This window comes from Pristiophorus japonicus, chromosome 3, assembly GCF_044704955.1.
Source record: "Pristiophorus japonicus isolate sPriJap1 chromosome 3, sPriJap1.hap1, whole genome shotgun sequence".
Classification (NCBI taxonomy): domain Eukaryota; kingdom Metazoa; phylum Chordata; class Chondrichthyes; family Pristiophoridae; genus Pristiophorus; species Pristiophorus japonicus.
In genome coordinates this window covers 134,045,406-134,189,584 of record NC_091979.1, presented here as the reverse complement: position 1 = coordinate 134,189,584, position 144,179 = coordinate 134,045,406, and the positions used below count along the sequence as shown (strand labels likewise).

General features: G+C 44.8%; 1 protein-coding gene across 3 annotated transcripts; it reads left to right on the top strand.

Moving 5' to 3' along the window:
- Window positions 1-30,476: 30,476 nt before the first annotated feature.
- On the top strand, window positions 30,477-98,533 carry zswim2 (zinc finger, SWIM-type containing 2). Of its 3 annotated transcripts, none has more exons than XM_070874811.1 (11): window positions 30,561-30,648; window positions 39,972-40,143; window positions 40,318-40,501; window positions 44,330-44,406; window positions 48,850-48,890; window positions 51,538-51,757; window positions 78,279-78,530; window positions 80,287-80,371; window positions 80,865-80,992; window positions 82,774-82,933; window positions 96,853-98,533. In XM_070874811.1, exons 2-11 carry the CDS (start codon window positions 40,124-40,126, stop codon window positions 97,675-97,677), a joined length of 1,992 nt encoding a protein of 663 aa, XP_070730912.1. In that variant the 5' UTR covers window positions 30,561-30,648; window positions 39,972-40,123; the 3' UTR covers window positions 97,678-98,533. The 3 variants fall into 3 exon arrangements, with proteins under 3 accessions (XP_070730911.1, XP_070730912.1, XP_070730913.1); XM_070874812.1 differs by having other exon boundaries at window positions 30,563-30,648; window positions 39,930-40,143; XM_070874810.1 differs by lacking the exon at window positions 39,972-40,143 and having other exon boundaries at window positions 30,477-30,648.
- The last annotated feature ends 45,646 nt before the right edge of the window (window positions 98,534-144,179 follow it).

Sequence of the window (144,179 nt, the reverse complement as noted above, 5' to 3'; positions counted from 1 at the left end):
CCATCTGATCCCGATCCCAGCCCCGGCATACTGCCATTGCCTCAAAAAGGCAATCGACACACCCGCTGGGCAGATCTGTTCCGACTCCCACACACATACATCAATTCCCTGTTCCTCCTTCCACCACTTGTCCCAGCACACTTCCACTCCCCCGCTTTGACCCCGTGATCTGTCGGTACGTATCGTTCCCTAGTCTCTCCCAGTCCGCTGTCTGGTTCCCCGTGTCCTGACTCAATTTCCTGAGCCACTATCACCATCCCAGGGGAATGTCTCCCTTGCACTTCAAGCATATGCGCTTGCCCTCGGTCACCCTAACCCGTGCGGCTGTGACCTTCAGTCTGGGACATAGTATGGAAGCTTCCCCATATGTGAACCCGGCGTAGCTGGAGTATTTTGTCGAATTCGAACCCAGCCACCCTGGCCACCTACCCTCATGAAAGTAGGCTGCCATCCCATCCGTGTCCCCTGTCCTACCCCGCTGTGTCATGGTGGGTCCGTTCCCCCCAGTACATCTGTAGAGGAAGGAAAACTCGGCATCTCCTCTCCTGCTGTGCCCCGTTCCGGCCAGTATCCAACTCAGGCTCAGTCTCAGGGCTGTCCCCATTCCATCCTCGGCTTCCGGCAAAACAAAACTAACAAGCACCTTGCTGTGAGAGGGTCTACCTCCACAGGTCTGGCTTCATTACAACTAACCAAAACACTTTAAAAGGAAACTGTACAATACCACCCGTGCTGCCAGGTGGCCCTGTTAGGGCGCCTCGAGCCTGGGCCTTTTACGGCTCCTGGTCGGCGTAAAAGGAGGCGTCCACAGTGCCCTTGGCCGTGGGATCCTGCTGCTCTTTCTTGCAGCCCTCACCACGGGATCCTCGCTGTCCCAAACTATGGGAGGAAGACCCGCGTCCACCATGCTGTTTACAGCACCTTGGTGTTTCTTTCCTTTTCTTACCCTTTCCCCCGGGTTAAACAACTTACACTGGTTCATATGGAACCACTTTGTGTGCCTTGGAAGTTTAACCGTGTAAACCATGGGGCTTGCCTTATCCACTATATTGTAAGGTCCCATATACAGTGGCTCAAACGTCCCTACGCGAGCATAGTTTTGGACCATCACCTGGGTCCCTACCTTCTACTCGTATATTCTCTGGGGTTCCAGCAGCAACCGATTACTCCGGTGCTGCTTCCCCATGTTACTGGCTGCCTGCCAATGAATCTGCTTCAACCTCTCTCACAAATTTTTGACAAACTTATCCCGGTTCACTTCTCTCACTTGACCTTCAGTGAGAACCGGTGCCAGAACATGGATGGGCATGCGCATGACCATCCCGGTCATGAGCTCATGCGGGAGCACCCTGTGCTCCTGGAGATGCTGGCTCGGACCCCCATCAAAACTAACGGCAGGACCTCATCCCACCTTTTCGTTGACAGCCTGTTTTGGGTACTGTTGGGGGAGATGACTCATCAGGGGAAGGCAGCAGCAGCCAAGTTCATGGCACCATGGGTGGCTCTGCTGCACAGGAGGGCAGGAGAAAGTGTGGGAGAGCTATAGTGGTAGGGGATTCTATTGTAAGGGGAATGGATAGGCGTTTCTGCGGCCGCAATCGAGACTCCAAGATGGTAAGTAGCCTCCCTGGTGCAAGGGTCAAGAATGTCTCGGAGCGGCTGCAGGGCATTCTGGAGGGGAGGGTGAACAGCCAGTTGTCGTGGTGCATATAGGTATCAACGATATAGGTAAAAAATGGGATGAGGTCCTACAAGCTGAATTTAGAGAGCTAGGAGTTAAATTAAAAAGTAGGACCTCAAAGGTAGTAATCTCAGGATTGCTGCCAGTGTCACGTGCTAGTCAGAGTAGAAATAGCAGGATAGTTAAGATGAATATGTGCCTTGAGGAATGGTGCAAGGGGAAGGATTCAAATTCCTGGGACATTGGAACCGGTTCGATGAGAAGTGGGACCAGTATAAACCGGACGGTCTGCACCTGGGCAGGACCGGAACCAATGTCCTAGGGGGAGTGTTTGCTAGTGCTGTTGGGGAGCATTTAAACTAAAATGGTAGGGGGTGGGAATCTATGCAGGGAGACAGATGGAAGTAAAATGGGGACAGAAGTAAAAGGAAGAAAGGAGATAAGGAAAGGTGGAGAGCAGAGCAATCAAAGACAAAAATCAAAAAGGACAAAGAGTGTTAACAAAACAAGCCTAAAGGCTCTGTGTCTCAATGTGAGGAGCATTCGTAATAAGGTGGATGAATTAACTGCGCAGATAGCTGTTAACGGACATGATGTAATTGGGATTACGGAGACATTGCTCTAGGGTGACCAAGGCTGGGAACTCAACATCCAGGGGTATTCAATATCCAGGAAGGATAGACAGGAAGGAAAAGGAGGTGGGGTAGTTGATGGTTAAAGAGGAGATGAACGCAATAGTAAGGAAAGACGATAGCTTGGATGATGTCGAATCTGTATGGGCAGAGCTGCGGAACCCCAAAGGGCAGAAAACGCTTGTGGGAGTTGTGTACAGACCACCAAACAGTGGTAATGAGGTTCGGGATGGCATCAAATAGGAAATTAGGGAAGCGTGCAATAAAGGTACAGCAGTTTTCATGGGTGACTTTAATCTACATATAGTTTGGGCTAACCAAACTGGTTAACCAACGCGGTGGAGGAGGATTTCCTGGCATGTATAAGGGTTGCTTTTCTAGACCAATATGTCGAGGAATCAACAAGACTGGGTCTTGTGTAATGAGAAAGGATTAATTAGCAATCTTGTTGTGCGAGGCCCCTTGGGGAAGAGTGACCACAATATGGTAGAATTCTTCATTAAGATGGAGAGTGACACAGTTAATTCAGAGATTAGGGTCCTGAACTTAAAGAAAGGTAACTTCGATGGTATGAGACGTGAATTGGCTAGGATAGATTGGCGAATATACTTAAAGGGTTGACAGTGGATAGGCAATGGCAGACCTTTAAAGATACATGGATGAACTTCAACAATTGTAAATCCCTGTCTGGCATAAAAATAAAACGGGGAAAATGGCTCAACCGTGGTTAACAAGGGAAATTAGGGATCGTGTTAAATCCAAGGAAGAGGCATATAAATTGGCCAGAAAAAGCAGCAAACCTGAGAACTGGGAGAAATTTATAATTCAGCAGAGGAGGACTAAGGGTTTAATTAGGAGGGGGAAAATAGAGTATGAGAGTAAGCTTGCAGGGAACATAAAAACTGACTGCAAAAGTTTCTATAGATATGTGAAGAGAAAACACTTAGTGAAGACAAATATAGATCCCTTGCAGTCAGAATCAGGTGAATTTATAATGGGGAACAAAGAAATGGCAGACCAATTGAACAAATGCTTTGGTTCTGTCTTCACTAAGGAAGACACAAATAACCTTCCAGAAATACTAGGGGAGCAGGGGTCTCGCGAGAAGGAGGAACTGAAGGAAATCCTTATTAGTCAGGAAATTGTGTTAGGGAAATTGATGGGATTGAAGACCGATAAATCCCCAGGGCCTGATCTTTTTTGGATGTAACTAGTAAAGTGTCTGCATCACAGAGTACTTAAGGAAGTGGCCCTAGAAATAGTGGATGCATTGGTGGTCATTTTCCAACATTCTATAGACTCTGCATCAGTTTCTATGGCTTGGACGGTAGCTAATGTAACCCCACTTTTTAAAAAAGGAGGGAGAGAGAAAACAGCGAATTACAGACCGGTTAACCTGACATCGGTAGTGAGGAAAATGTTGGAATCAATTATTAAAAACGTAATAGCAGCGCATTTGGAAAGCAGTGACAGGATCGGTCCAAGTTAGCATGGATTTATGAAAGGGAAATCATGCTTGACAAATCTTCTAGAATTTTTTTGAGGATGTAACTAGTAGAGTGGACAAGGGAGAACCAGTGGATGTGGTGTATTTGGGCTTTCAAAAGGATTTTGACAAGGTCCCACACAAGAGATTAGTGTGCAAAATTAAAGCACATGGTATTGGGGGTAATGTATTGACTTGGATTGAGAACTGTTTGGCAAACAGGAAGCAAGGAGTAGGAATAAACCGGTTCTTTTCAGAATGGCAGGCAGTGACTAGTGGGGTACCACAAGGTTCAGTGCTGGGCCCCCAGCTATTTATAATTAACATTCATGATTTGGACGAAGGAATTGAGTGTAATATCTCCAAGTTTGCAGATGACACTAAGCTGGGTGGCAGTGTGAGCTGTGAGGAAGATGCTAAGAAGCTGCAGGGTGACTTGGACAGGTTAGGTGAGTGGACAAATGCATGGCAAATGCAGTATAATGTGGATAAATGTGAGGTTATCCACTTTGGTGGCAAAAACAGGGAGACAGAATATTATCAGAATGGTGACAGATAAGGAAAAGGGGAGGTGCAACGAGACCTGGGTGCCATGGTACATCAGTCAATGAAAGTTGGCATACAGGTACAGCAGGCGCTGAAGAAGGCAAATGGCATGTTGGCCTTCATAGCGAGAGGATTTGAGTATCGGAGCAGGGAGGTCTTGCTGCAATTGTACAGGGTCTTGGTGAGGCCACACCTTGAATATTGTGTACAGTTTTGGTCTCCTAATTTGAGGAAGGACATTCTTGCTATTGAGGGAGTGCAGCGAAGGTTCACCAGACTGATTCTCGGGATGGCAGGACAAACATATGAAGAAAGACTGGATCGACTAGGGTTATAGTCACTGGAATTTAGAAGAATGAGAGGGGATCTCATAGAAACATGTAACATTCTGATGGGATTTGACAGGTTAGATGCAGGAAGAATGTTCCCGATGTTGGGAAAGTCCAGAACCAGGAGTCACAGTCTAAGGATAAGCGGTAAGCCATTTAGGACCAAGATGAGGAGAAACTTCTTCACTCAGAGAGTTGTGAACCTGTGGAATTCTCTACCACAGAAAGTTGTTGAGGCCAGTTCGTTAAATATATTCACAAGGGAGTTAGATGTGGCCGTTACAGCTAAAGGGATCAAGGGGTATGGAGAGAAAGCAGGAATGGGGTACTGAGGTTGCATGATCAGCCATGATCATATTGAATGGTGGTGCAGGCTCGAAGGGCCGAATGGCCACCTCCTGCACTTATTTTCTATGTTTCTATGTTTGTATGTTTCCTTCCGCAGCCTTTCTTTGATGGTCCAATTAAGTCGCTCCACAACCTCCGATGACTGTGGGTTTTGAGCCACATGCCATTTACCCCCTATCCCCAGAACCTTCAAGGTGGCCTGCATGACTTGCCCCGTGAAGTGGCTCCCTTGGTCAGACTCCACGATCTGTGGCAGTCCCCACCTGGAGAACACTTCCCTTACCAAAATCCTTGCCGTTGCCAATGCTGTGGCTGATCAGCAAGGGAAGGCTTGCACCCACTTGGAGAACATGTTTACTAGGACCAAACAGTACTTGTAACCCCCCTTTGTGGTGGCCAATGGTCCGATGTAAATGACCTGTACTGACTGCCATGGTCCCTCTGCCCTTCTCGTGTGCCCCATGGCAACCTTTCTTTTCTGGGGATCGAGGTTGTTCACTGCGCACACCAGACAGTCTGCGCAAAAATCGCAGACATCCTCCCTCAGTTGCGACCACCACCCTCCCTGTTCTATCCTTTGCCAGGTAGTCTCCAGTCCTGGGTGTCCCGCTCCTGGGCCCCCGTGGGCCAACTAGAGAAATTCCCTCTGGTGCACCTCGAGAACTATCCACCGATCCCCTTTAAAGAGCATCCCGTCCTTTACGGTGATGTCCACTACCTCGAACGGACCTTCCACCTTCTCGCCCTTAACCAGCTGCTCCAGGACGACCTTGAGGACGGGATACTGTGCCTGGACTTGCCTCAAGTCCGGGGCCAATGCTACCCCTGCACTCCCTGGTGTCACCCCTTTGTCCCGGATCACTGCTACTGGGCTGGACCCATATGGAACCCAAAAAACTCCTTCCCTGGCTCCCTCTTTCGCAAACTCGTCTGCCCTTTGGTTGCCTTTCCCTCTGGGCTTTGTCTTAGAGTGAGCCTTTACTTTGTGAATGTAATGACATCCTGGGGTCCCTGTGGCCTCTAAGACCTTTCTCAGTAACGGTGCTGTAGCTAAGCGCTTCCCGTCTGCAGATGTGAAACTGCGACGAGCCCAAATGACCAAGTATTCGGTACACGAATTGCAGGTAAACATGGAATCCGAGCAGATGGTGTATGGGGCCGGGAACTCGTCGGCGTGGGTAACGACATACACCACTGCTGACAGTTCGACATGCTGGGCGTTCAGGGTGTTCCGGGAGTTTAATGGCCCTTGCTATCCCAGCCGTAGGGTCATAAATCCCGTACTCGGTCAAATGCTCCCCATTCACTACCGAACTAGACCCATCGACGTAGATCTCGAGGCGTGTTGGGTGTAACCCAGCCCAGAATCCTACGTCCACGTCCCATACCCCTTCCACCGTACACTTGTGGGCCATCCCTGGGTAGATCATGTTGGCGGCCAACTTGGGCTCACTCAAGCCTTGCACTCTCACATGCATTTGTGAGAGCAATAAAGTCCAGCTGGCAATGCGGGCACTGCTCACCGTGCCGTCCTTTATCCTCCCATCTAATAACATCTGAGTGGGGGTATGGTGGGTTAGTAGAACGATCAACGATGATCCCGTAAAGAGCTGTGAGCGTGTTATGGCCCAATGCGTGGCTCGGAGATGCCTCTCGCAATTGGAATATCCCTGTTCTACATCCGTGAGGACTCTTGACAAGTACACCACAGGCCTCAATTTGCCGTGCCACTCCTGGAGCAGCACCACACTCAGACTGTCCCCACTAGCTGCTTCTTCCAAAAATAAGTCCGCCCCACCATTACTCGCCCTTAATGCAGGTGTCGTCTGCAGGTCTCCCTTGAGGTGATTAAACACTGCCGTGCAGTCCTCATCCCACTCCCATCCGACTCCCTTGCGGAGGAGCCGAAGTAGAGGAGCTGCCGTGGCGGAGTAATCCTCAATAAAATCCCTGCAGTACCCCGTGAGCCCCAGGAAGGATCTCACCCCCGTCACAGTCGTGGGGGCTGGTAACTCCTGTCCCGCCTCTGTTTAGCCTCATCTATAGCCCTTTCCCCAGCCGTCACGGTCAGCCTGAGGAATTTTACTTCCCCCTGACTGATCTGAGTTTTCTTAGGATTGAATTTGAACCCGGTGTCCTTCAACAGCTCCAGCACCTCGGCCAGCAGTGGACCATGCTCCTCCCCCTCATCGGAGAATAGAAGCAAATCATCCACATACTGCACCAACTGCTGGGGTCTGCTGAAACTCTTTAAGGCGTCTGCCATACACTGGTGGAATATGGAGGGGCTGTTATGAAATCCCTGGGGAAGGCATGTCCATGTGTACTGCTTCCTTTAAAAGTGAAGGCAAACTTATACTGGTCTTCCCATTTCAGCAGAATCGACCAAAACCAGTTTGAAATGTCCAGCACTGTAAATGTGGTTGCGGTTGCTGGAATATTCCCTATCAGATCAGCTACGGCTGCAACTGTGGGCGCGCAGGCGAGGATGTTTTTGTTGAGCACCCAATAGTCCATGGTGGCTCTCCACGACTGGCTCGGTTTCCTAACCTGCCAAAGTGACGGATTCACGTGTGTGGCTATGGGCCTCAACATTTCCTGTGCTACCAGGGATCCCAGTGCCGTCTCCAAATCGGCCTCTGCCTCTCTGGGAAACTGTACGGTTTCTGAGGCCGTGACATGGGGTCCCCCTGTACTTGGACTTCCACCCGTCACCCTACCACAGTCGTGCTTGTGCATGGTGAACGATGCGAGGTTGTCCCGCACATATGCCTGGTACTCGGCCGGGATAGTATTGCTCTCGGTCGTAACTCCCCTTCAGCTTCATGGTACACATGTTGCCTTTTCCTTTCTCTTTCCCTGGGATCACTACAGCTTCTTTCTCCTTATCGGAACCCACTGCTCCCCAAAGGCAGTGATTCCTCAAATCCACTATAATCCTGTGGGCGAACATAAAGTCGGCCCCTAGGACTCCAGACCCTGGCTGTTCCCACTTTATTAGGACCTGGTGTGGAGGGATCCTAAATCTATGGCTAACGGCCTGGACATCGCCCCCGTCTGCTCATTCCCGGTGAACCCCACGAGACTGAATGGAACCTTGCTGGACCAGGGTGAATTGATCGGGTTCCTCGCATGGATCACCATGCTCGAAGCTCCGGTGTCCACCAAGTACTTCCCCTCTACCTTCTCCACCCCCATCCTCACGCATGGTCTACTCCACTCATTGTACATGAGTGAACACAGGTACTCAGGCTGGGTGCGTGCTAGTCAGGGTGTTGGGAATACCGGAACTGTCGGGATTTCCCTGCCCACGGCAGCATCTACCCTTCCCTGCTCTGGCACAAAAACTGTCCGAAGAGCAGCCACCCGAATAGCAAATTGTTCCATGGTCGGTCCTTTCGCCTCGACAGGTTTTTTCTTAGGCACTTGTAGGATCCACTTTGCCTTCTCGGGGTCAGGCAGTCTCTCCTCCAGTGTCCCATCTTCCCACATCCGAAACACGTCCTAGCCTTCCCTGTGCTAACCCCTTCCTGACACTATTCCTTTTTATTACCCTGCCCTTACTCAATTTGACCTCCTCCTCTGAGCCGGTTTTAAAAATTAGGCTCATGTGATGGAGCAGTCCGGCCTCCGTATTTGTGAGGTCCTTGGAATCAAACCAGGCCTCCACTTTTATCCTTATTTGTGGCAAACTGTTTAACGTGAAGGTCCTGAGCCAATGGTTTCTCGGCCCCCCCTGCAATTGTGCTCAGTCGAGCATCCCACCCGTGGCTATTTTGTAGACGAGCCAGAGTCTGTCCGTGAAGGCCTGAAGTGTTTCCCCTGCCAGTTGCAGTGTCCTCTCTACCCTGGGTGTGACCCATGGCTCTCAGGAGTTCCTCCTTTAAGTCAGCCATGGTCCTCTGTCCCCGTTTGATCTCGGCAGACAGGGCAGGATACAGTTTCCCATCCAGGGAAAACAGCAACAGCTTGTGAACCTCGGCCTCACTACACCCGTTAATCCCCCCAACCTGATCCATCTCGGTGAAGTAAACTGAAGGATCCCCTTCTTTCTTTAACTTGGGCACTCCCGAGATCATATACTGCCGCTGCAGGGTGATGAACGGAACCACAAAATCGCTTTGCAGCGTGCCCTGACCTGCGCCGTCTATGGGCGGTCCGAACCTTTGCTGCCGTATGGGCCACATCGGTCCCTTTGGTGCTTCAAGTGGTGGTCAGACATCCCTACCCTGCCCCCAATTCTCGCTATCTTCTCCTTCCTCTCCCCAGTCTACCCGAGCTTTCCCCGGGGCCATTAAGCAAACCATGTCTTTGGCTTTGGTAAAGCTTGAGTCCAGCTTTGGATTCTTTCTTGGCAGGGCCCATGATTCCCACTCTCAACCCCCCTACTGCTAGCTACCCTGTAAGCTGTCTTAATATCTCTCAGTTGCCATTCCAGCCCATCAACTTTACCCGTTAAGCGGGCGTTCTCCTCCCATATAGCCTGCTCATTGAGCTTGGCCTCGGTGACCTGACACTGCAGGTACTCTCCTGTGTTACGGGAGGTTTTCTCTTGAGTACGCCTTTCCTGCCTTTCCTAGTGTAACTCATCCACTAATCTGTTCCCCACTATGGCCCTTGCGGCTGACTGCTCCTTGGACTCCTTAAGCATACCAACCTGCTCCCTGAGCAGCTGGACTTGCTTCTGCAAACACAGGAGCCAAATGAACTTTTCTTTTGCCTTTTTGTGCTCCTTACTCCCCATCCACTCAGTGGCTTTATCCTCAGGACTCTCAGCCCGCAACTGGACTAACACCCACTGCTGTGTTTCATTAACTTTACCGAATACGTATGAGGAAATCCTATCCTCCATTGTTGATCTCTTGACCTTGAGATCTTCCATAACTGTCTGTTCACTCATTCCGGAGTCCTGCCGCAGTCACCAGAACCTGTAAGTGGTTTTGCACTTGGTGGTTTTGAGTCACCCCTCTTACAACAGTTCTAGACACCAGAATTATAGGCGTGAACAGTAATATACAGTTATAGTCAGATATTTCGATCTCAACCATCACAATGCTTTTATTAAAGTTAAAGCACACACCTGCTCCCAGTAAGACACACCCTGGTAGTTTAAAACAAACAAACACAGTACAACACGCACTCTGTCCCATCTAAACAGGCCCCTAACGTGAAGTACGATGTCTAAAATACCCCTGCTTGGATTTAAAAGTGCACCTCTGAAATCTGTCCAACAAAATTGTGCGTACACCCATGATCCTTGCAAAAACTTCCCCACTAAAATCCCTAAGGTTTGGTTGGGACACACAACACCCTTTCACACTATGCAGTGGTCTTAAAGATGTGTGGGCTGGGATAAATGCTCACCAATTACCCTTCTGACTTTCTCGTTGCTTCTCCCAATGAGGCGAATCTTCTGGGTCTGTACCAATCTGTGGTATTCAACTCCAGTCTCAAGGCCAGCTTCCCAGTCAAAATAGCGAGGCTCTCTTTGCTCGTAGATGGTGTTTCTTCTCTCCATCCCAGACGGAGTGCTCGGTCCTTGTGTGTTGAAAGAGGCAAGCAGGCATAGAAAAGGGGAGAGAGAGAACGATGGCTGCAAACTGTTTCTTTTACGTACAAGATGCTTCTTCTCGCGCCAAAGGTCCAACTGTCCGTTCGCCTGAGGCAGTCCAACTGAAAAGCAAAACACATCTCCAGCCTATCTCTTTGTTACTGGGCCTCTTTCTGTGGATCTGTCTCCGAAAAGTCTGGGTGGCCACATCGTTTCCTTTGTCTTTTGATGGCCTGAATACCAGCCACTTTACTTAATGTCTCATTGATAGGTCCCCATTACATGACAACAGGCGCCCATCAACCATGATGTTCCAGCTTTCAGCCACTGACCCATGCCCGTCCAGCTGATGTGTAATCCTGTGGGACATGTTTGGACCTGTCCCACTTCAACTGTCTGCCCTTCTGCAGTAACAGAAAATCTGTCCAAGCAATGTCCAACATTTAAATCCAAATGTGTTATTTCACTGAATTCTTACAAAGTTCTTGGGCAATTATGGCAGTGTGGCATTCCAGCCTGTCGCTGTTGGAGTTGTCCATGAGGCTCCTGACATTCCAGGTCCAGAATTTCATGTTAGGGGAGTGGAAGATGCCTGTGCATGAGTTCTTTTAACGTGGGGTGACCGTTGCACATCGGCTACCACACAGGCTCAGCTGAGCAATGTCTTGATCCAGTGGCAAGGGAGTCCAAGATGACTGGAGACCAGTCATTCCCGTGTGAGCCTAGTTGTCTAGGGCGAGTTGTTGGCCACAAGCTTGGCGCTGAGTAGCGCCCTTCGTTGAGATGGTATGTGGTCAGAGGCTTCGTTGGGGGGCAGGCATTGAGAGGGTCAGTGGTCCACTGGAGTTCAGAGTGGAAGGTCAGAGTGATCATAGACATTGTGCTCACCACGTGCTGGAGGAGAAGAGGCCAGGTCATCAGTGGGGAAGGAGAGGCCCAGTCATCGCTGAAGGGGAGGAGACCCAATCACCATTGGAGGGGGGAGGCCCGATCGCCTGGTGGGAGGCTCACCTGGCTTGCCAGGTGTCGTCAAGGATCAGGGATCGGGAGGGGCAGCTGAGTCGACGTCCAAGGAGGTAGTCGCCGAAGGAGGGAAGAGGTCCAGGTCGCCGCTGCAGGAGGCTCAGTCGCCGCTGGTAGTCCGGTCATCGCCGATGAGTGGAGTGGAGGTTCAGAGGGAAGGTTAGCGCCTGAGGTAGGCCCAAATTTGTGGGATTTGTGGACTTGGGGTTTTAAGTAAAATTTTAAGAAAATGCACCCCCTATTAGGGTCTATTAAGACTAGGGGAAGTTTAGACAGTAGGAGGGAGGAGGCTGGGGCTGAAAAGTTGTCGGATGGCGGAAGATGACAAGGATAAAATTATTTTGGCAGGGGAGATCCCGAGGAAGCTGCCACCTCGGTGACCATCTTGTCCATTTACGGTCCCACCTAGCTTTTATCATCAGCAAACTTGAATACATTACACTTGGTCCCTTCATCTAGGTCATTAATATAGATTGTAAATAGCTGAGGCCCCAGCACTGATCCTTGCAGCACCCCACTAGTTACAGCCTGCCAACCTGAAAAAGACCCGTGTATCCCTACTCTCTGTTTTCTGTCCATTCTGTCCATTAACCAATCCTCTATCCTCTATCCATGCTAATACATTACCTCCAATCCCTTATGAGCCCTTATCTTGTGTAATAACCTTATCGAATGCCTTTTGGAAATCCAAATTTACTACATCCACTGGCTCCCCTTATCTACCCTGTTAGTTACATCCTCAAAGAACTCTAATAACTCTGTCAAATACGATTTCCCTTTCATAAAACCATGTTGACTCTACCTAATCATGTTATGATTTTCAAAGTACCTTGATACCACTTCCTTTACAATGGATTCCAGCATTTTCCCGATGACTGATGTCAGACTAGAACATAAGAACATAAGAAATAGGAAGAGGAGTAGGAGTAGGAGCTAACTAGCCTGTAGTTCCCTGTTTTCGCTTTCCCTCCTTTCTTGAATAGCAGTGTTACATTTGCTACCTTCCAATCCACTGGGACTGTTATATAATCTCGGGAATTTTGAAAGATCAAAACCAATGTATCCACTCTCTCTGCAGCCACCTCTTTTAGAACCCTAAGATGTCGGCCGTTGGGTACAAGGGATTTATCGGCTTTTAATCCCATTAGTTTCTCTAGTACTTTTTCTCTACTTACATTAAGTTCCTCACCCTCATTAGACTCTTGCTTTTTGCATCTTCTATTGTGAAGACAGATACAAAATATTTGTTTAACCTTTCTGCCATTTCCTTATTCATAATAATAATTTCTCCTGCCTCAGCCTCTAAGGGACCAATGTTTACTTTTGCTACTCTCTTCCTTTTTACATACTTGTAGAAACTCTTACAATCTGTTTTTATATTTCTTGTCAATTTTCTCTCATAGCCTATTTTTTCCTTTGGCAATATTACCACTCTAGTATATTCTGTTAGTGCAATACTGATAACCGTATAGTATTCTTTGCCTACATGCCGACAAAGGAAGAAAAGTTGAAACCAGGTAATTGGCAAAAAAAGAATGCATGCCTTTATTATATGTATATGTAGGCACTAGTCCCTGGTAAGAGGCAGTATATGAAGTATGTGTTGTAAAAAATTTAATTGAAACAAAGTATACAAGGAACAAAATTATTTGCATGGCATAGTATGGGGTAAGTCTTCTGATCATGGTGTTTGAACAATCGTATTGAAAAAAATTAAATGTCATTGACCATCTAGATTCTGATGCCTATGCTACAACTTTGATAGGAAACACTAACAATGCAGTGGAAAAAAAAAATCCATTAATATCCTTGGTTGCCTTATATCAAAAGTCACAGGATCAAATTTGTTGATTTTAGATTTGTCAGTCAATGTTTACATTAAGTATACTGTCATTGAGACAGCAGGCTTCACATTCGTTGCAAAGAAACAAAATCGTCAGTGGGATTGCGAAATTGAGACAATTTATATTTCAGTGACCAAATAGTATAGCAGATCATTTTACTGACTATGTTGCTAAATTGAGGCAATTGAAAAGCAAGGATTGTTCCATTGCAAGTTGATGGTAGTGGAAATAAACAAATTGCTTGGCATAAACAGGAAATGTTGTATGGGAAATCAGAAGGGGGAAAAGTCACTCTTTTGTAACCGCTTTTTAGTCATGAAGCCATATATAGAGATGTCATAGATCAATAATTTCCGATCAGAAAGATTGCATCTGGAACAAGAATAAATTCTTTAAGAAAGCAATGATTTTACTGGAGTAAAGTTTCCTGAATACTTAAAAAAAGCCTCGCCAACAAATTTCTCTTCAGAAAATGCAGCAATATGTAGATGAATGTACTGATCAGTGGCCTGTAATTGAAATTTTCCCTGACATTCCCAAAGATTCTGATTGTGGAACTAGGCTTTCATTGCCTCTTGGGAAACTTCTGCATGCGTATGATGCATTACTATTAAAGCTAGCAATAGCTGTTATGTTGGTTGTACACAGCATGCTTCCACTATAGCATCAGTGTTTCTACCCAACAGTTCAGAAGAAACCTGGAGCAATGCAAGGCTCATTATTTCAATCAATTGAACTGCTATGTATAAATTTAAATAATGGTAGCTGTCATGTGTGTATGCTTGGGGTTACTAGCCACCAGGTGGCGCCACTGTCGGAGGTCACTGAGCTGTATGCACGTGTGTGCGGCCCAGGTATAAAAGGCAAGCCATCATGTAATGTAATCACTTTGGCACCTAATAAAGCAAAGTCAGGTTTGTACACGTGTTAGTCTACAGTATTCAGTCTATCAAGTTATTACATGCATAACATTTGGCGACGAGGTAACTTAAGAACCTTCACATGCAAAAATGAGCACAATTGGAATTTTGGAGAGATTTGTGGAAGAGGACTGGGCAGATTTTATAGCTCTCCTGGACCAGCACTTCGTGGCCAACAAAATGGAGGAACCCACCGACGCAGTTAGGCGCAGGGCGGTTTTCCTCACGGTTTGCAGTCCAAAAATCTATAGACAATAAGGAATCTTCTCTCACCTGCAAGTCCAACGGACAAGGACTGTGAGGTATTGTGTGCTCTGGTATGTGACCATCTCAAACCAGAAGAAGGCATCATCATCTCATGATATCGATTCTACAAGCACGTTCGTTCTGAGGGCCAGGATGTGTCGGAATTCGTTGCCAACCTAAGATGTCTAGCTGGATGGTGTAAGTTTGAAAACGCGTTGGGAGACATGCTGCGGGACTTCTTTGTAATCGGCTTCAACCACGAGGTGATCCTGCGTAAGCTACTGGCGACAGAGATGCTGGATTTGAGCAAGGCCATCACAATTGCCCAGGCATGCATAACGACGGACAAAAACTTGAAGCAGATATCATCGAAAAATCGGAACTCAGCAGTACTGTAAACAAGATTGTATCGTCATTTGGCAGTGCTGCATATGGCAGGGCCTACTCGACTGTGTATGTGAAACCTGTGGCTGACCAAAGTCCACTAGCGGCAATGAATCCGTTTTAATCATGTTGGCATTGTGGGGGCAATCATCGGCATCATCAGCGTCGGTTTAAACAGGACATTTGTAAAGGCTGTTCGAGACTGGGTCATCTCCAGTGCATGTGTTCGCATCTGAGCAAGGGTGCTGCGACACACCACTTGGAAGATGATAACCAGTATAGCGCGAATCAGGATATGCAATCCGAGATACCAGAGAAGGAAGTGTATGGACTAACAAAAAGCCAACCGATAATGATTAATGTGAAACTTAACGGTGTGCCGGTACTGACAGAATTTGACATGGGTGTGAGTCAATCAATAATGTGCCAGAGCACATTCAACAAGCTGTGGGATATGAAGGCTGTGAGGCCTAAGCTGAGTCCAGTCAATGCCAAGTTGCGTTCGTACACTAAAGAAATCATAACGGTGATTGGCAGTGCAGTAGTCAAGGTGTCGTATGATGGTGCAGGTCATGATTTACCGTTATTGATTGTTCCAGGCAATGGTCCAATGCTGTTTGGCAGGAATTGGCTAGAAAAAATCAAATGGAATTGGAACGAAATCAAAGCATTGTCATCAGAGGATAATACTCCATGTGCTCAAGTGCTGAGCAAGTTCCCCTCGCTGTTTGAACCAGGCATCGGCAATTTCACGGGAACCAAGTTGCAGATCCACGTGGACTCGGATGCAAGACCCATCCATCATAAAGCTTGGGCAGTTCCGTACATGATGAGGGAGAAGGTTGAAATCAAACTGGACAGACTCCAACGTTAAGGGATTATATCACCGGTCGAATTTAACGAATGGGCCAGCCCCATTGTTCCTGTGTTGAAGAGTGATGGCACTGTCAGGATTTGTGAAGACTACAAGGTTACAATCAACCGAGTTTCGAAACAGGATCAATACCCGTTACCGAAAGCTGATGACCTCTTTGCAACGTTGGCCGTGGGGGCGGGGGGGGGGCAAACGTTCACTAAACTGGATCTGACGTCGGCCTACATGACACAGGAGCTGGTCGCCACGTCAAAGAAACTTACGTGCATCAACACTCATAAAGGACTGTTTATCTACAACAGGTGTCCTTTCGGAATTCGCTCGGCTGCAGCCATATTTCAGAGGAACATGGAGAGTCTACTGAAGTCCATCCCTAGAACCGTCATGTTCCAACATGGTCACAGGTCGTGACACCGCCGAACATCTAAACAACCTGAAAGAGGTTCTACATCGTCTGGACAAAGCGGGACTCAGACTGAAATGTTCGAAATGCATCTTCATGGCACCAGAAGTCCACCTGGGAGGAAAATTGCTACTGATGGCATCAGGCCTATGGACTCAAAACCAAGGCCATCAAAAATGCACCCAAGCCTCAGAATGTGAGGGAGCTGCATTAGTTCCTTGGACTACTCAACTACTTCGGTAATTTCCTACCTAGATTGAGCACTTCGTTAGAGCCACTGCACATGCTGCTAAGAAATGGTGACAACTGGGTTTGGGGTGCGTCTCAAGATAGAACTTTTGAGAAAGCTACAAATCTGCTTTGCTCTAACAAGTTTCTGGTACATTATGATCTGCATAAGCGTTTAGTATTGGCCTGTGATACTTTGTCATATGGAGTTGTTTGCGTGTTCCCACAAGCTAATGAGTTTGGTAAACTACAACCTGTTGCGTATGCTTCTAAAAGTTTGTCATAGGCGGAAAGAGCCTACAACATGGTAGAAAAAGAAGCATTAGCCTGTGTGTATGGGGTTAAAAAGATGCATCAGTACCTGTTTGGTCTTCGGTTTGAACTGGAAACAGATCACAAGCCGTTCATTTCATTGTTTTCGGAAAACAAAGGTATCAATACCAATGCATCGTCCCACATCCAGAGGTGGGCGCTGACATTATCTGCCTATGATTATGTCATTCGCCATAGACCTGGCACCGAGAATTGTGCCGATGCACTGAGCCGTCTGCCGTTGCCCACACCAGAGGTGGAGACGCCACAACCTGCAGACCTATGTTAGTTACGGATGCTTTTGAAAGTGAAGGAACCCCTGTCACGGCTCAACAAGTTAAAACCTGGACCAGCCAGGACCCAATATTAGCTGTTGTGAAACGTTATGTCCTTAGTGGTGATTGGTCTGCCATACCCAAGCAAATGGGTGATGAGATCAAACCTTACAACCGTCGCAAAGATGAACTATCCATTCAGTCAGATTTTTTACTGTGGGGTAATCGTGTTGTTATGCCTAAGAAAAGCAGAGAGAAATTTGTACATGTTCTACATAGCATTCATCCTAGTATTGTCATGATAAAAGCCATTGCCAGGTCTCATGTATGGTGGCCTGGAATTGACTGATCTGGAATTATGTGTGCATCAGTGCAACACATGCATGCAGCTCAGTAAAGCACCAGCAGAATCGCCGCTGAGTCTGTGGTCGTAGCCATCTAAACCATGATCCAGGATCCACATCGACTTTGCAGGTACCTTCCTAGGAAATATGTTTTTAGCTTTGTTGTGGTGGATGCATATTCCAAGTGGATAGAGTGTATAATCATGACATACAGTACATCACAGCTACCATTGAGAGCCTTCGTGTCATGTTTGTCACTCATGGTTTGCCCGACATCGTTGTAAGTGACAACGGACCTTGCTTCACTAGTCTGGAGTTGCAAGAGTTCATGAAACTCAATGGTATCAAACATGTGAGGTCAGCACTATTCAAACCCGCATCTAATGGTCAAGCAGAGCGTGCTGTCCAAACCATCAAGCAGAATATGAAACGTGTAACTCAGGGTTCACTGCAGACTCGCTTGTCATGCATATTGCTTAGTTACAGGACAAGACCCCACACGCTTACCGGGGTCCCCCCCTGCTGAACTATTGATGAAGAGAGGTCGCAAGACCAAGCTCTCTCTTGTCCACCCTGACTTGAACGATCATGTTGAATACAGACGTCAAAGTCAGCAGTGGTATCATGATCGCGTTGCTGTGACACGTGACATTTCTGTTAACGATCCTGTGTATGTACTAAATTATGGTCAAGGTCCCAAGTGGATCGCCGGTACTGTTACAGCCAAGGAGGGTAACAGAGTGTTTATCTTCAAGCTCAAAAATGGGCAAACATGCAGGAAACATGTTGATCAAATAAAGCTGCGACACACGGATGAACCGGAATAGTCTGAGGAAAACACAATCAGTGACCAACCAACCTACCCTCAGTCATCAAAGGACTCCGCTGTCATCAATGAATCTGGACTTTCAATCCCTGACATGGTCATTGCCACTCCCATCAGACCGGCTATCCAGCCCCCAGTCATAATAGACTCAGAACGCTCGCCCAAGACTGGAGTTGAACTGTGACGATCAACTCGGGAGCGAAAAGCCCCGGACCATCTCAATTTGTAAACAGACTGATACTAATATCTTAAAGGGGGATATTGTCATGTATGTTTGCTTGGGGTTACTAGCCACCAAGTATAAAAGGCAAGCCATCATGTAATGTAATCACTTTGGGCCCTAATAAAGCAGAGCCAGGTTTGTACCTGTGTTAGTTTACAGTATTTAGTCTATCGAGTTATCACATACATAACAGCAGCCACTGCAAGTTTATGTAGACAAAAGAAAGTATAACAGGGAGCCAAAGTAACATGTATATTAACCGTGATTTTGTTGTAACATTTTTGTTTGCAAATTGAAATGTATTGTTTGTGAAACTGTCAGTTAAGAATGACTATAATTCATGAAATGAGAAATTGTTAAATGAGCCTTTATAATAAAAAAATAGTAACTTCGTTTCCAAATCCCTTTAACTGAAGATGCCCTCTCCCAGTATATACATTTCTTTTAGACAGCTCCAATGCAGTTCCAAATATTAACTGAAAACCTTGGAGAATGTCCTCTGCAGTAGTTAAATCAGATTGTAAAACTTATTATTCTGGCAGAAACATAGGCAGATGATGCAGTCACACAGAATTACAACATTGAAAGACAGATGTCACTGCCCATACATGTGCCTGGAAGTCAAGATATTGGCTGTGGGTGAACAACAGATGTGTTTTTAAAATAAAAAATGCTGGAAATACTCAGGAGGTCAGGCAGCATCTGTGGGGAGAGAAACAGAGTTAACAGCCACGATTTTGTTCACCTCAGCGGGTCCGCGGTGGGTGCTGTTGGTGGTGGGTCACGGCCCCGCTGCTGGCTCCATCCCGCTTTGAAATGAATTTCCCTTGATTGGGCTTGCCCGCCCCAGCGAGTTCCCAGCCTAATTAGAGGAAGCGGATCTGGTGATGTCATTTCATGACTCGTCATCAGCCAGTTTCTTAGAGGGACCATGGTCAATTTTCTTTTGGCATTTGTGATGTCAGTGTTCTACAGCACCGAGGTGCTGCAAACACTGACAAGCACTGCACAGAGGTGCATGACTGCACACAGGTTCTCCCATGACTCCCTCCATATGCTTAGAGAAGAGACCTCTCCAGGAGACCTAAACAGCGTGATTGCACATTGCACAGGATAGCACAAGCAGGGATGTCGTCAGGAGGGCCTGGGTGCAGTGGCACAAATGTTTCAATGATCTCATTAGATCACGAAATGTTAGTACAAAGCCACACTCAACCTCATCCTGCTGTGCCTTTCATCCCATCCCCATCACTTTGCCTTCTCTAGTCTCTATCTACATGATCACATCCCCATCTCACTAGCCACCCCTCATCCTCACCCTCATCCTAATGCAATCATAACAATGCACAGGGGTAGACATTTGGTTCTTTTATGCAATGACCATGTTAAGTTTCTGTTAATGTGGTGTCAAGCATTGAGACCTTTATTTTCAACATTTTGCGTTTTGGACAGATTAGTGTGTAACTTTGGAAGTGGCTCAGTGAGATGCAGTGAATTATGAGACATAACGGTACCCGCCGCAATGGCGATGAGTGTGAATACCATTGTTAAATGTCTGTAAACAAGCCACTAATCATTTAAATTGGCTCCCCACCACTGCCCGTCAGGTCTGCTTGGCAGTGGCAGACCCAACATCAGGAAAGGCAAGCATGCACGATTTGACAGCAGGTTCCCAACCCATTGTCATTCATCCACATTCAACTGCTGAGCCACCACTGATCCCGTCCGCTTAGTGTTATGTATGTAAACATTATAACTGTGTAAGACTTGCCACCAGAGGGCGCACCTGTTGGAGGCCCAAGGGTCACCTGCACACCTCATGCAAGCGAGTATACAAGGTTGTCTGCCATGCTGCTTTGGCATTCTGGAGTTTTATTAAAGAGATTAAGGTCACATCAGTTTAAGCTTACAGTACTCAGTCTTGTGGAGTTATTCTAAACATAACAATTGGCGATGAGTAACAGATCATGAACTTTCATGCGGTTATGGCTACCGTTAGTATTCTAGAGCGATTTGTAGAAGGTGATGATTGGGACGCCTTCGTTGAATGTCTCGACCAGTACTTCGTGGCCAACGAGCTGGATGCGGACGATAAAGCGATCAAGCACATGGCGATTCTCCTCACCGTTTGTGGGTCTACAACATATGGCCTCATCAAGCATCTGCTAGCACCAACGAAACCAATGGAAAAGACATATGCAGAGTTGTGTACACTGGTTCGGGAACACCTCAAGCCGAAGGAGAGCATCTTAATGGCCAGGTATCGCTTCTATATGCACCATCGTCCTGAGGGCCAGGGCGTGGCGAGTTATGTCGCTGACCTAAGACGCCTTGCGGGACCTTGCGATTTTGCTGGATATTTGGGGGGAATGCTGCGGGACTTTTTCGTGCATGGAATCATCCACGAGGTCATTCTTCGCAAACTGCTGTCTGCCGAATCCCCAGACCTGAACAAAGCCATCACGATAGCCCAGGTTTTCATGTCCACGAACGATAATACTAAACTGATATCTTCTCAGCATCGAAGCTCACCGGCAAGAAATGTTCATAAAATAACGCCGTTAGCAGGCAGAACTTACGTGGCAGGGCCTACAAGTCTGCAGCTGCAAGACCTAGGATGACTCAGAGTGCGCCGTGGGGCATGAATGCGAATCCATTAACACCATGTTGACGCTGCGGGGGTAATCATAGAGCCCATCAATGTCGATTCAAGCACTACGTGTGCAAAGGCTGCAAAACAATGGGGCACCTCCAGCGAATGTGCAAATGTGCTGCGACTCACTACGTGGCAGAGTCGGCAGAAGATGATCAATCCAAAGCGGATCATGCAGAATGAGTAAGAAAGGCAACTCAACCCGAGGCTGAGGAAGAAGTGCATGGGGTACACACCTTCACCACCAAGAGCCCTCCTATAATGCTGAAAGTCAAATTAAATGGCATTTCAATTTCCATGGAGTTGGACTCAGCGGCGAGTCAGTCAATTATGAGCCAGAAGGCTTTTGAGAAATTGTGGGGCAACAAGGCACAAAGGGCCAAACTGAGCCCGATTTATACAAAGCTGTGCACTTACACCAAAGAGCTCATACCAGTCATTGGCAGTACGGCAGTGAAGGTATTGTATGATGGGAGCTGTGCATGACTTATCACTGTGGATTGTACCAGGCGATGGCCCAACACTGTTCGGCAGAAGCTGGCTAGGAAAGATTCGATGGAACTGGGATGACATCACAGCACTATCTTCGGTGGACGATGCCTTGTGCGCTCAAGTGCTGAGCAAATTTCAGTCGTTATTTGAACCAGGCATCGGCAACTTCACAGGCACCAAGGTGCAGATCCATCTAGTCAACATAGAAACATAGAAAATAGGTGCAGGAGTAGGCCATTCGGCCCTTCTAGCCTGCACCGCCATTCAATGAGTTCATGGCTGAACATGCAACTTCAGTACCCCATTCCTGCTTTCTCGCCATACCCCTTGATCCACCTAGTAGTAAGGACTTCATCAAACTCCTTTTTGAATATATTTAGTGAATTGGCCTCAACAACTTTCTGTGGTAGAGAATTCCACAGGTTCACCACTCTCTGGGTGAAGAAGTTTCTCCTCGTCTCGGTCCTAAATGGCTTACCCCTTATCCTTAGACTGTGACCCCTGGTTCTGGACTTCCCCAACATTGTGAACATTCTTCCTGCATCTAACCTGTCTAAACCCATCAGAATTTTAAACGTTTCTATGAGGTCCCCTCTCATTCTTCTGAACTCCAATGAATACAATCCCAGTTGATCCAGTCTTTCTTGATAGGTCAGTCCCGTCATCCCAGGAATCAGTCTGGTGAACCTTCGCTGCACTCCCTCAATAGCAAGGATGTCCTTCTTCAGGTTAGGAGACCAAAACTGTACACAATACTCCAGGTGTGGCTTCTCCAAGGCCCTGTACAACTGTAACAACACCTCCCTGCTCCTGTACTCAAATCCCTCGCTATGAAGGCCAACATGCCATTTGCTTTCCTAACCGCCTGCTGTACCTGATGCACGGCCTGTACATCACAAGGCTCAAGCAGTTCCATATATGATGAGCGAGAAAGTCGAGATCAAACTGGACAGTCTTCAATGAGGGGGAATCATATCGGCAGTTGAGTTCAACGAGTGGACCAGCCAATTGTTCGATGGCACGGTCAGAATCTGCGGAGACTACAAGGTAACAATCAACTAAGTCTCGTTACAAGACCAGTATCCACTAGCCAAGGCTGATGACCTGTTCGCAACATTAGCTGGGGGGAAGTCGTTCACCAAATTGGATCTAACCTCGGCTTACATGACACAGGAGCTGGCTGAATCTTCGAAAAGATTGACGTGCATCAACATAGAATCATAAAAACATAGAAAATAGGTGCAGGAGTAGGCCATTCGGCCTGTCGAGCATGCACCACCATTCAATGAGTTCATGGCTGAACATGCAACTTCAGTACCCATTCCTGCTTTCTCTCCATACCCCTTGATCCCTTTAGCCATAAGGACCACATCTAACTCCCTTTTGAATATATCTAACAAACTGGGCTCAACAACTTTCTGTGGTAGAGAATTCCATAGGTTCACAATTCTCTGAGTGAAGAAGTTTCTCCTCATCTTGGTCCTAAATGGCTTACCCCTTGTCCTTAGACTGTGACCCCTGGTTCTGGACTTCCTCAATATCGGGAACATTCTTCCTGCATCTAATCTATCCAATTCCATCAGAATTTTATATGTTTCTATGAGATTCCCTCTCATTCTTCTAAATTCCAGTGAATATAAGTCTAGTCGATCCAGTCTTTCTTCATATGTCAGTCCTGCCATCCTGGGAATCAGTCTGGTGAACCTTCGCTGCTCCTTCAATAGCAAGAATGTCCTTCCTCAGATTAGGAGACCAAAACTGCACACAATACTCAAGGTGTGGTCTCACCAAGGCCCTGTACAACTGCAGTAAGACCTCCCTGCTCCTATACTCAAATCCCCTCACTATGAAGGCCAGCATGCCATTTGCTTTCTTTACTGCCTGCTGTACCTGCATGCCTACCTTCAATGACTGATGTACCATGACACCCAGGTCTCGTTGCACCTCCCCTTTTATTAATCTGTCACCATTCAGATAATAATCTGCCATCCTGTTTTTGCCACCAAAATGGATAACCTCACACTTATCCACATTATACTGCATCTGCCATGCAATTGCCCACTCACCTAACCTGGGCAAGTCACCCTGCAGCCTCCTAGCATCCTCCTCGCTTAGCTTAGTGTCATCTGCAAATTTGGAGATATTACATTTAATTCCTTCGTCTAAATCATTAATGTATATTGTAAATAGCTGGAGTCCCAGCACTGAACCCTGCAGCACCCCACTAGTCACTGCCTGCCATTCTGTAAAAGACCCATTTATTCCCACTCTTTGATTCCTGTCTGCCAACCAGTTCTCTATCCATGTCAATACCCCCAATACCATGTGCCTTAATTTTGCACACTAATCTCCCGAGTGGGACCTTGTCAAAAGACTTTTGAAAGTCCAAATACACCACAGCCACTGGTTCTCCCTTATCCACTCTACTAGTTACATCCTCAAAAAACTCGAGAAGATTTGTCAAGCATGATGTCGCTTTCATAAATCCATGCTGACTAGGACCGGTCCTGTCACTGCTATTACATTATTAATAATTGATTCCAACATTTTCCCCACTACCGATGTCAGGCTAACCAGTCTATAATTCCCTATTTTCTCTCTCCCTCTTTTTTTAAAAAGTGGGGTTACATTAGCTACCCTCCAATCCATAGGAACTGAACCAGAGTACACGGAATGTTGGAAAATGACCACCAATGCATCTACTATTTCTAGGGCCACTTCCTTAAGTACTCTTGGATGCAGACTATCAGGCCCATGGAATTTATCGGCCTTCAGTCCCTTCAATTTCCCTAACACCATTTCCTGACTAATAAGGATTTCCCTCAGTTCCCCCTTCTCGCTAGACCCTCAGTCCCCTAGTAATTTCGGGAAGTTATTCGTGTCTTCCTTAGTGAAGATAGAACCAAAGTGTTTGTTCAATTGGTCTGCCATTTCCTTGTTCCCCATTATAAATTCACCTGATTCTGACATTCACATTAGTCTTCACTAATCTTTTTCTCTTCACATATCTATAGAAGCTTTTGCAGTCAGTTTTTATGTTCTCTGCAAGCTTACTCTCATACTCTATTTACCCTCTCCTAATTAAGTCCTTAGTCCTCCTCTGCTGAATTCTAAATGTCTCCCAGTCCTCAGGTTTGCTGCTTTTTCTGGCCAATTTATATGCCTCTTCCTTGGATTTAACACTATCCCTAATTTCCCTTGTAAGCCACTGTTGAACCACTTCCCCATTTTATTTTTACATCAGACAGGGATGTACAATTGTTAAAGTTCATCCATGTGATCTTTAAATGTCTGCCATTGCCTATCCACTGTCAACCCTTTAAGTATCATTCTCCAGTCTATCCTAGCCAATTCACGTCTCATACCGTCGAAGTTTCCTTTCTTTAAGTTCAGGACCCTAGTCTCTGAATTAACTGTGTCACTCTCCATCTTAATGAAGAATTCTACCATATTATGGTCACTCTTCCCCAAGGGGCCCCGCACGACCAGATTGCTAAATAATCCTCTCTTGTTACACAAGACCCAGTCTAGGATGGCCTGCTCCATGGTTGGTTCCTCGACATATTGGTCTCGAAAACCGTCCCTTACACACTCCAGGAAATCCTCCTCCACAGTATTGCTACCAGTTTGGTTCACCCAATCAACATGTAGATTAAAGTCACCCATGATAACTGCTGTACCCTTATTGCAAGCCTCCCTAAATTCCTGTTTGATGCCATCCCCAACCTCACTACTACTGTTTGGTGGTCTGTACACAACTCCCACGAACGTTTTCTGCCCTTTGGTGTTTCGCAACTCTACCCAAATAGATTCCACATCATCCACGTTAATGTCCTTCCTTACTATTGCGTTAATCTCCTCTTTAACCAGTAATGCTACCCCGCCGCCTTTTCCTTCCTGTCTGTCCTTCCTGAATATTGCATACCCCTGGATGTTGCCTTGGTTTCCTTGGAGCCATGTTTCCGTAATCCCAATTACATCATATCCGTTAACAGCTATCTGCGCAGTCAATTCATCCACCTTATTACGAATGCTCCTCGCATTGAGACTCAGAGCATTCAGGCTTGCTTTTTTAACACTCTTTATCCTTTTAGAATTATGTTGTAATGTGGCCCGTTTTGATTTTTGCCCTTGATTTCTCTGTCCTCCACTCTTGCTTTTCTCCATCCTACTTTTGCTTCTTCCCCCTTTTTACTTCCCTCTGCCTCCCTGCATAAATTCCCATCCCCCTGCCATTTTAGTTTAAACCCTCCCCAACAGCACTAGCAACCACTCCCCCAAGGACATCGGTTCCGGTCCTGCACAGGTGCAGACTGTCCAGTTTGTACTGGTCCCACCTCCCCCAGAACTGGTTCCAATGTCCCAGGAATTTGAATCCCTCCCCCTTGCACCATTCCTCAAGTCATGTATTCATCTGAGCTATCCTGCAATTCCTACTCTGACTAACACATGGCAATCCTGAAATTACTACCTTTGAGGTCCTACTTTTTAATTTAACTCCTAGCTCCCTAAATTCAGCTTGTAGGACCTCATTCTGTTTTTTACCTATATTGTTGGTATCTATATGTACCACGACAGCTTGCTGTTCACCCTCCCCCTCCAGAATGTGCTGCAGCCACTCCGAGACAGCCTTGATCCTTGCACCAGGGAGGCAACATACTATCCTGGAGTCTTGTTAGCGGCTGCAGAAACGCCAATCTATTCCTCTTACAATAGAATCCCTTATCACTATAGCTCTCCCACTCTTTTTCCTGCCCTCCTGTGCAGCAGAGCCACCCCTGGTGCCTTGGACTTCGTTGCTGCTGCCTTCCCCTGATGAGCCATCTTCCCCACAGTACCCAAGGTGGTGTATCTGTTTTGGAGGGAGATGACTGCAGGGGACCCCTGCACGACCTTCCTTCCACTGCTCTGCCTGATGGTCACCCATTCCCTATCTGGCTGTGGAACCTTTACCTGCGGTGTGACCAACTCACTAAACGTGCTATTCACGACATCCTCAGCATCAAGGATGCTCCAGAGTGAGTCCACATGCAGCTCCAGTGCCACAATGCCGTCTGTAAGGAGCTGCAGCTGGATACACTTCCTGCACATGTAGTTGTCAGGGTCCCTGACTTCCCACATAGCACAGGAGGAGCATGACACGGGTCTGGGCTCTCCTGCCAAGACTTAACCCTTAAATTAACTTAATTTGGCAACAATGCCAAGGGTTTCCTGCTGATAAAAAAAGAAACAGAAAAAGAAAAAGATAAAATACTCACCAATCCACCAGCCAATCACTTACCCGCTTGGCTGTGACGTCACATTTCGATTTCTTTTTACTTCTTTGTTTTACCTTCGGCCTCTATCTCCCGCTCTCGTTGTGATCTCGGGCCTCGGGTCCCCACTCCTTTTATCCCCGCCGCTGGTCCCGCTCTCGCTGTGATCAACACACATAAAGGACTGTTTATATACCACAGCTGCCCTTTTGGGATTCGCTCGGCTGCTGCCATTTTCCAGAGGAACTGCAATCGGTTCCGCGCACCGTTGGTGTTTCAAGATGACATCCTGATCACCGGTCGTGGCACCATCGAATACTTGCACAACCTGGAAGAGGTTCTAAGTTGACTAGACAGAGTGGGACTCAGGCTGAAACGCTCCAAGTGTGTTTTTCTCGCACCAGAGGTCAATTTTGGGGGAGAAAGATTGCGGCAGACGGCATCAGACCCACGGACTCAAAGACGAAGGCCATCAAGAACGCACCCAGACCACAAAATGTGATGGAGCTGTGGTTCGTTCCCGTGACTCCTGAACTATTTTGGTAACATTCTACCCGGGTTGAGCACTTTGCTGGAACCATTGCACATATGACGACAGGGTTTGGGGTAAATCTCAAGAGACAGCCTTTGAGAAGGCCAGAAACCTGCTTTGTTCTAACAAGTTACTTGTATTGTATGACCCGTGTAAATGTATAGTGCAAGCTTTTGATGCATCTTTGTACAGGGTCGGGTGTGTGTTACAGCAAGCCAATATATCAGGCAAACTGCAACCGGTTGCATATGCTTCGAGAAGTCTATCTAAGGCTGAAAGAGCCTATAGTATGGTCGAGAAAGAGGCGTTAGCATGCATATACGAGGTTAAGAAAATGCACCAATACCTATTTGGACTCCGGTTCGAGCTTGAAACCGACCACAAACCGCTCATTTTGCTGTTTTCAGAAAGCAAAGGTATAAACACCAATGCTTCGTCCCGCATCCAAAGATGGGCACTAACATTGTCCGCTTATGACTATGTTATCCGCCACAGACCAGGCATGGAGAACTGTGCTGATGCCCTCAGTCGGCTACCATTGCTCACCATTGGGGTGGAAATGGCGCAACCCACAGACTTGCTACTGGTCATGAATGTTTTTGAGAGCGAGGGGTCACCCGTCACGACTCGCCAGATCAGGACCTGGACCCTGTGCTATCACTAGTAAAAAGTTGTGTCCTCAATGGGAGCTGTTCCCAGGGAAATTTAAGATGAAATTAAGCCATTTCACCGGCATAAAGATGAAATGTCCATCCAGTCGGATTGTCTCTTATGGGGTAATCGCGTGGTTTTGCCAAAAAAAGGCAGGGAAACATTTATACGCGACCTACACAGTACCCACCCAAGCATAGTCATGATGAAAGCTATTGCCAGGTCGCACATTTGGTGGCCCGGCATTGACTCAGATTTGGAGTCATGCGTACACCAATGTAACACTTGCTCACAGTTGAGCAATGCACCAAGGGAGGCTCCACTGAGTCTTTGGTCATGGCCCTCCAAACCACGTAGATTTCACTGGCTCCCTTCTAGGAAAGATGTTCTTAGTAGTAATGGATGCTTACTCAAAATGGATTGAATGTGTAATCATGTCATCCTGCATTTCCACTGCCACCATTGAAAGCCTCCGGGCTATGTTCGCCACCCATGGCTTGCCCGATGTCATTGTCAGTGACAATGGACCGTGTTTCACCAGCTCGGAATTCAACGAGTTTATGACCCACAATAGCACTAAGCATGTCAGGTCTGCCCTGTTTCAGTCTGCATCCAACGGTCAAGCAGAACGGACAGTCCAAACTATCAAGCAGAGCTTTAAACGCGTGATGGACGGCTACCTGCAGACCCGCTTATCTCGGGTTCTGCTCAGCTACCAACCCCGGCAGAATTGTTAATGAAGAGAGCACTCAAAACCAGGCTCTCCTTCGTCCACCCAGACCTTAATGATCATGTGGAAACCCGGCGTCACCGGCAAAACATGTACTACGATTGCGTGACATTGATGTAAACGACCCTGTGGTTGTCCTTAATTATGGTCATGGTCCCAAATGGGTTGCTGGCACTGTCTTGGCCAAGGTGGGGAATAGAGTGTTTATTGTCAAACTGTGTAATGGACAAACGTGCAGAAAGCATTTGGATCAGACCAAACTGCAATTCACTGACAACCAGGAACAATTTGAAGAGGACATCACCATCATCGATCCACCCTACACACACCCAACCAGCAATCGACCTCGCCATCAATCAAGAGGACGAACCCACCATGCCCAACAGTCCGGTCAGACCAGCCGCGCTGCAGTGCAGCAATGGCCTGACCAACTCACCTATGCCAGGGTTCGAACTCAGGTGTTCAACCAGGGAGCGAAGGGCCCCGGACTGCCTAAACTTGCATCAAATACTTTTTGGGGGGGGGGGGGAAGTGATGTTATGTATGTAAACATTATAACTGTAAGACTTGCCACTAGAGGGCGCAACTGTTGGAGGCCCAAGGGTCACCTGCACACCTCATGCAAGCGCGTATAAAAGGTTGTCTGTCATGCTGCTTTGGCACTCTGGAGTTTTATTAAATAGACTAAAGTCACATCAGTTTAAGATTACAGTACTCAAGTCTTGTGGAGTTATTCTAAACATAACACTTAGCACCGTCAAAATTCTAGCCAACATTTGAGATCGATGACCTTTCGTCAGAACTGGATGTGATTGTTAGTTAATACTTTTTCAAATTAAAGGTTTTCGTTGTTTTGAGAGACTGAGGGGGAAAAAAGTGTGCAACATTCCAAACAACCCACGAACCAGCCCTAGTTAATAAACAACAGTCAATTATCGTTAAAATGTTTGGATGTAAGTATATGGATGTTGGGCTCCCAGAACTTAACAGAAACACTGTTGGAGTTTGTGTTGCCCCACTGATACCTGCCAAAAGCCCTGCCATGAATGCGCAGTAAATGTTTTGCTGCAAGTAGCGTTTGTCACAGTTGGCCTGAACCAGGCTCCAAGCTCTGGAACTCCATGTCTAAACCTCTCTGCCTCTCTACCTCTTTCTTACTTCAAGACACTCCTTAAAACATACCTCTTTGACCAAGCTTTTGGTCACCTGCGCTCATTTCTACTTATGCGGCTCGGTGTCAATTTTTAAAATCTGATAATATTCCTGTGAAGCGCCCTGGGATGTTCACTATGTTAAAAGGCGTTATATAAATACAAGCTGTTGTTGGTCTGGGCACATGTGGAGTTTTACTGTCGCTGCCATTAAAGGCAAAGTTTGGTCAGGGCGACTTTGATGAGCTGAAAACTGCTGCGGGCTCAGTGCAGGAGTCCTGTGGGCCACCCACTGGCAGAAACTGGGTCAAACCACAGAGAAAAATTGCAGGGCTACGGGGAAAGGGCTGTGCTGGAACCATTATATGATTCTATTCTATGAAACCAGGCGGCGGTGCAGCTGGAAGCCGCAGGCCCTGCCCTTGCTGTTAGCCCCACACCGCATCCATCGCAACAAACGGACCGCCTCCTCCCGGGCCGCGCTGAGCCTGTCCGTCACCCCTGACCTCTAACCCGGGCCGCACTGCCCGATGGGACGCGGCGCTCGGCGATCGGTCTCCATGGTAACACGGCGGGTTTGCTGGCTGAGGCTCCGCTGTGGTGATTTCGGTCCAGGTTATTTCCCAGCCTCTCTCCGCGAAATCTACCCGCAGTTTGGCGGAGGCGAGGAGCTGCCTTTCATATCGGGAGAGCCGCTTCTCCCCCTCAGGTGAGCTTCCTGCCGACAGCCTGACGGCGAGTTTCTCTCAGTCTGCACCCTGCGATCCTCCCCTGGCTCAGGCTGAAAGCACCACAGCCCCAAACCCATGTATGTTAGAATGTTCAATTCAGTGTAAAATCATGTACAGAAAACAAAATAAAGAGAGGGAAAGAATAGAAACATAGAAAATAGGTGCAGGAGTAGGCCATTCGGCCCTTCGAGCCTGCACCACCATTCAATAAGATCATGGCTGATCATGTTTGCAACTTCAGTACCCACTCCTGCTTTCTCTTCATACCCATTGATCCCTTTAGCCGTAAGGGCCACATATAACTCCCTTTTGAATATATCTAACGAACTGGGCTCAACAACTTTCTGTGGTAGAGAATTCCACAGGTTCACAATTCTCTGAGTGAAGAAGTTTCTCCTCATCTCGGTCCTAAATGGCTTACCCCTTATCCTTAGACTGTGACCCCTGGTTCTGGACTTCCCCAACATTGGGAACACTCTTCCTGCATCTAACCTGTCCAATCCCATCAGAATTTTAAATGTTTTTATGAGGTCCCCTTTCATTCTTCTAAATTCCAGTGAATATAAGCCTAATCGATCCAGTCTTTCTTCATATGTCAGTCCTGCCATCCTGGGAATCAGTCTGGTGAATCTTTGCTGCACTCCCTCAATAGCAAGAATGTCCTTCCTCAGATTAGGAGACCAAAACTGTACACAATACTCCAGGTGTGGCCTCATCAAGGCCCTGTACAACTGCAGTAAGACCTCCCTGCTCTGATACTCAAATCCTCTCGCTATGAAGGCCAACATACCACTTGCCTTCCTCACCGCCTGCTGTACCTGCATGCCAACTTTCAATGACTGATGTACCATGATACCCAGGTCTCGTTGCACCTCCCCATTTCCTAATCTGTCACCATTCAGATAATATTCTGCCTTCCTGTTTTTGCCACCAAAGTGGATAACCTCACACTTATCCACATTATACTGCATCTGCCATGCATTTGCCCACTCACCTAACCTGTCCAAGTGGGGTTACATTAGCTACCCTCCAATCCATAGGAACTGATCCAGAGTCTATAGAATGTTGGAAAATGAGCACCAATGCATCCACTATTTCTAGGGCCACTTCCTTCAGTACTCTGGGATGCAGACTATCAGGCCCTGGGGATTTATCGGCCTTCAATCCCATCAATTTCCTGACTATTAAGGATTTCCTTCAGTTCCTCCTTCTCGCTAGATCCTCGGTCCCCTAGTATTTCGGAAGGTTATTTGTGTCTTCCTTAGTGAAGACAGAATCAAAGTATTTGTTCAATTGGTCTGCCATTTCGTTGTTCCCCATTATAAATTCACCTAATTCTGGCTGCAAGGGACCTACATTTGTCTTCACTAATCTTTTTCTCTTTACATATCTATAGAAGCTTTTGCAGTCAGTTTTTATGTTCCCTGCAAACTTACTCTCATACTCTATTTTCCCCCTCCTAATTAAACCCTTTGTCCTCCTCTGCTGAATTCTAAATTTCTCCCAGTCCTCAGGTTTGCTGCTTTTTCTAGCCAATTTATATGCCTCTTCCTTGGATTTAACACGATCCCAAATTTCCCTTGTTAGCCACCTTCCCTGTTTTATTTTTACGCCAGACAGGGTTGAAGTTCATCCATGTGATCTTTAAATGTCTGCCATTGCCTATCCACCATCAACCCTTTGAGTATCATTCGCCAGTCTATCCTAGCCAATTCATGTCTCATACCATCGAAGTTACCTTTCTTTAAGTTCAGCACTCTAATGTCTGAATTAACTGTGTCACTCCCCACCTTAATGAAGAATTCTCATCATAGGCAGTCCCTCGGAATTGAGGAGGACTTGCTTCCACTCCCTAAGTGAGTTCTTTGATGGCTGAACAGTCCGATACGGAGCCACAGACCCTGTTACAGGTGGGACAGACATTCGTCGGGGGAAGGGGTCGGTAAGGCTGGTTTGCCGCGTGCCCCTTCCGCTGCCTGCGCCTGGCCTCTTCATGCTCCTTGCGTTGAGACTCAAAGAGCTCAACGCCCGCCCGGAAGGACTTTCTCCACCTCGGGCAGTCTGCGGCCAGGGTCTCCCAGGTGTCAGTGGTGATGTCGCACTTTACCAGGGAGGCTTTGAGGGTGTCCTTATAACGTTTCCGCTGTCCTCCTTTGGCTCGTTTAACGTGAAGGAGCTCCGCATAAAGCATTTGCTTGGGGAGTCTCGTATCTGGCATGCGTACTATGTGGTCTGCCCAGCGAGGCTGATCGAGTGTGGTCAGTGCTTCAATACTGGGGCTGTTAGCCTGGTTGAGGACACTGATGTTGGTGCGCCTGTCCTCCCAGGAGATTTGCAGGATCTTGCGGAGACATCGTTGGTGATATATCTCCAGCGACTTGCGGTGCCTTCTGTACATCGTCCATGCCTCAGACCCGTACAGGAGGGTGGGTATTACTACAGCCCTGTAGACCATGAGTTTGGTCGTAGATTTGAGGGCCCGGTCTTCAAACACTCTTTTCCGCAGGTGGCCGAAGGCTGCGCTGGCGCACTGGAGGCGATGTTGAATCTCCGCATCAATGTCTGCCTTTGTTGATAAGAGGCTCCTGAGATGTGGGAAATGGTCCACGTTGTCCAGGGCCGCGCCGTGAATCTTGATGATTGGAGGGCAATGCTGTGCGGCGGTGACAGGCTGGTGAAGGACCTTTGTCTTATGGATGTTAAGCGTAAGGCCCATGCTTTCATATGCCTCAGTGAATACATCGACTATATCCTCGAGTTCAGCCTCTGAAAGTGCACAGACGCAGGCGTTGTCCGCATACTGCAGCTCAATGACAGAGGTTGGGGTGATCTTGGACCTGGCCTGGAGGCGGCGTAGGTTAATCAGCTTCCCACTGGTTCTGTAGTTTAGTTCCACTCTAGCGGGGAGCTTGTTGATTGTGAGGTGGAGCATGGCGGCGAGGAAGATTGAGGAGAGGGTTGGAACGATGACGCAGCCCTGTTTGACCCCGGTCCGGACGTGGATTGGGTCTGTAATGGATCCGTTAGTAAGGATCACGGCCTGCATGTCTTCGTGAAGCTGGCGAAGGATGTTGACAAACTTTTGGGCGCATCCGAAACGGAGGAGGACGCTCCATAGACCCTCACGGTTGACAGTGTCAAAGGCCTTTGTAAGATCAAAAAAGACCATCTATAAGGACTGGCGCTGCTCCCTGCATTTTTCCTGCAACTGGCGCGCTGCAGAGATCATGTCTGTTGTGTCCCGTAGGGACGGAATCCGCATTGTGATTCCGGGAGGAGCTCCTCGGCCACAAGGAGAAGACGATTGAGGAGAACTCGAGCGACAACTTTCCCAGTGGCTGATAGCAGAGAGAGTCCCCTGTAGTTGCCGCAGTCGGATTGTCCCCCTTTTGAAGAATTCTACCATATTATGGTCACTCTTCCCCAAGGGGCCTCGCACAACAAGATTGCTAATTAATCCTCTCTCATTACACAACACCCAGTCTAGGATGGCCAGCTCTCTCGTTGGTTCTTCGACATATTGTTCTAGAAAACCATCCCTAATACACTCCAGGAAATCCTCCTTCACCGTATTGATACCAGTTTGGTTAGCCCAATCTATATGTAGATTAAAATCAACCATGATAACTACTATACCTTTATTGCACACATTCCTAATTTCCTGTTTGCTGCGGTTAAGAGAGAAAGATAAGAGACAGAAAGATAAAATTAATTTATTTTTTACTTAATTTTGTTTAAAGTTTCAACGATAATTAAAATAGGAATGAATGAGACTCCACGCTTATAAAAGTTCCAAGTAGTGTGGCATACATCTGCATTCTTGCACGTGGGGATTCTTGTTAATTTCTAAAGGAGTGCTACATTTTCCTTACTCAAGAACCATCAACTTCTTTATCGGTCATTTTAAAATTTGATCACTGAAATTCAGTGATTGATTCAAAGATTTCCAGCTGAGCTGATCTCAATTTTAAGCAAATATCCTTTGAGAATATTAGTAATGCATCTTGGACTTGGTCTCCAGTCGCCTTGGTTAACCCTTGCCACTGGATCAAGACCTAGCTCTGTTAAGCCCGTGTGGTGGCTAGTGTGCAACGGCCACCCCATTTTAAAAGAATCCACGCACAGGCATCTTCCACCCTTCAATATGTAGTTCGGGACCTAGAATGTCAGGTTCCTCATTGAAACACCTGTGAACTTATCCCTTTTTTGTGTGGAAGCGGGTCATCCTCAATACAAGGGACTGCCTAATACTACTAATAAAAGTTAATTTTCAGTGCTAGAGGGGTTGTTTGGTAGTAATTAAGTCTGACACACTATTAAAAATTGACTTCAACTTGAATGGACAACCCTAACTTTTTCTGACATGTTTAGTGGGTATCTAGTGGGTTAGTACCACAACTTTACTCCCTTCATGTGTTTGAATGTCGAATCTCTCAGTGAGGTGCAGGTGTAGCGAAGCTTGTGGAGGAGCCAGGCAAATCAGACAGCAACTTCTTGATTTCCACGTTTAACTGTACACGTGCTGAAGTTGCTGTCCAGTTTACTTCTTAATAACAGTGAGTGTTGATAGCTTCGGTCCATTATCTCATCTGATTGACAGCACCTTTGACAGTGCAGCAATCTCTCAGTTGCACTGTTGTATTAGCCTGAATTATGTGCTTAAGTCTCTGGAATGGGGCTTGTTTCCATGACCATCTGACTCGGGTGAAAGTGCTACCGCTGAACCAAGGGTTGTAGAAATAGGACCTCCTTGTGATCATGACTGGATATACTGGCCCAGAAATTCCTCTGGGGGTCTTCCCACGGGCAATTGCCTCCTCGCTGGAGATTTTTTACGAAAGTACCTGGTGGTCTAGGAGGCGTCCTGGATTCCGGTGGGGAGGCCTTCTCTTCCCACGCTGCGAAGCGTGCTCCCGTCCCATGCAGAAGATGCAGTTACGTGTGACTACTCAGCCAAGCAGGTAAGTATTTCACAGGTTCCCATTAATAGCACTAAGACGCGCGTATCTACGAGTTCTCAGTGCTATTAATGGGAACAAAACCAAACACACAAAATAATAAAAAATATAAGCAGACCACACATATTTAAAATTAATTGAAATTAAAGTTATTATGTCTTATAATAATAAAATATTTTCCCGATTTTTAAAAAAGTTTTTTTAATTATGGTTAAAAATAAACTTAGCGTAGTAGGGAGGTTTTTAACAATAAACAATGTGTTTATAATTTAATTTTATCGTGTTTTTGTATGTTTTAAAACACTTGCACCTGTAAAAGTAGGCTATGTGCCTGCTTTTTCAGGCGCAAGATTTTTGAGGACATTTGTTGGGCAAGATGGTCATAAATCCCGCAATTTTGCCCAAGAAATGTCCTCGCTCCCGATATGTCATCCTCGTTCCCGATTGCGCGCTGAAAATTGGCTTTTCCGATACCTTCCCAGGTCTGTAGAAACTTCGTACAGGCCCGGGACGTCGGAATTTCTACCCCAATGTCTTTCACATGTGCATTTCTTCAATCTTTTAGAATGTAGACTGAGAAGCACTTCCTAAGACGAGGACAGATATTAATCATTAACTTTTTTTGATTTGCAGATGGAAAGTGAATGTACAAAGTACTAGTCAAAACAAATTCCAATCTCATAGCTCAATCTCACTTCTCTGAAACATGGGGAAAAATCATGTTTTTGCCATTACCTTACTTTCAGCCTATATATTAGGGGTAGTCTCGGGATTGCTAGTACAGATCCAGATTTGCTGTTCAATTGAGGTGGAAGGAGGTTGTGAGTTGAGCATCTTTACTGCATGGCCTCATTTTCTGCTCAAGAAGGGGGATGCTGGGGTTTATTGCGATTTGGATTACATTTTCTACTTATTGGGGAGGAGGTGCTGATTGTTAAAGGGTGAATGGGGCGGCGGCGGTGGGGAGCTACTGGTTTAGGTATTCAGGTACTCTTATCAAGTATCACACTACCTTTCTCCCCAAAAATTACACATTTGGAGCATTACAACATTCATATGTAGCTACCAAAACTAGAGGTGTTTGTTTGCTGAGAGCTCTATTAAATAGGAGTGCATAATGAGTTGAATGAGAGTAACCTCAGCCAAGGAGGAGCTTCCAGGAGGACCACAGGAGGGGTGGTTGCAATTCACTGGTGGTTTGCAGGATTATTCATTGCTGAATGCACTGGGGTTAAAACTCACTGCAAGACTTTTGTAGCAGAAAGTTTTCCGTGGCATTACGCAGGAAGCATAAAGAGTTTGGTAGTTCACATTGATTGTTTCCAACTGTTTGTATTTTTTCCCCAGAGGTTAGTGTGCAATAAGAGTAAACAATTTGGGAACAGAACTATACTGTAAGGACATATATTGTTGCAGCACCATCCAGGAGTCAAGATGTGTAATGCCAGCATATTTTAAACAAGAGGAGCTGCAAAAGATCACAGAATTTTAAATGCAAGTTATATCAAGCGTAAATCAAATTTCCATGACGTTTAGCGCTGGTTTAAAAAACCCGGGCTATAAGCCAGACCCGCCCACAAAACTGGCCTTGCCCTAGATTGAAATCATGAACATGGTGAAATTTCGGCTGATTGCGCCCATTGCGACCGTTCATGAAAGCGCTTCACATTAATGTATTATTTTTGGTATACAGGCACTAGTAGATACTTTTTAAAAGTTTTTAAATATTAAAAAATATTTAATTTACTAAGAAACTGACTAGTGTACACCAATGAAACTAATAAATGGCTCAGTATAGTTGTTTTAAGTCATCATCAGTGACTTTAAATCAGGTTACTCACAGGTGATGGATTATAAAAAATGCTTATTTTTGTGACATCATCATCATCATCATCATAGGCAGTCCCTCGGAATCGAGGAAGACTTGCTTCCACTCCTGAAGTGAGTTCTTTGGTGGCTGAACAGTCCAATACAAGAGCCACAGACCCTGTTACAGGTGGGACAGACATTCGTCGAGGGAAGGGGTGGGTGGGGCTGGTTTGCCGCGCGCTCCTTCCGCTGTCTGCGCTTGACCTCTTCACGCTCTTTGCGTTGAGACTCGACGAGCTCAACGCCCTCCGGGATGCACTTTCTCCACCTCGGGCGGTCTTCGGCCAGGGTCTCCCAGGTGTCGCACTTTACCAGGGAGGCTTTGAGGGTGTCCTTATAACGTTTCCGCTGTCCTTCTTTGGCTCGTCCCCTTCAGGGCACAACGGACATGATCTTTGCAGTGCGACAGCTGCAGGAAAAATGCAGGGAGCAGCGCCAGCCCTTATACATGGTCTTTTTCGATCTTACAAAGGCCTTTGACACTGTCAACCGTGAGGGTCTATGGAGCGTCCTCCGTTTCGGATGCCCCCAAAAATTTTGTGACAAAGCCATTTTCAGCTATATTAATTAAACTGAACTAGGTTACCACTCTTAAAAACATTAATTAATATTTTTTAATGCAAGGGGGGAAAAAATTACATTCTAAAACGCTGCACGATTGCGCTGGTTCATGGAAGATTTAACATTTTCAATTATGCAAATGAGTTGGGTGGAATCTTGAACCACAACTTCACTTCTGGAAACTAGCACAATTTCAACCGCAATTTGCACCCAGACTGTCGATTGCGCCCAAAGCAGAAACTCTACCCCATTGTGTTTTAGCTGGTAGTGTTATGCATTTATGCACCCATAGGAATAACTAGTACTGCAAAGAATGTTGTTACCCAGCTACCATTTTTTTTAGTATATAATGGATGTCATTGCTTTCCTGGTTTCTGCTGTATATTTCCTTGTCAGCCATCTATCATACTATATGTATATAGTACATTCTATACCTATATAATATATTAAAAGTCTTCCATCTATATGCATTTCCTGCCAAGATTTTTCATTGTAAATTCCTATCTCCACGTTTATAAAGGAAACTGCCTGTGTAAGCATACCCTGCTGTAATTACACCCTCCAGTGACTTGAGCACATAAATCTCAGCTGACATTCCAGTACAGTGCTGATGGAATGCTGCACTGTTAGAGGTGCCGTCTTTTGGAAGAGTCATGAAACCGAGGCCCCGTCTGCTCTCTAAGATGGACATAAAAGATCCCATGGCACTATTTCGAAGAAAAACAGGGGAGTTATCTCCAGTATCCTGGCCAACATTTATCCCTCAACCAACATAACAAAAACAGATTATCTGGTTATTATCACATTGCTGTTTGTGGGAGCTTGCTGTGCGCAAATTGGCTGCCGCGTTTCTCACATTACAACAGTGACTATACTCCAAAAGTACTTCATTTGCTGTAAAGCGGTATCAGCCATCTGGTGGTCGTGAAAGATGCTATATAAATGCAAGTCTTTCTTTTCTTTCCCTCAGTGGAGATGCTATAGTGCCACCACTGATGGGAGGGTGTAATTACATGGATTCGAATTATGGACATAGGAACATAATGGAAATATAAAAATATGGATAAAATGTATGAAATCCAAAATTCAGACTGAATTATGTCTATGTATCATGGTCCAATTATCCTCAGCCCTCTAACTCCACTTCATCTGATGACTACACTTAATCCGCAATCCCCACGTGCAACATAATAGATCAACTAGCATATATAAATGACCTGAACTTGGGTATAGGGGTTCAATATCAACATTTTCAGTCAACTTAAAAATAAGGGACATGGTTAACTATAAAGATGACTTTAAATGACAAATTAGATTGGGCAGATAGATGTCAGATGAAATTTAGGTGGAACAAAGAAAGGAAATATACACAACATATTAACATTTTAAAAGCAGTAAAGCAGCAGAGAGACTTAGGACTGCAGATACAAAAATCTTTAAAATGGGAGAACAAATTCATAAAGCTGTTTAAAAAAACATATGGTATCTCAGCTTTTATAAGTGGTCGCTAGAGTACAAAAGGACGAGGTAACGGTAAGCATATACAAATCATTGGTTATGCTGCAGTTAGAATATTGTGTCTAATTTAGAGTGCCCTACTTTAGGAAGGATGTTAATCCCACGAATCAATCACATGTCTAAAGAGAAAGCTGTGAGGCCTTTCGTAGAGTAAGAGGGGAGAAATGCTTTGGACAGTTAGCGGTTAATTTGTTTAAGTCACTGATTTGGGAAGTGTGGCATGTTCTTTATTTTGTACTACCTGTATTACGTAAAAATAATTTGTACTAATTTAATTAAGTAAGCCTGATCATAACTGCGATTCTGTATGTTCACCTTATTGCGAAATAAAGCAGCTTACCAATTCATAACAGGCCGTGTTTTTCCCAATGTTTTCTCGGTCCGCTGTTGGAAAGATTGGAGAGACACGTGAGAATATATGCAAAAGACACAAGCACTTCAGGTCACTGTTACACCCTGAGGTTACGCTATTGTACGAATAGATAAAGGACAATATGAGTCAACTGCCATAAAAGTAAGACATGCAGATCACTTATGGGAGTGACTGATGCCACTGAACCCCAGAAGGTATTTATGGAAAATCATAAACTTGTATCACCACCTAAGGTTAACATAAAGCTTGATTAATCATGTTTAAATAAACCACTCTAATGAACCTATGTTGTAAATTAAGAAAAAAAAATGACAGACATGTGGGAATGAATTGTATAATTTCACTGTACATTGTTTAATTTTTTTCAGGTATTTAAGGTTACCTCAGCCTTACTTTCTCAACATGTCACGAGCAGCTCCATTGAGAAGAACGGTAACTGATTTAGTTAGCTGGCATCAAGATCAGGCACTCAGTACAACTATATATATTTTGAGAGAATTAGGTCCAGTTGGATTTCTTCTTAAAGAAGAGGGTGTAGCTAAATATTTTAAAGTAAGTATACAAAAATTAACAAGTGTTCTCCTGTTTGGAACTGGTTCCATTATTTAATTTTTACGAATGAAAGTTCTCAACATCTCTCAGTTTTGTCATTTAGAGCATCATTTGGTGTTTTCATAATTTATACAGAAAAATATAAAACTCGAGCAGAAATTTGCACTGTCCACTCATCATACAAAGACCTTTCTCAGAGTTGCAGTATTATTCCATGCATTTGCCAAGAATATTTGGGATGCAAAGGTACTGGGATAATAGTCGAACTGGCTACTTTATTCCATTTCCATTCTCCAAACTGTTACTCATCCTTTTCACAGAGATGAGATAGCCAGAGCATGGAATAAATTCAGGGTGCCTTTCTATTCACAATTTACTAGGTGAGGACCTCTGCAACCTAACTTATTTTGTCTATTGGTAGCAGTTCAAAAGAGCATAGATTTTACATCCAACAAAGCAAAAAATATGTATATAATTATTGCATGCTCAGCAGTATAGAAGTCTGATGTTTAATCATAGGCCGAAACTTGAGCCCAACTACAAGAGTTCAAACCTGAGTTGCTCCTATGTCGACGACGTGAAGGGAGGGAAGAAGGGGGGTGGGGGGGAGAAGAGGGAGGGCGGGGGGGAAAGCTGAACGGGCCGGGCCGCCGCCGACACATCGGGCGGGGCCCGCCCCCAGCGAAATGCCAGACGGGCCCCGCCAACGACATGGATGGAGGGAGGAAGAAGTGGGGGGAGGGGGGGTGGGCTGAACAGGATGGAGGGTGGAGAGGCTGAACGGGAGGGTGGGCGGAGCTGAATGGGAGGGAGGGGAGGGGGGGGAGAGGCTGAACGGGCCGGACCGCCGCCGCCGACACATTGGACAGACCCCGTCAACGACGTGGGGGTTGGGGGGGAAGAAGAGGGAGGGGGAGGGGGGAGAAGGCTGAACGGGAGGGAGATCCGAGTCCCGATCTTCGCCCTGTGAGCCCATTCAGCCAGGACTAGGGTCGGGCCCCTCCTATGCAGCCTCGGGGGCCTGGAGCTACTGCACATGTGCGCACACTTTAGCGCGCATGTACAGAGGTCCCGGCACTGTTTTCAGCGTCGGGACCTGGCTCCGCCCCCGCCCCCTTGTGCTGCGCCATGCCGAGCACAAAGACGTCCTGAGGAGACTGGTGAATCGCAAGGTAAGTTTTCAGCACCCTTTTTCTTCCAGAAAGTCGGCACACCTTATCAAGCTGCGCCGTTTTTCCAGAGGGCGGAAACTTGGGCCCATTGTTACCTGCAGCACAGTGTATGGAGCTGATTTTTATACCCATTTTTTGGCAGAAGCAGGGCAGTAGTAGGCCAAAAATCACAACATGAGGCCACCTGCCCAGTTCCCATCGACGTCAGTCCTGTCGCAATTTTGGAGCTGGCTCCTCCAGCAATTATTAACAGGATCGCTGTAAGCTGCACTGAAAATGTGGCGAAAACTGCTGTGGCACTGATTTATGTGCCCCACCTTGCCCCACAAAAATCTTCCCATCCTCTGTTGTCCCCTCCGTGATCCCCACCAAGGGATTGTCTCCCCCTCCTCCACTTTACACTCTGACTTTGCGCTCCGCTCCACACACGACTTGCTGGATTTGCCGTCTCGCCTGCCATCAGCGAGCCATATGTCAGAGCTTGTCACCTTGCTGAAATTATTCAGATGGGGACCACCCAATCAAATTAAATCAATAGCATGAAAATTGGGCAGGTTTTATAAAGGGCAGCCCATCCGCTCCACCAGATGGTGAATAAGGAAAGCATGTTATGTCTATGGGGTAAGTATCACTCTTCATGGTGACTGAACCCACAAGAATTATATTTTATATTGGTTTGAAGTATTTTGACATATTTGTCCTTCAGTGTTGATAAATAAGAATTAATTATTTTAAAAGTCTTTTCAATTTCAACAAAACATTCTAATCTTTCTGCTGGATATCTTGGATCTGCAAGGGCACAAGAATGGCAGTAAAATGATAAATTGTATAGAATTTCACAGAATTTTGCAGCACAGAAACAGGCCATCCGATTATGCTCCACACAAGCTTCCTCCCACCTTACTTCATCTCACCCTTCAAATCCTTTCTAACTCATGTAATTATCTAGCTTCCCCTTAAATGCATTAATGCTATTTGCCTCAACTACTCTATGTGGTAGCGAGTTCCACATTCTCGCCACTTTTGGTTAAATAAAATAAAATGCCTTCAAAGTCTAAAATCTATAAAAAGTTAAATATGGGAAATATAGAAACATAGAAAATAGGTGCAGGAGTAGGCCATTCGGCCCTTCGAGCCTGCACCACCATTTGATCATGCAACTTCAGTACCCCATTCCTGCTTTCTCTCCATACCCCTTGATCCCTTTAGCCATAAGGGCCACATCTAACTCCCTTTTAAATATATCTAACGAACTGGCCTCAACAACTTTCTGTGGTAGAGAATTCCACATGTTCACAACTTTCTGAGTGAAGAAGTTTCTCTTCATCTCGGTCCTAAATGGCTTACCCCTTATCCTTAGACTATGATCCCTGGTTCTGGACCTCCCCAACATCGGGAACATTCTTCTTGCATCTAACCTGTCCATTCCCGTCAGAATGTTATATGTGTCTATGAGATCCCCTCTCATTCTTCTAAATTTCAGTGACTATAAGCATAATCGATCCAGTCTTTCTTCATATGTCAGTCCTGCCATCCCGGGAATCAGTCCGGTGAACCTTCGCTGCACTCCCTCAATAGCAAGAATGTCCTCCCTCAAGTTAGGAGACCAAAACTGTACACAATATTCAAGGTGCGGTCTCACCTGGGCCCTGTACAACTGCAGCAAGACCTCCCTGTTCCTATACTCAAATCCCTAAGCTATGAAGGCCAACATGCCATTTGCCTTCTTCACCGCCTGCTGTACCTGCATGCCAACTTTCAATGATTGATGTACCATGACACCCAGGTCTCGTTGCACCTCCCCATTTCCTAATCTGTCATCATTCAGATAATATTCTGCCTCCCTGTTTTTGCCACCAAAGTGGATAACCTCACATTTATCCACATCATACTGCATTTGCCATGCATTTGCCCACTCACCTAACCTGCAGCCTCTTATTATCCTCCTCACAGCTCAGACTGCCACCCAGCTTAGTGTCATCTGCAAACTTGGAGATATTACATTCAATTCCTTCATCCAAATCATTAACGTATCTTGTAAATAGCTGGGAGCCCAGCACAGAACCTTGCGGTACCCCACTAGTCATTGTCTGCCATTCTGAAAAGAACCCGTTTATTCCTATTCTTTGCTTCCTGTTTGCCAACCAGTTCTCTATACATGTCAATACATAACTCCCAATACCATATGCTTTAATTTTGCACACTAATCTCTTGTGTAGGACCTTGTCAAAATCCTTTTGAAAGTCCAAATACACCACATCCACTGGTTCTCCCTTGTCCACTCTACTAGTTACATCCTCAATAAATTCTCGAAGATTTGTCAAGCATGATTTCCCTTTCATAAATCCATGCTAAATGAAAAAATGGTCATGACACTTAACAGGCAATTGAACAAATAAAGGAGAATAAATAACGTGTTTAATTGGAGAACCCATTTTTCTTTTTTCCTCTATTAAAAATAATTATTAGATAGATTTTTGTTTGAATTTTAAAGTCATGAAATAACAAGTCAGGGTTCAGTAACAATATCATTACCATCTGTAGAAATAAAGAGAAAAAATCTGAATTGGCAAAACTGTATGTGAACAGACATATTGCTATGTACGTGTAGAAATAAGGAGTTATATTAATTTAAATTATTTCTGTTTCCTGGAAGGTAAATGTGGGAAATCCTCACAACTGCAGCTGTTCCATGTTTCACAAAGAAAAGGACCTTTGCAAACACATCTGCTGGTGAATTTATTTTCTCACACAGTCTTCGGTTCACAGAATACTTTTCTGAATTGAAAGTCTTGAATAACCAATGAGTATTCATCTTTAATAAAACAAAAGCATCTTACTGTCTGTAGTATATAAGAACAGTACTGGCAAATAAAAAGCTGCATAGTTACACAAGAAACAGCTAAGCTGGGCACTTTACTGTGTCATAGAAACATAGAAAATAGGTGCAGGAGTAGGCCATTCGGTCCTTCGAGCCTGCACCATCATTCAATAAGATCATGGCTGATCGTTCACCTCAGTATGCCTTTCCTGCTTTCTCTCCATACCCCTTGATTCCTTTAGCCGTAAAGGCCATATCTAACTCCCTCTTGAACATATCCAATGAACTGGCATCAACAACTCGCTGCGGTAGGGAACTCCACAGGTTAACGACTCTCTGAGTGAAGAAGTTTTTCTTCATCTCAGTCCTAAATGGCTTACCCCTTATCCATAGACTATGTCCCCTGGTTCTGGACTTCCCCAACATCGGGAACATTATTCCTGCATTTAACCTGTCCAGTCCCATCATAATTTTATATGTTTCTATGAGATCCCTTCTCATCCTTCTAAACTCCAGTAAATACAGGCCCAGTCGATCCAGTCTCTCCTCATATGTCAGTCCTGCCAACCCGGGAATCAGTTTCGTGAATCTTCGCTGCACACCCTCAATAGCAAGAATGCCCTTCCTCAGATTAGGAGACCAAAACTGAACACAATATTCCAGGTGAGGCCTCACCAAGGCCCTGTACAACTGCAGTAAGATCGCCCTGCTCCTATACTCAAATCCCCTAGCATGAAGGCCAACATACCATTTGCCTTCTTCACTGCCTGCTGTACCTCCATGCCAACTTTCAATGACTGATGTGCAATGACACCCAGGTCTCGTTGCACCTCCCCTTTTCCTAATCTGCCGCCATTCAGATAATATTCTGCCTTCGTGTTTTTGCCACCAAAGTGGATAACCTCACATTTATCCACATTATACTGCATCTGCCATGCATTTACCCACTCACATTCCCTGTCCAAGTCACCCTGCAGCCTCTTAGCATCCTCCTCACTGCTTACACCGCCACCCAGCTTAGTGTCATCTGCAAACTTGGAGATATTACACTCAATTCCTTCATCTAAACCATTAATGTATCTTGTAAATAGCTGGGGTCCCAGCACTGAGCCCTGCAGCACCTCACTAGTCACTGCCTGCCATTCTGAAAAGGACCCTTTATCCCGACTCTCTGCTTCCTGTCTGCCAACCAGTTCCCTATCTACGTCAGTACATTATCCCAATACCATGTGCTTTAATATTGCACACCAATCTCTTGTGTGGGACCTTGTCAAAATCCTTTTGGAAGTCTAAATACACCACATCTACTGTTTCTCCCTTGTCCACTCTACCAGCTACATCCTCAAAAAATTCTCGAAGATTTGTCAAGCATGATTTCCCTTTCATAAATCCATGCTGACTTGGACTGATCCTGTCACTGCTTTCCAAATGCGTTGCTATTTCATCTTTAATAATTGATTCCAACATTTTCCCCACTACTGATGTCAGGCTAACCTGTCAATACTTACCTGTTTTTTTTCTCCTCCTTTCTTAAAAAGTGGGGTTACATTAGCTACCCTCCAGTCCATAGAAACTGATCCAGAGTCGATAAACTGTTGGAAAATGATCACTAATGCATCCACTATTTCTTGGGCCACTTCCTTAAGTACTCTGGGATGCAGACTATCAGGCCCTGGGGATTTATCGGCCTTCAATCCCATCAATTTCCCGAACACAATTTCCTGACTATTAAGGATTTCCTTCAGTTCCTCCTTCTCACTAGACCCTCGATCCCCTCGTATTTCCGGAAGGTTATTTGTGTCTTCTTCGTGAAGACAGAACCAAAGTATTTGTTCAATTGGTCGGACCATTTCTTTGTTCCCCATTATAAATTCACCTGAAACTGACTGCAAGGGACCTACGTTTGTCTTCACTAATCTTTTTCCCTTCACATATCTATAGAGGCTTTTGCAGTCAGTTTTTATGTTCCCTGCAAGCTTCCTCTCATACTCTATTTTCCCCCTCCTAATTAAACCCTTTGTCCTCCTCTGCTGAATTATAAAATTCTCCCAATCCTCAGGTTTGTTGCTTTTTCTGGCCAATTTATATGCCTCTTCCTTGGATTTAACACTATCCTTAATTTCCCTTGTTTGCCACGGTTGAGCCACCTTCACCATTTTATTTTTACTCCAGACTGGGATGTACAATTGTTGAAGTTCATCCATGTGATCTTTAAATGTTTGCCATTGCCTATTCCACCGTCAATGCTTTAAGTATCATTCGTCAGTCTATTCTAGCCAATTCACGTCTCATACCATCGAAGTTACCTTTCCTTAAGTTCAGGACCCTAGTCTCTGAATTAACTGTGTCACTTCCATCTTAATAAAGAATTCTACCATATTATGGTCACTCTTCCCCAAGGGTCCTTGCACAACAAGATTGCTAATTAGACCTTTCTCATTACACATCACCCAGTCTAGGATGGCCAGCCCTCTAGTTGGTTCCTCGACATATTGGTCTAGAAAACATCCCTAATACACTCCAGGAAATCCTCCTCCATTGCTACCAGTTTGGTTAGCCTAATCTATATGTAGATTAAAGTCACCCATGATAACTGCTGGACCTATTGCACGCATCCCTAATTTCTTGTTTGATGCTGTCCCCGACCTCACTACTACTGTTTGGTGGTCTGTACACAACTCAGACTAGAGTCTACTTTAAGATGTTGGCTGTAATTTGGATAAGTTCTCAGTTCACTGCTTGGGACGTTGCTCTTAATAGTCTTCAGAATAATGGGAGATTGATTTGCCCATGTGCATCTTCAGAAGAACACAGCTCTTACTGACATGCTCATTGGCACTGGTGCTTTGAGGAAAATTGCAGCTAAGTTTAACGACTGAAAGGTGAAGAAAGGACTTTAAGAAGGAAATGGTCATGCGAATGTACTTTAAAAAGCAGACGTTAATTTAACTCTTAAGTAGATTGGCACAAAATGATCCCCTTTCAGTCATGTCAGCTAAAAGTTGAAAGTGAAGAGTTCTACCATATTCATACATTTAATGTGAAAAAGAAATGTTTTTGTCTTAACTGATTATGAGTTGGCTAAGATTTTAGCATTGCTATGTAGTTTGTTTTGCTGAATTGAAAGTATTCTTTTAATTATTCGAATGATTCTATTGTTTGATTTTTTAAGTGGTTAGAGTCACTGAACCAGTGCATGGTCTGGTAGGATTTCAAGTGACAGGTGAACACAATCAGGTTCTCACTGTAGCAGCAGAAAAATAATGATATATTTATTCAAAACTATTTCAATAAAGAATTGTATAAATTTCAAACATTTACATTATAATTAAAGGCAAAGGAAAGTATGTGGAAGAGGGAAGTGCTTTCAGTAGAAATGATTTTGCTTTCTTTTCCAATCCTGTAAAGATCTGCCATTTTGGGCCTTGTATCTCATCTGGGAGCTGCTCAGCTCTTGTCATCTGTATGAGTAGTTGATCAGCATCTTTTCTCCTTCCTGGATGTTAATTGGGAAGTGTCTGAGCCAGGAAATTCAAAACTAATTGAGCAATGGTGTGTATTTAGCCAGTACTGAGTTTTCCCAGCATAGGCACCTCCTAATCTATATTCAGGAAAGGAAAGGATGTCGGTGTTCTTTCCAAAGCTGATAGTCATACAGCTGATGTTATCTGAGCTGCTGCTTAATGAAAGGGCAAATTTGAAATGGGTCTCCATAGGATAAGAAAGTAACATATCAGATATTGTTTAACTAATCAGATCATAATATCAATTAGATGGAGAGGAAATACTTTATATTTTAAGCACTTTTGCACTTCTCTTTTCACAAGCTTAAACTTTCAAAATATAATTAGTACGTTAATGTAAACATCATTAAGTGTGTGAAAATACTGCTTATGTACTTCAAGTTTATCCTGTGAATAGTTGAGCCATACAGACTAGCCACAATGTCCAAGTTAGTCTCTAGTTTGTGTTGAGTTAGCTGATCTTAGCTGGAATGGTAGTAGGATGCTATGGTTGGCCTCAGTGCCCTGGGTTAAATAAAGGTAAATCTGCCATGGTTTCTCCTTACTGCTAATCATAGATCACTGCTGGTGCACATACGTGGAACACAGGTCTTACCCGCTGCAGTCAAATACCCTGCCAATCCTCACTATTAAGGCTCACAAATAAATAATGGTCAGGTGAACAATGTACTGGGGTGTCAAGAGCACTGGGAATCATTCCCCAGCCAGGACTTAACCCCATCAATAAAGGTGAAAGAAAAAAAAACGAATATTAAAATATGCCTATGGTTGCTTTGAAACTGACATATTGGTATTTTCGGATATATTTTAACTTGCTTCTTTTTTAAACAGGGTGTTGTTAAAGAAGTTCAGATTACCACGTGGTCATGAATGTAAGTTTTATAATTCAGTTCTTCAGTTATAGAATTGAAGATTTTAGTACATAAGTTTAGCACTGCTTAATAGAATGTTCTAAGCTGCCCTTTGAAACTGAGCTCACCAGGACTGTAAAAGAATCCAATATGTTACATTTTAATTACTTTCTTGCATTCTAAGGTAAACTATGCATAGATTTAATTTACAATAGTTTTTGCCAGTGAAGCTGCCTCATCCAAATATCTGATATCTTAGCACCCTGCAAATTACTTTCCTTACTATTCAGCAATGGGTATATTATTGCAACTTGCAGGCGCTTCATCTGATGGCCATTTTGAAGGCGATAATTCCAGCAAGGTGAGTTTACTGCAGACACAATGTACTTGTGATAGACTGGAGAAATTAACTTTTACCAACAAAAGAAGTTAAACATACAAGGGAGTTGTAAGATTTTCTTGCATTACTGTTAGGTTCCACTTGTTTAAATTTATAGGACGGCTTGGATTATTATACAGTTTTTCCTTTTATATTACCAAAATATATTTGAAGGGATTTGGAGTTCTGCACTATAATTTTATCTGCAGAGCTTTTATGGTAATCAAATGATGAGAAATATTAATTTGTGGCTAACACTGAGACAATGCTTTAGTTTAACACTGCACCTTCATTGTTTCCATATGTATTACATCTTGTATTATCCAATGTTGTGTGCCGTGCATTATGGTCATCTAATATAGGGCCCAAATTTCCCCAACCCCTTTTTCCGGCGCACTCTCCTGAGATGCGCTGACTTTGTGCACTCAAAACGGTGCCAAAAAACTTACTAACGATTGTGGCCACTCTGCTGTATGTCCCTGGCGCGGCGTTTCTCGTGGAGTGGGGTCGGAGCTACAGCCCTGCGCTGAAAACGGTGCCGGCAGCTGCGCATATGCTCAGTGGAGTCTGCGCGCAGACACAATAGCTCCTCGCCCTCCCAGCGCGTCCTGCAGCCAGACTCGATGCTCGCCGCCCCTATCCCTGGCCGAAGGGACGACCCAATAATCTTCAACAGCACCTCCCGATAAAACATGGGCCAGCAGGCAGCAATGTGGAAAGAACGTTGCATTTTGTTTGGGCACATGTCAAATCGTTATGACCCAACACTGATTAAGTTTTCCCTGGAGAGAAATCCAGTCCCTCAGAGAGAAGTCAAGTCCCTCGGGGGGCCGAGTTAGGAAGGTAGGACTTAAGTTTTATTATTTATTTATTTTTAAAAAATGTATTATTGAAGGTTTTTATGCTTCTTTAATATTGTTGTGAAGGTGTTTAGTGCTTTGCAAGATCCTCTGTGCTTTCCTTCACCACCCCCCCGCCCCCTCCATCTCTGGCTACCTGCGCTGATTTCTTAACTCTCCACAAGGGTTTTCTGTGCAGCCACAAGTGGCCACATACGCTGGCCTACGTTAGTTTGGAGCAACTATTAGCTGTCCAAACTGGCTTAAATGGCTAAAACAGGCATAGGTGGCTGGTAACGTCCCCTTTTGAAAAAAAAACTAAACTAAAAAAAATCCTAACGAACTCACTTAAACTGGTGCAAATTAAATGTGCAGAATGGGGATTTGTAAGATACTCCAGAAAAATCATGTTGCTCAAAAAAAAACAGAGAAACTCCTGGCCAAATTTGGGCCCCTAAAGCTGGCTGATAAATGACAACGAAATAAGTGTTTCTACAGTAAAACCGTTCATGTAGCACTTATATATGTGTGCATTTGTTTGAATATTGGAAGGTCTCTTTTATATCCCAGGCTGTAAAAAGTTAAGTATAACCAACTTGATCATCTCAGAGCAGGGATTGTTGGGAGCTTCCAACTAGGCTCACTGTGCATCTGCACCTACTAGCTGTACAAGAAAATGACTACTTTAATTCTTCAGTGGTTCTTTTATGATTTCCCGAATTGAGCCCCACTGTGTTACAATTCACTTTGTTTTAATTTATTGAAAATATCAGTTACTTATTAGAGTTCCCTTTAATATAATTGAAAACTAATACAAATGAAAATAAGTTTTAAATATGCCTGCACAGGTCCCCTGTTGGTTCATTTGGTAAAAGCAATTTGCAGCTGAGCTAAAAAGATCATAAGGTCCTGGGTTCAACTCCCAGGCTGTGTTTAGTCTGCTGATCTAAACTGGGACAGTTATAATATGCTGTAGATGAGTCCAGTGATTCTGAGCTAGGAAGGGAAAATCAGCTGGGGTTCCTGTTGCTAATTATTATCCAGTGACTCCTTGAAAGTGTGCTTGAATGGTTATTGGGCAAGGACAGCATCAGGTTCTGTCATGATGCATCTTGTCATTGAATAGCTTGCTAACACTCAATGCCAAGCCTCACCCATGAAGAATTGTCATTTGAGTGAGATATAAGGAACCGAGCATAAATCAGTAGGGGAGACAAATTGAAAGGAGAATAAATTGATTTCACGTTTAATTCTATTTGTGATTCTAACTGTGCGGAACTATGTATTCTTCCAAACATAAAGTGATGATTAGACAATGTAAAAACCTTATATTGATGCTATAATTGCATGGAACATGGTAAAGGAAAATAATGCTGCATTAAGTATAATTGTAGATTGTTCCATAAGTATTGGCATGAACGTGTAATTGCTGTGGCTCCACTCTTTTCAGACTCCTTTCAACTTGGCCTCGTGGACCGAGAAATTGAAATATTGCTGGACAGTCTTCATACAGAGCAGACTCTACAGCCACACGCCAGCAAATCTAAGATTGAGCAGAATGTTGAAGAAGTGGTTGGAGTAATATGCCAGAAGGAAATTGACCCAGAGGATGTCTGTCCTATTTGTCAGGAAGAGCTATTGAAAAAGAAACAACCTGTAACATATTGCAGGTCAGACTTATGTTTGTTGTAATATTAGATTATGTTTTTGAACAGAGGAGCAGAATGAAAAAGAAAACAAACTTGTAAAATAGCTCACAAAATATTGTTTGATCAGCGTGGGGCAAGTTTAATATTTTGGCAGCTTCTTAAACTCAGCCATTTGAGATTGCTGTTGTGATTACCCAGAGGACAGATATGTTGATATGCTCCATACTTATACATCATGCATTGAATTGTTAACATGCGGAAAGTGTTAAGAATGTTATTTATAATCGATGACAGTTCAAGTACTACTGCTATGCTTACCCCCCTCACTTAAGGTAGCTAATCGTGGCAGAGCAAAGCTTAAAATAAGCATAACTAATAATAGTAAGTAGTATATTTATTCCACATGACTTTATAAATTCTTAATTTTGGTTTATTCAAAAATTGCTGTTTAATAATTTATAATAAGTTTAGAAATCCTTGTGTACCTGCAAATTCCAATGGTGGCCCCTGTAGTTATGTTGGGCGAGTGGAACTACACTTATCATTTAGTGATACTGCTCCACAACCTCACTTCATGAGCCTCTAAAATAAATAGGAGACCTCTAAGAATGGATTTACAGATGGCTTGTGAGTAAAACAATTAATCTATAACAAAAAAGGAAAGTCCTAGGTTTGATCCCTGATCTGTTCTGTTCTGAGGTGGCAGTAGAGGCACTACAAAATTCAGCATAAATGGCCTCAGCATCTCTTGGTTAAGGAAAATGAAGACAACAATTAACCAGGGTTCCCACTCTTTATTACTGTCCAGTTTCGCCCTGCATGTGTAGAAACATAGAAACATAGAAACATAGAAAATAGATGCAGGAGTAGGCCATTCGGCCCTTCGAGCCTGCACCACCATTCAATGAGTTCATGGCTGAACATGTAACATCAGTACCCCATTCCTGCGTTCTCGCCATACCCCTTGATCCCCCTAGTAGTAAGGACTACATCTAACTCCTTTTTGAATATATTTAGTGAATTGGCCTCAACAACTTTCTGTGGTAGAGAATTCCACAGGTTCACCACTCTCTGGGTGAAGAAGTTTCTCCTCATCTCAGTCCTAAATGGCTTACCCCTGATCCTGAGGCTGTGACCCCTGGTTCTGGACTTCCCCAACATTGGGAATATTCTTCCTGCATCAACCCTGTCGAAACCTGTCCGAATTTTAAACGTTTCTATGAGATCCCCTCACATTCTTCTGAACGCCAGTGAATACAAGCCCAGTTGATCCAGTCTTTCTTGATATGTCAGTCCTGCCATCCCAGGATTCAGTCTGGTGAACCTTCGCTGCACTCCCTCAATAGCAAGAATGTCCTTCCTCAAGTTAGGAGACCAAACTGTACACAATACTCGAGGTGTGGCCTCACAAAGGCCCTGTACAACTGTAGTAACACCTCCCTGCCCCTGTACTCAAATCCCCTTGCTATGAAGGCCAACATGCCATTTGCTTTCTTAACCGCCTGCTGTACCTGCATGCCAACCTTCAATGACTGATGTACCATGACACCCAGGTCTAGTTGCACCTCCCCTTTTCCTAATCTGTCACCATTCAGATAATAGTCTGTCTCTCTGTTTTTACCACCAAAGTGGATAACCTCACATTTATCCACATTGTACTTCATCTGCCATGCATTTGCCCACTCACCTAACCGATCCAAGTCACTCTGCAGCTTCATAGCATCCTCCTCACAGCTCACACTGCCACCCAACTTAGTGTCATCTGCAAATTTGGAGATACTACATTTAATCCCCTCGTCTAAATCATTAATGTACAATTTAAACAGCTGGGGCCCCAGCAAAGAACCTTGTGGTACACCACTAGTCACTGCCTGCCATTCTGAAAAGTACCCATTTACTCCTACTCTTTGCTTCCTGTCTGCCAATCAGTTCTCAATCCACGTCAGCACACTACCCCCAATCCCATGTGCTTTAACTTTGCACATTAATCTCTTGTGTGGGACCTTGTCGAAAGCCTTCTGAAAGTCCAAATGCACCACATCAACTGGTTCTCCCTTGTCCACTCTACTGGAAACATCCTCAAAAAATTCCAGAAGATTTGTCAAGCATGATTTCCCTTTCACAAATCCATGCTGACTTGGACCTATCATGTAACCTCTTTCCAAATGCGCTGCTATGACATCCTTAATAATTGATTCCATCATTTTACCCACTACTAATGTCAGGCTGACCAGTCTATAATTCAGTTTTCTCTCTCCCTCCTTTTTTAAAAAGTGCGGTTACATTGGCTACCCTCCACTCCATAGGAACTGATCCAGAGTCTATGGAATGTTGGAAAATGACTGTCAATGCATCCGCTATTTCCAAGGCCACCTCCTTAAGTACTCTGGGATGCAGACCATCAGGCCCTGGGGATTAATCGGCCTTCAATCCCATCAATTTCCCCAACACAATTTCCCGACTAATAAGGATTTCCCTCAATCCTTCCTTCTTACGAGACCCTCTGACCCCTTTTATATCCGGAAGGTTGTTTGTGTCCTCCTTAGTGAATACCGAACCAAAGTACTTGTTCAATTGGTCTGCCATTTATTTGTTCCCAGTTATGACTTCCCCTGATTCTGACTGCAGGGGACCTACGTTTGTCTTTACTAACCTTTTTCTCTTTACATATCTATATAAGATTTTGCAGTCCATTTTAATGATCCCTGCAATCTTCCTCGTACTCTATTTTCCCTGCCCTAATCAAACCCTTTTTCCTCCTCTACCGGGTTCTAAATTTCTCCCAGTTCCCGGGTTCACTGCTATTTCTGGCCAATGTGTATGCCATTTCCTTGGCTTTAATACTATCCCTGATTTCCCTTGATAGCCACGGTTGAGCCACCTTCCCTTTTTTATTTTTACGCCAGACAGGGATGTACAATTGTTGTAGTTCATCCATGCGGTCTCTAAATATCTGCCATTGCCCATCCACTGTCAACCCTTTAAGCATCATTCGCCAATCTATCCTAGCCAATTCACGCCACATACCTTCAAAGTTACCCTTCTTTAAGTTCTGGACCATGGTCTCTGAATTAACTGTTTCATTCTCCATCCTAATGTAGAATTCCACCATATTATGGTCACTCTTCCCCAAGGGGCCTCGCACAACAAGATTGCTAATTAATCCTCTCTCATTACACAACACCCAGTCTAAGATGGCTTCCTCCCTAGTTGGTTCCTCGACATATTGGTCTGGAAAACCATCCCTTATGCATCCAGGAAATCCTCCTCCACCGTATTGCTTCCAGTTTGGTTAGCCCAATCTATATGCATATTAAAGTCACCCATGATAACTGCTGCACCTTTATTGCATGCACCCCTAATTTCCTGTTTGATGCCCTCCCCAACATCACTACTACTGTTTGGAGGTCTGTACACAACTCCTACTAGCATTTTCTGCCGCTTGGTATTCCATAGCTCCACCCATACCGATTCCACACCATCCAAGCTAATGTCTTTCCTTACAATTGCATTAAGTTCCTCCTTAACCAGCAACGCCACCCCGCCTCCTTTTCCTTTCTGTCTATCCTTCCTAAATGTTGAATACCCTTGGATGTTGAGTTCCCAGCCTTGGTCACCCTGGAGCCATGGCTCCGTGATGCCAACCACATCGTATCCATTAACTGCTATCTGCACAGTTAATTCGTCCACCTTATTCTGAATACTCCTCACATTGAGGCACAGAGCCTTCAGGCTTGCCTTTTTAACAAACTTAGACCCTTTAGAATTTTGCTGCAAAGTGGCCCTTTTTGTTTATTGCCTTCGGTTTCTCTGCCCTCCACTTTTACTCATCTCCTTTCTGTCTTTTGCTTCTGTCTCCATTTTGTTTCCCTCTGTCTCCCTGAATTGGTTCCCATCCCCGCCATATTAGTTTAACTCCTCCCCAACAGCACTAGCAAACACTCCCCCTAGGACATTGGTTCCGGTCCTGCCTAGGTGCAGACCGTCCGGTTTGTACTGGTCCCACCTCTCCCAGAACCGGTTCCACTGCCCCAGGAATTAGAATCCCTCCCTGCTGCACCACTGCTCAAGCCACATATTCATCTGAGCTATCTTGCAATTCCTAGCACGTGGCACTGGTAGCAATTACTACTTTTGAGGTCCTATTTGAGGTCGACATTGGGTGAGGATGGGATTGGCCTAATTTGTGATACATCCCCCAATCAAGAAGCCTCCCTATGCTGACTGCATGGGCTAATACATAAAGAAAAGTCAGTTGGCTGAGATACTAAAAGCAGTGTTTACATAATTATTTTATAACACCATGAACACCAACACCAGACTTTGATTTTGAAAGTATAGTTTTAATTTCTAAATCATAGTCGTAATCACAATTGTCTCTATTGGTTGTTATTGGCTTTAATGATAATTATCTGCACCTTGGTTAACTGGCTCACTGAGCAATCTGTGTACTTAATTAACATAGGGGGTACAGATAGGAGCTTTGTCTACTGCTACCAAACAGAGGTTGTCATTTCATTGATTTTAATAGTGAAACATTAGAAGGTAATTGACCTGTAATTTTAGCTTCTATGGAAAATTAAATTTGTTGAAACTGGGGTCAATGCTTTCAGTGCACCAATAAATATAAATGTTTGGTATTTGATTGCTTTGTGACTGGAGGATAAGTTTCAGTGATTAATATTTCAAATTCACAGGACTGGTGTCATTCCTCCTGAGAGTATGTAACATGGTAGATATGCATACTAATGGTCATCATGATCTCTGACAATGCATGGAAGAAAGTAATTAATTTTGTGCAATTTCTGCATCTTTAAGTGCATGTTTAAAAGAAAGTGAGTAGCTTTATAAATCCCGCTTCTACCACTGTTGAGGAAGCAGAGATCTGCAAATGCACAGTGGGCTTGAAGCTCTTGGCAAATTTTAATAGTAGCAAGGAGCCAACAGGAAAGTCAGCTGTTTGCTACAATTAGACATTTAACATCAGTATGCAGCCATCAAAGCTCTTAAAAACATTCAATTCAAAGTTTTGAAAGTTGGCTGTACACAATATGCAATGAGGAGCACTAGTGGTAGATGATCATTTCTTTCAGATTGGGTCACTATCCATGACATACATGATGCATTATAAACTGATACCAGAATAAATGGGCATTAGTATGTTTTTTAACATAATGTTACATTTTTATTTTTCATTATTGGAAATTCTCAGTAACATTTTATTGGTTTCAAATCCTTTCAAATTAGAATATTGTTGTACCTTTTTGATTAACCTGACCCACCAGTTTCCTGCTCCTGCTTTGACCTGGATAATTGCTGAAACTGAATACTAGCAAAGTCTGTGCACAGCTTTTAATTGTAGGTAATTTAAAGCATTGTTAAAATGAAGACATTTGTCTTCACCTCAGTAGTACCTGTGAGAACAATAACATATCTCTGAGTATACCTGTGTTCCTTTTTGCTGACTACTTGGGACTATTTGTACTAATCAAGGTGAGGAATATTTGTACACTTTCCATTTTATGCATCCAATATCAGGATTGACAATCCCACGAGTTACAAAAAAGTCAGATGCAGGTAAAGTCCCCACCACTCTGCCTCAACCAACCTCTTCTGGACTGCCATTATAATTTTCAATTTTCTACTCCATGCTCTCTGAGTGAGATTGCCATTTAATGCTGAACTACAGACAAGTATTGTGTATACCCACTACCCAAAGCTATTTCATGTTAAACCTTAATGCAACCAAACAGAGGGGACCATCAGTCGGGGTTGGATTCAAACCCAGGTCTGAGGCTTAAACCACTGTGTCACACAATCCAAAATACAGCCTATTCTGCAGTGAAGGCTGTGGAATTTGAACTTGGTTCATATCCACCTATGACTTTTGGAGAACGTTTATATCTTTCTTATTCCAAATATTCTAGTTAATTTCTTATAGAGCAGGATACTGCCTTCTCTCTATCTGTGATTTTGACAAACCTGTCAGGTGAATGAGGATCAATCTAAATATATATAATTTTGCTATGTTACTGAAGCCATTATGATCTTGCCATCTATGGTGACAAACAGAGCCTAAAATAAAAAAAACAGTGCTTTGAATTGAACTCTTTCTAGCTTTGTTGTGTTAGACAGCACCAGGGAGGTGAGCACCAGAACACCATGATAACTTCTTCAGTATATGCTTGAGCAATTGTTTGTTCTCAAACAAGACCTTCAAATGAGATGTTGAACTGAGCTCCTGTTCCAGTGTTTCAAGTGGACATAGAACATCCTAGTACTATTTGAGGAAGATGGGGGTGCTCATCCAGTGTATTGGCCAACAGCTTAAAACTCACTGATCATTCGCCTCATGTCATCTCTGTTACTTTGCTTGTGCAGAATGCCTGCCATGTTTGCCTACATAATGACAGTCATTTTACTTGACAAGTATTTCATTAGTCTAGATTTTCTGAGTAGATGTAAACTCACCTAAAAAGTTAGGTGATGTAGGAAGAGTGATGCGTGCTGACCCCATGTGTATTTTGGGGTTAACCTCATTACCATAATATTGTCGAGCTCCTAGCATTAAAACACGTGATTTGGAACTTACCCAGAGCAGGTCAGAAAACAGAGCATTTCTTAAATGAGGCTACTAAAATTGTCCTGGAGGTGGAGACTAATGTTAATGCTCCCTCCATTATAACACAAGTGGAAACAATGCTTTAAGAAGTTCAATAACTTTACCAGATCAGCCAAGATAGGATAATCTACATTACAAAGTGCACTAAGCATGTATGTCACTTACAGTTATCTCCCCCCCACTTATTTACAGTACTTTCAATGCTTACCATGCATGCATGACAATTATGAAACAGGGTGACACTTGTGTATTACTTTTAGTCATCATGACAACGGGAGCTTCTCACTTATTCTACTCTAGTTGCAGGAGAAGTTAGCCCATAGAAAAGAAAAGGAACATTATCAGAATGAAGGCCTCTAACATAGGTTCTTTAATCCTATGCAGTCTTGTGTAGAGAGACCTTCTCAGCACAAGAATGTGTTTAAGAGCATATCCATCACATATTGTCACCAAGAGGAAGCACTGAAGAAGCAATTCTAGGCAATCACGCACATTTCATGTAGAATTATTAAAAAATTGTTTGCACTGAAGTTGGACTCTACGCAGAAATTATCTTGCGCAGGTTTTGCATCATGTCATAGAAGTTGCCATAAATGGGAGTATCAGCAGTTGAGTGGCAGAGTTCAGGAACTTTAGTTGAAGGTGGAGAAAACGGGGAAGATATAGAATGTCTGATGATGCAGTGGCCAGATTTTCACATCAGGAGAAGCTCTCCTCTAAAAGAGCTTGCCAAATGCATCTTCAACCTGGAGAGGGAGGGTGAACAGCCAGTTGTCGTGGTACATGAAGGTACCAACGATATAGGTAAGAAGCGGGAAGAGGTCCTACAAGCTGAATTTAGGGAGCTAGGAGTTAAATTAAAAAGTAGGACCTCAAAGGTAGTAATCTCTGGATTGCTACCAGTGCCACGTGCTAATCAGAGTGGAGGGAGCAGGATAGTTAGAATAAATACGTGGCTTGAGCAGTGGTGCAAGAGGGAGGGATTCAAATTCCTGGGACATTGGAACCAGTTCTGGGGGAAGTGGGACCTGTACAAAAGGGACGGTCAGCACTTGGGCAGGACTGAACTGATGTCCAAGGGGTAACATTTGCTAATGCAGTTCGGGAATGTTTAAACTAATATGGCAGGGGGATGGAAACCTATGCAGCAAGACAGGGCGAAGTAATATGGAGTCAGAAACAGATGGTAGAAAGGTAAAAAGCAATAGTGGAAGGCCGAGTAAACAAAGGCAAGAAACAAAAAGGGCCACGCTACATCATAATTCTAAAAGGACAAAGGATGTTAAAAAAACAAGCCTGAAGGCTTTGTGTCTTAATGCAAGGAGTATCCGTAACAAGGTGGATGAATTAACTGTACAAATAGATGTTAACAGATATGATGTGATTGGGATTATAGAGACGTGGCTCCAGGATGATCAGGGCTGGGAACTCAACATCCAAGGGTATTCAACATTCAGAAAGGATAGAATAAAAGGAAAAGGAGGTGGGGTAGCATTGCTGGTTAAAGAGGAGATTACTGCAATAGTTTGGAAGGACATTAGCTTGGATGATTTGGAATCTATATGGGTAAAGCTGCAGAACACCAAAGGGCAAAAAACGTTAGTGGGAGTTGTGTACAGACCTCCAAACAGTAGTAGTGATGTTGGGGAGGGCATCAAACAGGAAATTAGGGGTGCATGCAATAAAGGTGCAGCAGTTATCATGGGTGACTTTAATATGCATATTGATTGGGCTAACCAAACTGGAAACAATATGGTGCAGGAGGATTTCCTGGAGTGCATAAGGGATGGTTTTCTGGACCAATATGTGGAGGAACTAACTAGGGGGGAGGCCATCTTAGACTGGGTGTTGTGTAATGAGAGAGACCATGGTCCAGAACTTAAAGAAGGGTAACTTTGAAGGTATGAGGCGTGAATTGGCTAGGATAGATTGGCGAATGATACTTAAGGGGTTGACAGTGGATGGGCAATGGCAGACATTTAGAGATCGCATGGATGAACTACAACAATTGTACATCCCTGTCTGGCGTAAAAATAAAAAAGGGAAGGTGGCTCAACCGTGGCTATCAAGGGAAATCAGGGATAGTATTAAAGCCAAGGAAGTGGCATACAAATTGGCCAGAAATAACAGCGAACCCGGGGACTGGGAGAAATTTAGAACTCAGCAGAGGAGGACAAAGGGTTTGATTAGGGCAGGGAAAATAGAGCACGAGAGGAAGCTTGCAGGGAACATTAAAATGGACTGCAAAAGCTTCTATCGATATGTAAAGAGAAAAAGGTTAGTAAAGACAAACGTAGGTCCCCTGCAGTCAGAATCAGGGGAAGTCATAACGGGAAACAAATAAATGGCAGACCAATTGAACAAGTACTTGATGTGGAATCTATATGGGTAGAGCTGCAGAATACCAAAGGACAAAAAACGTTAGTGGGAGTTGTGTACAGACCTCCAAACAGTAGTAGTGATGTTGGGGAGGGCATCAAACATGAAATTAGGGGTGCGTGCAATAAAGGTGCAGCAGTTATAATGGGTGACTTTAATATGCACATAGATTGGGTTAACCAAACTGGAAGCAATACGGTAGAGGAGGATTTCCTGGAGTGCATAAGGGATGGTTTTTTAGACCAATATGTCGAGGAACCAACTAGGGGGGAGGCCATCTTAGACTGGGTGTTGTGTAATGAGAGAGGATTAATTAGCAATCTCGTTGTGCGAGGCCCCTTGGGGAAGAGTGACCATAATATGGTGGAATTCTGCATTAGGATGGAGAATGAAACAGTTAATTCAGAGACCATGGTCCAGAACTTAAAGAAGGGTAACTTTGAAGGTATGAGGCGTGAATTGGCTAGGATAGATTGGCGAATGATACTGAAGGGGTTGACTGTGGATGGGCAATGGCAGACATTTAGAGACCGCATGGATGAACTACAACAATTATACATTCCTGTCTGTCGTAAAAATAAAAAAGGGAAGGTGGCTCAACCGTGGCTATCAAGGGAAATCAGGGATAGCATTAAAGCCAAGGAAGTGGCATACAAATTGGCCAGAAATAGCAGAGAACCCGGGGACTGGGAGAAATTTAGAACTCAGCAGAGGAGGACAAAGGGTTTGATTAGGGCAGGGAAAATGGAGTACGAGAAGAAGCTTGCAGGGAACATTAAGACGGATTGCAAAAGTTTCTATAGATATGTAAAGAGAAAAAGGTTAGTAAAGACAAACGTAGGTCCCCTGCAGTCAGAATCAGGGGAAGTCATAACGGGGAACAAAGAAATGGCGGACCAATTGAACAAGTACTTTGGTTCGGTATTCACTGAGGAGAACACAAACAACCTTCCGGATATAAAAGGGGTCGGAGGGTCTAGTAAGGAGGAGGAACTGAGGGAAATCCTTATTAGCCGGGAAATTGTGTTGGGGAAATTGATGGGATTGAAGGCCGATAAATCCCCAGGGCCTGATGGACTGCATCCCAGAGTACTTAAGGAGGTGGCCTTGGAAATAGTGGATGCATTGACAGTCATTTTCCAACATTCCATTGACTCTGGATCAGTTCCTATGGAGTGGAGGTTGGCCAATGTAACCCCACTTTTTAAAAAAGGAGGGAGAGAGAAAACAGGGAATTACAGACCGGTCAGCCTGACATCAGTAGTGGGTAAAATGATGGAATCAATTATTAAGGATGTCATTGCAGTGCATTTGGAAAGAGGTAATATGATAGGTCCAAGTCAGCATGGATTTGTGAAAGGGAAATCATGCTTGACAAATCTTCTGGAATTTTTTGAGGATGTTTCCAGTAGAGTGGACAAGGGAGAACCAGTCGATGTGGTATATTTGGACTTTCAGAAGGCTTTCGACAAGGTCCCACACAAGAGATTAATGTGCAAAGTTAAAGCACATGGGATTGGGGGTAGTGTGCTGACATGGATTGAGAACTGGTTGTCAGACAGGAAGCAAAGAGTAGGAGTAAATGGGGACTTTTCAGAATGGCAGGCAGTGACTAGTGGGGTACCGCAAGGTTCTGTGCTGGGGCCCCAGCTGTTTACACTGTACATTAATGATTTAGACGAGGGGATTAAATGTAGTATCTCCAAATTTGCGGATGACACTAAGTTGGGTGGCAGTGTGAGCTGCAAGGAGGATTCTATGAGGCTGCAGAGCGACTTGGATAGGTTAGGTGAGTGGGCAAATGCATGGCAGATGAAGTATAATGTGGATAAATGTGAGGTTATCCACTTTGGTGGTAAAAACAGAGAGACAGACTATTATCTGAATGGTGACAGATTAGGAAAAGGAGAGGTGCAACGAGACCTGGGTGTCATGGTACATCAGTCATTGAAGGTTGGCATGCAGGTACAGCAGGCGGTTAAGAAAGCAAATGGCATGTTGGCCTTCATAGCGAGGGGATTTGAGTACAAGGGCAGGGAGGTGTTGCTACAATTGTACAGGGCCTTGGTGAGGCCACACCTGGAGTATTGTGTACAGTTTTGGTCTCCTAACCTGAGGAAGGACATTCTTGCTGTTGAGGGAGTGCAGCGAAGGTTCACCAGACTGATTCCCGGGATGGCGGGACTGACCTATCAAGAAAGACTGGATCAACTGGGCTTGTATTCACTGGAGTTCAGAAGAATGAGAGGGGACCTCATAGAAACGTTTAAAATTCTGACGGGGTTAGACAGGTTAGATGCAGGAAGAATGTTCCCAATGTTGGGGAAGTCCAGAACCAGGGGACACAGTCTAAGGATAAGGGGGAAGCCATTTAGGACTGAGATGAGGAGGAATTTCTTCACCCAGAGAGTGGTGAACCTGTGGAATTCTCTACCACAGAAAGTTGTTGAGGCCAATTCACTAAATATATTCAAAAAGGAGTTAGATGAAGTCCTTACTACTAGGGGAATCAAGGGGTATGGTGAGAAAGCAGGAATGGGGTACTGAAGTTGCATGTTCAGCCATGAACTCATTGAATGGCGGTGCAGGCTAGAAGGGCCGAATGGCCTACTCCTGCACCTATTTTCTATGTTTCTATGTTTCTATGTTCGGTATTCACTAAGGAGGACACAAACAACCTTCTGGATATAAAAGGGGTCAGAGGGTCTAGTAAGAAGGAGGAACTGAGAGAAATCCTTATTCGTCGGGAAATTGTGTTGGGGAAGTTGATGGGATTGAAGGCCGATAAATCCCCAGGGCCTGATAGACTGCATCCCAGAGTACTTAAGGAGGTGGCCTTGGAAATAGCGGATGCATTGACAGTCATTTTCCAACATTCCATTGACTCTGGATCAGTTCCTATGGAGTGGAGGGTAGCCAATGTAACCCCACTTTTAAAAAAAGGAGGGAGGGAGAAAACGGAATTATAGACCGGTCAGCCTGACATCGGTAGTGGGTAAAATGATGGAATCAATTATTAAGGATGTCATAGCAGCGCATTTGGAAAGAGGTGATATGATAGGTCCAAGTCAGCATGGATTTGTGAAAGGGAAATCATGCTTGACAAATCTTCTGGAATTTTTTGAGGGTGTTTCCAGTAGAGTGGACAAGGGAGAACCAGTTGATGTGGTGTATTTGGACTTTCAGAAGGCTTTCGACAAGGTCCCACACAAGAGATTAATGTGCAAAGTTAAAGCACATGGGATTGGGGGTAGTGTGCTGGCATGGATTGGGAACTGGTTGTCAGACAGGAAACAAAGAGTAGGAGTAAATGGGGACTTTTAAGAATGGCAGGCAGTGCCTGCCACAGAACCTCCCGCAAGGTTCTGTGCTGGGGCCCCAGCTGTTTACATTGTACATTAATGATTTAGACGAGGGGATTAAATATAGTATCTCCAAATTTGCGGATGACACTAAGTTGGGTGGCAGTGTGAGCTGCGAGGAGGATGGTATGAGGCTGCAGAGTGACTTGGACAGGTTAGGTGAGTGGGCAAATGCATGGCAGATGAAGTATAATGTGGATAAATGTCTTTGGTGTTAAAAACAGAGAGACAGACTATTATCTGAATGGTGACAGATTAGGAAAAGGGGAGGTGCAACGAGACCTGGGTGTCATGGTACATCAGTCATTGAAGGTTGGCATGCAGGTACAGCAGGCGGTTAAGAAAGCAAATGGCATGTTGGCGTTCATAGCGAGGGGATTTGAGTACAGGGGCAGGGAGGTGTTACTACAGTTGTACAGGGCCTTGGTGAGGCCACACCTGGAGTATTGTGTACAGTTGTGGTCTCCTAACTTGAGGAAGGACATTCTTGCTATTGAGGGATTGCAGTGAAGGTTCACCAGACTGATTCCCGGGATGGCGGGACTGACATATCAAGAAAGACCGGATCAACTGGGCTTGTATTCACTGGAGTTCAGAAGAATGAGAGGGGATCTCATAGAAACATTTTCATTTCTGACGGGTTTAGACAGGTTAGATGCAGGAAGAATGTTCCCAATGTTGGGGAAGTCCAGAACCACGGGTCACAGACTAAGGATAAGGGGTAAGCCATTTAGGACCGAGATGAGGAGAAACTTCTTCACCCAGAGAGTGGTGAACCTGTGGAATTCTCTACCACAGAAAGTTGTTGAGGCTAATTCACTAAATATATTCAAAAAGGAGTTAGATATAGTCCTTACTACTAGGGGGATCAAGGGGTATGGCGAGAAAGCAGGAATGGGGTACTGAAGTTGCATGTTCAGCCATGAACTCATTGAATGGCGGTGCAGGCTAGAAGGGCCGAATGGCCTACTCCTGCACCTATTTTCTATGTTTCTAACCTCTCTTTGCTAGTCCACTTGATGTCATGGAGGCCCTGGAAGAGGAAGACAGGAATTCTTCCTCTTCCAGGTCCTCCATGATGATGCCACACTGCAGGGTGAAGTCGTTGCCATGTCGCAAGATGACTCAGACCTGCCAAGCAACTGAATTGGTGCTTCACAATGCAACCGATATGATATATTGTGACTCTTGTGATAGAATTGACTACATTTTATCTGTTCTCGGCTGTTTACTATAAAGGGGTCAGAAATTAACATTGAAGAAGGTGATCGTGATCACCCAGGAGTTACTCTTCCACTTTCCTCTCTGGGACAAATATTAATGGTACAATGGATTGCCATAAAATGAAAGCATCATGAAAGTTTCCTGGAAATTGAGCAGTGATTTGCATAATGCAATACTGATGATTGCAAATGAGCTGCACATTAATAAAGTTGACGAATTTCCAATTTATGTTGGTATTATGTGAGGGCCCATGTAGAAAGGGTAAAACTTTTTGCCTCCCCTAGTCTTTCCTTTCTCCTACAATCTAAAAGCTTTTAAAGCCTAACCACAACTTATTGATTTACATCATCTTCTCACCCAGTCTTTTTAACCTTGTTGGTGTTCTGCAATTTGAGCCTTGCCCATTTCACTAGATATTCCAATTTTTTTTAAACTGCGGGAGAAACGAGATGAGTCTGTAATTTGAGTCTAGAATATGCACCTAAATGATGGACTGCCATCTAGCAGCGAAGGTTTGCAATTCTAATGTTTTAAATAAATTCTCAGACACTAGAACCCATATTCCAGCAAGGTAAGTAGTAAAGAGCAGAATACTTCAGCAGTAATCCATGACAGCCACAAGATGGCATTATTAGTGACCCAGAAATCGGCTGCTTCCCGCGGGCGATCAGGTAAAAAAACTTTTTAAAAATGTGCACTTACCTTATCCTGCTTCACCCACGCGAGTTCCCAGTCCTAAGGCCTCCTCTGACTGTGCATCGCAGCGCGTGCACGGCAGGACGTGCACAGGCCTGGAGCTGGAGCCAATCAGGTATAGTATGTTTTCATTCATAATAATGGGAACTCCGTAAGTTGGCGTTCCCATTATTATGAATGAGAAACAGCCCCCAAAACACACAAAACCGATAATAAAAAATAGAAAAAATACACAACATATTTAAATTAAAGTTATTTATGTATTTAAAAAATATATAATTTTGCGATTTTTTTAAAAAGTTTTTTAATTATGGTTTAAAATAAACTTACCATAGTGGGGAGGGTTTTTAACAATAAAATGTGTTTTTATAATTTTATTTTAAAATAGTTTTGTGTATTTTAAAACTCTTACACCTGTAAAAGTAGGCTGTGCTCCTGTTTTTATCAGGCGCAAGAGTTTTGAGGACAATTGCTGGGCAAGATATGGGTAAATCTCGCAAATGCTCTCGCTCCCAAGATATGGAAGATCTGTCAAGTTCCAGCTTGACAGATCGGAAAAGCTGGTTTTCAGCGCATGCGCATTGTGCGCTGAAAACCGGCTTTTGCGATGCCATCCCATAGACGCTCAGTACGGACCCGGGAGGCCGGAATTTCTGCCCCATTGTATGTACAAAGCTGGTGCATTCTAGTGGCAGAAACTGAGTACAACAAGACATAAAGTTCGCTTTTTGAATATCATGCAACTTTCAAATTACAAGCATGCCTTCTCTTTTATAATATTTGCTAAATTGATGTTTTATGATTATTTTAAATAGAAATGTTACATAGATAAATAAGGCAAATTACTGTGATGCCTATTGAATTTGTTTACTGCATGTTTTTCATGGAATCCAGTTGCAAGGAAACAGGAAAAACTACAACACCACAAATTCTTACTTTGTGTAGAATGGAGTGATGTTACATTAGGCAGTGGCTGTTTTTTGGTGATGATTAAACTGCTGTATTCAACTTTTCACATTCATGTACCATATTGCAAGCTTTGTTTAGTACATGCAACACCATGGGCAATAAAATCCCAACATTTTAATTGCTAGAAGCACTGGTTCTGGAAACAATATATCAAGATCATCTTATCAACTAAATTAAAAATCTAAACAAAAATATATTGGGTAATATATTAGCATGGGTAGAGGATTGGCTAACTAACAGAATACAGAGAGTCAGGGTAAATGGTTCATTCTCTGGTTGGCAATCAGTAACTAGTGGGGTGCTGCAGTGATCAGTGCTGGGACCCCAACTATTTATAATCTATATCAATGACTTGGAAGAAGGGACCGAGTATAACGTAGCCAAGTTTGCTGATGATACAAAGATGGGAGGAAAAGCAATGTGTGAGGAGGACACAAAGAATCTGCAAAAGGACATAGACAGGCTAAGTGAGTGGACAAAAATTTGACAGATGGAGTATAATGTTGGAAAATGTGAGATTATGCACTTTCAAAGAGTAAGTTATTATTTAAATGGAGAAAAATTGCAAAGTGCTGCAGTACAACGGGACCTGGGAGTAGTTGTGCATGAAACACAAAAGGTTAGTATGTAAATACAGCAAGTGATCAGGAAGGCCAATGGAATTATTGCAAAGGGGATGGAGTGTAAAAGCAAGGAAGTCTTGCTACAGTTATACAGGGTATTGGTGAGGCCACACCTGGAATACTGCGAGCAGTTTTGGTTTCCATATTTAAGAAATTATATATTTGCTTTGGAGGCAGTTCAGAGAAGGTTCACTAGGTTGATTTTGGAGATGAGGGGGTTGACTTATGAGGAAAGGTTGAGTAGGTTGGGGCTCTACTCATTGGAATTCAGAAGAATGAGAGGTGATCTTATCGAAATGTATAAGATTATAAGGGGGCTTGGCAAGGTGGATGCAGAGAGGATGTTTCCACTGATGGGGGAAACTAGAACTAGGGAGCATTATCTTAGAATAAGGGGCCGCCCATTTAAAACAGAGATGAGGAGGAATTTCTTCTCTCAGAGCGTTGTAAATCTGTGGAATTCGCTGCCTCAGAGAGCTGTGGAAGCTGGGACATTGAATGCATTTAAGACAGAAATAGACAGTTTCTTAACCGATAAGGGGTTATGGGGAGTGGGTAGCGAAGTGGACCTGAGTCCATGATCGGATCAGCCATGATAGAATTAAATGGTGGAGCAGGCTCGAGGGGAACATGGCCTACTCCTGTTTCTATTTCTATGTTCGTATTGCAGGGATGCCTTATGGTGCTGGTGTGGGTGGCACTAACCTGGCGCATCCTGTAGCAGCCAGGGTTTACAGCGTCAAGTGCAGTAAATGTGGCCATGGTGAGGCCATCCCTGGTGTCCGGGCAGCAATGTGGTTGGGTACTGATGCCCTGTGTCCTGTGCAGCATCAGGTGATTGCGAAGAATTTTGATGTTGTTGGTGGTGATGCTGGTGTGTTTAGTGATGTTGGTGTTGGGGCTGATCGTGGTCGTATTCTGAGGACCAAGGTGAGATTTTCTCAAGAGCATCAATGCTGCTGGAATAGATGGCAGCTGAAGTTGAGATGACAGAAGCAATCTGAATGGTGAGAGAGGTTGCTCCAAGGAGGTGACTGTGATTAGAGAGTTCACTGCAGACACTTCCAACTGCATACAGCTCAGAAGTGTCTTCCAAATCCTGAAGGCTTCAGTCACTGAGATTGGAAAGTGAACACCTGTGAAATGGTAGCTTTTATATCACTTCTGCAACTGCCAACTAGTCAAATCAAAGGAGAGTCATTGAGAACCTTGTCATGTATGGAACCTTCATGTAACTGTAACCTTCATAACAACACTGCATACTGTACACACTTAAGAAATGCACACCTTGACCACAGGGGGTGAACTTGTGGGAGACACTCCTCACCTGGTCATCCAGGTATATAAAGGGAGGTCCCACGCAGGGTCATCACTCCTTGGTTCTGTGAATAAAGGTTCTAGCCACAGAGTGACTTTGTCTGCAGAATGTGCCTCATGTGAATTTATAGTAGTGTGTAAGGACATTACATTTGGCGATGAGAAACGGGAATCAACGACTCATGAGAATGGCCACCGGTAGCACAGAGGAACGGTACTGTGTTGGTGAGGACAGGGACGATTTCGTTGAGAGGCTCCAACAGAGCTTTGTCACGAAGGACTGGCTGGGAGATGCAGCGGCTGACAAGCGAAGGGCGCATCTACTGACCAGCTGTGGACCTAAGACGTACGCGGTGATGAAAGACCTGCTCACACCCGAGAAGCCGGCGGACAAAACCTTTGAAGAGCTCAGCAAACTGATCGGTGAACACCTCAAACCGGTGAGCAGTATACACATGGCCCGACACCGATTCTATACACACCGACGTGGGGAAGGACAGAGCGGCAGTCGGCGAGAGGCGGGAGCAGCGTAGTGAGGCCTATAAAAGGCCCAGCGGGTGTTCCACAGGCAGCGGCAGTCAGCGAGAGGTGGGAGCAGCATGGTGAGGCCTATAAAAGGCCCAGCGGGTGTTCCACAGGCAGCGGCAGTCGGCGAGAGGCGGGAGCAGCGTGGTGAGGCCTATAAGAGGCCCAGCTTGTGCAGCTCCAGCCGGGAGAAAAAGCAGAAAAGAAGTAGAAAGGAATCAAAAGGTGACGTCACAGCCAAAGGGGTAAGTGATTGGCTGGTGATTGGTAAGTAGTTTTTCTTTTTCTTTTTATATCAGTAAGTAACCTGTAACAGTGTTGTCACCAATTTAAGTGTATCTAAGGGTTAAGTGATGGCAGGAGAGCTCGGTCACGTGATATGCTCCTCCTGTACCATGTGGGAACTCAGGGACACTTCCGGTGTCCCTGACGACTACATCTGCGGGAAGTGTATCCGCCTCCAGCTCCTGACGGACCGCATTGCGGAATTGGAACTGAGGGTGGATTCACTCTGGAGCATCCACGATGCTGAGAATGACGTGAATAGCACGTGTAGCGAGTTGGTCTTACCGCAGGAGAAGGGTCCACAGCCAGCTAGGGAATGGAAGACTAGCAGGAAGAGTAGTGCAATGAAGTTAGTGCAGGGGTCCCCTGTGGTCATCCCCCTGCAAAACAGATACACTGTTTTGAATACTGTTGAGGGGGATGACTCATCAGGGGAGGGCAGCAGCAGCCAAGTTCATGGCACCGTGGCTGGCTCTGTTGCACAGGAGGGCAGGATAAAGAGTGGGAGAGCGATAGTGATAGGGGATTCAACTGTGAGGGGAATACATAGGCGTTTCTGCGGCCGCAACTGAGACTCCAGGATGGTATGTTGCCTCCCTGGTGCAAGGGTCAAGGATGTCTCGGAGCGGGTGCAGGACAATCTAAAATGGGAGGGAGAACAGCCAGTTGTCGTGGTGCACATTGGTACCAACGACATAGGTAAAAAAAGGGATGAGGTCCTACGAAACGGATTTAAGGAGCTAGGAGCTAAATTAAAAAGTAGGAACTCAAAAGTAGTAATCTTGGGATTGCTACCAGTGCCACGTGCTAGTCAGAGTAGGAATCGCAGAATAGCGCAGATGAATACGTAGCTTGAGCAGTGGTGCAGCAGGGAGGGATTCAAATTCCTGGGGCATTGGAACCGGTTCTGGGGGAGGTGGGACCAGTACAAACCGGACGGTCTGCACCTGGGCAGGACCGGAACCAATGTCCTCGGGGGAGTGTTTGCTAGTGCTGTTGGGGAGGAGTTAAAGTAATATGGCAGGGATGGGAACCAATGCAGGGAGACAGAGGGAAACAAAAAGTAGACAAAAGCAAAAGACAGAAAGGAGATGAGGAAAAGTGGAGGACAGAGAAACCCAAGGCAAAGAACAAAAAGGGCCACTGTACAGCAAATTCTAAAAGGACAAAGGGTGTTAAAAAAACAAGCCTGAAGGCTTTGTGTCTTAATGCAAGGAGTATCTGTCATAAGGTGGATGAATTAACTGTGCAAATAGATGTTAACAAATATGATGTGATTGGGATTACAGAGACGTGGCTCCAGGATGATCAGGGCTGGGAACTCAACATCCAGGGGTATTCAACATTCAGGAAGGATAGAATAAAAGGAAAAGGAGGTGGGGTAGCATTGCTGGTTAAAGAGGAGATTAATGCAATAGTTAGGAAGGACATTAGCTTGGATGATGTGGAATCTATATGGGTTGAGCTGCAGAACACCAAAGGGCAAAAAACGTTAGTGGGAGTTGTGTACAGACCTCCAAATAGTAGTAGTGATGTTGGGGAGGGCATCAAACAGGAAATTAGGGGTACATGCAATAAAGGTGCAGCAGTTATAATGGGTCACTTTAATATGCACGTCGATTGGGCTAACCAAACTGGGAGCAATACGGTGGAGGAGGATTTCCTGGAGTGCATAAGGGATGATTTTCTGGACCAAGGTATGAGGCGTGAATTGGCTAGGATAGATTGGCGAATGATACTTAAGGGGTTGACTGTAAATGGGCAATGGCAGGCATTGAGAGACCGCATGGATGAACTACAACAATTGTATATTCCTGTGTGGCGTAAAAATAAAAAAGGGAGGTGGCTCAACCGTGGCTATCAAGGGAAATCAGGGATAGTATTAAAGCCAAGGACGTGGCATACAAATTGGCCAGAAATAACAGCGAACCCGGGGACTGGAAGAAATTTAGAACTCAGCAGAAGAGGACAAAGGGTTTCATTCGGGCAGGGAAAATGGAGTACGAGAAGAAGCTTGCAAGGAACATTAAGACGGATTGCAAAAGTTTCGATAGATATGTAAAGAGAAAAAGGTTAGTAAAGACAAACGTAGGGCCCCTGCAGTCAGAATCAGGGGAAGTCATAACGGGGAACAAATAAATGGCAGACCAATTGAACAAGTACTTTGGTTCGGTATTCACGAAGGAGGACACAAACAACCTTCCGGATATAAAAGGGGTCAGAGGGTCTAGTAAGGAGGAGGAACTGAGGGAAATCCTTATTAGTCGGGAAATTGTGTTGGGGAAATTAATGGGATTGAAGGCCGATAAATCCCCAGGGCCTGATGGACTGCATCCCAGAGTACTTAAGGAGGTGGCCTTGGAAATAGTGGATGCATTGACAGTCATTTTCCAACATTCCATTGACTCTGGATCAGTTCCTATCGAGTGGAGGGTAGCCAATGTAACCCCACTTTTTTAAAAAGGAGGGAGAGAGAAAACAGGGAATTATAGACCGGTCAGCCTGACCTCAGTAGTGGGTAAAATGATGGAATCAATTATTAAGGATATCATAGCAGCGCATTTAGAAAGAGGTGACATGATAGGTCCAAGTCAGCATGGATTTGTGAAAGGGAAATCATGCTTGACAAATCTTCTGGAATTTTTTGAGGATGTTTCCAGTAGAGTGGACAAGGGAGAACCAGTTGATGTGGTATATTTGGACTTTCAGAAGGCTTTCGACCAGGTCCCACACAAGAGATTAAAGTGCAAAGTTAAAGCACATGGGATTGGGGGTAGTGTGCTGACATGGATTGAGAACTGGTTGTCAGACAGGAAGCAAAGAGTAGGAGTAAATGGGTACTTTTCAGAATGGCAGGCAGTGACTAGTGGGGTACCGCAAGGTTCTATGCTGGGGCCCCAGCTGTTTACACTGTACATTAATGATTTCGACGAGGGGATTAAATGTAGTATCTCCAAATTTGCGGCTGACACTAAATTGGGTGGCAGTGTGAGCTGCGAGGAGGATGCTATGAGGCTGCAGAGTGACTTGGATAGGTTAGGTGAGTGGGCAAATGCATGGCAGATGAAGTATAATGTGGATAAATGTGAGGTTATCCACTTTGGTGGTAAAAACAGAGAGACAGACTATTATCTGAATGGTGACAGATTAGGAAAAGGGGAGGTGCAACGAGACCTGGGTGTCATGGTACATCAGTCATTGAAGGTTGGCATGCAGGTACAGCAGGCGGTTAAGAAAGCAAATGGCATGTTGGCCTTCATAGCGAGGGGATTTGAGTACAGGGGCAGGGAGGTGTTACTACAGTTGTACAGGGCCTTGGTGAGGCCACACCTGGAGTATTGTATACAGTTTGGTCTCCTAACTTGAGGAAGGACATTCTTGCTATTGAGGGAGTGCAGCGAAGGTTCACCAGACTGATTACCGGGATGGCGGGACTGACATATGAAGAAAGACTGGATCAACTGGGCTTGTATTCACTGGAGTTCAGAAGAATGAGAGGGGATCTCATAGAAACGTTTAAAATTCTGATGGGTTCAGACAGGTTAGATGCAGGAAGAATATTCCCAATGTTGGGGATGTCCGAACTAGGGGTCACAGTCTAAGGATAAGGGGTAAGCCATTTAGGACCGAGATGAGGAGAAACTTCTTCACCCAGAGAGTGGTGAACCTGTGGAATTCTCTACCACAGAAAGTTGTTGAGGCCAATTCACTAAATATATTCAAAAAGGAGTTAGATGTAGTCCTTACTACTCGGGTGATCAAGGGGTATGGCGAGAAAGCAGGAATGGGGTACTGAAGTTGCATGTTCAGCCATGAACTCATTGAATGGCGGTGCAGGCTTGAAGGGCCGAATGGCCTGCTCCTGCACCTATTTTCTATGTTTCGATACCGGACTTCGTTGCGGACCTTCAGCGCTTGGTCAGCCTCTGTAAGTTCACAGACGCCTGCAGGGGGGAGATGTTAAGGGATTTCTTTATTGAGGGCATTGGTCATGCTGGGATTTTCAGAAAGCTAATTGAGACCAAGAACTTGACCTTGGAAGTGGTGGCGTTGATGGCTCAAACCTTCATGGCGGGGGAGGAGGAAACCAAGATAATATACGCGTGCAACTCTGCGTCCAACGTGGCGATGGATCAGGGAGTTAACATTCTAAACGCGACTCAGAACCCCGCAGGCAGGCAAGGGCAATTCAACACCACCCAGGCAGCAACAGACTCTAGAATGGGTCCTCAACAGAGACAATGGCAGGTTGACCAGACATTTCCGCCATCACGGCGGACAATGCGTCCCGGGATGGGGCCATTAACACCCATTAACAGAGTGCTCAAGAGTAATCAAAGAGACAATCAGAGAGGAATGCCTGGTAACAGCCCTTTTGTTCACAACAATCTCAGCTCATGCTGGAGGTGCGGGGGCAGACGTGCTGCAAAAACCTGTAGGTTTCAACAATTGATCTGTAGAAATTGTAACTTCAGTGGACATTTAGCCAGAATGTGCAGGAAGCCCGTGGCGAGGCTAATTTACGAGGCAGGTGAACCAGAAGAGGGGTCTGCAAGGCAGGTTGATGCTTCGGACAAAGCAATGGACGCTGAAGTTCAGCGGGTTCATGTGGCAAACATCCACAGCTCATATACCAAAACGCCACCTATGATGATGAAAGTCCTATTAAATGGCATCCCGGCACACATGGAGCTGGACACAGGGGCCAGCCAGTCACTTATGAGTGTCCAACAATTCAAGAAACTATGGCCACTCAGAGCTAGCTGATCGAAACTAGAACACATTGACACGCAATTACGGACGTACACCAAAGAGATCATCCCAGTGCCAGGCAGTGCAATGTTGGTGGTCACACATAATGGATCAGAGAACCGGCTGCCACTCTAGATTGTCCCAGGAAATGGTCCTGCGCTTTTGTGGAGGAGCTGGCTCGCCAAGATGAACTGGAAATGGAGGGATGTGCATGCCATTTCATTTGTGGAGCGAAGTTCATGCTCACAGGTCCTACAGAAATTCGAGTCACTATTTCAACCTGGTGTCGGGACTTTCAAAGGTACCAAAGTAGTGATACGCATCACCCCGGACGCCAGACCAGTGCACCACAAAGCCAGAGCTGTGCCGTATGTGATGCGGGAGAAAATTGAGAGTGAGTTGGACAGGTTGCTAAAAGAGGGCATAATTTCGCCCGTTGAATTCAGCGACTGGGCAAGCCCCATCGTCCCTGTCCTAAAAACGGATGGCTCGGTCAGGATCTGTGGCGACTACAAGGCCACCATCAACCGAGTGTCACTACAAGGCCAATACCCGCTTCCGAGAGCGGAGGATCTTTTTGCCACGCTGGCAGGCGGCAAGCTGTTCACCAAGTTGGACCTCACTTCAGCCTATATGACCCAGGAACTGCCCGAAGAATCCAAGCTACTGACCACCATCACCACGCACAAGGGGCTGTTTATCGACAACAGGTGTCCGTTTGGCATTCGTTCAGCAGCCGCTATCTTTCAGAGGAATATGGAAAGCCTGCTCAAATCCATCCCCGGAACAATCGTATTTCAGGACGACATCCTTATCACAGGTCGAGACACCGAGGAACACCTCCACAACCTGGAGGAGGTGCGACGCCGACTGGACCGGGTAGGCCTGCGACTAAAGAAGTCCAAGTGTGTGTTTTTGGCCCCAGAGGTCGAGTTTTTGGGTAGGAGGGTTGCCGCAGACGGGATCCAGCCTACCGAATCCAAAACGGAGGCGATTCGTCGTACGCCCAGGCCCAGCAACACATCGGAGTTGCATTCATTTCTGGGATTCTTGAACTATTTCGGGAACTTTCTGATGAACTTAAGCACATTGTTGGAGCCACTACATGTGCTCCTGTGTAAGGATTGCGATTGGATTTGGGGGAACTGTCAGGAACGGGCTTTCAATCAGGCGTGGAACCTGCTTTGTTCTAATAAGCTGTTGACTCTGTACAACCCCTGTAAAAAATTGGTTTTGACTTGTGATGCATCATCCTATGGGGTTGGGTGCGTGTTGCAGCAGAGTAATGATGAGGGCCAACTCCAACCTGTGGCTTATGCCTCCAGGTCGCTCTCCCAAGCAGAACGGGGATATAGGATGGTTGAAAAGGAAACACTCGCATGTATCTACGGGGTGAAAATGATGCGGCAGTACCTTTTGGGCAGAAGATTCGAGTTAGAAATGGACCACAAGCCGTTAACATCCCTGTTGTCAGACAGCAAAGCTGTCAATGCCAATGCGCCAGCTGGCATACACCGATGGGCTCTCACGCTGGTTGCGTATGACTACACCATACGGCACCGGCCAGGCACCGAAAATTGCGCCGATGCGCTCAGCAGGCTTCTACTGGCCACCAGTGAGGGGGCAGCGGAGCAAAGCGCTGAGATGGTCATGGCGATTGATGCCTTTGACAGCACAGGCTCCCCCATCACAGCCCGCCAGATCAAAATCTGGACCAACAGAGATCCCCTCCTATCCTTGATTAAGAAATGTATCCTGACTGGGGATTGGGCGCCCGCACACGGAGCATGCCCCGAGGAGGTCAGACCGTTTCACAGACGGATGGATGAGCTCGCCATCCAAGCCGACTGCCTACTATGGGGCAGCCAGGTAGTCATGCCCCAGAAAGGAAGGGAAGCATTCATCGGGGAACTCCACAGTGCGCACCCAGGCATCGTGCTAATGAAGGCCATTGCCCGGTCACATGTATGGTGGCCGGGAATTGACTCAGACCTGGAACATTGTGTTCGCAGGTGCACGACGTGTGCCCAGCTGAGCAATGCCCCCCAGGGAGGCCCCACTCAGCCCGTGGCCCTGGCCCACTAGGCCATGGTCACGTATTCACCGTTCATGGGAAAAATGTTCCTCATTGTTGTTGATGCGTACTCGAAATGGATCGAGTGCATCATATTGATTTCGTGCACGACATCCAGCACTGTGGAGAGTCTGCGTGCGGTCTTTGCGACCCACGGCTTGCCGGACATCCTGGTTAGCGACAACGGCCCGTGTTTCACTAGCTATGAATTCCGGGAGTTCATGTCGGGTAATGGCATCAAACATGTCAGGATGGCACCGTTCAAGCCGGCTTCCAATGGCCAGGCGGAACGTGCGGTCCAAATCATAAAACAGGGCATGCTCCGGATTCAAGGACCCTCCCTTCAATGCCGCCTATCGCGCCTCCTGCTGGCCTATAGGTCCGACCGCATTCGCTCACGGGAGTCCCGCCCATGGAACTACTCATGAAACGTACACTTAAAACTCGGCTGTCCCTCATTCATCCTGTTCTGTCAGACATTGTTGAGGGCAAGCGCCAGTCCCAAAATGAGTGCCATGACCGTAACTCAAAGGGGAGATGTATAGAAATCGATGACCCTGTATTTGTTCTTAATCACGCTTTGGGGCCCAAGTGGCTTGAGGGTACTGTAAGACAAAGAGGGGAATAGGGTCATAGTGGTCAGACTTAACAATGCACAGATATGCCACAAGCATCTGAACCAAGTAAAAAAAAGGTTCAGCATGGACACTGAGGAACCTGAGGAAGAACATGAGATGTTGCCCACACCACCGCTAGTGAACGAGCAACAAGAACATTCAGCAGCTTGCACAGTCTCTGTGGCCAGGCCGGAATCACCACAGGTGACAGAGACGCATGCCACAGCTCAACAACCAGAGCCCCAACTGCGGCGCTCCACGAGAGAGCGTCGACCGCCTGAAAGACTTAATTTTTGACCCCATAATACGTTGGGGGGGAGATGATGTCATGCATGTAACCTTCATGTAACTGTAACCTTCATAACAACACTGCATACTGTATACACCTAAGAAATGCACACCTTGACCACAGGGGGTGAACTTGTGGGAGACACTCCTTACCTGGTCATCCAGATATATAAAGGGAGGTCCCACGCAGGGTCATCACTCCTTGGTCCTGTGAATAAAGGTTCTGGTCACAGAGTGACCTTGTCTGCAGAATGTGCCTCATGTGAATTTCTAGTAGTGTGTAAGGACGTTACAAACCTGACACACCTAAATGATGTGAAGCCCGAGCGGTGGGAAGCTGCTGAAAAACTTGGGAAAATGGTAAGTACCTGGTAAAATTAGTTTTAAATACCTCTAAATTACCTCTTAATTATGTTAATTGGCTGGCCCACCACTTGTTGTCGGGTCTGCGAACGGCAGCCAGATCCGACGCTTTGGAAACTGACAAGGAGACGGATTCAGAGCTGGATCTGGCCCCGCTGTCAATCTCGGCCATTTTGACAGCGGGCCCGCCTCCAAACCCACACTCCCAAGGCTGGTAAGATTCCTGCCTAAGTTAGCACTTGGCTAAAAATCTTTATCCCCCAGCGCAAAATTTTCTCTGGTAGCGCTTCGTTCATTTTCAGCGGCCTTTAACCTGAGGCCGCAGTGACACCAGTAACTCTCGTGGCCGCGAATTCTTTGCCCTTTATCTTTGTGGATTCCCATCTTCTTATTCATCATAGTGCTTAATCAACTATCCTTGGTGACTATTTTCTTTTTTAATACAGATATAGCTGTGGTAACAGTGTCCATATCAGATGTATGAAGATTTGGGCGGAACACCAGGCAAAGACTGAGAATGAAAACATCATCAAGTGTCCTCTCTGCAGGGAGGAGTTTGCACCACTGAGTCTCCTGCAAGAAGAATTTAGAAACTCCACCAGACTTATCATGGCAGCAGAACGAGAGAGACTTGACAGGCACCTCGGAATTCCATGCAATAACTGTCAGGCTTGTCCAATTCAGGGCAAATGTTACAGGTAAACAGATTGGCGTTTTGCATGAACAAATATTAAATACATGATATAGTGCCTTGGTTTTGTTTAAAGTGTCTTATACTACCTGTTGCTTCTTTTATAACAGTTTTTATAACATTCACAGTGCAGAGTCACAAAGATACTGCCTGCTATGAGGAAATACACAATACAAAGAAGGACTTGCAAAATATGGAGTTGTTTTCATTTGATCAGGGGAGATTATGGAGTAATTTGATAGATTCAAATCATGAAGGGATGCGACGGCATAGATAGAAACAGAGGGGGCGAAATTGCCCTCCCCCAAACGGGGCGGATAATTCGAATTAAATGATTATTCTTCACCCGAATCCTTGGGGTAGAGAATAGAGCGATTTTGGCCTCGTAAACTTTTTCAAATTATCCGAGTGGTGTTTCGGGTGGCTGACTCGGGGCAATTTCGGATAGATTTGCCCATCCACCAGCCCTCAGTCAGAAAGGCCTTACCGCCCCATCACCCCTGTGTTTCCTAACCTCCATTGGCTCCCGGTTGAAACAATGCATCGATTTCACAATTCTCATCCTTGTTTTCAAATCCCTCCATGGTTTCGTCCCTCCCTAGCTCTGTAATGTCCTCCAGCCCCACAACGCCCCCCCTCCCCAGAGATGTCTGCGCTCCTCTAATTCTGCCCTCTTGAGCATCCCTGATTATAATCGCTCAACCATTGGTGCACATGTCTTCTGTTGCCTAGACCCCAAGCTCTCGAAGACGGAAGCCATTGTTTTCGTTCCCTGCCATAAGCTCCGTTCCCTAGCCACTGACTCCCTCTCTCTCCCCAACTTCTGACTGAGGCTGAACCATACTGTTCGCAATCTTGGTGTCATATTTGACCCTGGAATGAGCTTTTGACCATATATGTGCAGCATAACTAAGATCGCCTATTTCCACGTCCGTAACATCGCCCATCTCCGCCCAAACCTCTCCACCTCTCTACCTCTCTTTCCTCCTTCAAGATGCTCTTTAAAACCTATCTCTTTGACCAAGCTTTTGGTCACCTGCGCTGATTTCTACTTATGCAGCTCGGTGTCAAATTTTTATCTGATAACACTCCTGTGAAGCACCTTGGGACGTTTCACTATGTTAAAGGCACTATATAAATACAAGTTGTTGTTGTGTTCTATTCTGGTGGCTAAATGGGTAAATGTACAATGTTGTTTGCTAATGGGCCCCACAGACTGAGAATGTCTGAGGTTCAATCCCAGGCCTGAGTGAGCTGGCTGATGGTAGAGTACTACAGTTAACCTCATTGTCAACACTAAGATGGAAAACATTACCCAGGATTCCTGTTCACTGAATCTTGCTGGGTAGTGTACACGTGAATGCTGAGTGTGGATCAGGGTTGACGGTGATATTTCCATAGTCAAATTTCCTGCCAACACTCACTGTAGGAGATCACATATGAAGAATGGCCAACTGGGTGAGGTAAGGAAGGGTGCTGGTGGCCATGGAACTATACCCCAACAAGAGTTACCACCATAAGGAAAGGAATGGAGAAAAGGGATGGTGGGGGGGGTGGGTGGTGGTAGGGAACAACCATGAAGTTTTTTATGAGGGAAAAGAAAGATTAGTCAGTCGGAGCCCAATTTAAAATAAAGGTCTGCTATCATCCATTGAACTGAACTACAAATAGAGTTCATGTTGGTTTTGTGCATTGCAAGGGTAATTATATTTAATGAGTTGATGCAAGCATTGTTTCTGTTTTCCCTCCATATTCTTCAAAAGATGTTTGAACTGTCCTGATTTCCACCTTTGTCAGGAGTGTTTTCCATGCTTGAACCATCCTCAACACGAGTTCACTTTTCGAGAGGTAATTGTAATTGCTTCGATTACAATGTTTTAAATGTTGTACATATTTATGGAGCCAAGAAAAAGCAATTGTGGAAAAACATTACCTGTAGTAACAAATACTTAACTAGTGATAATCACGGAGTGTGATATGAGGAAAACATATGAGTAACGCAAATAGGCAATAAATTAAGCATCAATAATATTGGGAAAGCTCTGAAGTTTCCTAGTTGGAATGCCTCTCAATCGTATCTAGACCTGGAAAGGATGACATTCCACCTTGTCAAGAGGGTCACTCAGGAAAATGAGATTATGGATCAGGTGGACTGGAAGTGAAACTTAATATATTCCATAGAAAGTAGTTATTTTTAAAGTGTTGAGATCATTCTCAATGAATAGTTTGTAAAACATTCTTTTTTGCATTAGTAAATGCTAAAAGTATTGGATGTCCACAATCAAAACATCTATTCATGTTTTTCTAAACACCAGAAATGGGTGATTTTTTTTAATTTTAGAAGAGAAATCAGCGTTGGAAACCACTACAACAGGTTTCCAGCCTGCCTTTACCACTAGCAATGATCAATGATCTAATGAATAGAGAGATAGTTTCCAATGACTATGATCTACTTCTGCAATTAGACAGGTAAGTGATTTTCAGGCTGTTTTGACATTTTGGGGGTAAATTGCGTAACGCCTCATTTGGGGGCGATAACAGCCGCGAAGTAAATGTTCCTCCACCAGGCATGGAAGTCCCATCCCGCTTGCGATATTGGGGTTATCGCCCCGAGAGCAAGTGGAGCACAAAATAACACACTCCAGTTGCTCTGTGGGGCACGAGCGGGGCAGAAGCAAACGGAGAGGGATGCAGCGCTATGCCCTCACACACGTAGCACTGCCGTATAAAAGGGGCATTCCCCTTCATTATAGGGAATGGCCAAGCTGCTGACTCTGCAGTTCCCTACCTGGACCACCGGGGAGCAGGGTTCTGTGGCATCAGCCCTGCATCAGTGGAGTGCCGAGCTGCCAAATCGTGACATGGACCCCATGTTCCGCAATGCAACAGGCCGCAACCGGTAAGTCGGACAATTTTTTTTTGGCAGCGCCACATCCCCTCTAACTAGCGCCCCTACAACTTGGTACATGCCCACTGAAGCTGTCACTGTCATCACCCAGCGCACCTTCAGGGAGCGCTCCCAAATTTTCGCTCCGAGCTGAAAACGAGTCACTGCACACGGTGATGACGTCATTATCGCCCACGCTACCGGTTACTGTCGCCACTAAACTCCCGCAGAATTTAACAGGAGTTGTTAGCAGCACCGTGCCTGGGCAAAAAGGGTGCTATCGGGAGGCGCAAACAACCCCAATTTCTCCCCCTGTAAGTTTTATCCACTGGTGATAAAATAGGATGATGTGCTATAGATCTGCTTTATGGACCAGAACACAATCAGTAGAATCTTTCACTTTTTTTTAAACTGAAAGCCCACGTGAAGGGCCAAGGCCCGTTTGTGCAAAACAGCAACAGGGCTGAAAATGGGAAAGATGACAAGATAAACCAAGCAGTAGTGTTAGGTGATCCAAAGCTTGGCTCGAATAGTATTATACAGAAAGTGATTCAGGACAATGGCGGACTGGCTCCCCGAAAAGTGCAGGATTTTAATAGAAAAAGAGGGACGTCAATAACAGCGCTATAGAATCATTCATGGGAGCATTCAGGAAATCTTCAATTTTCCAATATGGCCAGTCCACCCTTGATTCAGGGGGAAAATGATTGGGATTGAAAACCGCAACCTTCTTTTGAATTTGGAATGTTTATTTCATGATAGCAAGTCCATTATTTATAAAAGAAAGAAAGACTTGCATTCATATAGTGCCTATCATGACCTCAGGACTTCCCAAAGTGCTTTATAGCGAATGAAGTACTTTTGAAGTGTAGTCACTTTTGTAATGTAGGAAACACAGCAGCCAATTTGCGTACAGCAAGCTCCCACAAACAGCAATGTGATAATGACCAGATAATCTGTTTTTGTTATGTTGATTGAAGGATAAATATTCGCCAGACCACCGGGGATAACTCCCCTGCTCTTCTTCAAAATAGTGCCATGGGATATTTTACATCCACTTAAAGAGCAGATGGGGCCTTAGTTTAATATCTCATCCGAAAGATGACACCTCCGAGAGTGCAGCACTCCCTCAGCACTGCACTGGAGTGTCAGCCAAGATTTTGGTGCTCAAGTCTCTGGAGTGGGACTTGAACCCACAACCTTCTGACTCAGGCGAGAGTGCTACCAACTGAGACACTCAATGTAATACTTCAGTAGATGAAAACATGGGTTCTTAAAATGTACAGCGTCCATTCTTGTGTATTTGTTCAGTAATTTCACATTATTTATTTATCTGTGTAACATGTTACCCATCTATTCAAAGAAATCGATCCAGCACTGTGCCAGGACATATAGTGGTGTCTTTACCCTTGATAATAGTGAAAGAACAAAGCAAACTGCTTGTGCCCGGTCAGCAGTGCAGAGTCTGTCTAAAAGCATTCAGATTAAGGCAACAAGTTCGATTGCTGCCTTGTCATCATAAGGTAAGAGCAGTTTCTCATTTTACTATGTAAATTCTATCTTTATATATCAATTACAAAGCACATTTGGCATTAGTGTGTTGCATTATTTTACCAGCATCCATGCCAGACTTCAGTATCATCATCATATACATAGGCGGTCCCTCAAATCGAGGATGACTTGCTTCTACGCCAAAAAGGGATGAGTTCACAGGTGTTTCAATGAAGGACCTAATATTCCAGATCCTGAACTACATCCTGAAGGGTGGAAGATGCCTGTGCGTGGATTTTTTTTAACATGTGGTGGCCGTTGCACACCAGCCACCATACGGGCTTGACAGAGCTAGGTCTTGGTCCAGTGGCAAAAATTACCCAAGACGACAGGAGACCAGCTCTGCTGCATGGACCTAGTGCGCACACATATCGCAGTGTGGGCTGACCCGTGCTGCCCCTGGGCCCTCGCCTCTTCTGGGCCCCAGATTCATGCCTCTCCTGGGCCCCGGGAACTTCCCTCTACAATCTCTCGTTGCTCCTTCGCCCCTCCTGCTGTGCCTTCCCACACTGCAATCAGCGACCTGGCTTTGCAGCCGTCACCCTCCTGCAGTATGGCTGCCAGCATTGCAGAAATCAGGGGACCAAAAGTCTTTTGCCCTATCCTGCCAGCTTAGGTCACCTCCATTCCTGACGCTGCCAGAATTTCTGGAGTTGGTTGATTAAATTGGGCATGGGCCCACACTAGTATGGTCACATTTTGGGCATCCACTACAGCGGAGGAGGGATACAGCAAGAATGATCATAGGATCTGCTCCCCACAAAAAAGAAAATGCAGGCTTCATGATGATCATCCCCTTTTGTAGGAGGGCCAATCAAAATTTTAACTGCTGCATTTCGGGGCCTTCCAGACCATGATCCAAGGAAGAGGCATATAAATTGGCCAGAAAAAGTAGCAAACATGAGGACTGGGAGAAATTTAAAATTTAGCAGCGGAGAACAAAGGGTTTAATTAGGAGGGGGAAAATAGAGTATGAGAGAAAGCTTGCCGGGAACATAAAAACTGACTGCAAAAGCTTCTATAGATATGTGAAGAGAAAAAGATTGGTGAAAACAAACTTAGGTCCCTTGCAGTCGGACTCAGGTGAATTAATAATGGGGAACAAAGAAATGGCAGACCAATTGAACAAATACTTGGTTCTGTCTTCACGAAGGAAGACACAAATGACCTTCCGGATGTACTAGTGGACCGGGAGTCGAGTGAGAAGGAGGAACTGAGAGAACTGAGGGAAATCCTTATTAGTCAGGAAATAGTTAGTCTATAACAGTGAGTAAACTTTAGCATTGTTGTTGCCAATTTAAGTTAATCTAAGGGTTAAGTCATGACGGGAGAGCTCGGTCACGTGATATGCTCCTCCTGTACCATGTGGGAACTCAGGGACACTTCCGGTGTCCCTGACGACTATGTGTGCGGGAAGTGTATCCGCCTCCAGCTCCTGACGGACCGTGTTGCGGAATTGGAGCTAAGGGTGGATTTACTCTGGAGCATCCACGATGCTGAGAATGACGTGAGTGGCACGTGTAGCGAGTTGGTCTTAACACAGGTGAAGGGTCCACAGCCAGCTAGGGAATGGAAGACCAGCAGGAAGAGCAGTGCAAGGAAGGTAGTGCAGGGGTCCCATGCGGTCATCCCCCTGCTTTGGGTACTGTTGAGGAGGATGACTCATCAGGGGAGGGCAGCAGCAGCCAAGTTCATGGCACCATGGGTGGCTCTGCTGCACAGAAGGATGGGAAAAAGAGTGAGAGAGCTATAGTGATAGGGGACTCTATTGTAAGGGGAATAGATAGGAGTTTCTGCGGCCGCAACCGAGACTCCAGGATGGTATGTTGCCTCCCTGGTGCAAGGGTCAAGGATGTCTCGGAGCGGCTGCAGAGCATTCTGGAGAGGGAGGGTGAACAGCCAGTTGTCGTGGTACATGTAGGTACCAACGATATAGGTAAGAAGCGGGAAGAGGTCCTACAAGCTGAATTTAGGGAGCTAGGAGTTAAATTAAAAAGTAGGGCCTCAAAGGTAGTAATCTCTGGATTGCTACCAGTGCCACGTGCTAATCAGAGTGGAGGGAGCAGGATAGTTAGAATAAATACATGGCTTGAGCAGTGGTGCAAGAGGGAGGGATTCAAATTACTGGGACATTGGAACCAGTTCTGGGGGAAGTGGGACCTGTACAAAAGGGATGGTCTGCACTTGGGCAGGACTGGAACTGATGTCCTGGGGGTAACATTTGCGAATGCAGTTCTGGAGTGTTTAAACTAATATGGCAGGGGGATGGGAACCTATGCAGCAAGATAGGGCGAAGTAATATGGAGTCAGAAACAGATGGTAGAAAGGTAAAAAGCAATAGTGGAAGGCCGAGTAAACAAAGGCAAGAAACAAAAAGTGTCAGACTACATCATAATTCTAAAAGGACAAAGGGTGTTAAAAAAACAAGCCTGAAGGCTTTGTGTCTCAATGCAAGGAGTATCCGTAATAAGGTGGATGAATTAACGGTGCAAATAGATGTTAACGGATATGATGTGATTGGGATTACAGAGACATGGCTCCAGGATGATCAGGGCTGGGAACTCAACATCCATGGGTATTCAAAATTCAGGAAGGATAGAAAAAAGGAAAAGGAGGTGGAGTAGCATTGCTGGTTAAAGAGGAGATTAATGCAATAGTTAGGAAGGACATTAGCTTGGATGATGTGGAATCTATATAGGTAGAGCTGCAGAACACCAAAGGGCAAAAGACATCAGTGGGAGTTGTGTACAGACCTCCAAACAGCAGTAGTGATGTTGGGGAGGGCATCAGACAGGAAATTAGGGGTGCATGCAATAAAGATGCAGCAGTTATCATGGATGACTTTAATATGCATACAGATCGGGCTAACCAAACTGGAAGCAATACGGTGGAGGAGGATTTCCTGGTGTGCATAAAGGATGGTTTTCTAGACCAATATGTCGAGGAACCAACTAGGGGGGAGGCCATCTTAGACTGGATGTTGTGTAATGAGAGAGACCATGGTCCAGAACTTGGCAGACATTTAGAGACCGCATGGATGAACTACAGCAATTGTACATCCCTGTCTGGCATAAAAATAAAAAAGAGAAGGTGGCTCAACCGTGGCTATCAAGGGAAATCAGGGATAGTATTAAAGCCAAGGAAGTGGCATACAAATTGGCCAGAAATAGCAGTGAACCTGGGGACTGGAAGAAATTTAGAACTCAGCAGAGGAGGACAAAGGGTTTGATTAGGGCAGTGAAAATAGAGTACGAGAGGAAGCTTGCAGGGAACATTAAAACGGACTGCAAAAGTTTCTATAGATATGTAAAGAGAAAAAGGTTAGTAAAGACAAACGTTGGTCCCCTGCAGTCAGAATCAGGGGAAGTCATAATGGGGAACAAAGAAATGGCAGACCAATTGAACAAGTACTTTGGTTCAGTATTCATTAAGGAGGACACAAACAATCTTCCGGATATAAAAGGGGTCAGAGGGTCTAGTAAGAAGGAGGAACTGAGGGAAATCCTTATTAGTCGGGAAATTGTGTTGGGGAAATTGATGGGATTGAAGGCCGATAAATCCCCAGGGCCTGATGGACTGCATCCCAGAGTACTTAAGGAGGTGGCCTTGGAAATAGCGGATGCATTGACAGTCATTTTCCAATATTCCATAGACTCTAGATCAGTTCCTATCGAGTGGACCAACGTAACCCCACTTTTTAAAAAAGGAGGGAGAGAGAAAACAGGGAATTATGGACCGGTCAGCCTGACATCAGTAGTGGGTAAAATGATGGAATCAATTATTAAGGATGTCATAGCAGCGCATTTGGAAAGAGGTGACTTGATAGGTCCAAGTCAGCATGGATTTGTGAAAGGGAAATCATGCTTGACAAATCTTCTAGAATTTTTTGAGGATGTTTCCAGTAGAGTGGATAAGGGAGAACCAGTTGATGTGGTATATTTGGACTTTCAGAAGGCTTTCGACAAGGTCCCACACAAGAGATTAGTGTGCAAAATTAAGGCACATGGGATTGGGGGTAATGTATTGACGTGGATAGCGAACTATTTGGCAGACAGGAAACAAAGAGTGGGAATAAACGGGTCCTTTTCAGAATGGCAGGCAGTGACTAGTGGGGTACTGCAAGGTTCAGTGCTGGCACCCCAGTTATTTACAATATATATATTAATGATTTAGATGAAGGAATTGAATGTAATATCTCCAAGTTTGCAGATGACACTAAGCTGGGTGGCAGTGTGAGCTGTGAGGAGGATGCTAAGAGGCTGCAGGATGACTTGGACAGGTTAGGTCAGTGGGCAAATGCATGGCAGATTCAGTATAATGTGGATAAGTGTAAGGTTATCCACTTTGGTGGCAAAAACAGGAAGGCAAATTATTATCTGAATGGTGACAGATTAGTAAAAGGGGAGGTGCAACGAGACCTGGGTGTCATGGTACATCAGTCATTGAAAGTAGGCATGCAGGTACAGCAGGCAGTAAAGAAAGCAAATGGCATGTTGGCCTTCATAGCGTGAGGATTTGAGTACAGGGGCAAGGAGGTCTTGCTGCAGTTGTACAGGGCCTTGGTGAGACCACACCTTGAGTATTTTGTGCAGTTTTGGTCTCCTAATCTGAGGAAGGACATTCTTGCTATTGAGGGAGTGCAGCAAAGGTTAACCAGACTGATTCCCAGGATGGCAGGACTAACATATGAAGAAAGACTGGATCGACTAGGCTTAGATTCACTGGAATTTCGAAGAATGAGAGGGGATCTCATAGAAGCATATAAAATTCTGATGGGATTGGACAGGGTAGATGCAGGAAGAATGTTCCCAATGTTGGTGAAGTCTAGAACCAAGGGTCATAGTAGAAGGATAAGGGGTAAGCCATTTTGGACCGAGATGAGGAGAAACTTTTTCAGCCAGAGAATTGTGAACCTGTGGAATTCTCTACTACAGAAAGTTGTTGAGTCCAATTCGTTGGATATATTCAAAAGGGAGTTAGATGTGGCCGTTACGACTAAAGGGATCGGGGGTATGGAGAGAAGGCAGGAACGGGGTACTGAAGTTGCATGATCAGCCATGATCATATTGAATGGTAGTGCAGGCTCGAAGGGCCGAATGGCCTGCTCCTGCACCTATTTTCTATGTTTCTATAAGAAAAAAACACAGATTGAGATTTCTCAATCATTCTGAATTTTGTTTGAAAAGGAAATACTGCGGGCTGCTCTTCTTATACAGCTGCAAGGGCAACCTGGCCCAGAATCCTTTCTTCCACATTTGCAAGCATCTGAGGGACGTAGTGGAACAGCGCACATGTGTAACTATCTGAGAGACAGCACCATCATGTGATTGCATTCCTGACAGGTTACTAGTGCTGAGCATTGACTCTGCAAAGGTACTGATCAGTAGGAAAGTAGACAGCAGTACCAATTAGGTCAGTGAAACGCTGAAATGTGGTTATCTCTAACCTGTTGAAGCTGGAACAGTCAGCCCTCTCTATTCTGGTACCCACGTCCTCTATAGCAACAGTGTGAGCATCCACGGAGTCCTTCAAGATTCTATAGTGCGGGATCTCCGCTGCAGATCAGGTTGCAGCAGCCACAGGCTCCAGGGTAAACTGCGGTACTGCGAACCCTCTGAGTGAAGAAATTCCTCCTCATCTCAAGCCTGCAAAGTATAATCTGGGGAAATGTGAGGTTATTCAGTTTGATAGGATGAATAGAAAAACAGAATATTTTTTAAATGGCGAGAATCCATTGGTGTTCAGAGAGATTTGGGTGTCCTAGTACAAGAAACAGAGAGTTGGCAAGCAGTTAGGAAGGCAAATAGCATATTGGCCTTTACTGCTGGAGGGTTGGAATACAAGAGTAAGGAAGTCTTGCTACAATTGTACAGGGGTTTGCTGAGACCACACCTCGTGTACTGTGCACAGTTTTGGTCTCCTTATCTAAGGAAGGATATACAGGTACTTGTCTTAGAGACGATGCAACAAAGGTTCACTAGATTAAACCCTGGGATGAGAGACTTGCCCTATGAGGAGAGATTGAGTAGATTGGGCCTAGAAGTTTAGAAGAATGAGAGGTGATCTCATTGAAACATTTAAGATTCTGAGGGGGATTGACAGGATAGTTGCTGAGAGATTGCTTCCCCTGGCTGTAGTGTCTAGAACTAGGGGCATAGTCTCCGGCTAAGGGGTCGGCCTTTTATGACTGAAATGAGGAGGAATTTCTTCACTCAGAGGATTGTAAATCTTCTGAATTCTCTGCCCCAAAAAGCTGGGGATGCTCAGTCGTTCAGTATATTAAAGGCTGAGTTGGATAGATTTTTGAACTCTCGAGAAATCAAGGGATATGGCGATAGAACAGGAAAGTGCAGTTATATAAGAACATAAGAAATAGGAGCAGGAGTAGGCCAATTGGCCCCTCGAGCCTGCTCCGTCATTTAATAAGATCATGGCTGATCTGATCATGGTCTCAGCTCCACTTCCCTGCCCGCTCCCCATAATCCTTTATTCCCTTATCGCTCAAAAAACCGTCTATCTCCGACTTAAATGACCCAGCCTCCACAGCTCTCTGGGGCAGAGAATTCCACAAATTTACAACCCTCTGAAAGAAGAAATTCCTCCTCATCTCAGTTTTAAATGGGCAGCCCCTTATTCTGAGACTATGCCCCCTTAGTTTCCCCTATGAGTGGAAATATCCTCTTTGCATCCACCTTGTCGAGCCTCCTCATTTTCTTATGTTTTGATAAGATCACCTCTCATTCTTCTGAACGCCATTGAGTATAGGCCCAACCTACTCAACCTATCTTCATATGTCAACCACCTCGTCTCCGGAATCAACTGAGTGAACCTTCTCTGAAAAGCCTCCAATGCAAGTATGTCCTTCCTTAAATACAGAGACCAAAACTGTATGCAGTACCCCAGGTGTGGCCTCACCAATACCCTGTACAGTTGTAGCAGGACTTCTCTACTTTTATACTCCATCCTCCTTGCAATAAAGGCCAACATTCCATTTGCCTTCCTGATTACTTGCTGTACCTGCATACTAACCTTTTGTGTTTCATGCACAAGGACCCCCAGGTCCCTCTGTACTGCAGCACTTTGCAATTTTTCTCCATTTAAATTATAATTTGATTTTCTATTTTTTCTGCCAAACTGGATAACCTCACATTTTCCCACATTATACTCCATCTGCCAAATTTTAGCCCACTCACTTAGCCTGTCTATATCCTTTTGCAGATTTCCTGACAATTTGCTCTCCCACCAATCTTTGTTTCATCAGCAAACTTGGCTACATTACACTCGGTCCCTTCATCCAAGTCATTAATATAGATTGTAAATAGTTGAGGCCCCAGCACCGATCGTTGCAGCACCCCGCTAGTTACTGTTTGCCAACCAGAGAATTAACCATTTATCCTAACTCTCTATTTTCTGTTAGTTAGCCAATTCTCTATCCATGCTAATATATTACCCCAACCCTATGAACTTTTATCTTGTGCAGTAACCTTTTATGTGGCACCTTATGCCAAAGTTCAGCCATGATCTTATTGAATGGTGGAGCAGGCTCGAAGAGCCATATGGCCTATTCCTGCTCCTAATTCTTATTATCATCCTGCCATTCATGTGGATAGTGTACTCCTCCAAATAGCCCACTATCTGGTGTACATTCCGGGAGACCATTCCCAATGCCTGCACATATGTTTAATGCTCTGCAAGCATCCATCTTTTAAAGGCAGAACCCATGAGATTTGAGTCCTGAGACTCTTCAGTGGAGAACTTGCATCATCTGACCGACTGGTCAGTAATGCTTGCTTCCTCATTTCCCCCTAGTTCCTGCACACCTGTCCTCTGTGCATCATCTGTGAACTCTTCTTTGATTAATTCTCTAATGTCTTTTGGTTGGCAGTTGCCAGAGAGTGTTGAATGATGGTACTTGGGATGTAATGCCAGAAGCAGAGGGCCCGAGTTCATTTTCTTCCACCTCACCTTCTTGTTTCTGTATCATATTGATAGATATTTGTTAGGTAAGGGTAGCAAAGACACAGAGAGAAGGAGGGCAAATGGAATTCTAATACAGTGTTGTCCAATAGAAATTGTTGACTAACGACAAGCATGGCTACGGCGACACTGTTTTAGCCACATGCACTAATTGTAACAGAAATCGCCTAACACACAATAAATGTACTTCACGTGTATATATACTTAACAAACATCTATCGGCAGGAATTCAGGGTCCTCGATCGATGCGGTATCCCCACTCGGTGGGACTGATGGAATGTCCCGCTCAGTGATCAACAGTTGTCCTCTCCCTCGTCATCTTCCCCGTTGGCCGATGTAGAAGGATCAGGAGCAGGCTGCCTGTCACTTCTGACTCATAGGGCCCAAGTTTCCACATGATTTGCGCCTGATTTTTAGGAGCAACTGGTGGAGAACGGACTATTTTAGAAATCGCAATTCTCCACATTTTTTTTCTGCAGTTCTAGTCAGGTAGAACAGTTCTAGTTTCGAACAGAATTTTTTCTTCAAAAGGGGGCGTGTCCGGCCTGACGCCTGATTTGAAAGTTTCCACAGTGAAAATGTACTCCAAACTAAAGTAGAATGGAGCCAGTGAAGATTTTTGTAGAACTGTAAAAACCTGTTCTACACATTAAAAAATCAGGCGCAGGTTACAAATTAGGCGTCCAGAACGAGGTGGGGGAAGGGAACTCATTAAATTCAACAATAAATCCTTATTTATACTTCTACAAATATTATACAAATAAATCCAACCTGAATAAACATTTATAAGCCAAGAAAAGATTAAATAAACCATCTTTCTACCTGTGTGAAAGTGCTTCAGCCAGGGAGAATTCTGCAGCCGTTCGTGCCGCTGAGCGGGAGGGGGTGAGAGAGAGAGAGAGAGAGGGAGGGAGAGAGAGAGAGAGGGGGGGGGGAAGGGAGAGAGAGAGGGGGGGGGAAGGGAGAGAGAGAGAGAGGTGGGGGGAGGGAGGGAGAGAGAGAGGTGGGGGGAGGGAGGGAGAGAGAGGGGGGGGGAGGGAGAGAGAGGGGGGGAGGGAGGGAGGGAGAGAGGGAGGGAGGGAGGGAGGGGGAGAGGGAGAGAGGAAGGGTGAGAGGGAGGGAGAGAGAGAGGGGGAGGGAGGGAGAGAGAGAGAGAGAGGGAGGGAGAGAGAGAGAGGGGGAGGGGGAGGGAGGGAGGGGGAGGGGGAGGGAGGGAGGGAGGGAGAGAGAGAGAGAGAGGGGAGGGAGGGAGAGAGAGAGGGGGGAGGGAGAGAGAGAGAGAGGGGGAGGGAGAGAGGGAGGGAGAGAGAGAGGGGAGGAAGGGAGAAAGAGGGGGGGGAGCGGGTGTCGGGGGTCGGGGCGGGGGGGAGGAAGCGGGTGTCTGGTCGGCCGGGGGGGGGGGGGGGAGGGTCGGGGGGAGCGGGTGTCGGGGCGGGAGCAGGAGCTGGCCGAGGGAGGAGCCTCATTCACGCAGCCCCAGTGAGGCCATTCAGCCAGGGCTAGGGGCTGCGTGCTTCGGGCCCCTCCCACACAGTTCGGCGCCTGGAGCTACTGCACTTGCGTGCCAACTGTAGCGCGCATGTGCAGAGGCGGCACTGTTTTCAGCGCCGGAACCTGGCTCCGCCCCCCCCCACAGCTCGTGCTGGCTGCGCCGAGGACCAGAGGACCTGTAAGTAGGTGGAGAATACTGAGGATTTTTTTAGGCGCCCGTTTTTTTTCTTGTGGAAACTTGGGCCCATTGTCTGTAAGCACAAAGCAACATCATCATCATCATCATCATCATAGGCAGTCCCTCGGAATCGAGGAAGACTTGCTTCCACTCCCAAAGTGAGTCCTTTGGTGGCTGAACAGTCCAATATGAGAGCCACAGACCCCGTCACAGGTGGGACGGACATTCGTCTGGCGAAGCGGGGGGTGGGACTGATTTCCCGCACGCTCCTTACGCTGCCTGCGCCTGACCTCTTCATGCTCACGGCGTTCAAAGAGCTCACCGACAGAGGTTGTGGTGATCTTTGACCTGGTCTGGAGGTGCCGTTGGTTAAACAGCTTCCCACTGGTTCTGTAGTTTAGTTCCACTCCAGCGGGAGCTTGTTGATTGTGAGGTAGAGCATGGAAGCGAGGAAGATTGAGAAGAGGGTTGGAGCGATAACGCAGCCCTGTTTGATCCCGGTCCAGACGTGGATTGTGTCTGTAATGGATCCGCTGGTAAGGATCACGGCCTGCATGTCGTCGTGGAGCAGGCAAAGGATGTTGACAAACTTTTGAGGGCATCCAAAACGGAGGAGGACGCTCCATAAGCCCTCACGGTTGACAGTGTCAAAGGCCTTTGTAAGATCGAAAAAGGCCATGTACAAGGGCTGGCGCTGCTCCTTGCATTTTTCCTGCGGCTGTCGCGTTGCAAAGATCATGTTTGTTGTGCCCCGTTGGGGAACGAAATCCGCACTGTGCTTCCGGGAGGAGCTCCTCGGCCACAGGGAGAAGACGGTTGAGGAGAACTCTAGCGACAACCTTCCCAGTGGCTGATCGCAGGGAGATTCCCCCGTAGTTGCCGCAGTCGGACTTGTCCCCCTTTTTAAAGATGGTCACGATCACTGGATCTCTGAGATTTTCCGGCATGCTCTCCTCCCTCCAAATGAGAGAGATGAGGTCATGTATCCGCGCCAACAGCGCCTCTCCGCCATACTTTAGCGCCTTAGCAGGAATTCCATCCGCACCCGTGGCCTTGTTATTCTTGAGCTGTCTTATGGCTTTGCCTACCTCGTGGGGTTTCACTGAGGTGGTGGCGGGTCGCATGCTGCAGGATGGAGTTAAGAACACTCGAGTCAAAGGCAGAGTCTCAATTGAGGAGATCTTCAAAGTGCTCCTTCTAGCGGGCCCTGACAGCCTCGGTGTCCTTGATGAGTGTTTCCCCGTTCTTGGCCAGGAGTGGGGTGGGACCTTGGGAGTTTGGACCGTAGGTGGCGTTGACTGCGCTTACGATCTATTAGTTCTTGAATCTCCTGATCATTTTCATCAAACCAGTCCTGGTGTTTTCTGGTTGAGTGATCAAGTGTCTCTTCACAGGCACTGGTTATAGAGGCCTGGAGGGCAGACCAAGCGCTGTGGCATTCAGCATCTCAGCATCATCAAGGCATGCCAGATTAGCTGTGAGGCGCTGGCTGTATAGAGCTCTCCTAGCTGGGTCTTTAAGTGCCCCGCCATTAACTTTTTTGCAGCATTTCTTCTGCTGTCCCTTCTGCTTTGGGGCTGTGTTAATATCGATGATGGATCGGATTAGGTGATGGTCCATCCTTGCGATCCCTGGCTCGGACGATGACATAGTCGAGCAGGTGCCAGTGTTTGGAGCAAGGGTGTTGCCATGATGCCTTGTATTTGTTCCTCTGATGGAACAGGGTGTTGGTGATGAGGAGTTTGTGTTCTAGACATTTTGTCAGGAGTAGGGTACCACTGGAGTTGGCTTTCCCTACCCGCTCTCTGCCAGTCACTCCTCCCCAGAGGGCTGCGTCTTTGCTGACCCTGGCATTAAAGTCACCCAGGAGGATCAATTTGTCGCCCGTGGGGACACGGGACACGGATGTCTCGAGGTTGGAAAAAAACCCTCTTTAATCTCATCCGTTGCATCGAGTGTTGGAGCGTACACACTGATGACTGTGGCGCATTGGTTCCGGGATAGGGTAAGACGAAGAGTCATGAGGCATTCATTAACCACACACGGGGAATTTTTGAGGCGGTCGACCAGTTCATTTTTGACAGCAAAGCCAACTCCATGAAGGCGGCATTCTTCCTCTGGTTTTCCTTTCCAGAAAAAGGTGTAACCTCCACCATGTTCCTTGAGCTGGCCTTCCCCTGCCCGCCGGGTCTCGCTTAGGGCAGCGATGTTGATGTTAAAACGTCTTAAGTTCCCGGGCAACTATGGCGGTACGGCGTTCCGGCCTGTTGCTGGTAGAATTGTCCATGAGGGTCCTGACATTCCAAGTCCCGAACTTCATAGTAATGAAGTGGAAGATTGTGCGTGAGTTCTTTTAACGTGGGGTGGCCGCTGCACACCGGCAACCACACGGGCTTAGCTGAGCAAGGTCTTGGTCCAGGGACAAGGGGGTCCAAGACAACTGGAGACCAGGCACAGCGGTATAAGCCTAATTGCCTATAGCGAGGTGTTGGCCGCAAGCTCGGCGCTGAGTAGCAATAGACATGTGGTTAGCAGCAGGGGAGGGGGCAGGGAGATAAAAGGAAGGTGGCATTGGACATTTATATGTAATGGGGGTAGGCCACTTGATATCAAGGGTCACGGAACTCACATAAGTCGCAAACGCCATTCACATACCGTCACTATCCATAGGGGGAGCTCTGCTTCGCCGCCCACCGCCCCGCCAACTAGTGTGCCCAGGAGTTGGACACTCGCTCCTTGACCTGACTGAGATCCTGTAGATTAGGCTCGCCACCTCCGGTGCGCTGCTGCTCCAGACGATTATGAGCCAATTTCACCTGCAGTAAGAAAAAGAAGGTGTGAGTGAGTGCAGCTCATCGTGTGACACATGTGCCTTCCATAATAGAGTAGCTCCTACTGTCTGGAAGTGTATTGATATCCATTAGAATCTGCATGGCTGCGCACAGTGCATATGGGAACGGTGGGATGAGGTAAGAGCCACCTATGATTACGGATCAGGCTGACGTTTTGCAAACGCATATCAAGAGTCAAAATGTAGTGCGAGAAGGGCGAAACTAACTGGGGAACAAGAAGGTGTACAATGCTTACATGTGCAGGATATGGCTGGTGAGCTGAGCCACCACTTTTCAGGTGGCTTCAACAACCAAGACCATGGCTTGCAACACATAGAGAAGGGGTAGGTACTGCAAAAACTTTACATTGTGTGAGACAGTGAGGTTCACATCATGGCATTGGTGCATTAATATAAAGGGTACTCACCCTGATGACCCTCGTGAGGTCGCTGAACTTCTTCCAACATTGTGTTGCAGTTCCCAGCACCGTGTCTCTAGCTGAGACGTACTGGAGCACCTCCCTCCAAAGCCTGCGATAAACTCGTGAGACACGCCTCCTTCCTCCAGGAAACTGCAACACATGCCACCTCCTTTCAACAGCCTCTATCAATGCCTCAACAATATTGGCTGAGAAGCGTCGTGCATGATGGCGACCTTCCTGTTCCTCCATTTTCCCGCTCTGCTCAGAGTTGGAACTGCGCATGCGCATTCTTATAGTGCCATGCCTTTAAGAATTGGCAAGGCCCGGGATCTATCGCTGAGGTTTTTGGTTGGAGCGCCCGAGCACAGGTGTGGAACGCCTGATTTAGCGCCCCCTTTTCCTCTTGCTGCGTTTCAAACAAATTTCCTGGTAGGAAGCGCAAACTTTTAGAGGGCGCTAAACTTACCACCCCGCCACAAATAACGCCGCAAGATTGCCGAAACCGAATTTCCAGCCTTAGGTGTTTAAACCCCGCAGCATCATACCATTTCCCCCCACCTCCATGAAAAGCTCTCAGAAGATGGGAATGCTGTCGGGAATCAACCTAAATTTTTAAATAAAGCTGATTCCATAAAATCACCAGTGTCATTGCCAGTGCTGTTAGACAGGTAGCTTCATAAAAAGCAAGGAAATCTTTTACAACACTTATTTATACTTATGCTGACTTTTTTTGCTATTATTAGCAACTGGATTAAAATATCCACCTAAGATGACGGTAGGGTGATATACCAATGTTTACTTGCCAAAGCTTCTTTATTGTTGTATATATTTGGCATAGGTAGAAATACTACTGCCTTTAAAGTGATCAGCCATGTTTTTAAAGTGCTAGTATTTTTTTCGTAGTGTTGTCGTTACAGTAGTGTATTGTCTCAATAATAGTAAATGTGGACTTTAACTATTTAATTATTGATTAAATTATCTTGTTTTAACTAGTATCACAAAGAATGCATTGACCATTGGCTATTGCATGAGTGCAACTCTTGTCCAATTGATGGGCAAGCAGTCTATAACCCATTAACCTGGAATGAGGGGCCAAGCAGAGGCAAAAAGAAAGAGACATCCACCAATTCTGAGCATTCCAGGTCTAATGTCCAACTGGATCAACCTCAGCTCCTTATTCCAGTGATTGGTTACCATTCATCACTGAAAAAAACAAGCAGCAACCAAGCCTCTGGCCAGCAAAAACAAGGCCAGTATCAAAGAGGACATGAGGATCAGAATCCAGTAAGCTTCACTGAAGATTTTACTGTAAATGGATTAAGTTACCTTCGTTTGAACAGTATAAAAAATGAAACAAGTGTAAGCCAAATTCATGATGCTGAACGTTCAATACCTGTGAGGATGTTTCAGGAACATTTCCCAAGTCTTTTACCTGATATAAGAAATAAAAATTATTGTGCTGAACCTGTTCAGGTGGAAGTGAAGTCAAAGAACTCTAACGGTAGTCTAATAAAGAAGAGAGAAATTGGCATTAGCAGGACTCACAGTACTGGTTCAAGTAGTGCTCCCATACTGTACCCAATTAGCAATGGGAAGTCAGACTCAACAGACTTATCATCACCTCAACAGATTTTACACCTCGAGGTTTGTTCACGTAATAGCAGCTCCACACAGAGAATCCAAAGCAATGGGTTTAAAGGTGAGATCAGAAAACAAGTCGGATTCCTTTCAAGAAGAGCCAAGTGTGTTCCTGTGAGTTCAACTGCTGAGAATGTGACTCTTGCAATGGAAGGAATCTCAGTGAACACCAGATTATAAATCCATCACTCATGAAAGTGCAGGTTGTTTATTAATACTTTAAACATTATTAGAAAAGCTGTTACTAGAAAACATATATTACATTAATGAATTACCAGTACCCTGTAACACCATTACATAAAATTATGCACAAATTACACACATATAGTTTTACAAATCTACACTTCCTCCGGGAGCTTTTAAGGAAGCACAAACTTATAAAATTATCCCAATAGAATTTTCAACAATAAAAGCATTTACCTCTATTTACAAAGTCTGATTGACCAAGGATGTTAGTCAACAATACAGCAATGTCAAAATGTAGCAGAATATCAATTGAGATAAGAGTGCTTTAATAAATGAGTCATTAGGTATTTACAATGTATCCTTTATTTTTTGTTTAGGAATACTATTCCTTATTATGTGTGGAAATATCTCACTTTATTCGGCTTTCTTAATCACTTATTTTATTTTGCATCAGATGAAGGTGGGTAGCTCCTTCTGGGATTTCTAATGAGCATAGTATTTTTCCAAGAAATAAAACTTTAGTTAGTGTAATAGAAATTAAGATTTGAAAAACTTTCTACAGTCAACTCTTGCACTTTCTTCAGCTACATCAGCCTGATATGAAACAATTAATGTATCATATTGTTGGTTAGTTGATAATGCACTAGTGAGATGATATGAAATAATACATTTAATATGAATTGGTATATGGCATATCTAGGTGCATTTGATAGCTTTTACTAAGCTACGTTCATGAACATGCAGCGGTTTTATGAAATTGTTGGTTCTCATGTTGGTTCCAAAGTATTTTAATACATGTTACAAATTAGTAGGTTGAGAAAAAATGATTCCTGTAAAATTATTATTAAACAGACTGTTGGGACAAAGTGTGGTACAATGCAGGTTCATCCTCATCTGAGTTATGCTATCAAAGGAGCACACTGACATACACTTACTTGTAAGAGAGGGAATATCCAACAACTCACCCCGCTCTCTCGTATCCTAGCAGCTTGATCAAGACGGATATTGGTAAAAACCTGGTAGTAGCTAATCTGTCTGCTCCTCCTGCCGAGAATACTGGGAATATTTTGTGTTCAAGTAAAAGTATAACCAAAAGGCCTTTTCAGTTACATACTATGGTCCTTTATTTGTGTGTTTAATTTTAAACAGTATCTAACTCCTTTTTGTTCATTTTTAGTAATTTTTCATAAACCCATGAACAATACATATTTGCAGGGCCAAATTGCACATCGCCCCAGTTGGGAGCGGTAACAGACACAAGGCGGGAGTGCTAACAGGAGGCTCAAACAACCCGAATTTTTCCCCTTTGGTTATTCCATTCATATAATACTTCTGCAGCTGTCAATCTGCTTAACCTCACTCTCTCCTCCATCGTTGATGCCTTTGTCCCCAGTAAACCTTTACTCTGTCCCATCCTGGGTGTTTCCCCTAGTATGGCCCCCATCTTCACTCTTTCAAGTCCAAGGGTTGCAGGCTTATGCGTATCTAGTGCACAATTAGTTTAGCCAACCACCACTAAATCTGGCTGCACCACATGAAGTGCTGCCAGGCTTCACTTTCATCTCCAGACTCGACTGCTCCATTGCTTTCCTGACTGGCCTCCATCCACCCTCCATAAACTTCAACTAATCCAAAAGTCTGCTGCCTGTAAAGTATCCTGCACCAAGTTTTGCTCACCAATCACCTACAACACCCAAGGAAATCATAGTTCCGCCAACTTTTCTCCCATTAGCGGCTGTGCCTTCAACAGCTTGGCTCCTACCTCTGAAATTCCCTCTCCACCTTCTTTCCTCCTTTAAACAGCACTGCACAGTCGGAGGTGCCATAGTTCGGACGAGATATTAAAACGAGGCCCCATCTGCCCTCTCGAGTGGACGTAAGAGATCCCATAGCACTATTTTGAAGTAGGCCATACGTCCCCTCAAGCCTGCTCTGCCATTCAATAAGATCATGGCTGATCATGGACTCAGCTCCACTTCCCCGCCCGCTCCCCATAACCCCTTATTCTTTAAGAAACTGTCTATTTCTGTCTTAAATTTATTCAATGTCCCAGCTTCCACAGCTCTCTGAGGCAGCGAATTCCACAGATTTACAACCCTCTGAGAGAAGAAATTTCTCCTCATCTCTGTTTTAAATGGGCAGCCCCTTATTCTCAGGTGCAAACCTGGCTCAACTTTAGTTTAGTTCTAGTCTCCCCCATCAGTGGAAACATCCTCTCCGCATCCACCTTGTCAAGCCTCCTCATAATCTTACACGTTTCGATAAGATCACCTCTCATTCTTCTGAATTCCAATGAGTAGAGGCCCAACCTACTCAACCTTTCCTCATAAGTCAACCCCCTCATCCCCGGAATCAATCTAGTGAACCTTCTCTGAACTGCCTCCAAAGCAAGTATATCCTTTCGTAAATATGGAGAGCAAAACTGCACGCATTATTCCAGGTGTAGCCTCACCAATACCCTGTATAGCTGTAGCAAGACTTCCCTGCTTTTTTACTCTATCCCCTTTGCAATAAAGGCCAAGACACCATTTGCCTTCCTGATCACTTGCTGTATCTGCATACTATCCTTTTGTATTTCATGCACAAGTACCCCCAGGTCCTGCTGTACTGTGGTACTTTGCAATCTTTCTCCATTTAAATAATAACTTACTGTATAATTTTTTCTGCCAAAGTGCATGACCTCACACTTTCCGACATTATACTCCATCTGCCAAATTTTTGCCCATTCACTTAGCCTGTCTATGTTCTTTTGCACATTTTTTGTGTCCTCACACATTGCTTTTCCTCCCCCATCAGTAGAAACTTGGGGTTACTAGCCACCAGGAGGAGGTCATTGGGCTGTACGCACATGTGTGCGGGCCAGGTATATAAAGCAAGCCACCATGTCATGTGGACACTTTGGGCCTGAATAAAGTTGAGCCAGGTTTGCATCTGAGTGAGTTTACATTATTCAGTCTATCGAGTTATTACATACATAGCATTTGGCGATGAGGTAACTCAAGAACCTTTGCATGCAAAATGAGCACCATTGGAATTCTGGAAAGATTCGTGGAAGGAGAGGACTGGTCAGATTTTATCGATCGCCTGGACCAGTACTTCGTGGCCAACAAAATGGAGGAAGCTACTGACGCAGTTCGGCGCAGGGCAGTAATTTCTTACCTAGATTGAGCACTTTATTAGAGCCACTGCACATGCTGCTCAGAAAAGGCAACAACTGGGTTTGGGATGTGTCTCAAGATAGAGCTTTCGAGAAAGCTACAAATCTGCTTTGCTGTAACAAGTTGCTGGTACATTATGATCCGTGTAAGCGTCTAGTATTGGCCTGTGATGCTGCATCATATGGGGTTGGCTCCGTGCTCCAACAAACGAATGAGTCGGGTAAACTATAACCTGTTGCGTATGCTTCAAAAAGTTTGTCAAAGCGGAAAGAGCCTACAGCATGGTAGAAAAAGAAGCTTTAGCCTGTGTGTATGGTGTTAAAAAGATGCATCAGTACCTGTTTGGTCTTCGGTTTGAACTGGGAACAGATCACAAGCCACTCATTTCATTGTTTTCGGAAAACAAAGGTATAAATACCATGCATCGTCCCGCATCCAGAGGTGGGTGCTGACATTATCTGCCTATGATTATGTCATTCGCCATAGACTTGGCACCGAGAATTGTGCTGATGCACTGAGCCGTCTGCCTTTGCCCACACCGGAGGTGGAGACGCCACAACCTGCAGATCTACTGTTAGTTATCGATGCTTTTGAGGGTGAAGGAACCCCTGTCACTGCTCAACAAGTTACGACCTGGACCAGACAGGACCCGATTTTATTGGTTGTAAAATGTTGTGTCCTTAGTGATGATTGGTCTGCCATACCCATGGAAATGTGTGATGAGACCAAACCTTACAACCATCGCAAAGATGAACTATCCATTCATTCAGATTGTTTACTGTGGGCTAATCATGTTGTTATGCCTAAGAAAGGCAGAGAGAAATTTGTACGTGATCTACACAGCACTGATCCCGGTATTGATGAAAACCATCGCTAGGTCTCACGTATGGTGGTCTGGGAATTGACACTGATCTGGAATCATGTGTGCATCAGTGCAACACCTTTATGCAGCTAAGCAAAGTATCAGCAGAATCTCCGCTGAGTCTGGTTTTTTGTTGTGGCGGATGCATATTCCAAGTGGATAAAATGTATAATCATGTCATCTAGTACATTCACAGATACCATTAAGACCCTTCATGTCATGTTTGCTACTCATGGTCTGCCTGACATCATTGTGAGCGACAACAGATCTTGCTTCACAAGTCTGGAGTTTAAGAGTTCATGAAACTCAATGGTATTAAACATGTGAGGTCAGCACCATTCAAACCTGCTTCTAATGGTCAAACAGAACATGCTGTCCAAACCATCAAGCAGAGTATGAAATGTGTAACTCATGATTCACTGTAGACTTGCTTGTCATGCATATTGCTTAGTTACAGGACAAGACCCCACATGCTTACCGGGGTCTCTATTCATGAACTATTGATGAAGAGAGGTCTCAAAACCAAGCTCTCTCTTGTCCAACCTGACTTGAACGATCGTGTTGAAAACAGACGTCAGAATCAGCAGTGGTATCATGATCATGCTGCTGTGTCATGCGACATCTCTGTTAACGATCCTGTGTATGTGTTAAATTATGGTCAAGGTCCCAAGTGGGTCACCGGTACTGTTACGGCCAAGGAGGGTAACAGAGTGTTTATTGTCAGGCTCAAGAATGGGCAAACATGCAGGAAACATGTTGATCAGATAAAGGTGCGGCACACAGATGAACTGGAACAAGTTGAGGAAGATACGATAAGTGACCAACCAACCTACATTCATTCATCAGAGGACTCCGCCGTCATCAATGAATCTGGACTTTCAATCTCTGACATGGTCATTTCCACTCCCATCAGATCGGCTACCCAGTCTCCAATCATAACTGACTCAGAACGCTCGCCCACTACTGGAGTTGAACTGAGACGATCAATTCGTGAGTGGAAAGTCTCGGACCATCTTAACTTGTAAAAAGACTGAGACTAAGATCTTGAAGGGGGATGATGTCATATATGTATGCTTGGGGTTCCTAGCCACCAGGGGGCGCCACTGTCGGAGGTCATTGGGCTGTACACACGTGTGTGCAGGCCAGGTATATAAAGCAAGCCACCATGTAATGTGGGAACTTTGGGCCCGAATAAAGTTGAACCAGGTTTGCACCTGAATGAGTTTACAGTATTCAATCTATAGAGTTATTACATACATAACAAGAGCAGACTAAGGGGTGAATTTCTACTGAGGGTCTCCTGCTCACCCACTGTAACTTCTGCAGAACAGCCACAGAAACCCTTGGAAAATAGTACAAACTGCAACTACGCCGTTTTCCTGAGATGTCTGTCATTTTTCTGCCAAAATGATGGTGACAGTGTAGGAGAACCCTCCCTCTCCCAGAAATTCACCATCAAAATTTGGAACACTGGCATTCATATCACAACGTGGTTTTACTGTACCAGTATATATTTGCAGCAATTGCTTATTTTTACCAACATGCCTACCACCAGTGCTTCTCTGTGTGGTTCATAAACCTACTCTGCTGCTGCGTCAATGTAATACCTGAGGGGCTCAATTTTCCCCAGTGATTTGCGCCGTTTTTTTTGAAATGGCTGCTTTTTTTGTCCTAAATTTTTTTTTAAAACAGTTTCTCCAATCAATTTGCACCAGTGTAACTCAGTTTTTTTTAAGTAAGTTTTTTTTTCAGCCAAAGGGGGTGTAACCTGCCACCCATACAAATTCTGGCTATTTAGGCAAGTTTGGCCAGCTGAGAGTTCTCCAGTCTCTGCTTAGGCCAACGTATGTGGCCCTTGCAGAAAAACCTTCCAGAGAGTTAAAGAAATCAGCAGATGCCCAGACAGTAGTAGCAGGAAAGGTGAGCAGGGGGAGTCAGGGGGGGGAGAGAGAGAGGGAGGGTGTGGGGAGGGAGCGGGGAGCGGGGGGTAGAGAGAGAAGGGGATGGCAGGGAGAGAGAGGGGTGCTGGGGGGGGAGGTCGGGGGGGAAACCTTTTGGGTGTAAGGTGCGGGGACCGGAATGGAGGAGGCCACTCGGCCTGGGATAGGGGCAGGGCAGCAGACTGGGAAGCCACTTGGCATGGGATAGGGGTAGGGGAGCAGACCGGGAGGCCATTCGGCCTGGGCTAGGAGCGGGAATGGCAAGGCACTCGGGGCTGGTGGGGGGGGGGGAGCTTTAGCTGGACTGGCACCGACAAGTGAGTGGTGGGGGGGGGGGGGCATCAGTGGGACTGGCAAGCCCTTTGGCCAGGGTGGGGGAGCGGGACCGGAACTGGCAAGGCACTCGGGGGTGGGGGGGGAGCAGCACCGGGAGTCCCTTCGGTCTGGGATAGGGGCGGGGATCAGCATCAGGAGGGGGGCGGACTTTAATAATTCTACCGAACCAAATAACTAGGGAGGTAGAAAGTGCTTTAAACTAAATGGGCAGGGGGTGGTGGAGGGGCGAGGAGGATGGTCGCAGTGGAGAGAAATCTAGAATGCTAAAGAGAAAAGAAAAGGAAGCAATGCAGGAAAGTGATTGTGGTAAGGATAACCAGATTATGTCAGGAAGGGACAGAGCATACAAACAAAAGAGTGCACTAACAAATAGGGTCCAGGTAAGAAAAAATAGCGATACGACAAATAGGGCTAGAGTACAAAATAATGTTAAGATGTCTAATAATGTTAAAAAGACAAATCTAAAAGCATTGTATCTGAATGCACAAAGTATCTGTAATAAGGTAGATGAATTAACAGCGCAAATAGATGTAAACAGATACGATATAGTTGCAATTACGTAGACATGGTTGCAGGGTGACCAGGTTTGGGAACTGAATATCCAAGGATATTCGATATTTAGGAAGGACAGGCAAAAAGGAAAAGGGGGTGGTGTGGCATTGTTAGTAAAGGATGAAATCAGAGCAATAGTGAGAAAGAATATAGACTCAGAAAATCAAGATGTAGAATCAATCTGTGTGGAGCTAAGGAGCACCAAGGGGCAGAAAACATTGGTGGAAGTTGTCAATAGGCCTCCAAATAGCAGTGGTAGTGCAGGGGGCAGATCAAACAGGAAATTAGAGATGCATGTAACAAGGATACTACAGTAATCATAGGTGACTTTAATCTACATATAGACTGGCCAAACAAAATTAGAAATAATACTGTGATAGATGAATTCCTGGAGTTTGTACGAGATGGTTTTTTAGACCAGTATGTTGAGGAGCTACTAGGGAACAGGCTATCCTAGATTGGGTATTGTGTAATGAGAAGGGGTTAATTAACAGTCTGTGTGGGGTCCTTTAGTGAAGAGTGACCATAATATAACTGAATTCTTTATTAAGATGGAAAGCAAAGTAGTCCAATCCGAAACTAGGGTCCTAAATCTAAACAAAGGAAACTACAAAGGTATGAGGAATGAATTGGTTATGATAGATTGGGAAGATTCATTAAAAGGCAATGGCTAACATTTAAGGAACGAATGCATGAATTGCAACAGTTATACATTCCTTTCTGGCGTAAAAACACAAAAGGAATAGTGGTCCAACCATGGCTAACAAAAGAAATTAAGGATAGTATTACATTCAAAGAGGAGTTACACAAAGTTGTCAGAAAAAGTAACAAGCCTGAGGATTGGGAGCAATTTAGAATTCAGCAACAAAGGACCAAGAAATTGATTAAGAGGGGGAAAATGAAGTATGAGAGTAAACTTGCAAGGAACATAAAAACCAACTGCAAAAGTTTCTACAAGTACATAAAAAGAAAAAGATTAGTGAAGACAAATGCAGGTCCTTTACAGACAGAAACAGGAGAATTTATAATGGGGAACAAGGAAATGGCAGAACAATTAAATAAATACTTTGGTTCTAGACAATCATGTGTGCAGGAGGTGTCTCCAGCTTCAACTACTCGAGCTCCGCATTTTGGAGCTGGAACAGCGGGTGGAGTCAATACGGTGCATCCGCGAGGCTGAGAGCTACATGGATAGCACGTTTCAGGAGGTAGTCACCCCGCAGCGTAAAGGCGTGCACGCAGAGGAGAAATGGGTGACCACTAGATGAAGTAAGAATGCTAGGCAGGCAACGCAGATGTCCTCCCGTGAGTCCATCTCACTCTCCAACCGATATTCACTTTTGAGTACCGGTGAAGTAGATGGTGCCTCTGGGGAGTGCAGCCAGAGACAATTCCAAGGCACCACGAGTGGCTCAGCTGCACAGGGGGGAGGGACGAAGAACAAAAGAGCCCTAGTGACAGGGATTCTATAGTCCCCGGGAATAGACAGGCGTTTCTGCGGCCGTAGACGTGACTTCCAAATGGTTTAGTGCCTCCCTGGTGCCAGGGTCAAAGATGTCACAGAGCGGATGCAGGGCATTCTGGGGGGTGAAGGTAAACAGCTGGAGCTCATGGTTCATATCGGGACCAATGACATAGGTAAAAAGAGGGATGAGGTCCTACAGACAGAATTCAGGGAGCTAGGAAGAAAATTAAAGGGTAGGACCTCAAAGGTAGTAATCTCTGGGTTACTACCGGTGCCACGTGCTAATGGCTACAAGAATAGAAGGATAGAGAGGAAGAACACATGGCTAGAAAGTTGGTGTAGGAGGGAGGGCTTTAAATTCTTGAGGCATTGGGACCGCTTCTGGGGGAGATGGGACCTGTACAAACCGGACAGGTTGCACTTCAACAGTGCCGGGACCAATATCCTCGCAGGGAGAGTTTAAACTAGCTTGGCAGTGGGATGGGAACCTGAGAACGAATTCAATACAGAAGGAAGCAAAGCAAAAATTGGATAGCAAGAATCTAGAAAGTGAATCTGTGAGACAGAGGAAACAAGGCTTAGTAAGTAGTAATCAAGGAGGTCTTCCTGTGCTAAACGGTATATACTTTAACGCAAGGAGTATAGCGAATAAGGCGGATGAGCTAAGAGCACAGGTAGACACATGGGAGTATGAAATTATAGCAATTACATGGCTGAAGGAGGGGAAGGTTTGGCAGATCAATATTCCTGGTTATAAGATTTTTAGACAAGATAGAGAGGGGGGTAAAAAAGGCGGGGGTGTCGCGGTACTGATTAAAGAAACTATTACAGTGGTGAGGAGGGATGATATGTTAGAGGGATCATCAAATGAGGCCATATGGGTCGAATTGAAAAATAAAAAGGGCCGATCACACTGCTGCGCGTGTATTATAGACCCCCAAACATTGGGAGGGAGATAGAGGAGCAAATATGTAGGAAAATTGCTGTGAAGTCCAAAAACCATAGGGTAGTAATTGTAGGGGATGTAACTATCCAAATATTGATTGGGACAAATATAGTGTGAAGGGTATAGAGGGTGTGGAATTATTAAAATGCATTCAAGAGAACTTTTTTAGTCAGCATGTAGCAAGCCCAACAACACGAGAGGGGGCAGTCCTGGATTTAGTTTTGGAGAATGAAACTGGGCAGATTGAAGGGGTATTAGTGGGAGAGCACTTGGGTGCCACTGACCATAATTCAGTCAGATTCAAGTTGGTTATGGATAAGGATAAGGATAGGCCTGGAATAAAAGTCCCGAATGGGGAAAAGCTAATTTTGCTAAGTTAAAAAGTGATTTGGCCATAGTGGACTGGAAACAGCTACGTGTGGGTAAATCAGTGTCGGAACAGTGGGAGGCAGTCAAGGAAGAGACCCGGAGGGCTCAGGCCAAACATGTTCCCTTAAAGAAAAAGTGTGGGAATAATAATTCTAGAGCCCCCTGGATGTCTAGAGACTTACAGGGGAGGATAAAGAAAAAAAGGGAAGCTTATGTCATATACCAACGGCTAAATACTATCGAATCTTTAGAGGAATATAGAAAGTTAAGAGGCAAAATTAAAAAGGATATTAGGAATGCTAAGAGAGAGCACGAGAAATTCTTGGCTGCTAAAATTAAGGAAAACCCTAAGGTGTTCTATAAATATATTAAGAGTAAGAGGGTAACTAAAGAAAGGGGAGGACATATTAGAAACCATGAGGTTAATCTTTGTGAGGAGGCGGAAGATGTTGGTAGGATTCTTAACGTAAACTTTGCATCTGTTTTCACAATGGAAAGAGGTAATGCAGATATTGCTATAGAGGAGGAGTGTGATATTCTGGATGAAATAAATATAGTGAGAGAGGAAGTATTAAGGGATTTAGCAGTTTTGAAAGTAGATAAGTCCCCAGGCCCGGATGAAATGCATCCCAGGCTGTTGAGCGAAGTAAAAGAGGAAATAGCAGAGGCCTTGACCATCATTTTCCAGTCCTCTGTGGATCTGGGCATGGAGCCGGAGGATTGGAGTACTGCTAATGTAGTACCCTTTTTTAAGAAGGGAGAAAGGGCTAGGCCGAGTAATTACAGGCCTCTCAGCCTAACCTCAGTGGTGGGAAAATTATTGGAAAAAATCCTGAAAGACAGGATAAATCTACATTTGGAAAGGCAAGGATTAATTAGGGACAGTCAGCACAGATTTGTTAAGGGAAGATCGTGTTTGACTAACCTGATTAAATTTTTTGAGGAGGTAAACAACAGGGTTGATGAGGGTAGTGTGTACGATGTAGTGGAGATGGATTTTAGTAAAGCTTTTGATAAGATCCCACATGGTAGACTGGTCACGAAGGTTAAAGCCCACAGGATCCCGGGCAAAGTGGCAAGTTGGATCCAAAATTGGCTTGGAGGTAGGAAGCAAAGGTTAATGGTTGATGGATGTTTTTGTGACTGGAAAGATGTTTCCAGTGGGGTTCCGCAGGACTCAGTACTGGGTCCCTTGCTTTTTGTGGTATATATCAACGATTTAGATTTGAATATAGGGAGTATGATTAAGAAGTTTGCAGATGACACTAAAATTGGCTGTGTGGTTGATAATGAAGAGGAAAGTCATGGGCTGCAGGAGAATATCAATCTACTGGTTAGGTGGGCAGAGCAGTGGCAAATGGAATTTAATTCAGAGAAATGTGAAGTGATGCACTTTGGGAGGGCTAATAAGGAACAGGTATACACATGAAGTGGTTGGCCACTTAATAGTGTAGATAAACAAAGGGATCTTGGAGTGCTTGTCCACAGATCCCTGAAAGGAGCAGGCCAGGTGGATAAGGTGGTTAAGAAGTCATACGAAATGCTTGCCTTTTTGGCCGAGGCATAGAATATAAGTGCAGGAAGGTCATGCTTACATTGTATAATACTTTGGTTGGGCCACAGCTGGAGTACAGCATGCAGTTCTGATCGCCATATTATAGGAAGAATGTGATTGCACTAGAGAGGGTGCAGAGGAGATTTACTAGGAGGCTGCCTGGAATGGAGAATCTTAGCTATGAGGACAGATTGGATAGGCTGGGTTTGTTCTCATTGGAACAGAGGAGGTTGAGAGGAGACCTCATTGAGGTGTACAGAATATTAAGGGGCCTGGACATAGTGGATAGTAAATGTCTATTTCCATTGGTGGAGGGGTCTATTAAGAGGGGCCATAGTTTTAAGGTGGTTGGTGGAAGGTTTAGAGGGGATTTGAGGGGGTTGTGGGGATCTGGAACTCGCTGCCTAGAAGAGTGGTGAATACAGAAACCCTCACCACTTTTAAGAGATGATTGGATAGGCACTTAAAGTGTCATAACCTACAGGGTTACAGACCTAGAGCTGGTAATTGGGATTAGACTCGATGACCTTTTGTTGGCTGGCGCAGATATAATGGAAGCACTGCAGGGAATCGAATATGGCCAGGGACTAGTTTCGATCACCTGGATGGGTCAGAGAGGAATTTTCCCAGATTTTTTTCTCCCTAAATTGGCCTGGGTTTTTATCTGGTTTTTGCCTCTCCCAGGAGATCACATGGCTCTGGTTGGATTGGAGTGTAGAATGTTTCAGTATAAGGGATGTCGCAGTTGTGTGAGGCGGACTGGTTGGGCTGGGTGTTCTTTGCCTTTCCGTCAATGTTCATAGATTTATATGTAACCTTCAGGGCTGCTGACCAAGGGCTGAGTGGCTCTTTATCGGCCGGCTTGGACATGATGGGTCGAAATGGCCTCCTTCTACGCTGTAAATTTCTATGTTTCTATGTTTCTATGTTCTATCTTTATGGAAGAGGACACAAATAATGACCCAGAAATGCGAGGGAACCAAGGGTCTAGTGAGCAAGAGGAATTAAAGGAAATAATTATTAGTAAGAAAATAGTGCTGGAGAAACTAATGGGACTGAAGGCCGATAAATCCCCAGGGCCTGATAATCTGCATCTCAGAGTACTAGAAGAGGTAGCCATGGAAATAGTAGATGCTGTGGTTGTCATCTTCCAAATTTCTATATATTATGGAACAGTTCCTGCAGATTGGAGGGTGGCATATGTAACCCCACTATTTAAAAAATGAGGGAGAGAGAAAACGGGGTACTACAGATCTGTTAGCCTGATATCAGTAGTAGAGAAAATGCAAGAGTCTATTTTAAAGGATGTGATAATGACACACTTAGATAATATCAACGGGATTAGACAAATTCAGCATGGATTTATGAAAGGAAACTCATGTTTGATAAACCTACTGGAGTTTTTTGAGGATGTAACTGATACAATAGATAAGGGAGAACCAGTGGATGTAGTGTATTTGGGTTTTCAGAAGGCCTTTGATAAAGTCCCACATAAGAGGTTAGTGTGCAAAATCAAAGCACATAGGATTGGGGTAATGTACTGGCATGGATTGAAAATTGGTTAGCTGACAGGAAACAGAGAATAGCAATAAACGGGTATTTTTCGGGGTGGTGGGCAGTGACTAGTGGGGTACCACAGGGATCAGTGCTTGGGCCACAGCTATTCACAATATAAATCAATGATTTGGATGAGGGAATCAAATGTAATATTTCCAAGTTTGCTGACAACACAAAACTAGGTGGGATTGTGAGTTGTGAGGAGGGTGCAAAGACACTGCAAGGTGATTTAGATAGGTTGAGTGAGTGGGCAAACACATGGCAGATGCAGTATAATGTGGATAAATGTGAAGTTATCCACTTTGGTAGGAAAAACATAAGGACAAAGTATTATTTAAATGGTGATGGCTTGGGAAGTGTCGATGTACAGAGGGACCTGGGTGTCCTTGTACACCAGTCATTGAAAGCAACCATGCAGGTGCAGCAAGCAGTTGCCCTTCATTGAAAAAGATTTGTGTACAGGAACAAGGATGTCTCACTACAGTTATACAGGGGCTTGGTGAGACTGCACATGGAGTATTGTGTGCAGTTTTGGTCTCCTTACCTAAGAGAGGATATACTTGCCATAGAGGGAGTGCAGCAAAGATTCACCAGACTGATTCCTGGGATGGCAGGACTGTCGTATGAGGAGAGATTGGGTCGACTAGGCCTGTATTCACTAGAGTTTAGAAGAATGAGAGGGGATCTCATTGAAATATATAAAATTCTGGATAGACAGGATGCGGGAAGGATGTTTCCCCTGGATGGGAAGTCTAGAACAAGGGGTCATAGTCTTCGGATACAGGGTAGGAAATTTAGGACCGAGATGAGGAGAATTTTTTTCACTCAGAGGGTGGTGAACCTGTGGAATTCAATACCACAAAAGGCTGTGGAGGTCAAATCACTGAATATATTTAAGAGGGAGATAGATACATTTCTAGACACAAAAGACATCAAGGGGTATGGGGAAAAACCGGGAATATGGTGTTGTGATAGAGGATCAACCATGATCATATTGAATGGCGGTGCAGGCTCAAAGGGCTGAATGGCCTACGACTGCTCCTAGTTTCTATGGCTCCAAGTTTCCACACGCGGCGATAAAGGCACACCTCAGAGCTGGGCGCCTGTTTTTCGCGCCGAAAACGGCGCCGGAAAAAAAGTGCGGTATTCTCGAGCTCTTTGGAGCTCGATGTCTGCTTGGCGCGGCGCACAGGGGGCGGAGCCTACCACTCGCGCCAATTTTGTAAGTAGGAGGGGGCGGGTACAATTGAAATGAGGCTTCTTGGTGCCAGCAACCCTGCACGTGCACGTTGGAGCGCTCGCGCACGCGCAGTCTGAAGTGAACATTGGCACTCGGCCATTTTTAAAAGTACTGCAGAAAAAGTGAAGATTTGTTTCTTGGACCCCTGCAAAGGCTTGTATTTTAATTTTCTTGATATTTCTGTGTGTGAGGGAGTGCTTTTAGCAGCACTGCTGAATAAATCACCTGCTGAAATCAGTGAGTTCAGCTTTTCACTGCTAAACTTGCAGAACAGGTGCCTGCAAATTAAGGACTGTGTGTTTGAAGAAATAAAAGTGCCAATTCAACTTTGCAATGGATCAACGTCCACCAAGAACAAAGAATTTCTTGCATGGGGAAGCAAACCATTGTATAATATGTGGTGTTGACAATGCAGTACCCATTCTGCAAATTTAAATATAAAGATGTTGATGTGGCTGTCTCTTCCTGTCCAAATGGCCTCAGTCAGTCCCCCTCACAGCTCGAAGGCTGCTGCTGTTCTTTCTTCGGCTCCCGGCCAGCCACTGACGCCGCTGCAATCCCATGGCCGAATGGCCTCACGTCCGCTCCTGATTCTTCGGCTGCCTTCGAGCCACTGACGCTGCCCCATAAGCGTGGCCGAACGGCCTAAAGAATTTTAAATCTGCAGCTGCGTGTGTCCTGTGTTCATTCTTCGGCTCCCGGCCAGCCACTGACACCGCTGCAATCCCATGGCCGAATGGCCTCAAGTCCGTCCGGGTGCTGCATCTTCACGGGGAATGAAGGCCTGCCTCAAGCACCGCAGCTCAGCCCGAAGGCTGCTTGCTGCCTGCCGCTGCCGTCGAGACACTGATGCCACACCGCTGCCTGAAAGGCCAGCCTGAAGCACTTTCACACAGGTAGGAACATGGTTTATTTAATCTTTTCTTTGCTTATAAATTTTTATTCAGGTTGGATTTATTTGTATAATATTTGTATAAGTATAACTAAGGATTGATTGTAGAATTTAATGACTTCCCCCCCCCTCCCCCCCCCCCCCACCTCGTTCCCTACGCCTAATTTGTAACCTGCGCCTGATTTTTTAAAGTGTAGACAAGGTTTTTTCAAGCATACAAAAATATTCACTTACTCCATTCTAAGTTAGTTTGGAGTACGTTTTCACTCACGAAACTTTGAAATCAGGCATCAGTGGCCGGACACGCCCCCTTTTGAAAAAAAAATTCTGTTCCAAAGTGAAACTGTTCTACCTGACGAGAACTGGAGCAAACTAAATGTGGAGAATTCCGATTTCTAAGATACTCCGTTCTACATCAGTTGCTCCTAAAAATCAGGAGCAAATCATGTGGAAACTTGGGGCCTATGTTTCTATGTTTCTAATTAGAGTTAAGTTGCTGCAATATATTTTAATGTGTTTTAAAGTTGATGCAATGTGTTTCAATGTGTTGCGAGCTGGCTGTATGTTTCATTTTCCAGCCTCAGTCTGCATTGTATCCCTGTTTACCGTGGCACCCCGATCTTTTTGGCTCAGATCAAGGCTCCATCCCCAAAACTAAAGGACAGGTTAGGCTGTGCCAAAATGAAAAAATCCAACAGGGAAACTTAGAACATTTTTTTTTGGCATACTTGGGCCCAAAACAATGGGTGTAACTCTTCAAGTACACCAAAAAAAAACTTTGGGGAAAATTGAGTCCATGGACTCTAGTTGAGCTTGGCTGCACTGTGGTATCATGAGCTTTTTCAGACCAAGGTGTTCTTGTCTTTGAGCACTATATATCGCCACTGCATTTACATTAGTGGCCTGGTCCTGTATCCTGGTACCTACAGGAGCAGACACCTGAGGGGGCTGGCAAGAAAGGTCACATGAGCTGGCACGAGGAAAGAGGACAGCATCACAAAGACATTTTCTAGCCAGGCTACTTATCGTGGCTACTGGATCAACAAGAGGGTAGACTTCATGGTATCAGTTAAATCTTACAAACCCTGAGTGATGGTGAACCTCTCCAAAACCAGTTATTATTGTTCTTTGCAAATGGTCCCCCAATGCCTGAAGACCAGTGTTCAAAGTTTGCATTTTGGATGCACTGACTGGTTTGGAAGTCTCTCTGTTGAAGGGATGGATGGCAATGTTCATGGTACCACCACTAACTCCAGGTCGTGCTGCATTATGTTGAGTACTTCTCAGATATTGGCACTGAGAATAGCACTGGGCTCTGCTGTGACCCCTGCCAGCTGGTTCAGATCCTCCAAGGTGCTTCTTAGTTTGATGTGAGTTTGATGGTCACACAGCATCCTGTAAAGGGTTACTATCTTCATGGAACCAAAAGGCCAATTTTGTTAAAGGCTCTGCTGCCTGGACCATTAAATGTGCTCATTAGTTCATGCATTCTGTCTGTAAGGCACTGTCTTCTAGGTCAGATTTGTTAATGGCCTTATGGAGTCAGCTATTGTAATTGTGCTCATTGTCTGGAAGACACCATCACTAAGACCGGAGGAAATGGGACCTGATCATGAGATTGGAACATGATGATCTGATCATCAACTAAACAAAACAAAGCTCAGACAGCCATCAATGAGGAATGAGACTAATGATTATTGAAGAAAAGTATAAGAAAGTTAACTTCCAGACCTGTCGCCACATGGAGGAGATGACTTCAAGGAAGGAAGAAGGGAAAGTGTCCAGCAAAGTATCCCACTTCAGCGCGTTCCATCGTCCTTGGTTGTACGGGAAGTAAAGCTTGTAGTTTAACCAAGTTATTAGTGTCCAAGTTTGTATAATGCATGCTGTGTGTGTTTAATAAACTGTTCTGGTTTACTAAAGCAAGTAACCTAGTCATCACCATTTATGCCAGTTGAATCTAAGTAAATAAGGGTATTTAAAATACCCTACAGATTGCCAACCGGCATTAGGACTGACTTTGGATTGCTCGTTGAAGTATTCTAGAATCTCGGAAGTCATGAATTTGGCCAACACGTGTGCTTTGTGAGGAGAAAACGGTTATTGGTGTGTGGAGATTCATGTGAGACTCGCCAGTGATTCAAAAGCATTAGTGAAATGGGGGCCAAACAGGTAGCATATAAGGAAAAGTTAGAAAACTTGCCCGTGAGGGATTTATAGGAACTTTTAGTAGAATGTTCAACTAAGGGAGGGCGGACGCCCTTTGAAGAAGTAATAACATTTATCCAGGAATGGGTGGACAAGAAAAAGTTAAAAGTTGATAAACTTTTCGCTTATGGAATGCACTACTGCGCACAAAGAGACGATGAATTGTTCAAAGAGAAAGAAAAAGAGATCGAGAGTCTAAGGCAACAGTTACAGGAGATTGCAGAAAGACCAAGAGGTAGATTGACTGAGCCGATAGGTTCGCGCACTAGAGCTGGGGGCTGAACAGTCAGCCATGCTGCTGCAGCAGCAAAGTCTCTCAAGTTTAAATGCGGGAGCTGTCCTGGCTGAGACACATCAGACTCAACAGGAGTTGAAAAAGTATAAAAAGGAAAGTACACAGATTAAACAAGAATTGGAGGACGCGAGAGGGGTGCTGAGAGAAGCGATCAAACAGTCCCATAAGGGAGCGAACCACTCTGTAAACTCAAAATATTAGAACAACATGCTTTAGTATCAGCCGTTACGGCCGGGATAGTGACGGGCGTAGGCACCAAAGACATGGGAGGTGAGGTCGATTGGAGCTATTTGAAGGAGAAGGCATTTAGATATGGGTACCAGGATGGCTGGCTTGACGGAGCAGAGCCCACTGGGCCCGATAAGTCTGAACAACAGTGGCAGTGATTACCACTAGTACGCAATTCGATGCAAAAAAAATCAGCCCACGGGGGACACAGAGATTTTCCAAGCCCCTCAATCCTGACGAATTGGGAGTGTTGAGCCGGGATATAGGCCCTCTTAACTCCACGGACTGTCCCCTGGATGTTAGTAGAAGCTGGATGGATTTTAGGCAGTGTCATCCAGATTTGGAGGATAAACAGTCAGACTAAAGCAGTGGAAGAAGCTTGCACAGGAGCACTTAAAGTTTCTGAAGGGATGGTCAGTCTCAGAATGCATGAGGATTTGAAAGCTGCCAAGTTTTTGAACTTGAGTAGATGTTTCCTACAGTGATTGAAGGAGATCAGAATTGACAAATTAACCCATTGGGATGGCAGGAAAGCTACAATGGATTTTCTGTTTTTTTCTTTTAAGCAGGAGTGTTGATGATGTAAGGTTACCAAGAGGAGTTCTTTAGTATGGAAATGACTTCAAGGTGTTACCAAACTTGAACTGTGATAGAACAGTGCTGTGTGAGTTCCAGTAATGTTCACAGTTGAACTTCTTATCTACAGTAATGGATCTCGAATGTCAAAGCATGGTGACAAAATTGGACTTAAAACTTTGCTTTTTAATGCTTGGAATTAATGATTTGGAGTCAGGTGTTATTTTCCAAGACAGATTGCTCGAGAGGAAAGATAAAGAACTTGCATTGCATTGCAGATACATTTTGTTTTGTTAAATCACAAAGCCTGGACGTAGTTTATTGTGAAATTAAAATTGACAAGCTAAATTGATATGGGTTGCTGCTCAAGCACTTGGGAAGGGAAATTTATCAGAAATTTAAGAGGGTAATTGAATCTTATTTTTTGAAAAGGTCCAGTCTACGTGATTCCGTTTAAGCTGTGTTTAAAAGGATTTTTTTGGCGAGGAGGGCGGTGGAGACTGTTGTGTTCTTGCAGACTGAATTGCTGTCTGGAATGACAATATTTTAAGAAACTCCATTAAGAGGTTATATGGTATTGAATAGTGGAAGTTTCTCGAGGGCTCATGAATAACATGGAAGGGTAATGAATGGGAAATTTTCTAAAATCATTTTTCATAGGTGATTGTGGGTGAATTTCAGTTAAGGTTGAGAACTCCAGGAGAATGGAGTGAATGTCATGCCATACTGTGGCCACTGTCCACTTCAGCTGCTTCTTGTATGTGCCACATGAAAATGTTACGATTTCTTCTGGCCTCTTCAGCAGCTTTCTGTCTAGGCCACAGATTTTTGGTTTCATTAGCATAGGCTGTCTCTGTCTATCCACTGTTATACAACATCATTGAGTTTCCTCTTTGTGTCGAGACTTTTGTCCTCAACAGTTCAGTGATGCATTTTAAAACTGTTATGAAAGAATAGGCTCAATAGCCACTTAAAGCCTATCAGCAGGAGGAACAACACGGGTTTATTTCTCGGTTCTGATTTGACTGATCTGGATTAGGATCAATCTCTGAATACACAGGTGGAGGCTGGTACTTAAATTCCTGGATGTAGGCAAACAATGGTGCCTCAAACACTCTATCTAATTCATCCCGTTCAGGAACTTAAGCAGGGATTAGCAAGATATGTGAGAGTGAATCCCTGAGTAACATAAAGCACATGGGCATGATTCATGAAAAGGTTTTTAAATTTGGTATCAATTTAAATGATATTGAAAGTAGGACAGTATAGGTGAGAGTCATTATTTGAAAGGTTTCTCTTGGAGATGTTTGTGTCTTTGCCTATACTGAACAATGAGGAAAATGTATATTACAGTCTGGCCACTACCCTAAATGTTGGGACCATGCAGGGAGAGATGAGAAGAAGACCATCGATCTTTTGATAAGATAACTGAAAAGCCCAGGAATGGCTTGTATCAGATGACAGGATTTTGAGATACCGGTGTAAGAGTGCAGATATGATATGTTGCGCATGAGGCAACTAACATGCAGAAATGCATGGTGAAGATGCACTGAAGAACGGGTCTCTGAAATGCTCAGCTATTTTACTACAGCACAACAGGAAATGGTTAATGTGGCTCAGGAGAGTGAATACACCCTTTGTTCAAGGCACTGATATAAATATTCCATAGTGAAACTGATCTTTAATGAAACAATATAGAGTTAAAGGGAGTGAAATTAGAGGGACTGAAATTAAAGGTAAGATGGGAGGACATTATTCGGCTGTTATGCGGCTAGGAGAATTGACCTAGTTAGTGTCAGGTTACTAATGTTCGGAAAAGCACAGAAGGAGACCATGAACTAAAAATTGATTAATCCAAGCTTTTGGAATTTAATGCAAGCTTTTGGAATTAAGCTGGACAATTAAGGACATTCTGTGGTCAGGAACCAAAACTGATTTCATGCATAACAACAATGGAGTTGTTCCGTGAGGCCCTGAACTTGATTGACCAGGGTGGGGAAAAACAAACCCACTGGAGACACCAAGTCTGCAAGAAGCATGAGTACAAAGGACCGTATGAATTGCACATTTTTGGATAACACAGCATTTAGCATAAGGAATTATCTTTTGCACTGTCGACTCCATGTGCAAATTAGTACCCATTCAAACTCAACACCACAACCAGTTAAACAAATCACCACATCAATAATCGGATCTCGGAAGCAGGAAACTTATTCATACTATGGATATAAATATACAGACACAGAGACACACAAGCAGGCAACACAAGAAGAAACAGCAAGCAGGCACGGAAGGAGAGGAACAGAAGCTGCAGAGAACGGCCAGAAGACGAACCAACAGGTCACGGAATCAATGACCACGAGTCTCTGGTGATTGTATGTTTAAAGTCAAATTTCTCTCAGAAGTCTAGTCCTGTAGTTTTAGTCGGTTTTTGTTGCGTAATAAAACTGACACTGGTTAAGCCTAAATTCTGTGCCACATATTGTCCTTTCCCACTATAAGTTCTGAGGTCTAAGAATCAGAGTAGAGTGAAACACCCTACATTAGAATCAAACCTGCAGGGATGTAGCAACAGCAAGGATGCGTATATATGTTTGTATGATTTATACGCTCATGCATCGACGACATACGGTTTTGACTGGAATCAACATCGCAAGAAATGTACAATGGAAGTGATGGGCCCTTCAAATGTTAGGACAAAGATAGCCTACATAGGAAAAGGAAGGTACTACTTCATCACTTGCAGGACTATTACCATCACGGGAAGGTCAGGTGTGCTATTACCCCAGGGACGGACTGCTTTGTCCCTACCAAGATAGTTATAACATGGACTAAAACCCTCAATAATGTAAACCTCCAGGTTAGGGATGTATTGAAACAAGAATTACACGAGTATATCACAAAATTCGGTTATGACATCCCGGAAATGCCAGAGGCTCTGAAGGAATTGTTGGTACGTGTCAATGTCTCACAGCATCATTATTATACTCTACAGCAGGAGAATGAGAGAGTAGTTAAAGAAATTCCAGAAGTAGGGGATGACTGGTGGGACATGGGACTGAATATTGAAAAACCCCATGGATCCACATTCTGTCTCGCACTTTGGTTGTTTTGCAAGTATTTGTACTAATGGCATTGATAATCATTGTATGTCGCTTGAAAGCTATGGTCAAGAAAGTAGAGACCAAGATGGCAATTGTGACAACTATAAAGCCACACCCATCGCCCTCTCAAAATTTGTTGAAATATTACCCTTAGAGTAAAAGGATTTGAGGGGTCAATGAGGATATCTCTTGCTCAAAGTGGGGAATGGTAAAGGGTCAATATCTTCATGGAACCAACAGTCACAAAAGCAAATTTGGTTAATGGCTCTGCTTCCTGGACCATTAAATGTGCTCATTAGTTCATGCATTCTGTCTGTAAGGCACTGTCTTTTAGGTTAGATTTGTTAATGATCTTACGGAGTCGGCTATTGTAATTATGCTCGCTGGTTAATGTTCCCTGTCTGGAAGACACAGTAACAAAGACCAGAGGAGATGGGACCTGATCATGAGATTGGAGCACAATGATCCGATCATCAACAAAACAAAGTGAAGCTCAGACAGCCATCAATGAGGAATGTGACTAATGCATATTGAAGAAAGATATAAGAAAGTTAACTTCCAGACCCCTCGCCACATGGAGGAGACGACTTCAAGGAAAGAAGAGAGGGTGTCCAGCAAAGCATCCCACTTCAGCGTGTTGTATATGATGTAAAGCCTGCATTTTAATTGTCATTATTGTCCAAGTTTGTATAATGCATGCTGTGTGTGTTTACTAAACTGTTCTGGTTTACTAAAGCGAGTAACATTGTCCTCACCATTTATGCCAGTCGAATCCAAGTTAATAAGGATATTTAAAATAACCTACGATCCTTTTTAGAGTAGGACCCCAGAGATCAGAAGCCAGTGGCTAACCTCTCAAGAGTTTTCACTTCTAACTTTCATATCCCACTTCCACCTCTAACTTTTCTGGCCCCGTGAGGATAATGAATGAAGGAGTGTCATATGTATAAAAAAGACTGCAAGGAAGGATCTGGGGGAGCAATAACTTACATTGGCTGCTCTGGCAAGATTGTTCTGCACTGTGAAGAAGTCCTAGGGTTCAAGGATGTGGCAGTCTCTGCCACAGTCACTTCCCTCCATAAAGTGCCCAGCAAATTGTGGCAGATCTCCAGTACCAAACAGACCTATCCTCCTGCTCGATATCTCCATTAGGAGAACATACAGGTCATATCCATGAAGTTTACAAGTTTTATATCCCGCCGCTGCATCAGACTTTTGTCTCTCCTTCAGATATTATTGTCCTTTCCTCATTAGCCAGTCAGTGCCAATTTGGGTCTATCTCAGATCACTTCACTATTTCCCCCCACCAGCTGATCTGAGTTGTTTCAGGCTATATTTACACAGCTTCCATAACTCTCAGTATTTAAATTAGTTGATCACAATAGCGGTCAAAATTTCAGGCCTAGTGTTTATAGCAGATTTGCAGCAATAAATGGTCACATTAGAATATAAAAAAATGAACATGAATTTCACTGCAATGATCTTTCAAAACAAATTTATGTGTCTCCCCACCCCACCCTACTTTGTAAAATGTCAGCACAACAGGTAATCAACTGAGCTTCTGGATGATCCTGATAGGTCCTAAATTTTAGGGTCAGGGTATTTGAATAAAATTGGCTACTGCCCGTACCATTTCCAGCACCAATGGCACAATTGCCTCAGCTGGGGGGTTGAGGGAGCGGGGAAGCAGGTCAAGGAGACAGAATGGGATTTTGCTACGGCACCTGGCCAGCTAAAGCACGGGAAAAAGGTTGCAAAGCTGTTATTACCAATTTGCCATCTTCCCAATGGCAATCAATCGCTTGGTCAACAATTGCTGTTGAGAAAACAGTCTTTTAAATAATGATGGGCCCCATTTCTACCAGGATCAAGTCTTGGCCTGCTAATGTGTTAGCTATGGCTCAATGGATCGCACTCTCACTCTAAGTCGGTAGGTTGTGGATTCAAGCCCCACTCCAGAGACTTCAGCACATAATCTAGGCTGACACTCCAGTGTAGTGCTGAGTGAGTGCTGTACTGTCGGAGGTGCCATCTTTCAGAGGAGACATTAAACCGAGGCCCTGTCTGCTCTCTCAGGCGGATGTAAAAAGTCCCATGGCACTATTGCGAAGAAGAGCAGGAAGTTCTCCCCCCGGTGTCCTGGCCAATATTTAGCCCACAACCAACATCACTAAAAACACAGGCCTCAATAGTAACCTGCTCAACGTGGGCGGGAGAGTGTCAGGAGGAGGGGCAAAATAAAATCGGGAGACCTCCCTGGGCTTTCTTGATTTCCCCCCACTACCACGTCCCCCGCACCCTCCCATCCTCCCCGCCTCCCTGTAAATATCAGAGCCGTATTATCTGGTCATTATCTCATTGCTGTTTGAGGGAGCTTGCTGTGCACAAATTGGCTGTTGCATTTCCAACATTACAACAGTGACTACACTCCAAAAGTACCTCATTGGCTGTAAACGCTTTGGGCTGACCTGAGGTCAAGAAGGGCATTACATAATGTAAACCTTTCTTTCTTAAATATATCAGAATGACCTGAGACAAACAGCGTTTTTTGGCAAGGAAGTGTTGGCTTTATTGAATGAGCTCTTCCATGATGCAATACTGTAACTGGCACAATTTTGTAAAGAGATGATGACAAGAACTTTCAGTTACTGTCATGTACTGCAGAAGTTTTCTCATCTTCTCTTCAGAGGTTTTGCAGGTCATGATTTCAGAATACATTTCATTAGTGAGACCGTATCCCATCATTTGATCAGCAAGTTCATCGACACTTTTTACTTTCTGAACCAGATTTCCCCAGTTTTTTAGCACAAAGGATTTCTTGTCTGTTGTTTTAGAAAATGAAGACAGAAGAATGTACGAATTAATGTCATACCTCAATGCAAGACTTTCAGAGACAGAATATTGAGGCAGTGTTTCCACTTTGGGCACAATCAGCGATTCCGACAAAAATTCCGCTCCAAGTTGCACTCGTTTTGAAAAGTGTTTTTTACACCAAGTTTCCGCTCAAACTCATTTCTTATCACCGAACACAAAATCTTCCATGAACCAGTGTAATCAGGCTACGTCTTAAAACATAATTTTGTTTTTAAATTTTGCTTTAAGAACTTTTCCTTCTTATATTTAACAGTGGGAACCTGATGAAGTTTGATTAAAACAGCTGAAAATAATTTTATCACAAAAATCAAGCATTTTTAATCACAGTGTCAATCCACCACCTCTGAATAACTCAATGTAAAATTACTGAAATTCACTTTTAAAAAATATATAAAACTATTTTCTAGTTATATTGGGGTGCAGTAGTCAGTTTCCTCATAAATTAAAACAAAATTACGCTCAAATGCTTTTAAAATGTATCTTTGAGTGTCCTTGTGCCCAATAGTTCCAGCTTAATTTTTGGAGCCTCCTCAAAGGCCTGTACACGAGCGGAATTAGTGGAAACTTGCATTCACCCTGGGGTGTAGCCAGTTTTGTGGGTGGGGCCAGCTTGCAGCGCAATGTTTTTAAAACTAGCACAAAAGATCGTGGCTACTCGATTTGCGCTGAATGTAAATTGTGCTTAAAATTCTGCAATCTTTTGTGCTGGTTATACCAATTTTGGGCGAATTGTTCCAAAACAAACTAGCGCAATCAAGCAGAAACTCCAGGTCAAAATTTTTATATGAATATTGATGAAGGTTTTCAAAAAGGGAGTGAGGGATGCTTCTAACTCATAAGATATATATTAGAAAGTTTTCAGACAGTCAAGAAAGGGCATTCCATATTGACTACATGGCAAGGAGAGAGCCTCTTGGAGTTTACTGTCTGGTGCACAGATTGGTATCAATCATGAAATGCAGGACTGAGTATAAAACCTTCATCGGGGTATCATTATAGCTGATGAAATCTTACTTCCCAATCCCATTTTCCATGAGTCATGAATATCTTGGAGATGACCTGCTCCCAAATGTCCGCAAATGCCACTCTGAACCAGTCATTCAGATGCATGCAACAGTGGTTCAGAGATTCCAATCAGCCCTCTGCTCTGTCAGGAGGTGCCCATTCCTGCCTCTACACAGCAGCATGGCTTGGATCAGGAACTCAACAATATGGAGGATTGAACTTGTGTTCATCAATACCATGGAACCATGTGTCGGTAATCCAATGTGCCTCTGTACTGTGGCACCCAAGCCTCTGTGATCTTCAAGAAATACCTAACATTCTATCAACACACAACTTCCTTCATTTATTTATTCATTCAAGTGTGTTAGTAACGAGGAGGAAGTGGAGATCCCACAGTAGTGAGCAATTCTACATGTGGATGGAGCGAGAAAGATTTGGATGGATATACTCTTTCCAAGCACTACATGTGGCAAATTGACAATGGAATTAAATCATCAGATGGCAAAGCATCAGCCAATCCATGTAAAATAATGGAATTGATTATCAAGAGTACACTTGAGGATTACTGTACAATAATAAGCTAGTAAACAGCAGTCAACATGAATTCAGAAGGGGTAGATTACTGTCTGATCAATCTCCTCGACCACTTTGAGGAAATGCCAACCCAAGTGGACATTAGAAAGCGCTATGACATGATGTACCTAGACTTCCACAAGGTATGTAACAAAGCCCCACACAGACTATTAGTTAAACTCAAAGTTGTGAAGGTTTAGGGTACACCATGGGAGTGGGTAAGAAACTAGCAGTGGAATAGAAATAAATGAGTACTTGTTATGGGGGAGGGATGGGAATATTGAGTGAGGTGTCCCAGGTGTTGGTTACACTACTGTTTCTATTTTATATAAATAATCTATATTCAGAAACTCAGTGCAAAGATGATACCAAACTAGGATGGACATTGGAATCAGAGGAGGCAGTTTTGGAAATTACAGAATGCATAATAGGCAAAATGTCAATTTGTACAGTATTCCAATCAGAATACTGTGCCTAGTTAAGGTCACCAAGATTCAGGGAGACACTCAAGTGCTGGAGACAGCGCAGAGTAGAGTCACGAAGCTGATTCTTACAGTCAAAGGTCTGAGTCATGAGGAAAGACTGAAGAAACTTGAGTTTTGCCGTCTATAAAGGAGGCATCGGAGAAATGATCTTATAGAGGTATACAAGGTAGTTAATGGAACCAAAGAGGTAGATTGAGAACATAGCTTTACTTTTTTTATTAGTTCAAGGGATGTGGAGGTCACTGGCAAGGCCAGCATTAATTGCCCATCCCTAATTGCCCTTGAGAAGATGGTGGTGAGCCATCTTATTGAACCGCTGCAGTCGTGTGGTGATGGTACTCCCACAGAGCTGTTAGGGAGGGAGTTCCAGGATTTTGACCCAGCAACAATGAAGGAACAGCGATATATTTCCAGGTTAGGATGGTGTCTTGGAGGAGAACATGGAGGTGGTGGTGTTCCAATGCGCCTGCTGACGTTGTCCTTCAATGTGATAGAAATTTTGGGTTTGGGAGATATTGCATCTTGTAGATGGTTAACACTGCAGACACGGTGCGCCGATGGTGGAGAGAGTGAATGTTTAACATAGTGGACAGGGTGCCAATCAATTACATTGGAAGTGTAGAACAAGGGGACACAAGTTTAAACTAGTAAAAGATAAATTTAGGACCGGTGTTCACATGGAGTGATCAATATCCATATATATCAAGATAGAGTAGTAGAGACAAAACTCCTGGGGCTAGAACCTTCACTTTTGTGCTTATCGCCCAAAAATGGGCGTTATTTCTGGCGTGGGCGTTAAAAAAGGGTTTTGAGATCGCTGGCTTCTTGCCCATTCTGAAAACACCTAGTTTCCATTTTTGAAAATGGGCGTTACCGCGAGCGATATCAAATGGCCGGTATCGTTAAATATTTTTGAACTTCTGCCGTAAAGTGTGGCCGTCCTTAGCAACGGCATGGCAATGCTCAATTCCCGCGATTCAGGAGGTCAAGGGTCTTCATGACATGCGCAGAAGAGGAGACAGAGAGAGAGGGAGCTCAGAGGCACTGAAAGCATGTGTGGCTGTGATGTGTGCTTGTCTGGCAGTTGTGGGAGGCACAACAGAGATTCACCAGTAGCAAAAAGCTTACTAAGCACCAAGAACATAGTTGGCACTGAGTTTTTGTCCAACAAATAAGATATAATATGGAAGGGATGGAGGAGGCCCTGGAGCTGGTAGCCAAGAGCACTGCACCCCAAGGTGATACACCCTCATTGCCAAACACACATGAGACACAGCAGCAACATCTTGCTTCTGGCTTGGAGCACGTTCCCACCTCTGGACCGCCCTCTCCCATATCCGTCCAAGCAGCGCTTCAGCCGTCACCACTCGCCCCCCGCAATGAAGCATCGCCTGAGGACCGCCTCGGCCAGGCGGCTTGGAGTCAGGAGGGGAAGGGGAAGAGGTAGAGGTGGGGAGGAGAAGTGGGGGCGGGTGGGGAAAGAATTGGTTTGTACAGAAATACTGATGATTTCAGACTAATGTTCGGTTTAAATGTTTTTTATTTAACAAAACCTTGTAGCACATTGGCTCAGATAGCTGCACCATTACACGCTGGTGATTCCTTAACTTCAAAGGGTATAATCACACTTAATTTCAATCAACTTAAACGTTAACTGTCAGCAAGGTGCTGCCCTCTATTGATGCATGACCTACACACCCAGCAGTGTGTCAGCCTTGTAAATAACATCAACGTTCTTTCAGGCAAAGCAATCATTGATGAGCTCCTGACGTAAGGCTCTTGCAGCTATCATGCCACGGTGGGCCCTTTCATGTGGTCTACAGGAGGGCGGGGGCATGGCTTCACCATCAGCCTGATTGTGTGGGCCAATGTCAGCGTCCGCCTCCTCGTCCTCCTCTTCCACTCTCTGGTGAGGTGGACTTGTCAGACTCATCAAGCAATTCCTGTCCCCTCCTGATAGCCAAGTTGTGTAGCATGGAGCACACCACCACGAATTGAGCTACCTGTTCAGGATGGTATTGGAGCTCGCCTCCTGAGTGGTCCAGGTGCTGATTCTGCACTCCAATGGTTTTCTCCACGATATTGCAAGTTGCTCTGTGGCTCTCGTTGTATCGCCTCTCGGCCTCGGTGTGGGTGTCACGCAGGGGGGTCATCAGCCAGATGGCGAGGACATATCCTTTGTCACCAAGCATCCAGCATTGACCTTGTGGCTCATTGTTAAACAAGTCAGATACAGTGCTTTCACGCAGAATGTGAGCATCATGGATGCTGCCCGGAAATTGAGCATTCACTGCCAGTATAATTTGCTGGTGGTCGACAACCAGTTGGACATTCAAGGAGTGGAATCCCTTGCAGTTCCTGAAAACCTCAGCATCCTGAAAAGGTGCCCGCATTGCGATGTGCGTACAGTCTATTGCTCCCTGCACCTTGGGGAAGTTTGCAATTCTGGAGAATCCTACAGCACTCTCACTCTGTGCCTCCCTGGTCATAGGGAAGCTGATCAAGTCCCTCCTGCATGCGTACAGGGCTTCAGTGAGCTGTCTAATGCGGCAATGTGTGGCATGCTGAGAAAGTCCACAAATGTCGCCAGCTGTAGCCTGAAAAGAACCCGAGGCATAGAACGACAGTGCCGCGGTGACTTTGACCTCGACGGACTGCAGTACTGATGGTGCTGGCAGGCTGCAGATCTGCCCTTATCAGCTGGTATACCTCAGTGATAACCTCAGTGATAGCCTCTTTGTGGAAGCGCAGTCTCCGAAGGCAGGTGGTGTCGGGCAAGTCGAGGTAAGAATGCTTCTCCTTGTACTTGCGAGTTGTAACGTCTGGTTCCCCCTCATCTGTCTGTCACATCTTACCTTGGGCACATAATGCAATGGAGCATTCCTTTGGCGATGTCGAGTCTGCTACATGTATTTGGTCACCAAGAGAGGGTGAGAAAGGACAGGCCCCATTGCAGTAGCTCTCTGTTTTCCATCGATTGGTCACAAACAATGAATGCCCAGACGAAGACACCTATTCAATTCCAATCGGTCACAGTATGTTCAAGATGTTTGTAGAGATGTTCACATCAACTCCAACGATCTCCAGAGTACATCGAATTCCCCCGAGGTTGAAGCACAGCAGCCTTTTAAAGGACGCGACATGTGATCTAGAACATGGCGTACATAGTGCTCTGGTTAGTTCCACTTTTTGTGGCGGGTTTTTGGGCGAGCGATATTGTGGCCGATATATGTGCGAAGTGGTGAAATTGACGCTGGGCGATTTTATGGCCGCTAGTTTTGGTAAATATGCTCTTTACGACAAAAAAAAGTGGGCGGGCGTTAATATTGAATCTCGGAGTTAAATCCGTGAGAAAAGTAACGCTGGGCGATATTATGTACGTTAAATTCACCCATTCTGCTGATTCCGCCCAAAAAAAGTGGGCGGGCAGTAATATTTTTTCTCGTCGTTAAGCACATGGGGAAAGTAACGCTCGGCAATATTTTCAAAAAATGCCCACCAGTTTCCATTTTGTGCCAAAATGGGCGATATATGAGCATTATACGTCATCTCAGCAGTAAAATGGGCATTAAATGGGCGTTAAGCATGCAAAAATAAGTGGAGGTTCTAGCCCCGGAAGCATTTAAGAAACAACAGGATGCTGCAATGGGAGCATTTAGGATCTTTCTGAGTGGATGAATTTAGATGGGCCTTCTTCATCTGCAACTTTCTCAAGGCCAATTAGGGATGGGCAATAAATGCTGGCCTTGCCAGCAATGCTGAGATCCCGTGAATGAATAAACAACAATTATCTTGTGATTTTGTGAATAGAAAAATACATTGAAGAAAATAAATACCTGTCACTATGTCCTCCAGCTCTTTAACATTTACTTTTGTCATTGGAGCTGCAAACAAAATATCATTTAAAACATTGTTATTCCTCAGTGATTTTAGTTAATTTAAAACATACTAAATATTTCATATTTTCAACTTTCAATTTATACAATGTATTTCGACAGCAGACACCTTCTTTACATTTTAGGCCTGTATTCACCCATTATTTTATAATGGGTAACTTTAATCCTAAGCCTATTTTAGATCATAGTTGTCATGCACAGACCAGATTGGGATAAGCAGATTAGATATGTCAATTCATAGCTAGAAACAGCGAGGCCAAAATTCCAGAAGCCTCACTCTGAAGTACAGCAGGGCAAGACTTTCACCCACTCAATTATGCTTGCCTCGACCCCATCCAAAATCTCAGGGATGGGGTTATTTGAATATAGGGGCAGACATCTGCCTTATTGGCAGCATTAATGGGATGCCTGTCCCCATGGAGCCAGCCAAATTCTGTAACAACACCCCACTACTCCGTCGGGACAGGTGCAGGCTCGCTTAGCCTAAGGGCAGCAAAGAAAATATTGTCCAATGCTCTCTGGTCTGTCATTGTGCAAACAGCAACCAATCTCTCTTAGATCAACTGCCATTTGAATATAGTATTGTGGGGTTATACAATGGCCGTACCCTGAGCAGAGCAGGAGGGATTTCCATGAGAACCCAGCATCGCTGCCTTAATGGATATCTCAAAATTCTATAGATGAATGCTATGGGTTTTAGGAATAAATATAGTAGACATGGAGCAGTTGTTGGAGAGAGAGGCTATGATAGCATAGGAATCACAGGTCTATCAAGAATGACGGGAAAGTGTACAGGGATACAGATTACTTTGTAGAGTTAGAACTGGCAAACTGAGAGATGGTATAACCTCTTATGTAAATCATCACTTGCTTACAATGACGATGGACCTACCTGGACCAGGTGCAAATAAAGTGGGAACTCCATGGATCAGGATGAGAAACAAGAGGTGGAAGGTGATTAATTATGAGCATCTCAGGGGGAAGAATTATATCATAGAAACATATAGCACAGAAGCAGCCCATTTGGCCCATTGTGTCTATGCCGGCTGCGAAAGAGCTATCCAACTGATCCCACTCTTCTGTTCTTTTCCCATAGTCCTGCAACTTTCTCCTTTTCAAGTATATAATCCAATTCCCTTTAGAAAGTTGCTTTTGAATCTTTAATATTGATTGGACCAAAAACATTGTTATCAAATAAGGGAAGTGTATACAGAAACAGATGCAGTTATGGGTCAATTATGGATGTCAATTAAAGTATAAAACAACAGATAGCTGGACTGAAAGAAATATAAAAATGAGGTGAAGGCTATTAAGAAACTTAGCAGGAGAAAATGAGGTTAGGATGGCAGGGAATTTTAAAAGGAATGTCCAGCATTTCTATAAATATATTCAAAAACAACCAGGTGAAATAGGAAACAACGGGGACATTAAAAGATACTAAAGGTGACATGGTAAGAAGGGACCAAGGATAGCAGATGTACCAAATAAAACCTTCTTTCCTATGTTCATGGCGAGACTTCTTAATGATCGTTGAAATCCCAGAAGGACAGAGGAAGTACTGAAAGAACTAGAAATTTTAGATATGGTGGTCACTGATACACTGATGAAGTTACAGGAAGCCAAGTACCAGGCCCAGTGGGGAGTGAAATCAATTACATCTTTGCCATTATCTTTAGGGAATCATCAGAAACAGGACTGGTTCCAAGGATTAGAAAATGCCTAACATAACATTAATAAAAAGAGGGAAAGGATGATGTAAGAAACTACAGGCCAGTAAGCTCTATATATGTTGTGGGTAAGGGACATCCCGAAAGAGGGGGTAATGAAACACCTAGATAGGTTTGGTGTCGAGAGGGGGAGTCAGCATTGATTATGGGAAAGCGGCCTTTCCCAACAAATTTAATGGAGTTCTTCAAGGAAATGATTGGCCTTGTTCAGATTTCAGCAAGGCTTTTGATATCATGCTATACAAGTGATTAGTCCTCAAGTTGGGAATAGCTGGAATAGGACACATGTGTCTTAGATGGATTGAACATTGGTTCAACCAGTGAAAACAAAGGGTGACTGTGAACCAACATGACAAGGGGTCACTAGTGGAGTACCACAGATTCAGTGCTGGGGCCATTGCTGTATATAGTGTATATAAATGATTTGAACCTCAGTAGAGAAACAAAGTTCTAGTCGAAAAAGGCAGGATAGTTGGGCCGAATGGCCTTCTTCCATGCTGTAACTATTCTATGATTCTATAAAGATTTTTGTGTTTGCAAATGACATCAAATTGGGGAGGGGGGTGGGGGCAGTGTTCAAACTAAAGAGAAAGTCCAAACCAAATATAAAGGGATTAGATAGATTGAGAAGGTAGGCAAATGGTGCTTAATGTGGGCAAATGCAAGGTAATGGGACTTGGAAGGAAAATAAACAGTGGGAAAATGAACTAAATGGTCCTAGGCTACAGGACACAATACAGGCGAGGGATCTGGAATTCATAATTTGCAACAATAATTCATAATAACTAGAGGGTACATGCTGGGAGGATGGTTACCCTGGTTGCAGAGTCTAGAACTAGGGGTCACAGTCTTAGAATAAGAGGTCGGCCATTTAAGACTGAGATGAGCAGAAATTTATTCACTCAAAGGGTTGTAAACCTTTGGAATTCTCTACCCCAGCAGGCTGTGGATGCTCAGTCGTTGAGTATATTCAAGACAGAGATCGATAGATTTTTGGATACTGAAGGAATCAAGGGATATGGGGATAGGATGTGAAAGAGGAGTTGAGGCAGAAGATCAGCCATGATCTTATTGAATGGCAGAGCAGGCTCGAAGGGCTGAATGACCTACTCCTGCTCCTATTCCTCATGTTCTTATGTAAGTATTGGTGAATAGCTCACTGATACCAAGAGCACAGGATGCAGCAGCAGGAAAGAAAGCTAATGGGATCTTGGAATGGCAAATGTAATGCCCCTATTTAAAAAAGGAGGCAGACAAAAAGCAGGAAACTATAGACCACTCAGCCTAACATCTGTCGTTGCAAAAATGCTGGAGTCCATTATTAAGGAAGCAGTAGCGGGTTATTTGGAAAAGCATGATTCAATCATACAGCGTCAGCATGGTTTTATGAAAGGGAAATCATGTTTGACAAATTTGCTGGAGTTCTTGCAGGATGTAACGAGTAGGGTGGATAAGGTGGAACCAGTGGATGTGGTGTATTTGGATTTCCAGAAGGCTTTCAAAAAGGTGCCACAAAAGAGGTTACTGCACAAGATAAAAGTTCACGGGGTTGGGGGTAATATATTAGCATGGATAGAGGATTGGCTAACTAACAGAAAACAGAGAGTCGGGATAAATGGGTCATTTTCCAGTTGGCAAACAATGGGTACCACAGGGATCGGTGCTGGGTCCTCAACTATTTACAATCTATATTAATAACTTGGATGAAGGGACTGAGTGTAATGTATCCAAGTTTGCTGATGATACAAAGATAGGTGGGAAAGCAAATTGTGAGGAGGGCACAACAAATCTGCAAAGGCATATAGACAGGCAAAGTGAATGGGCAAAAATTTGGTAGATGGCGTATAATGTGGGAAAATGTGAGGTTATCCACTTTGGCAGAAATAATAGAAAAGCAAGTTATAATTTAAATGGAGAAAAATTGCAAAGTGCTGCAGTACAGAGAGACCTGGGAGTCCTTGTGCATGAAACACAAAAAGTTAGCATGCAGGTACAGCAAGTAATCAGGAAGGCAAATGGAATGTTGGTCTTTATTGCAAGGGGGATGGAGTATAAAAGCAGAGAAGTCCTGCTACAACTGTACAGGGTATTGGTGCGGCCACAACTGGAGTACTGCATTGAGTTTTGGTCTCCGTATTTAAGGAAGGATATACTTGGATTGGAGGCTGTTCAGAGAAGGTTCACTAGGTTGATTCCAGAGATGAGGGGGTTGACTTATGAGGATAGATTGAGTAGGTTGGGCCTATACACATTGGAGTTCAGAACAATGAGAGGTGATCTTATTGAAACTTATAAGATAATGAGGGGACTCGACAAGGTAGAAGCAGAGAGGATAGTTCCATTCATAGGGGGAAACTAAAACTAGGGGACATAGACTTAGAATAAGAGGCTGCCCATTTAAAACTGAGATGAGGAGAAATTTTTCTCTCAGAGGGTTGTAAATTTGTGGAATTCGCTGCCCAGAGAGCTGTGGAGACTGGGTCACTGAATATATTTAAGGTGGAGATAGACAGAATTTTTGAGCGATAAGGGAGTAAAGGTTATGGGGAGCCGGCAGGGAAGTGGAGCTGAGTCCATGATCAGATCAGCCATGATCTTATTGAATGGCGGAACAGGCTCGAGGGGCCAGATGGCCTACTCCTGCTCCTATTTCTTCTGTTCTTATGGTATAGTCAGAAAGTTAGAACACAAATCCAAGGAGGTCATAAAGAGTCTGTACAAGGCACTAGTACAGTTACACTAGGAGTAATGTGTGCATTTCTGGTCACAGCATTTCTGCTACAGCAAGGATAGCTAAGCATTGGACGGCAATACAGAAGAAGGCAACAAAATGGATATCTAACTTAAGACATCTGAACTATGAGGAGAGATTGAAGAGAGTGGGATTGTATACCTGGGCGCAGAGAAGGTATTTTTCAAGTATTGAAGATTCTTAAGGAGATTATTAATTGAACACCAAGAATATATTTAACATTACCACTAACTCTAAAATGCGGACAGAGGCTGAAGCTTAGACGTTTAGTGAAAGGTCACTTAGGGACTAAAAAGGAAATCTTCTTGTGGAGGCAGAGGTCATGGTTGAGGCGCTAAATTTATTCTTTGCATCTGTCTTCAGTAAAGAGGAGGATGCTGCCAATGACAAAGTAAAGGAAGAGGTAGTAGAGAAATTGTATAGGATAAAAATAGATAAAGAGGAGGTACTTAAATGGTTGGCAGCACTCAAAGTAAAAAAGTCACCTGATGGGATATATCCTAGGTTGCTGAGGGAATTAAAGGTGGATATTGCGGAGTCTCTGGTCACAATCTTCTAATCCTCCTTAAATTCGGGAGTGGTGCCAAAGGACTGGACGATTACAAATGTTACAACCCTGTTCAAAAAAGGGTATATACCCAGCAATTACAGTCCAATCAGCCTGAAGTTGACGGTGGAGAAACTTTTAGAGCTAGTAATCTGGGACAAAATTCATTGGCACTTGGAAAAATATAGGTTAATAAATGAAAGCCAGCCCGGATTTGTTAAAAGCAAATCATGTTTACTTTAGAATCTTTAGAAGAATATAGAAAGATAAGAGGCAAAATGAAAAAGAATATTAGGAATGCGAAGAGAGAGCACGAGAAATTCTTGGCCAGTAAAATTAAGGAAAAATATATTAAGAGTAAGAGGATAACTAAAGAAAGGGTAGGGCCTATTAGAGACCATGAGGGTAATCTTTGTGAGGAGGCGGAAGATGTTGGTAGGGTTCTTAACGTAAACTTTGCATCTGTTTTCACAAAGGAAAGAGGTAATGCTATAGAGGACGAGTGTGATATTCTGGATGAAATAAATATCGTGAGAGAGGAAGTAGTAAGGGGTTTAGCAGCTTTGAAAGTAGATAAGTCCCCAGGCCTGGATGAAATGCATCCCAGGTTGTTGAGCGAAGTAAAAGAGGAAATAGCAGAGGCCTTGACCATCATTTTCCAGTTCTCTTTGGATATGGGCATGGTGCCGGAGGATTGGAAGACTGCTAATGTAGTACCCTTGTTTAAGAAGGGAAAAAGGGATAGGCCGAGTAATTACAGGCCTGTCAGCCTAACGTCAGTGGTGGGAAAATTATTGGAAAAAATCCTGAAAGACAGGATAAATCTGCATTTGGATAGGCAAGGATTAATTAGGGACAGTCAGCATGGATTTGTGAAGGGAAGATCGTGTTTGACTAACCTGATTAAATTTTTTGAGGAGGTAACCAAGAGGATCAATGAGGATAGTGTGTACGATGTAGTATATATGGACTACATCTATGGCTTTTGATAAGGTCCCGCATGGTAGACTGGTCATGAAGGTTAAAGCCCATGGGATCCCGGGCAAAGTGGCAAGTTGGATCCAAAATTGGCTTGGAGGTAGGAAGCAAAGGGTAATGATTGATGGATGTTTTTGTGACTGGAAGAATGTTTCCAGTGGGGTTCCGCAGGGCTCAGTACTGGGTCCCTTGCTTTTTGTGGTATATATCAATGAGTTAGATTTGAATATAGTAAGTATGATAAAGAAGTTTGCAGACGACACTAAAATTGGCTGTGTGGTTGATAATGAAGAGGAAAGGCATGGGCTGCAGGAGGATATCAATCTACTGGTCAGGTGGGCAGAGCAGTGGCAAATGGAATTTAATTCACAGAATTGTGAGGTGATGCACTTTGGGAGGGCTAATAAGGAAAGGGTGTACACATTAAGCGGTAGGCCACTTAATAGTGTAGATGAACAAAGGGACCTTGGAGTGCTTGTCCACAGAACTCTTTTTGGGAGAAAATTAAAACATGAAATCATTAAATCGTGTACCCCCAATCTGGGGGGCGCACCAAACATTTCCAAGGCCCTTTTTTTTTGTTTTTTTTTTTGTTTTTTTTTAAAGTTTTTTTGGGGGCACTAAAATCATATATTGTTTCTCCAAGTGCCCCCTATAAAAGGAGAGGGGGACACTAAAAACACCGCAATTAAAACAAATTAAACTTTAAAACATAAAATCAAATTAAAATTTGGTTGCCGGGCGTGATGATGCACTCCAGTCCCTCCGGTGCCCACCTCTCGTGGAAGGCCGCGAGCGTACCGGTGGACACCGCGTGCTCCATCTCCAAGGACACCCTGGCGCGGATGTACGCGTGCTTGTCTACAGATCCCTGAAAGTAGCAGGCCAGGTGGATAAGGTGGTTAAGAAGGCATATGGAATGCTTGCCTTTATTTGCCAAGGCTTAGAATATAAGAACAGGGAGGTTGTGCTTAAATTGTATAATACTTTTTTTAGGCTACAGCTGGAGTACTGCGTGCCGTTCTGGTCGCCGTATTATAGGAAGGACGTGATTGCACTAGAGAGGGTGCAGAGGAGATTTACTAGGATGCTACCTGGAATGGAGAATCTTAGTTATGAGGACAGATTGGATAGGCTGGGTTTGTTCTCATTGGAACAGAGGAGGTTGAGAGGAGACCTCATCAAGGTGTACAAAATATTGAGGGGCCTGGACATAGTGGCTAGTAAGGGTCTATTTCCATTGGTGGAGGGGGCTATTACGAGGGGGCATAGTTTTAAGGTGGTTGGTGGAATATTTAGAGGGGATTTGAGGGGGGGCTTCTTTACACAGAGAGTTGTGGGGATCTGGAACTCGCTGCCTGGAAGAGTGGTGGATGCAGAAACCCTCACCACTTTTAAGAGATGGTTGGATGGGCACTTAAAGTGCCGTAACCTGCAGGGTTACGGACCTAGAGCTGGTAATTGGGATTAGACTAGACGACCTTTTGTTGGTCGGCACAGATATAATGGTAAGTACTGCAGGGAATAGAATACGGCCAGGGTGATCTCCTGGACTAGTTTCGATTGCCTGGATGGGTCGGAGAGGAATTTTCCCAGATTTTTTCTCCCCAAATTGGCCTGGGTTTTTATCTGTTCTTTTTCATCTCCCAGGTGATCACATGGCTCCAGTTTGGGTGGAGTGTAGATGTTTTTAGTATAAGGGGTGTTGCAGTGGTGTGGGGCGGACTGGTTGGGCTGGGTGCTGTTTGCCTTTCCATTATTGTTCATGGGTTTGTATGTATCCTTTAGGGCTGCTGACCAAGGGCCATGTGGCTCTTTGTCGGCCGGCACGGACATGATAGGGCGAAATGGCCTCCTTCTGCGCTGTAAATTTCTATGTTTCTATGCCTATGTTTTTTATGTTTGACTAATTTGATTAAGTTCTTTGATGAAATAAGGTTGATGAGGGCAGTGTGGTTGATGTTGTGTACGTGGACTTTCAAAAGGCATTTGATAAAATACCACACAATAGATTTGTTATCAAATTTGAAGCCTATGGGATTAAAGGGGCAGTCGCTTCATGGATACAAATTGGAAAAGGGACAGAAAGCAGAGAGTAGTGGTGAATTGTTGCTTTTCAAACTGGAGGGAAGTATACAGTGGTGCCCCCCACAGGTTGGTATTGGTACCACTGCTCTTTTTGATATATATTAATGTTCTGGATTTGGGTATAAATGGCATAATTTCAAAGTTTGCAGATAATATGAAACTTAGAAATGTAAACAGTGAGGAGGATAGTGATAGACTTCAGGAGGACATAGATTAGTGACATGGGCAGATGCATGGCAGATTAAATTTAACAGAGAAGTATGAAGTGATTCATTTTGGTAGGGAGAATGTGGCGAGGCAATATAAACTAAATTTTAATGGGGGCTCAGAAAAAGAGTCACCTGGGGGTATACGTACACACGTCTTTGATGGTGGCAGGATATGTTGAGAAGGTTGTTAAAAAGGCATATGGGATCCTTGACTTTATAAATAGCAGCATAGCTACTAAAAGCAAGGAAGTTATGCTAAATCTTTATAAAACACTGGTTAGGCCCCAGTTAGACAATTCTGGACACCACACTTTAGGAAGGATATCAAGGCCTTAGAGAGGTGCAGAGGAGATTTGTTAGAATGGTACCAGGGATGAAAGACTTCAGACCATCTTAGAGCAGAGAAGGTTATGGGGAGATTTAGTAGAGGTGTTCAAAATGACGAAGGGATTTGATATAGTAAATAAGGAGACACTATTTTCAGTGGCAGAAGGGTCAGTAATCAGAGGACGCAGATTTAAGGTAATTGGCAAAAGAACCAGAGGCATTATGAGGGAAAAAAATAGGCAATGAGTTGTTGTGATCTGGAATGCACTGCCTGAAAGGGTGGTGGAAGCAGATTCAATAATAATTGTCAAAAGGGAATTGGATAAATACTTGAAAAAGAAAAAAATGCTAGGTTATGGGGAAAGAGCAGAGGAATGGGACTAATTGGATAGCTCTTTCAAAGAGCTGGCACAGGCACAATAGGCCAAATAGCCTCCTTCTGTTCTGTATCATTCTATGATTCTAGGATAGGTGTACAGCCGGTTTAGATTGAATTACTTTAGGGTGGTGAATGTTGGGAATAGCACATCCATGGAGACACATAGTGTGGAGAAATTTAATGGAGAATTAGTTAGATATGTGAGGTAGTAGGCCATGGTATTAGTTTCTGGACCAGACACATGGACTGCAGTCTTTTCTGATTCTGGACTTTGCTATGTTCCCATCTTAAACAATTGATCTAATCATCTACGAAAGCTGAATAATTTATGGCAGTGCATATCTTGTTACATTTGAATTTCAAAATAGTAAATAGTTACCCAAAGGCAATTTAGCCCCAGCTGTGGAGTTACTAGGTGCTGAGTTGTGATTCGTAGGCATGGCGATGTTAGCGCTGTTGCATCCTTGGATGTTGGGGCTAAAGACAGTAGAACCTCCATCAACTGTGATATTACACACTATACTATGTCCTTTGGCATCTGAATGAGCATGTGAGGGAAGATAAGTTACATACTTAGCCAACATCATGCACAAATAAATTTTGATCAGATTGGTTAACATTCATAAATACTACAGTTATATAAAATATAATTAGTGTCCAAAGTATTGCTTAATTATGTGCTGCTGCTACTCATTTCAAGAACTAGCACTAAACCATAGATTCTGAGTTAAGCAAAATGATACCACATTGAGGTAGGAAATGTGAACTATTGTTTCTCACTGGTGACTCTAAAATCTGCCAATCAATGAGCAAAATATCCTGTATGCTCTGTCTGCACTGGATTATGCCATGAGTAATTACCTGTATTTTGTGAAACTGTTGTGCTAGGTTGAGCAAGGAATGATCTAGTGAAATTGACCAATAGCACAAAAGAGAAGCCAGCTACCATTGTCTTCGGTCCCCGCCACAAGCTCCATTCCCTAGCCACCGACTCCATCTCTCTCCCTGGCCACTTTCAGAGGCTGAAACAAGCAGTTCACAATTTTATCGTCCTATTTGACCCTGAGCTGAGCTTTCAATCCTATATCTTCTCTATCACCAAGACCACCTACTTCAATCCAGCTCACAATGTGAACAATATTGGCTGAGGTTAAAATGTTCTTGGCCAGACGACTCGATGAAGGCTCGTCAAAAAGGGGAAACTGGTCAGTACCGGCATACCGTGTACAACCCACACTTTCTCCCAGCCAGAAGTGAGGTATTGAGCAAGAAGAATTCAGTGGATCAACCACCCTGGACATGGAAGATGTCTGGTTCTGAGTGACATCACCAGCAAGAAAAACGAAAATATATAAATCAAAGCCAAATTGAATTCATGACAGTGCATGGAAACACTACATTTCTGATAAGTCTACCATTCCTTCTGTCTTACTAAACCCATACTATATAACAATGTGTACAAGCCTACATTTGAACTTTGGATCATTCAGAATAATATTGCGCATGTATCTCACATATTATGAAACCAACTCTGGCAAAATATTAGATAAAGGAACGTCAAATATAAGACTGTAAACAACGTTGCAGAGATCAACTCGATAAATTGAACTTAACAGACTATATATAATCAGAAAATCTTTTGTTCGAATAAAGTTACAAAGAAAAAAAGTACCTGGATTCATCTTTGGTATTTGAAGTCTTTCAGCACTGTGGGATTAGCAGAAACTTTAATTAAAAATGCTTTTTTAACTGAAGTAGCAAAGTTCTGTATGCACAGTCTAGATAATTTAATCTTTACCGTGCCATAAACCTTTGAACAAACTGTGACTACCTTTATTCTTAAACCATAAAATGTTTAGGGCTCCATTAATGGCTCAGATTGCCATTGCACTGCTGATGTTGCTGAACAGGAACCTCTCCTATTTAGATCCTTAATGTAGTTAGGTCATTGGTCCATTCAAATGTAATAATAATAACAATAATAAAAACATTTATTTATATAGCACCATTAACGTAGTAAAACGTACAGTTAGCAGACCTTGCCCATGTAGCAGTGTGGGCTCTATTTGTTCCCTAACAGCCCCCAATGAGGGACAATATAAGCAAAAGTTACTGTTTCCGATACATAAACAATTACTCCTGCTGGAAAGTGCAAGTGTGGATATCGGGTGAGGTTATGATTAGCTCAGCTTTAATTCCTCCCATCCCAGCTAAATAACCTGCCAACATTCACTTTCTGAATTCACAACAAGAGTCACTGACTTCAGCAGAAAAGGGAAGAAATCAACTGGGAGGAAATATTACGGCCTAGAAATTCTGGAAAAATTTTAAAGGAAAAATATAATTTAACACCTTTACTTCTGAAGTATACACAGTACTCCAGCTAGAAAAGGCTGATATCAGGTGGCAATAGGGATGGATCACCTGTGAAACCCTCCAACTCCCCACAGCCTGCCAACATTCACTTCTTTTCGGGAGAATACGATAGAAAGAAAATGGAGGGGGACCCCATATTTCACAACCACACCACAGTAAAGAAAATTCCAGAGCTAATTTAAAAGAGCGGCGGGAGAGGCTAAACAAACAGAAGGAAAAAAATTGAAAAAGCGATGCCATGTTAAACACAAAGGGCAGCAGAGCTTGAGAATTTAAGCTGAGTGCTTGATTTATTACCCACATTCTAATTTTAATGATATAGTTGACTAAGGGGTTAATTAACTTAAAATAATATATAAGATGTAAGGGTAAAAATGCAAACTGTCAATTTTAAATAAATAAGTACGTAAACCTAATAGGATAAATTTACTAGACTGAATGGAAGAAGAAACTAATTTAACATTAACAATAAGGAAGTTATTCCAGGTTAAAGGAGAAACTTGTCAAGCCAGTATTTTTCTGCTTTTTAGGTCACCAGTGAAATGACAAGTAGAATTTTCAAAAACTGACCTTTTGGGATGTACCGCTGCACATCCCAAAACACAAGCAAAGAGAGTCAACAAAAGCAGTACAGCGGATTATTGGTGGAATCATGTGCACAAGCAGCCATGCTGCATCACTGTTAACTCAACAGGAGCAGAATCCAGATCAGTGTCCTTTATCTGTTTTTCAATCCTCCACACACCCACAGATTTTCTACTTTCATACGGCTCTTACCTTGAATTATATTTTTAAACTTTTTCACTTTCCTTTTCTTTGAAAAGTGTCATTCGATCTTCACCTGCCTCTACCTGTAACATAAAATGATGCTTTGAATTCAAGCACTTCCTGCTTTTTCCTAAACGCTATGGTATTCGTAGAAAGGGAGGGTGTGTCCCACAACATTACTTTACCAATCACTGAGTACTTGGTATCATTACACGTTCTGCTCTATGGACTCTAATGTACAAGTGCTACAGAACTGAGATGAAGTGAAATAAAAAGCAGAACACAATGGACTGGATTTTCGGCTTTTACCATTTCAGGGTGCAAATCGGGGCGGAGCGCAACCTAGAAATGGTTTGCACCCTCGTCATGTATTTTCAGCCAAAAAGTCATCTGGAGGAGCATTGACTTTGTGTGCGCCTGAATTTGTGCACCCGAGCCGAAACTTTCGGCGATGAAGGAGACGGCCATTTTGCGCATGCGCATTGTTTTTTTCCCCTCGTGCTTTCTTTTCAGGTCACAAACGCAAATGCAGGGCGTGGCAACTTCCTGCACGCATGCGCATTTAAACTGGCCCACTTCAGCCACTTCTGCTGAGATGAAGGATCAGGAGGGAAGGCAGAGTGCCAGGCGTTTCAGCGGAAGGCGAGTGAGGCCTTAGTCGATGCAGTGGAGAGGAGGTGGGCCTCATTCCATCTTGCAGTGGGAACCAGACCACTCCCTCCTGTGTTCAAATATAGGCGGAGATGGCACAGGAGGTGTCTGCTGCAGACATTGTGCCCAGGACTGGCAAACAGTGCCCCAAAAAATTCAACGACCTGCCGAGGGTGGAAGGTGAGTACCATTTGCATCAATGCACGCCTCCATTATTTGTAACCTTAATCTCACACACTATGTGAAGTTTTTCATTTATCTGGTCCCTCTCAACACTCATTGGGGTGCCTATCACAATGCATAACAAAGATGAAGGCTTACATCAGCAACCATTGGTTTTAAATGATCTATGCATATCATTTATTTCATTAAAATCTTCCCTGTAAATGAACTCCACCTGCTCCTATCGCTTTCTGAAAGATCACTTACATCTCTCATGATAGATGCCTCTAACCAGCGAATACATACTGACGAAGCACACGCAACATCGCAACAGATTGAAACGAGGCCTATGCAACATTGACACAGTATCACCTATTCTATTGTGACAGGTGGAGGTCTGCCTCAAACATTACCACTAACAGACGTGGAGGAGAGAGTCTCTGCCATCATCGGAGTGCCAGGTTGGACAGTTGCCGGGGGCGATGCTGAGCCCCCTCGGGAAGTGAGGGTATGTACATGGATTGCGCTACTGAATCCACTGCACTGCGATATATAATGGAGTAGCAACGGCCCTCAAATGAACCTGTGCTATGCCAACCTCCTCATGCCACCCTGCCCCCTCCCCTGCTGCTAATCACTCGTCTGCTGTTTTCTACTTCCAGATGACCACCAGAGGCGCACTATCCCTCAAGGGACGCCTCCACTTCAGGCTATGCGGATGAGGACGAGGCAATGGAGGGAACTGATCCAGCGGTGCATTCCAGCCCATCCGTTGCACCCTTCAGGGGACGATGCAGAATTCAGGGGCCAACAGACAGGCAGACCTTGGAGTGAACCTGGTGGAAATGTCCAGGGACAGCGCAGTGATGCAGCGTGACCTTATTCATGCATTGGGACGGATCCCAATGAGCATTGACAAGCTCATTGCGACTGTTGAGGAGGCAGATTGACAGATTGTCATTGCGAGTCGGGCATCCAAAAAGACCATCATTTCCCACACACAGAGACCGGTGGCCTCTAGAAGCAACAGTGGAGTTCCAGAGTGTGTGACGCGTGCCATTGATCACACCACAGACTCGGGCGCATCACAGGCACAAGCTTTGCTTGAGTTTGGGCTGGTGATGTAGTCCATGTCTGCATCCATACTCTCTGTGTTCCCCACTGTCCCACAGGGAAGTGACGGTGTGAAAGCAGGCCAGGAAAGTGTGGGGAAACATCATGCTCTGGTTGCTGAGGCCCAGCCCTATTGGAAAGTGAGTGGCTCCAGGGAAATGGAGGTGGTGTCATTCCTCAGGATGGCAGCATTCCAGATTTTGCCACTCATTTGCCAACCATGCACCATAGATGGTTGACACCCCATCCACTTGTGACTGGTAATGCCGAGGCAGAGGTACCCCAGTCGAAAGCTGGGCCTTCCAGCACAGGAGCTGGTCCAGTGCATCCTCAGATGTGGTCTCCATTGTCTGAGCCCCCAAAACAGCAGCCCTCTAGCAGCCTTGCTGTACGCCTTGAGGCCTCATTGAGGAGGAGCAGCAAGCATGGAAGGGGGTTGAAGGGAAGGCGGCGGGGGGCGGGGGGAAGTCTCTCCAAGACACAATAATGGCTGGGAAATAATCATGGAGCCATTCAATTTGATGCACTGCAGGAAGCAGTCTTTTTTTATTCCAATGTTGTGCACTGCAGAATGCAGTTATTCTTTTCCTAATATTTTGTGCACTGCAGGATGCAGTTATTCTTTTCCTAATACTTTGTGCACTGCAGGAAGCAGTAATGTGTCCACAAGTGGTCAACCATTCTATTATGTAGAGTTCTGTGGGGGTGGGTGGGGGGAGGGGGCAGGATATTGAGAGTGTTACATATTGGTAAAAATTGTTTTTTGATCTTTGACATTGGTGTCTTGTGTCTCATTTGCAGAATAATTTGTACATTAGGCAGTATGTTGGCATAGAGTGCGAGGCAGCGCTCAAACCTCCCGTTCCCCATTCAAACAAATGATGAGCTGCCTACGTAAGGCTCTTGCAGTGGCCACATCTCCACGCTGCCTTCCCTGTGGTCGTGGTGGTTGTGGTATGGCTTCCTCGCTAGATTCCTCTTCCTTCTCCTCCTCCTCCTGAGGTAGGGCTGCAATCCCCACTGGCAATGCCTGTCACCTCATGATGGCTAAGTTGTGTAACATGCCACACATAACAATGAACTCAGAGACCTGCTGAGGGGAGTATTGAAGGCTGCCTCCAGAGCAGCTCAGGCATGGGAGGTGCTGCTTCAGCACGCCAATTGTCTGTTCAATTATGTTGCGGGTGGCTGCATGACTGTCATCATAGTGCTGCTCAGCTTCAGTGGCAGGATTCCGGAGGGGGGGTCGTGAGCCAGGCCATATCCTTTGTCCCTGATCAGCCAGCTCTGACCTTGTCTTTTTCGCTGAAACATGTGTGAGACACTGCTCTCACGCAAGATGAAAGCAGCATATGTGCTCCCTGGATAGCAGGCATTGACTGTGAGGATGCGTTGAGTATGGTCGCAGACCAGCTGAATGTTTAGGGAGTGGTATCCCTTTCTGTTTCGGAAGAACTCTGCTGTGTGTGTTGGTGTTCGCAGGGCGATGTGCATACAGTCAATAGCACCCTGAACCTTGGGGACGCCTGCGAATCGTGCAAAACTTATAGCCCTCTCATTCTGACTCTCCCTGTTCATTGGGAACTTTATGAAGTCCATCCTGCATGCGTACAGTGCCCTTGTCACCTGGCAAATGCAGCAATGTGTGGCATGCTGCGAGATGCAGCATATGTGCCCTGCTGCTACCTGGAAGGAGCCGGAGACACAGAAGGCCATCGCCATTGTCACCTTCACCTCGACGGGCAGCGCAGTCCTGTTGCCGCTCCTGGGCTGTAGGTCTGCCTGCATGAGCTGGCATATTTCTGTCAGGACTTCTTTTCTGAAGCGCAGCTTTCGAACGCATTGCGCATCTGTGGGTGGTAAGGCTTCCACCCCAAACGTCTGCTACCCCTTCAATTCCATTGCAAACCATGGACAATAAGCCTTCCAGCTTGAAGCCACCTGCCAATACCAACCAGCATGATTTGCTGCCAAACTGCCCCCATTGAACTCTCTTACTGACCTTGAAAACAAAGGGTTAACTCACATAAAAGTGCCGCTTTAAAGTGTCCACTAACGCAGCTTTCTGCACATAACCGTGGCAGTCGCTGGCAACTGCAATATAAGATTCTTCAGTCTCCCTTTAAATATGGCGCCAATTGCGTCTTCTGCACCCTGGGACCGCCTGTTTTATTTCGACTGGTCCTGGGGCAGACGCCAAATCAGGCGTCATGCCTGAAAGTTCCACCTGGGGCGCTAGCGTAGTCTTGCACAATGATTCACAACATTCTGACGGTCAAAACGGAGGGTGGAGTTTTTGCGCC

Bases quoted from the DNA above. Each gene is read 5' to 3' on its own strand.
- zswim2 (XM_070874810.1), top strand. From the start codon at position 30,500: ATGGTAACACGGCGGGTTTGCTGGCTGAGGCTCCGCTGTGGTGATTTC. The intron at 30,649-40,317 runs GTGAGCTTCCTG...AATTTTTTTCAG, and splicing joins GAGCCGCTTCTCCCCCTCAG to GTATTTAAGGTTACCTCAGC. The intron at 80,372-80,864 runs GTAATTGTAATT...TTTTAATTTTAG, and splicing joins ACGAGTTCACTTTTCGAGAG to AAGAGAAATCAGCGTTGGAA.